Here is a 144,179-nt window from a genome sequence, read left to right on the forward strand (position 1 = left end):
CAGTTCAGTGTCCGATACAGATTTCGGAATGAAACGGTCGAAGAGTATGGCGTCACTGGAAGATGATGGAGAGCCACCAAAGAAGGTACTCAAAACGGACCCTGAGTACCCCATAGTTGAGTAAGTATGCTTAAATTCTCTCATTCAAAGTAATGGATATTTCTGGAGCAACACACAACAGAATGTAAAAGAGATTGTGAACCAATCAGGGATGCTGAATATAGGATAAGTTTCCTCGTTAAATTAATAAAAAAATTATATATATATATATATATATATATATATATTTGGACCATCTACTATCATCTGTTTGAGCCAATTGCAATATCTGATACGATTTACCTTGTCAGGTGGCTATAATTCATGCACTACAGTCACATGATACGGCCACATGTGCAACTGGTGGTGCACACGTCGACACGTTCTGTCGGAGGCACCAGCTTGTTGGGTCAATCGTCGTGTCGACTTTCGTGGACTTCTAGTTATCATTTCCTGTATTCTGCCTGTCAACTCGGGTGTCCGCACAGGGGCAGGTCTGTTTTTGGGCACATTCGCAACCGAGCTTGTTGCTCTCCATTTCTTCAGCAGATTTTGAATTGTCAACTTGGTGGGAATCTGACGATTGGGATACCTGTCAGCGAACGTTTCCTTTCTCTCCTTTATTGAACGCGTCTGCACATAAATTCCACTACGGCAATCCTTTCTTCAATTGAACGGCATGTTGAACAGTACTGCACGCAAACACCGAACAATTACGTCCAACACAAGGCACTCACTGTAAACACTGAAATGCGCGTGACAAGACGGATCATTGTTGTCGGCATGGCTCGTTGTTGTGACTCCATCCACGATCACCGTATTTTTCAGTCCACATCACGTATGCAGTTTGTCTGATGCAGTACAATAATATTCAACTTACATGAAATAAACATTTTGTATACTAATCGGGACGGGGCTAGTTTTTCGTGCAGCACACTGTATAAGAGATACATGCAATTTTATTGATCAAAAGTGTAAATTGGGGCGTCCCCTAAATATTGTTTGTTTTAAGTAAAATTTGGATTTTTTTTTTATTTACATGTCAAGGATTAAAAATATCCGTGTGGAGAATGGAAACTCGAATACCTGGATTTGTGGACCACCCTAATATATCTCAAATTTGTTTTTTCTTGAGATACGACACTTTGTGACGGGGTCGACGATATGTTCATATGAACTTTTTTGTTTCTTGTCCTGTCAGGAATCATCACCTTAAGTTTGCCACCATTGTTCAGAATCACCCTGTATAAGTATAGATATTTTGGAAGTGAACTTTCTATGCCTTCAAATAAAAAACGTTCCTTTAGCAATTGAATGTTTACTATATTGCTCTTTTTTTTGTTTCTTTTTCCACACCAAAATCTAGTGTTGTTCCTAACACCAAGCTAAAACCAACGGACAGAGAGTACAACATGAACAGCAAAAAGAAATCCAAGGCTCTAATATTCTACCACACGACATTCGACGAATCTCTGCGCCTGGAAGATACAAAGGTGGCTGAAAATGACAAGGAGAAACTTAAAATGACGCTACAAAATTTGAATTTCGAAGTTGAAACCTATAAAGACTTTAAGTGCAAGGAAATCAAGGATAAACTTATTGCTGGTAAGTACTCGTAAAATGTCCTTCTTCCTACTCTTTTAAATTCTAAAATGCTATCAACCTTCTTTCATCTGTTGCAACTCTTTGCCTATTATCAACTGTCTTTATCTCACGAACTACTAGAGACCGAAGGAAAACTTGTTTATAATAAGACATTATTAATATCTCTGTGTAATATATGTTGACTGATCCACCTTTTATATTCGCATATCACCCATCTACCTCTCAACCCTCTGAAGGAAAGATTGGTGATGAAGTGTCTTGAAGTGTGAATAAGGTTGCTTTGAAATTGTGAAAAAACAGTTGCCTCAGTATAAGAAATGAAATAGTTGAAATTCCAATTCCTCTACCACTATTATTAAAATCATAATAAGATCAATGCCCACTTTTACTAACATTAATTCATGTTATTGCCAAAACGTGTTATCTCTGCAATTTTAATGTTTTGTATTTCATGAATAAGTCAATAATCCTCCATCTCCAAAAGTAGTAGTATGGCCTCTGATTTGGTATAATTTTTTCCAGTGGCTGAAAAAGAAGACCATTCTGAACGTGGATGTATCGTTGTGTGTCTGGAAACTCATGGCTCTGAGGGTGGCATTGTATACGCACGTGACGGACCGTACAAAGTTGACACCCTGTGGTATGCGTTCACAGGCGACAAGTGCCCGACACTGGTTGGGAAACCGAAGCTGTTTTTCATCGAGGTAACCTCTTCCATTGCTCTGGATACATGAGGGTGATTCTACTGCGTCGTGTGCAAGTAGTTGCCATGTTTTAACCTAGCAAAACGTTGTCATAATTGCAGAAGTATTAATGAGCAATAGCGGGAATCGCCACATGGGAGGGGGGGGGGTTATGGCACAGACCACACCATCAAATTTTGGGGAGGATTTTAAATAAAATTCAACATTTATATTCATTCATTGTTTTCTGCCTAATTGGCAGGTTTTTCACTGCAATCTCCAGCTTTCCCTATTCTCTGCCTTACGCTTCGTAATAGCATACGACCCAGTTAATTTAATATCATCCATAAGCTGATATCTCTTTCTTCCACGGACTTTTCCTCCTTCAACCATTCCCTCCAAGGCGTCCCTTAGCAGGCAGTTACTTCTTAGACAGTGTTCTAACCAGTTTCTTTTCCTCTTCTTGATGGTCTCCAGTATAGATCTTTTTTCGCCAACTCTCTTCAGTACGGCTTCGTTTCTTACCTTGTCCGTTCATTTTACACGCTCCATTTTTCGCCATGTCCACATTTCAAAAGCTTCGAGTCGTTTTTCTTCATTTCTTCTCAACGTCCAGGTTTCTGCACCATGTAGTGCTACACTCCACACAAAACATTTCACTAATCTCTTCCTTAAACCTATGTCCAAGGGTCCACAAAAAATATTTCTTCTTCTAATGAAAGCTTCTTTTGCTATTGCGATTCTCATTTTCACTTCTTGGTTGCAGCTCATGTCACTGCTTATAGTGCATCCGAGGTATTTGAAGCTATCCACTTGCTGGATTCTTTCACTGTTTGCTCTCACATTAATATTCCTTGGTTTCCGTCCTATAACCATTGCCTTTGTCTTGTTTACATTAATCTTCATCCCATCTTCTAACATACTATTTATGGTTCTTTCATCCTCAGCGAATAATGCCATGTCATCAGCAAATCTTATGAAGTTTATTCTTCTTCCTCCCAATTTGACACCTCCTGTGCCCTGGAAACAATTTTTCACTATATCTTCTAAATAGATATTAAACAAAGTAGGTGATAGGCAGCATCCTTGTCGTACTCCTCTTCCAATTTCACAGTCTTCTGTCATTTCGTCTCGTATTCTCACTTTAACTCTTTGATTCATTTATAAGTTGCTTAGAAGTCTTCTCTCTTTCCAATCTACACCAATTTTCTTCAGAATTTCTGAAAGTTTAACCCAATTCACTCTATCAAAGGCTTTCTCCAGGTCTACAAATACTACAAACACCTCCTTTCCTTTCTCTAACTATATTTTCCTAAAATATATTTAAACATATTTTCACCTTAGGCCATCGTTTCTCAACCTATGGGGCGCAACCCACTGGTGGGTCCCGAGGGGCGTTTGCTGGGTCGCGAAGTCGGGTTTAAAAATGTATTTACTTTGTCTTAAAAATGTATTACATTTATTTAAATTACTAAGGTATATTGTTTTTAACCATTTAAATTCAGCCCTTGTTGTGCGTAGTCTAAACTCTACATTTCTGTTATTCGGGCTCTACTATTCCTTTTTACCGGCATATCTCTGATGTTTAACTCAAGGGAATCTGATATCTGTCGTTTTCGTTTCGGTCGCAGCAATGAGTTCTTAATTATCTGTGTGTCACATGCATGTCGACTTAAAGTGTTGTTTGATATTTCCGACCGCCATTAAGATGAAAAAGGATTTTCATCTCTAATTCAAGTGAAAAGCAAGTACAGAAATAGTCTTGACGCGCACTCAGATTTGCGACTTAAGTTAACCATCACTGTACCCAACATACCCCACCTTATGAGGAAAAGGCATTAGTTCAGTGAGTAAAAATAATGTTTTCAATTTCAGCATGTGTGTTTAGTTAGATGTTAGACTAGAGTAAATTAGTCCTTTAAATTGCATATTTACTTCTCTAGAATGAAGTATGTGTAATTTATTTAAGCAAGCGTAAAAGAGGGATTCTTAAAGTGCACGATGTTACCCAAAATATGATTATAAATTGGGTGCACACTCTTACAAGTAATTCTGCCGGCGTCCATGCTTATGGGTTCTATCAAGTGTAATATCCTTCAAGTAGTGTTGTCCACGGGACGAGACGGGACAGGCTTTTAAAAATTCGAGACGAGACGAGATTGACCATGTGCCCCGAGACAATATAATATTTTCGAGACGAGACAGCATTTCCACGAGACTTCCACGAGACGAGACAAGCCAAAGTCTCGTCTCGTGGGTAACACTACCTTCAAGGTGGGTCCCGGACTGAAAAAGGTTGAGAAGCACATGCCTTAGGCGTACCATATTTAATCCATTAGATGAAGAAACGGAAGTATTTAGGGTTAGTGGACGTACGCCCAACTATTGGAGGGGGAAGGGAATTTCTCGTCATGACATGAACAGTACAGCATTGGAAACAGGTTGAATTACGTTATCAATTATTCATTACTGTTATATAAATAGCAATGTGTAAACTTTCAAGGAAATTGTAACGGGTAATATGTATTATCGGTCGGGTGGGGGGAAAACCAACTCTTGAATATCAGACGGGAATTTTGTTACGGGGGACTGAGCATTAAAAGGGGGAGGGGGGGCATATGCAACTCTAGTGTACTGCTATTACATCTTAGTCCATCGTATATAAATTATGGTTAAGCTCCTCACCGATCAAGTCCGATTGTTAGCGATTTGGTAAGAGCGTAAATTTCGACTGGCCGCTTAATTTCGTGCCGGCTAATGTAGGCAGGTTGGATATTTAAGGATGGAGGTTCAAACCCGGTTCCTTTCTTTTCCTTTCTTTCAGGCTTGCAGAGGAGGTTGGCATGATATTGCCGTGACATCTACAGTTCAAGTCGATTCCGGGCGAATGAGTTACCTTATACCTACTCATCAAGATTTCCTGATTTTCTTCTCAACTGTTGAGAGTAAGCATTAGGGGAGAGTGGGGCAAGTGAGACCCCATAAGAGAAGAAAGGTCTTAGTGTGCACATTATTTTTTAAGAAGAAACAAACTTTTACCAGGTTACACGTAGAACAGATATCAACATTTTTATCTAGTTCAAATACAAAAAAATAATCAACTTCTCGGTTAAAAAATTGAAATAAGTCAAGTCTCCATGTGGACGCACTTGTTCCACCGGGTGGGGCAAATGAGACCAGCCAGATACAGAAATTGAACACTGGAACTTGGCAAATAACTTTCACAGACAAACGTTCTAAATCACTTAAATCGTGTGTCCAGATTAATGGAATGTGCTGCGAGTCCTTCCGACAGCAACATTAACTGGCAAAAGGAATGAGTGGGCATTCCCCAGAACAAAAAATTAGAACGCATACTACTCAACACACATGGGAGAATTGTCGTTAATATTAAACTAACGTACCAGTGAATAAATCAACCTTGGAACAAGTACGACCGTTTAAGATTCTAGGTGCACGCTCTTACCCCACCCCACATGTTTTATTTACTCTATCCCTATATGCGAGTCTAATAATGCTACAGTCACCGTATGTCAGTCTGAGATTCATAAAGAGATATATTATGCAATAAATATATTATAAGTGGTAAAATGTATTGACGAAATGGAATGCAGGCTTCTGTATACACCATAATCCATATAAAGATAACACCGAAAATAAATATATACATATAAAATCGTCAATTTTCCAGTGAGCGTAAAACTTGTTCACACACAGCCTCTCCAGCTTCCATGACACCAACTAGCTTCTTGCGGAGTCATTTCCTGTCGTGGTCTACAATTTAGCTACGATGGACGCACTTTCCCAACCTGCCTCACTTGCCCCACCCTCCCCTACTATTTATTACTAATCCTATTATTCAATTGTATGTATCTCGATATTGGCCTTTAGGCCCGATAGGTCATTGACTTGCATTGATGGTAATAAATGCATATTAAAATGAGAATGGTATTTATTATAATTATCAGTGCTTTTTCCTGGAAAAAAAGGATTTTGGTACTCGTTATTTGTTATTGTATTCACAATATGAACTACTCTAAATATTGCAGTATGTTCGTGAATGATCGTGCACCCACACACACACATTTATTTCGTTAAAATATAATGCTTAAAATAAAATGTTTTAGTTTTATTCTCAGCTATAAAAAGATGCCAGTGCGGCGTACCGACAGACGAAAAAGCCCTGATTATTGTTGTTATTGCATCCAAAGTAAATATATATAAACACAAGATCTATAACGTCTCTCATGACATTAGGTTCTCATTTACATATGAAACAAATAGAACTGACCGAAATATTATATTTTCTAAATTTTTGGACCGCCCACCAAAGGAGACAAATTCAGTACAAGAACTTTCTCTTCTCTTCGACAAAGGAGGGACTTTTGTATAGTGTATTAAATAAATAAAATGGATGTCCAATGTAATGTCGCAGCAGGAACTGAGTTCCGGTACCAACCTGATTTGCCGGAACGGATTTCCGATGCGTACCGGATTACTTTAAGCCCTGCCTATAGGAGTTATCCACTATTGGACATTTCGTAAAATTGTACTTTTCTGTATTTTTAGTTATTTCCTGTCGTTTCACTACATCCTTAGGCTAATCGTGACGCTGAGAATGAAATATAATACAAAACAATGGAACATTCATAGTCTGAACGCAACTCAGACCCGAAATCTTCGAATGTGATCGTGATACAAACATTGAATGCACTTTGCTATCGAGATGAAAAAGGGAAAAAAAAGGACGGATGCATGAAAATGTGGTAAAATATTTCACTGATTACTAAAAAGAGTCATAATTCCTTTCTTGTTTTCAATTCTCCCTTACGAAGAGCACGCCAACGACATTTAACAAGATCTAAGATTCTGCTTTCGAATTGGTAATGTTAACTTACTTTAGTTAACGCAAAATATGGCATTTATGTTAACGGGCCAGGAAAGAGAGTCCTGTTACATTTTGACCAGACTTTGTATAGAACAATGTGACGTTGTAACTTTGAACACAAAGGCTGGCTGCTTTAATTTACACGTTAATGAAGTTATAGTTACTCAGTGGTGCGCTCGGAATTTTCTTCCTTCTGTGTGTTTTTGTTAGTTAGTTATAGTTAGCGGCTTTTCTGCAACATTTGGCTAATCAGGGACCAGGATTTTTGCGAGTGTGAATACAACGCCGTATACCCTGAACTACAGCCCTGTAAGCGATACTAGTGCCACTGCACCGAGGCCAGGGGTACAAATATGTTGGCTGATCAGTAGAGCAGTATACGCTTGTCTTTCTTAACGAGTTCTTTTATCATTTGTTGCAGGGTTTATAGCGATGGACGCGAGAAAGCAGTCGTTTTTTGTGGATGCCCTGTGCCAAGAGCTGCGAGCAATGATGGAAGAGGAAGAAGAGAGAGACATCTTTCATTGGATGACTCGCGTGTGCCACAACGTGGCCAGTCGTGAGTGTGACGCAGTTCCGGATAGAAGGCAGGTCCCTTGTTTAAACAGCACGCTGACCCGCTCGCTCTATCTACGTAAAGGTGTACGGGCTCTAATGGGCAGGGCACGAAGTTACGAATAAAGAAGATCGGTTTTCGCGTATTCGATAGGCTGAGTTGATTTCGCCTGGTTACGATTAGGGGGCAAGATTAAGTACATTTTGTGGATTTACGTTTGTATTTGGAGACAATGAGCTATTCTTGTCGAGTAAAGGTAACGTAACGAGTCGTATCTGTAATTCTGTTACTTTTACACTTTTTTGTTCGTTTCAATTGATTGATTGATTTGATTGAGTTCATGTTTGAAGTCCACTTTATGCACAGTGAAGCTAATCGGGACTGGACATACAGATTGAAGAGGGATCCGAACCACTATGTGCCTCCACCGGATATTGAACCCAGGATCATTTGATTACAATGCGACGACGCTACCACTGCGCCATCGGAAGGCTCTTTTTGTTCGTTTCAATAGTAAAAAATTGTAATAAAATACAAACACATGTAGGGCTATTTGCTATGAGCAAAGGTGTATCGTGGTGTAATCTTTTCAAGGATTAGGGCTAAAATTAACATACATTTTCTTCAAATTATAATCAACACCACATGTTTTTATGTGTGTGTGTAATACATACATAATATATAAATTGTGCGTTTGTGTGTATTAAAACACATGTAGGGTTTATTTTAATAAAAATTCATGTTAATTTTAAATAATTAGTATAAAGAAATAGAACGGCCCGCTTGAAGTTGCAAAGTAAATTAGGCCAGTGTTGGAATCTAACAAAATGCAAATGATATGAGGGCCTAACATTTTTCTTCTTCTTCCTCATTTTGATTTACTTAGAAGTGCTATCACTAAGGTTCCGATTATCCTGACTGAATTATTTAAAACTGTTTCTGAAGTATGCATTCACTTATCCTCTAAACATTACCAAAATATGAACAAAAATGCAAAAGTACTCTTTTTACTAAGCATTTAACATAATCATTTTCTGTTGTCCGTCCAAATTGATAAAATATAATTATAAACTGAACTGGTATGTTTGGGATGAATAGGAGAAAATAGGAATACCTTAAACAGTTTGTTTCCAGTTTCCTCCCTACAGAAATAAGGAAAATAGGCAAATAACTTTCCTTTGCCTTATCGGCACAAGCAAGAATTTATGCAAAGTATTTGGTGAAATGTTTAAAACATCTCAATATGAACCATGGGAGTCGCCAGAGATTTTTGCAGGCGGGTCGGGCAAATGATAAAAGTTGAATAGCAGAATAAATAACAATGAGTATTATTACCACGGCTATAAATGTCTTTATACAGTAATAAATACTATAAGCTATTAAAAACAAATTTTATTCAAAATAAAAATAATAATGATAATAATAATTATTATTATATAAATGTAGAGACTCGATCCACGAAACGAGTGAATACCAGCACAACTATTTTCTATGATTTCCTTTGCATTTTATGCAGTTAGTATCTGAAATGAATTTTGATATTAACTTTTGCAGGTCCCATTCAAGAAAAGGCTTCAAATGTTAGGGGAAAGGTTTGATCATAAAGTTTGTTGTGTGACCTTTCACCCACAACACTGTAATTATTAGAATTTTGAAAACTGTGGAACCATTTGTTCTTTGGATGAAATGGTAGAATATAACCTTGTTCCTGTATTTTTCACTAAATGTTTTTCGATCCAATGCACTTTTACTTTTATTATTCTGTTCGAATACTAACTAAATGAACTTTTTATCTGTTCTTAACAAAAATAGTAACAGACTTTCGGCTTTCTTGTATCTTTAAATAAACTATGTCAATTTCTAGGGGGGGGTCAACCGACCCGTTCAACCCCCCTTCCCGACGCCCATGATATGTACAAACATGTGCTTTTTAACCATATTTAGGCCTAAATATGATGTAAAAATTTGGGAAAATGGTTATTAAATTAGTAAACCCAGTGCTGCCGCGTTCACAAAATCTAGGTTAAATTAACCTAGGCATGAAAACAGAAGCAAAGATAAAATAAAACGACATAAAACCCGAATCCTATCTGTTACCTGTCTAACAGCAATGTATTCAAATTGTGTCATTGGAATAACATTAACAATCGTAACAACAGTGTACTATTTAAGGTGTTTTTGTAATTCATTCTTCAACTTACAAGACCTGGATTTACATTCTTGTAGCAAAGATTTTTTTTGTAATACGAATAAACGTTTCGTCATACACAGCAAAAACTGTCAATTGTATAGGCTAAGCTTCTTATCAATCATGTTACTAATACATTTCGTATTGTTATCAATTTTTTAAAGTATGTACATGTCATTCAAGAGCTTCCGGAGCCAATTTATCTACTTTTGGAATCATACTTGTAGAATTTTTCATTTCATGTCTAGAATATTTTTCATCAGTGTTTGTTGACTGAACTAAGTTTTCTTCAACCGATGTAAATTAAATATATGCACATATAAATGTATTTTAGTTATTTTAATTTCTATTGTAAGCAGTAAACATGATTTAACAAAAATGTTTTTTTGTAACATTCTTTATAATTATCCTTCCAATGTTGTCAGTTTATTTATTTCATAGCTGTTTAACGCTTACGTCGTAGATGTATTACCTATAAAACCGAAGGTTCTGGGTTCGAGATCTTGTCTTGCTAATTCATCCTCATAGCGGCGAGAGGTACATAGCGTAAACAAGCGTCTGGTCTGGAATTCAATTTGAAAGAACCTGGCTCAGCAATGAAACAGAAAAAGCATCAGATCTGGTATGAACAGGAATTGCTAAAACCTCAAAGAGGAGTTTGGATCACAAATAATGATTACATTTTCGTAATGAATTCTAGGTGGAATTGATGTTGCAAATGGATGCGTTGTTTCGTATGTAAAGCACACAAAATGTTATCACAAAAGTTATTGTGTTTTCCTTCCTTACAATGTCAAGAAGCGATTAACTTATCTGTATTTGCCATAACCACGCTATCAGTGATATGAATAACACTTTCTGATGAAACGAACTGCAACCGAAAGATAACCAACACTCCCAGTACCTGCTGCTACCAAGAGTGTTCCTGGTAAAGATGGATGATTCTTTGTCACAGGTATGTAACTTGCTTGAACTGTGTGGCTTGTAATTATAAAGTTATAGTGCAGTGAAGAAACATGGGCGCATCACTGTGTGCGGCACAGGTGCAGAGTTTCTGTGGGAGGGTTACATTCATTAAAACGTACCACAACACCCCTTCTGGTGGTAATCTTTGGTATCTTGTTATACCACTGACTTTCAAACAGCACCAAGTATAGAGGCTTTTAACATCAGAATTAGATGTTGTGGAAGATATTCGGTTTCAAGAGGGATTAAACAAATTGGGGGTGTCTTGAAAATTAAACGGAATATACCTCTTGGACACTAATCACAAGTGGGCATTCATTTTTTATGGGTTCTTGAGGGTCTGATCAATGAGGATAATTTATACCCTAATAATCTATCTTTCTATTCTTGGAAGTTTTCTACATCAATCAATAAAAATAACTAATGCCAAATAAAATTGATATCTTGTTGGTCTCTAAATCCACAAAATTTAATTTCGTTTTGTAACTACAGGTAGGCAGACTTCAGGACCATGTCCTACTGCTGCAAACAAAGGAAGAGCTTATTTCACTGCTTGCATATGCAAGTCCCAGTTTCCAATTCTATCAGATTCAATGAGCTTGCAAGCACTGCTGACCACGTTCATGTATTCCAACGAAAGTTTACTGGTTTGTGACTTATTCTGCAAGTTCTTTTCAATTGTATTCAGCATGTCTCTTATCTTACAACATCGTTTCAGGTGACTGGAATAGTGATATCAATAATAGTGATACCGATTCAACATTAACAATTATCAATATCAACAATCAATCAGTTGTAGCTAGTCTGTATTATTACAGTATACTAATATTAAGTGACTATTATTTACATAAATGCTTGAGTAAGAAGAGCTGGTGTGTGGTGTCAATATAATCGACTGCATCTTTGTAGCGATTCCCTCTATAAAAATAATTATGTCGAATATGTGTAAAATTGGATTATCTTTCATTTTCACCTCATGAAAAATTCCCATATATGCTACATCCATTTATGAGATAAATAAAGGAAACCTATTTTCGAGGCCTTTTTACAAGATGGTTTCAACCTTGATAAAGGAGGGGTTCATGCAAGGGAGTGCCGTGTCGTTATAGGTACAAGATAGGGGCAAGAAACCGTTTCATCATGTAGATAATTTTTTCTTTGATTTTTTCGATATCTTGAGCTTATAAGGAAATGTTAAAAATACCTGTTATTTTCCCATGTGGTTACAAAAGCTTAATTCGGATCGTACGGACTTTTAGTGTATTGTGAACAGTGGCGACCCAAAGGGGTTGGTGGGAGTCAGGGGCGCCGACTTGTCAAAATTATTGTGGTGGCTCTGATAACTGAAATAAATGAATGAATGACTCACTCTCTCTCTTTTTTAAAAATAAAAATTACGTCTTCGTATAGAAGTTTTTAAGCAGCTATTATATTCCTCATGCAAATTAAATGTAACATGAAAAACGTTTAGAAAATGTTTCAAAGTCTCTTTATGTCTTTTGTGTCTGCTCATTTGTTTTTTAGATAATTAACATTTTTATTGAAAAGTATGTATTTACATTACGAGGCCAACCTAACAGTTTTATGCCGGCCTCGGTAGCCGAGAGTGTTGGGTGGTCGACTCAACTCGCCTTCATCTCGAGGTCTCGGGTTCGAGTTCCGGCGAGGGCATGGGTGTGTTTTAATGTCCGCAACAGACATGTGACGGGTTGAAAATAACCTTTATGTTGACGTGCCCATAAAATAACAAATCTTTACAATATTTAACAGTTATATTTAATTATTTACATAAATGCTAACACAAATCGCAGGAAATAGATTTACTTTTTTGTTCTTGCTACAATATTTTACTTTTTAAATTTAATTTTGCAATAATAATAAAAAAGTAGAATGTACACTAAGATATAAAGTGACATACACAACAAAAACATATGAACATGATTTAAAAATAAAGCAAAAGTTGCTTTACGCACTGGGTTATTTTTTTATGAACTCATTAACGAGCGGTCTCAGGTCCAAATTATCAAGCACAGTTTGATGTATGTGGAGTACCGCTAAGCTGCTTAGTCTCTTCTGCCCCATTGTAGATCTGAAATATGTCTTTAGTCGGCGAATAGCACTGAATGACCTTTCGGCTGTGGCTGTCGTCACTGGCACAGTGCGGAGGACCATCATGAATTTGGCAACTTCAGGCAGAAGCTCCTGGAGGGTGCTGTCTTCCAAAAGAAACTTCCTTATGTCACGCATGGTAGTTAAAACCACTTTCTTCTGTTTGGCGATATCACCAAGCATGGACATGTGTAAGGAGAGCCTATCGGCATCCAAATCTTGGCGAAAGAATTCTCGCGTTTGCTGAAAGTTTGTTGTGCAACTGTTCACAGCTCGGATGCATTCTTTCTCTACGGCTGTTAATTATTGTAGTCCTGCAGATTCATGTCCTTGTTTAACACATGATTTTGCTGTGTCACAGACGTCAGTGTATATTGATTTATAATGCTATTTTGGAGTGTAGAACTTGTGAGTTTTGGCAGCATCAGGATTTTCAAGTCTCTTAGGGACGTGACGTTGCCGGAGCAATTCTGGCTCATCAACGAGGCTGCGTTTGCCCTCTGTGCATTTCTGCCAGAACTGCTCAAAACCCATTCGCTTTTCTTGAAAGATGTCAGTCAAGTATTTTAGTTTTGATTCCACTTCTGTAGCACCAATGCGTGGAAACTGAATATTACAGTTTACCTCTTCTATTGGACCCATCACATAGCAGTAGAGGGAGAGAAATATTTTTTTTTGAAGTGAAGCATTCTCTCCAGGTATCCAGCACATTTTGATGCTGCGTCAGTAGAATCTTCTTCAGAAAGTTTCTCAAAAAAATTGAGAAGGTTTTCATAGTTCCTTAAGATCTATTGCATACTGGAAGCTCTCAACGTCCACCGACGAGGGCAAAGTGGTCGCAGTCCAGTATGGTCAGCCTTCTCATTCACATCAAAATATTCCTAAATATTTGCATTCTTTTAGGGGATTCCCAAACAGTCTTTAACAAGTGGTTGGCTAAATTAATTATGTCTCTGATTAATATATGTATAATAGTAAATAATAATTATATACTTAGTATATAGTAATAAGTCATGTGTTTTGCTGTCTCCGGTCATAGTCGCCCCCCCCCCCCCAAAGTTGATGGTTTAGCGGTCTCAGTCCTCCAAAGTTGATGGTCTAGAACTTTTCAAATGTGTATTTAAAGTTAAGTTCATGTGGCACAATTCAGAGTAAACTTTACAAGATAAGCAAAATAATACATTAGATCCTCTTAAGCAAAATTATTTGGTTGGACTCTGCCCCCACATCGTTAACATTGGGGGACTCGAGCCCCCGCAAGCCCCATGGAGTCGGCGCCTATGGTGGGAGTCATAATCACACACTTTGGACCAGTATTCCTACAAAAAAGATCGTCGAAGGCAGGAAAAGATGACAAAATGAGCGCTGACTACTAAAAGAAAAAAGTATGCTTAAACCCCTCCTTTTGAAAATCCTTGGCACACCACTGCATGGTTGTGTGCTGAGTAAAATTCTAAACTTTTTTCCAAAAAAAAAAGTCAACCTTATTTGTCCTCTACTGTATCTAATTTTACTTGGCTGTAGCAGAAACTGTTGCTTTCAAAATATAGCGTGTTCCGCTAAGAGGGATCAAGAAATATTTGATAATTTGTAGTTATTTATTAACACACCTTGATGTAGAAATACTCAGCGTTTAGGAAAATGGTCAATGCAACTCCATGCGTTGAGTTGCCCTGCAGACATCTGAATGGTATTCAATTAAGTACTTGGCTGAGGTAAATACTGTTGCTCTACTGAAGAGTGCCAGGCTTGTTCCCGCATTACACATTGAAGCGCATTCGTTTATTTGCTATTGGTGTATAAAATCGGACAGTTTCTTGTAAAATGTTCTCTTTTTTAAAAAAGTTAAGCATTTATTTGTCGATCCCTCTAAGTGGAACACGCTGTATATAACCAATACAAGAAAATTTCATGGTTTAACCCTTTCCGTGTCAGGTTGGCAAGAAAGATCTGCAAGAAGTGGAAGAAAAGGCATCCTATTCGGAAGTCCACTACGTCTCATCAGAGGAGCGCAAAGGCTCATGGACAGGGGTGACATCTGTCGTGAGAAGCACGGAATCAAAGGTCACGAAGACGAAAGTCAACATACTGACGGACCATGTGACGATTCCTCTAGGTGGACCACCGTTGCAGCGGGAAATCCAAGCTGGCCTTCAAGGGCCGGAAGACCCATTCGTCGACGAACGAACGGAGTCGAGGCAGGTCTTACATGTCCGACAGATGCTTGCGAGTCAGAAAGTCGACGAACCAGCGGAGGACCAAATGACCACCGAGAGAGATTCATCCATCTTTGTGACAACGTCAGACACCGATGAAATGTTGAACAACAAGGTTAAGGAATCTTCAGTTGGGTATCTGAAGGATAATTTCGAGTAAGTATTTTTGCTGATTTTGTGGTTATTATTGTTCCTTTGAATCACTACACTTCCTCTTTAACCTGAATTATGGCCAGCTGAAATAGATATGGAGATAATCACAAAGGATAAACCCCGGCAGGACTAGAACCCAGAACTTTCGATTGTCGAGTTCGTGACCCTTTGTGTAATATTCTCTGAAACTGTAAAGTTGCAAGATACAGTTAAATGCAGAGGAATTCGGGAGTGGCAGACCATTTCAGACTCATATTGGCTAATCAAGACAGTTTAAAGTGGAACCAAATCCGCCCTGTGCCTGTACTGGGGATCGAAACTGGCTCCAATGCGACTAAACTAAAGGCTCTTTGAAATATGTATGTTATCTGCAAATATATATACAGGGTGTTGCAAAATACCTGTTACAACGCTTGGGAGGTGATTCTACAAGCAAAAACAAGGAAAAAATGTCATGTGAAAAAATGTCGAAATCGGCACCGTTTTCGAGTGACAGGCGTGCGAAAATCGCCTTACACCATGTGTAAAGTACAATAACTCAAGAAGGAAGAAATATAGCAATGTCGGAATAAAATAATACAAACAAAATCGTACCTGGTGAATACAATGGTGCATCAATTGAGGCCCAGTGTAAATTGCGCAAGGGGACTCTCAAAGAAAGTGGGGAATCCCCTGATGGAAAATACAAGAAATTTACTACTATCTTCTACATAATGTTGAGATCGGAATGTAGCCAGTAAAAAATGGCGACGTATGTCCACATGTCCCACTACTGCTGGGACACCGTCCCACACCCGGGAAATAGGAAAATAACTGCAAATCTCCTGTTGTACACGGTTCACATTGCGGTTCGAAGAAAAGAAACCAATTTGTCGCATGTCTCACTACTGCTGGGACACCATCCCAAATGGAAAAAAATACTGGAAAATCATAAAAAAAAGTTTTCAATCCCTTAATGTTGACACACTACTTTGCAGTACGAAAAACAAAAGTTAAACAATGGCCACATGTCGTTAGGCTGTACATATACTACAAGAGAGCTCCCCAAAGAAAGTGGGTAATCCTCGAAGGAATGAAGACGGAGAATGGCGAGAAAACGCACACAATGGCATGTAACATTTCCAGGCACAGCACATCTGGAAGGGATTCCACTGAGAAGCGCACAACCTCCGCACATGCAGATCGACGGTATGAAGTACAGCGATATCCAGCATCTTCACTCGTACCTTTCACTAAAGGACACTATGTGGTGCTGATAGGGGCTCACACAAACACCGGTATACTCAGAGACGTTGTTGAAAATGTCCGCCATTGACTTCAAGACAAAGATGGCATCGGCGAAGCACTGATTGTCTGGTACGTGCAAATACCTCTGGCATGTCACCAATTGTCCCAGCAGCGGCACTAACACGAGCAACGAGATCCTCAGCACTTTCCACAGGGGTTTCATACACGAGCCTTTTCATTTCTCCCCACACAAAGAAATCCAGTGGTGTGAGGTCGGGGGAACGAGGTGGCCACGGTAAAGGTCCACCCCTGCCAATCCAACGATCGCCGAAAATATCGTTGAGTAAGGCTCTGGCTCCCCGGTCGAAATGTGCGGGGGCGCCGTCGTGTTGAAACCAGATACGTTGTCTACCTGCCAGTGGCACGTTTTCCAAAAGTTCAGGTAATACGTCATGTAGAAACACCCGATAATTCCCACCACACAAAGTAGATGGCAAAATGTACGGGCCTATCAAGTGGTCACCTACTACGCCACACCACACATTCACTGCGAACCTATGTTGATGATGGCGCACAATGATTGCATGCGGATTGTCCATATCCCAGACGTGGCTGTTGTGGCTATTGAACATGCCGTCCCTGGTGAACATTGCCTCATCGGTCCACAAAACTATTGTTGGGAACTCTGGAATGGAAAGAGTTTGTTGCACGTACCATTGGCAGAAATCCATGCGTAGGGGAAAGTCCGTGGGCAGTATGTGGTGCACCTTATGCAATTTGTATGGGTGCAATCCCTCCTCTCGAAGAACGCGGAACACATTGCTATGGTGGGTTTGTTGAGTACGAGCAATGACACGTGTGCTGGTGTCAGGACGGTCTCGTATCGCGTCCAACACGTCCTCTTCAAATTGCACAGTGCGCACAGTGCGGGGTCTTCCACAATCCCACCTACGGGGTAGTAGAGATCCAGTTTCACGCAGTCGAGCATCAAGTCTTTGAAAGAGTGCATGTGCTGGTAATCGCCTATTGGGAAAACGTTCGTGATACAAACGACGTGCTTCACGGCTGTTTCGGTTTGCCTCTCCATAAACGAGATGCATATCAGCAAGCTCGTGGGTAGAGTACTCCACCATTGTCTTGTTCGAGAACTGCCCAGAAACAGGGGCACTTTCCCTCCGAGTGACGGATCACAACTACCGTGATTAGCACCCACGTAATGTCACACAGGTGTCCACGCAGTTGTTGCAAACCGAGAAAGAACACGGGAATACGTACTCTACGTACAGTATTCCTTAGCGCAATTCAACCATACACACACGCCAGACTAAACTCCACGCTGCGAGACGCAGAACAAGACAGGAAAAACAACGGTCGACTACAGTCTCTACGTAGTATCCACCAACACTAATACGTAACAGGTGACCTACACTCACAGCGCCTCTAGTGGAGCTTTCTGTACCAATTAGCTGAAATCAATCTGAGCGTAATTTGACGGCATAGCGTCATTTTCGAGTGAATTTCCTATTTCCCGAGTGTGGGACGGTGTCCCAGCAGTAGTGGGACATGTGGACATACGTCGTCATTTTTTACTGCCTACATTCCGATCTCAACATTATGTAGAAAATAGTAGTAAATTTCCTATATTTTCCATCGGGATTCCCCACTTTCTTTGAGAGTCACCTTGCGCAATTTACACTGGGCCTCAATTGCTGCACCATTGTATTCGTCAGGCACGATTTTGTTTGTATTCTTTTATTCCGACATTGATATCTTTCTTCCTTCTTGAGTTATTGTACTTTACGCATGGTGTGAGGCGATTTTCGCACGCCTGTCACTCGCAAACGGTGCCGATTTCGACATTTTTTCACATGACATTTTTTCCTCGTTTTTACTTGTCGAACCACCTCCCAAGCGTTGTAACAGGTATTTTGCAACACCCTGTATATATATGTGTGTGTGTGTGATTCTTACGTGAATCCCACAGGATCTTGCTCTAGCAACCCCAGTTTTTTGACCGCTTGCGTCATCTATGTTGTATCTAACAAAAGCAATTATTTTTTGAAAAAAGTATCTCGTATACAAACTCTAGAGTGCGCAGGATTTCTTTTCAAAGGGAGATGGAATTGTAAAAATGAATATCACGTAGCTGCGTTCTAGGTAGAGGCGAGATATACTAAAATATTTCCTTAGAATATTTTACCTTCGTTTTAAAATTGTTAATGGACAAAAATGATAATCGGGGGTCATTTTAATTGAGTTTCCACTTGCCACTGTGACTTTTCCCGAGTTCTTTAATGCTTTCATTTGAAAATTTTATTTTTTCTGAAAATTACGTGTAGGGGCTGTATCCCCATCGGCCCCCCCCACCCCGCGTACGCAAGATAATAAGATAATTCCGTTCCAGGCCGCCTGGAGCTTCATATCGATACAAGCCCAAGAGGATAGAGATATCAACGCCCAAGAATGCCCAGTACTACTGCATGACCCACAGCAGGAGGGGGAAAGCTTTGATATTCAACCACGACAAATTTGATAACAATTTAAGCAAACGACAAGGCTCTGACGTCGACAGGGACGCTATTCGGAAACAGCTGAAGAAACTGGGCTTCAACGTCTTCCTCCACGAGAATCTGAAGCTTGGAGAACTAAGGAAGGTGATTAAGGAAGGTAGGTGGAAATTCATTACTATAATGATTGATTTGCTTTATTTTACTTCCCTTCTTGTCCCACTTTTGGCTAATTTGAGAAGATGAGGATGAGTGATGATATGATGAAATTGATGAATAGACGCTCGCAAACATCCATGGCGTCGTAACGCGATGTGATAACCACTCCGCCACAGGGGCCGGCAATGAAGACGCGACCCGGTAAGTTTCTTTAAAAAAAAGTCGATGTCCTGATTCCCACAATTTTACTCGCAAATACTTCTATTATTTTTTTTAAATTCATACACTAATTAAATACACCACTGAAATTAAATAATAATTAATTATGGCATAATCAGAAAAGGTAATACTTATATTCTGTCTAGGCTTGTTGGAAAATATAAAAGTAGGTTTGAATAAGTTGTCAACTGAATGTAATGAAATATTGCAGTTTTCTCAGGCCAACATCACTAAATTAATTTCAACGCCAAACAATTTCCAATTCTTCATAATATTTCCACTATAAAATAGTTAATGAAAAATACTGCGGAAACCACGAGTATAATACGTTTCAGGAGAACCTCTCGCCCGGCGGTTGAAAAACACTGCATAGTCTGCTGAAATTAGAAGCTTTAGTAAACTAAGGGCGAACATGTAGAGCTTTGTAAACAATCTACAAACCAGAAAAAAAAACATCATTCCCCACATGGCAGGCCCGTACCCAAGGGAGAAACAAGGGACCCATGGGCCCACTCGAACTAAGTGAACCCATAAAAACCTATTTTTCAGATTTTGCAAGAATTTCGCTTTTGTCTTTGCGTAAATGAATGGGTTTTGTTTGTGAAGATAGACAGGCTCTAGAAGTCTGCAGTCTACACTATTGAGAAATTTTAGTTCTACAACCATTGATGCTAGGCTAGCAGATGTTCCGATTTAGTCGGGACAGTTCATTCATTTTAAACCCTGTCTCAATCTTTCTCGAACCGCAGTCATGATGTAAAAATATCCTCTTTTTTTTGTTTCCTCACATTCAGAAGTGTTCTTCATTACAAGAAGCATTGCTAATACGTATTTACAAATGTAATTTACAAACATAAAAAAATCTGTGGTGTAACAGCCCTTGAGGGCCACCGACCGCCTGCCTCACTCCCTCATGCCTCAGAAGAGGTGGGCTATCATCCAACCCAGAGTCGTTGTTGGTTTTTTTCATGATCGTGTTACGCTACTCATTCGTAGCTCACAAATTTCCTCACGATGGGTGGCTACTACTGTTGGGCGATATATCGTCTAGACGATATATCGCGATAATGAAAAAATATCGTCCAGGCGATATCAAATAGACGATATATCGTCACGATATTTTGGCGATATATATTGTGTCGCCGATATGTATCGTCTCGACGATATTTTATGATTGTGTGATTGATTTCGTGTTTTAAGTACACTTTATGCACAGTAAGGCTAACCGGGACTGGACATACAGTTTAAAGTGGGATCCGAACTACTATGTGCCTCCACTGGGTATCGAACCTGGGACCACGATATTTTATGAATTGAATGCTTGTTGTAATTTTACTGGGACGTGTTCGATGGCAAAGTATGAAGATGGTATGCCTACTTCTTTGTTGCTCCAGTCCTTATTCCGTTTCTTCTTCCTTACACACTGCATTTTTGAGGAAGTTTGTGCTGAAAGGAAGGTGTGTAAATAAATTATTTCTATTGAATACATATCTCTCTCTCTCTTTCTCTATCTCTCTCGCTCTCTATCTCACTCACTCACTCTTAGTTTTAGGTAAAATTTGCACTATTGAACTATTTGCACCAAAGAACATCGGTAGATTCTGGACATGTTACCACGTGAGATATGTGCCTTGTCAACGATATAGCATCCATAATATTTATCATGTCAGCGAAATATATCATGTCCAAAATTAATACACGACTTAGCCTCTACTCCCACGCAAGCACAGTTTGACTTAAATAGTAAAAAAAAAAACAAAAAAACATTACAGTAAGCTGCACATGATATAAAAATTCGTCGTTCTGGGCAACTATTACCTATAATCAACAACATGGGCCGTAAACAGTGTTAGGCTTAAATAGAAGCACTAAAAAGTCTAAAATAAAACTTCGTTAACAATGCTAGACGAATGCGGAAATAGGGAAGCACTTTTTACAGCTTAATTAGTCTGTCAGCACTTATGGTGCATGGAAAACATAATTTGTGAAGAATGAATTGTTCAGATCACTATATTGATCATTTGATATTCTAAAAAATCATCCTGATGCAGCTTATTGTGCGTATCTAGCATTGTACTGCCCAGGAGGGTAAATTTGAAGTTTGTGTCCAGCTACCTCTGCAATAAGTCTCTATTGATGACTCTGCCTAACATTTTATTCCTATTTTCAACAATATACATAACTCATTAGTTTTTATTTAGTTTCCTGATTTGTGCGAATATCCTAGCTTTCATGTATAGGAAAGTTTAGTTATTGCACTGCATTATATTCAAGCACCTCTCATATCAAGTCTTATATTTTTCGTACTGCTGATATTTCATTTCACGATAGTTGTATTAATTTTTGTCATCTGAATAACTGAAGTTAAACTATTAATACGTAGTTCTAGTGCATGATAAGCCTGATCTTTCCGATGAAAGTGCAGAATAATAACATTTTCGGGCGGATACAATAGTTACATGGGGGAATAGATTCGTAATAGAAAAGATGAAGTGAGAACTGCAAATGCAAATGCAAAATGATCCCTATTGTCAATGGAATTGTCCTGCTAATATTGCGTACAATCCAGAAAACTACATCACAGTTTTTTTCCCTTCTAGGTTCAAGAGCATTTTTTTACCTTCCGACGGGTTGAATTTTAGTTCATCCTACATTTTCCTAGAAAATTTATCTCTAAAAACTTTGTGCCTTCACCGGGTATCGAACCCGAGACCCCTTGATTACCTGGCAACAACGCTACCACTGCGCCATTGGGGAGGTCCTATGCTAAAATTAGAAAAAGTAGCTGGACGCGATCATTTCTATTACATTGTATATATTTGCGTTTGTCTTCCTCCTGCCCTCGTCCTAAGCGGTTTACTCAATTTAGTGTTGTGTATTGAACCTGATATTACGACGGCCACCCATTCAGAAAGATTTCGATTTGTTGTGCATTGAACGAGTGCTCCCTGGGCGATGGCAACAATGAGGGATTCAAAGGGAACAATTAAAAGCTAAAACTATCGAGGCCTCGGTGGCGTAGGTGGCTTTGGTCGATCCCGTGCATGCTCTTGGGTGCAGCTTGCTTGTCCCGCGTGATAGCTACGTGCTTGACGGCGACTTGCCTACGCCCGGACACACGGAGGATCCCTCTGACTTGGAATTCGTCACCCGATGGTGGGCCTCACAAAGTTTTTATTCATTATGTGAGGATGGATTGATTTAGGATCTAGAGATAGACGGTGCACAACCATTACCTTCCGCCAGGAGTCCCGGGTTCGAATCTCGGCCTGGGCATGATTTTTTTTAAATATTTTTTTTACAGATTCTCATTTTTCGTGTTTATAAGGGTGTTCGTTATGTTTATTATCACAATAAGATGCACCGTTAATACAGAATATTTGTAAAGTACTCCTTCTTTAATACAGGGTGTCTATAAATTAAGTAGATATATATTTTGTTGAAATATTAATTTTATTCGCGATGTTTTTCATGGTGTATGTTCGTTATATATTACTTTCAACATGTGCACCATTAAGCATTACGACACACTGCCCATTTGTCGGCAATGGCGCGTAAGACGTTCTGGAGCATTGCCGGTGTTATGGCGGCAGCAGCTTGTTTAATGCGATTTAGGAGTTCCTCGAATATGGTAATTAATGGGTCGGGTGAACACATGTCAGCAAGAAGGGGCACCATGTCATTATGCCTTAGATGTCCGCACGTTCCTGAATACTCACTTTTCTGGGAAATGTATTGGCCACGGAAATCACTGATGTGGCCCCTGACCTCACGCCCACGGACTTCTTTGTATGGATATTTATCAGAGAACGTGTGTTCATCCGACCCATTACCACATTGGAGGACCTCCGAAACAGCATAACACAAGGTGCTGCCGCCAAAACACCCGCAATGCTCCAGAACGTCTTTCGCACCACCGCCGACAGATGGGAAGTGTGTCGTAATGCTTGATGGTGCACATGTTGAAAGTAATGTGTAGTAATCACTAGTTCAACAAAATAGATACAAATTTATGGACACACTGAGCAAGAGAGATACCGGATGTTTTCGGAAAACGAAAGATGGCTATTCAATGAATCCGATACACATGGGAGAACGGGACAATGCTGGTCTCACAGTAGAAATGGTTCATATACTGTTGGTTATAAAATGTTGAGGCAAGAACCGGCTGAACTTTTAGACATTACTGAAACGTTGAGACAGAGAGAACCAGTTCTTTTTCTTACAGGATATCTATATTTAACAATAAAAGTGGAAAATTCTAAGATTTTAATTGGAAATTTTGAAAACCAGTAAGACTAAATAGATTGTAAACAAAAGTAAGCTTGAAGTTAGTCGGTCAGAATCTAACACAACAGGTTTCCGTGCGTTGGAAAAAATAAGAAATGAAATATCATCAAGCATTTTATTGCATCTGTAATCATCTCGATTTTCATACATAGGCTACATATATTTATCTATCTATCTATGTAATAGAATATAATAATATATAATAATATCAAAATCTAGGTGATTACAAGTTAGAAAATGCATCAAAATGCTTAACACTGTTAAGCCTTGTTTCCATGTTAATAAAAAATTAAAAGGCTGACCAAGGCAAAATTTATTGTTTACAAAAATACACTAAAAACGTAACTTTTCCACTTTCTAGCAGGTTCTTCTTCAGACAAAGATTCACAGTAAATTCAATATTGTTAGAGGGTGGAAATGTTACGTTTTTAGTGTATATTTTTATACAATAAATTTTGTCTTGGTCAGCATTTGAATGATTTTTCAAAATGCTTGTTGATTTTTCCTTTATCTTATATATGTATGTGTTTGTGTGGAAAATTGTAACAAAATGAAGTAGTAGGTGAACATAAAGATTTGTTTATGAGTTTTCCAATTAATAACAGGATTTTTAACACACATCTTGAAATATACTGTGATTCAAGTGATAAATACCTCAAAAAAATATTGTACAAGGTGCAGACTAATTTCCTAGTTCAGGCGACAGAGCAGCACAATTTGAAAATGGAGCAGACGTATCCTGCGCGTTGCATTGGTAGAGATGATGCAATAGCTGAGGTCCTCAGAACTCACAGTCACTGACATTTCTTGGTTGTAAGGATTCTATTGACAAGAATTCTATCGAGATGTTTTTATAGTAGAGAAACGTTACTTTTGCAGCAATCGTTGGAAGCAAACATGCTAATGGTAAAAAGAAAAATTACGGAATAGCATAGGAACAGCCGAAATCTTTAATTAGACAATCAGGAACCTTTAAAAATTAAAAACATCTTCATTGCTGGTAAGAAGCACAAAAATGGTGTTGAATTGGAACTGGCATTTTGAAAGTTGCGAACTCAATCTTTTGAAAGAGATTTTAACCTGCAAGGTATGGTATTATAATAATATTTTTATTATAATAATTGGAAAACGTGTGGATCTTGCGGCAGTCCAAGATATTGATTGTTCAAATTAATTAAATAAGCTATTACAATGTACAAATTAAAGACTCGCAAGAGAATTATTTCTTCAAAATTAATGTTTTCATTCCTTATCTTCAAGACTAAACAATCGTCAGAAATAGATATTCCGAACTTTGTAATAGATTTCTCGAAAAGAAGTTTTCTGTGTATTTGAATTACACTAGAGAAACACTCACTTCGTACATAAAATTAATTCTAGACTAAAACTGAAAAAAACTAGCATGATTTTTTGATAAATATAGTAGGCAATTCGAAGCTCCTTAGGAGATAAATTTTCCCCATTTCGCTTATCTATCAGTAAGCAATGCAGAGCCATCTAGTAGTATAAAAGTATATAGGATGAGGACCACTTACAAGTGTAGAAAAGGAGAGGCTATTTGATTGAACAATCCGATTTGCTTACACTTAAAACAATGCCAAGAGGGGCCTATACCCCAATTCTTCCAGTGTGATATGCTCTTAATTTTAAGAATTTTGAATTCTAGTGTAGAAAGGGTGAAGCCCCTCAGACAGATTTGCTTATACTTAAAACTATGCCAAGTTCCCATATGATCTTATTGCTTATAGTGTGTTTTTCTGTCAAAATCCCAGGAATTGAATTCTAGTGTAGAAATGGTGATCCCCCCCCCTCAGATTGATTCTGCCATGTATATTAATATAAAGCTTATAGCTACTGGGTTCTGAGGCCCAGTGGAGTGTGGTGCATGGTTTTTATTGCCTTGTAATCGGGAGGCTCGGGTTTGAATCCTGATAAAATGTGAAGCCTCCCCTGATGGCAAAATGTTAATATTGTTGCCTTGTAATCGGGAGGCTCGGGTTTGAATCCTGATAAAATGTGAAGCCTCCCCTGATGGCAAAATGTTAATATTGTTGCCTTGTAATCGGGAGGCTCGGGTTTGAATCCTGATAAAATTTATAAGATTGAAATACATGTTGCAAAATAATATCTCCATATGTGAGATTTTGAGAATAATTATTGCTAGTTGATAGCCCCCAGATCTTAAAACTGGTAAAAGTGTTATACAACAGCATAAAAAAGCAAAATTATTTTATATTTCGGGATCACTCGAGCCTAGGTTTTGCTGTTGTTTGGGTATAAAAGCACCAGCTCAGCCATTAACTGCTGTTATAATTGTTTTGACATATTGTCCATAGTTCTGTTTTTTCGGACCAGGAAATTTTATATAAATAAACAACAAAAATGCCAAATCAAAAATATTGCAATCAGTGTAATAAAAATATATCTAGTTCTCATTGGGCTAGGCACCGGCATATTTGCAACCGTAAGAAAAGCAGAAAAACCACAAAAATGTGCCCAAGATGCCATAAAATATTAAGCAAGGCATATTACAAATGGCATAGGTGTAATTCTTATGTACAGTCATCAGCATTGCCCCCGCAACCATCTACATCTGGTCTGAAAAGAAAGCACGAAGCACCTGTTAATGCTGGACCTGCAAAGCAGCCACGCTATGCACCACCTATCCATAGCAGTTTTAATGGCCAATTAAGAGATTACCGGTTTGTATCAGAGCCAAGATGTGGCATTAAGAATTTTTTGAACAATATAAATCCTGATCTGCAGGCAATTCTAAATGCACAAAATAGCTCTTATAAGCTGTCCCTCAAATTGTTTACACAATATAAGAAACCAAATGGCACAAAATTTACACAGCCCCACATAACAGAAACTGTACCGGTATATTCAAATGCAAATTCAGACAAAATAATAAGCAGGTTGATAGATCAATTGAATATTAAACACTCTGAATTTGCGGCAAAAGAGTCTGGATGGAGCCTATGCGGCTCATCACACAAGTTATATGTTAATATTTCTGAATTCAGCCCATTGCAAGGATCTACATATTTGCCATTACCTGCCAATATTAAAAACAAACAAGCCGTGGTTAATATAAAAAATAATGATGAGAAATGCTTTTTGTGGTGTATTTTAGCTGCTTTGTATCCAGTTTCAAGGCATCCTGAGAGAATAAATTATTACAAACAACATGAACATGATTTTGATGAGGCAATGGAGGGTTTAGAATATCCAATGTCTGTTCAGAATATTGATAAATTTGAAAAAAGAGCCAAGCATATCAATGGCAAACAATTATCTATTAATGTATTTATTTGTTCCACTGGCCGTGGCAATTGCTTGATAGAACCTCTCAGAATTAGTATAATTGATGATGATTCTGCTGTTCCGATTGATCTGCTCTTAATTGAAGGGGATGGCACATATCATTACACTCTGATACACAGTCTTGAAGCTTTGGTGAGAACACAACTAGACAAATCCAATACAATATTCAAGTTGTGCAGAAGATGTTTATGTGTATTTGATGGTAAAAAAATAATAAAAGGGGTTTGTAAAGTGAATGCAGAAATTGCCAAAAACAAGTTAATTGAGCATCTGAAATACTGTGGCAACCATAAACCTGTTCATATGGTGATGCCCAATCCAAGTGAAAATTGCAAATTCAAAAAGTTTGAAGCCTTGTCGGAACACCCAGCATATATTGTCTGTGATTTTGAATCAAACCTCAAACCTCTTGCATTCTGCAATCCAGATCCTGAAGAATCTTCAATTACACCATACCAGCTACATGAACCTTCCAGCTTTTGTTATATAGTTATACGGGATGGTGTAGCTAGTGAGCCACACTTATACATGGGACCAAATGCCATCAAAGAATTTGCAGATAGAATAGAAAATGAGTGCCGTGACATAGCATCTAATATTTTATTAAAATCAAAGCCTATGTTGCCTTTAACAGAGAAACAGATTGAAGATTTCAACAATGCAGAAAAATGCCCGGTATGTGATTCTGAATTTTCAGATGCAAATATCAAGGTGAAACACCATTCTCATACAGATGGTAAATTCTTAATGGCCCTGTGTAATAGCTGTAATATTAAGATCAAGAGACCAAGATTTGTCCCCATATTTTGCCATGGAGCATCCAATTATGATTTCCATCATCTGATCAGATATGAGGGGTTTGACAAGCAGAATTTAAATATTTTAGCTGAAAATGATGAGAAATATATATCTATTAGCAAGATAATTAAAGTTAATGGTGTTCCTATTCATATAAGATTTCTTGATTCTTACAGAATTTTATCTGCTAGCCTGGCTACACTGGCCACTCAATTATCTGATGATCAATTCAAAATCACATGTGCCTTGTTTCCAAATCAGGACTTGAAATTAATTAGGCGGAAGGGTGTATATCCATATGACTATGTTACAGATTTTTCTAAATTTGATGAGTGTTCTCTGCCACCACAAGAAGAGTTTTACAGCAAAATCAGAGGATCTGGAATCACTGATGAAGATTATCACCATGCCCAATTGATGTGGAACAATTTAAATTGCCAGACATTTGGTGATTATCACATGGCATATTTGAAACTTGATGTGACCCTCTTAGCTGATATATTGCAGGCATTCAGAAAATCTTCCATGCAAAATTATAGACTGGATCCAATATATTTTTTCAGTGCCCCAGGTCTAGCATGGCCCGCAATGTTTTTGAAAACCAAAATGCAATTGGATCTGATCCAAGATCAAGATACGTATCTGTTTATGGAGAAATGTATAAGAGGAGGGATGGTGCAATGTTCCCAGAGATATGCCAGAGCAAATAACAAGCATATTCCCAATTATTATCCAGCACTGCCATCAAATTATATAGTGTATGTAGATGCAAACAGCCTCTATGGTCATGCCATGATGCAAAAACTGCCATATGCAGGGCTTGAATGGGTTGAAGATTTCAATATTGAGGATCTTAAGGATTTTGATGACAGTGACTATGGCCTCTTCTTAGAGGTTGATCTGACAATTCCTGATGATTTCCACAATAAATTTTCTGATCTGCCCCCAATTCCCGAGGTTCAGTGCTCACCTGGCTCTAAACAGAAGAAGCTCATGATGACTCTGGAGCCGAAACAAGGCTATGTCATATATTACAAAAACCTCCAGTTCCTGATGAAACATGGTGTTCAAGTGACCAAAATTGGAAAAGTTTTGAGGTTCAGGCACTCAGAATGGTTGAAACCATACATTGATACAAATACAGAGCTTCGAACATCTGCAAAGAGCCAATTTGATAAGGGCTTGTTTAAATTGATGGTTAATTCTGTGTATGGCAAAACTATTGAAAATGTCAGAAAACATACCGATGTTAAAATAATTACTGACCCCAGCCTGAGCAAAAAATTGGTTGCAAAGCCTAATTTCAATTACAGAAGAATTTATGATGAAAATATGGCTCTTTTCAACATGAAAAAAACAAAGATTAAGTTTGATAAACCTATTTATGTAGGGGCTGTGATATTGGAATTGGCCAAATTACATATGTTAATATTGTATTATGATGTGTTGAAACCTTTTTATGGTGATAATATAAAATTGATGTACATGGACACGGATAGTTTTATTCTTGATATTCAAACAGAAGATGTTTATCAAGATATGTCACAGCCTGAATTGTTTAAATATTTTGATACCAGTGAACATACAAAGATTCAACCCCACAACAAAAAGGTGCCTGGCAAGTTAAAAGATGAGACACTTGGTGATGTTATTGTGGAATTTGCTGGGTTAAGTGCCAAGATGTATAGTTTTAAAACATGTAGTGGTGTTGCTGCCAAAAAGGCCAAGGGTATTGGCAAAGTAACTGTTGAAAAAGAGCTCCAATTTGAAGATTATAAAAATTGCCTCAAAAACCAGAATTTAATCAAAACATCAGAATCCAGAATTCAGTGTGGATCACTTATTGACTAGCAATATTGTAAGAAAAGTGGCTCTGGACCCACATGATGATAAGAGATGCATTTTATCATGTGGCATACATACTTTACCTTGGGGGCATTGTGATTTGAAAAATGGAAATCAATGCCCAATTACAGAGCATGATTTGAAATAAATAAACATGCCTATGAACTTATTTGGGTTCAAAAAACAGGCTATTATGGAGCTGCCAACACCACAACCCTCTTCTGATATGCTGTCTAAACTGAGTGGCTTGTTAATTATTCATCTGAACAGCATACTTACAGATGTTGATGATGAAACAGGTAAAATATTGTACATATTTAACAATAATTTAAATCATTACCAATTACCTGTAGGTGGTCAATTACAATTTATTACAACCCCCGAGGGTAATGTCAAGATTTCAATAGAGAGAAATATTTATAGAATTAAGCACTCAAACATGATTTCTGGCACTGTATATACTGTTTCTGCTGGTGACTGCTTATATATTGAGGTCCCGGGACCTTATGACAAGCTTATACCCTTTTTTATAGAATTAAGAATCAGATACTCTATAATAAATAACCACTAAAACAAAAATGCCTAATGATATATTTGGCCATACAAGACATGAAGATCACAGTGATGAGATTCTTATGCTTGATGTCAGAGTCAAGAAATTAAGAAGTGATTTACAAGCTTTACAAACCACACTCAATGCCAGTCTTCAACTAGAAATTACAAATTTACAATCACAATGCATGGACCCTCTTCTTAAAATTGATTCTGAACTCAAATTGTTGCTTCAAAAATATACTGATCTGGCAACATTAGATAATTTTCAAAGTTTAGAAGAAGCTGTAGCAGCTCTTCAAGCAAAATTTAAGACCCAGGCCACCAATTCTGAGCAATTGAAACAGCAATTGGAAGAGCAGATAAATAATGTCCAGGCACAGCTCCAAACAATTGTCAAAAGCATAAAATCACAAGAAGATTTTGATCTAGTGATTTCCACTCTAAAAGAACAGATTCAATCACTCCAAATACCTAATCTGGATCCTCTGCACAATGCCATAGCCGAGGTTAAAGAAAAAATTGAGACACTTGAAAATTTTATGAACAACTTGCCATCTTCTGATGCTTTGAGTGCAATAACTCGGAGTGTTGCCAATATTAAGCTGCAACTTGAAACATATGAAGATTTTGGAAAAATTCAAAGTACCATAACCCATCTTGAGGGTACAATAGCAGCAGTGCAAAGTGATTTGGCAAATGTACAAGAATCTCGCCTGCCCGGTATTGTAGATACTCTTGTTAGTGTCCAGCACCAAATCACAAAGCTTGAAAACCTCAACACTGAATCTGAACTATCTCATTTTCATCATTTGATTGATGATATTCAAACAAAACTTGAAATTTTACAACAATCCACACCCACTCAGGCAGATATAGCCCTGCTCCAAAATGCTATGCAAAATGTGGCTGATGCTTCTGAATTAAACAATGTGAAATTGGCACTTGAATCTTTGCAAAATACAGTATCAAATCTTCCTACATCACAGGAACTTAAAAATATTAAGAGAGCAGTGAATCGCATATTGAAATCAGAAGATATCAAGAATATCCAGACAGAGATCAAACAACTCACTCAGACAGTGGCCACTCTACCAACCAATCAACATATTAATGAACTGCATGCCCTGTTTGAGGATATCAGAAGACAGGTCCATGATCTTACTGCTCAAAATTCAAAATTGGCAGTTATTGAAAATTTGCAACAAATTGTAGCTAATATCAAGCAACAGCTAGGGACCATGGAATCCAATCAAGCAAATGCTCTGTCTGTTTTTGCCACCCAGCTACAAGAAATTGTGCAACAATACAAGAAACTTATTGTGGACATAAAAATCAAGCCAGGCCATGATGATGTTGTTAGGACCATCAATGAGCACCTTGAATCTGTAACAAGCAGATTGCTTACAGCAGAAAAAGAAATAACAGGCATAATCGAGAATCCAAAACATACAGTAATTCTTGAATTGTACAGCATCCCCAACAAAGAATATGATTCACCATTTACACCAGGTGGCAAAATATATATGCTGTCCCCTGCACAATTTTATTACCAGTTTTTTGTTGGGGGCACACTGAGACCAATCAAAATCAAATATTGGCTTCAACCACAGGCACACCACTACCCCACCTTATCAATAACAAATGCTAATAACAAAATAAAAATCACCAGTGTAGAGTTAGAGGATTTTACAGACCCCAATACATTACAAACATCTTATGTTGAAGATGATGGATCTCTGGAATTTCATATACAAATAGGAGACAAATTATATTTAGAAAATCCTGCAGTATCAGCTGCTGAACACCCTATAGTTGCAATATTCTTGTTTACATATTATGTCTAGAAAAATTATTGTTGATGAATTACACAGACAGGCCAGACATAGTTTTAAGAGACTGCCAGTAGTCACAAAGAGCATAGATGATTTATGGCAAAGCGACTTGATTGAGTTGTCAAGTGGACAGTTGAAAAACTTAGACAAAATCAACAAGGGCTACAAGTATCTACTCACTGTGATAGACACATTTTCAAAATTTGCCTGGGCTCTGCCACTCAAATCCAAGACTGGAAAATGTGTTACAGAAGCCATCTTGACAATCATCAATCAGAGTGGAAGATCACCGCGCTATTTGCAAACAGATAATGGCAAAGAATGTTATAATTCAGTGTTTCAACAATTTATTAAAAGCCAGGCAATAAAACATTATTCGAGTTACAGTGATCTCAAGGCCTCAATTGTAGAGAGATTCAACAGAACCCTAAAAAATCTTATGTATAAACAATTTACCCTCCAAGGTAATTATAAATGGATTAATATTCTTCCAGAACTTCTACATAAATATAACAACTCGGTCCATTCCACAATCAACATGAAACCCTCTGAAGTAACTTCATCTGATGAGCAAAAATTGATCAGGACTGTTTATTATCCTAGATACCAGCCAACTATAAGAAGGGCCAAATACAGGGTGGGTGATCAAGTAAGAATCAGCAAATATAAGCACTTATTCAAAAGAGGCTTTACAAGAAACTGGAGCACTGAATTATTTACAGTGGTTCAAATTAAACCCGGGACCCTTAACACATATATAATAAAGGATCATCGAGGAGAAATTGTCAAAGGCAGATTCTATGAAGAAGAACTCAGCAAAACTAAACAGCCTGACACATATCTCATAGAAAAAATCATCCGCAGAAAAGGCAACAAGTTATTTGTCAAATGGCTAGGACTTCCAGAACACAGCTGGATCGATGCAAACAAAATAATAATATGAGCACCTGGGATGTTATAAAAAGGCTGCCAGAACCTGAACAACAGAATAAGAGAAATGGCAAATTGCTGCCTGAAAATATTAGATGTCTTATTGTTGGGCCATCAGCTTGTGGTAAAACTACACTAATGGTTGATAATTTTTTATTGGCACCCAACTGGTTAGACTGGAAAAACAGGCACTTGTATATCTTCTCTAAGAGCTTGGAACAATTAAAATATCAGCAGCTGATGAAGCTATATGATGGATTGAATATTGCTACTTTTGAACCAGATGTTAAGCCACTTCATGACTGTCTCGATAATTCTGTTGTTGTGTTTGATGACATTATACTGGATAATCAAAACAAGGTTAGAAATTTCTTTACACAGGGCCGACACAAAAACATTGATTGCTTCTACCTGGCACAGACTTTTTCTAAAATACCGAAGCAGCTGATCCGAGACAACAGCAATTTTAAATGTGTGTTTCATCAAGATCATACCAACCTCAAACACATACATGATGAATATGTAGGTGGGGACTTGAGCTACAATGATTTTTCTAAATTTTGCAGCAGGTGCTGGAACCAGGACAGTTATGGGTTTGTCACAATTGATATGACAAGAACACCCAATAGTGGCAAATATAGAAATAAAATCAACAATTTTCTAGACATTGAAATATAAATAAATAAACATGAAAAGGCCAATCATTGATGATCTTAAATTAAAAGATTATCTTGTAAAAAGATTTAAGGGATGGAAATCAGAGAACCGGGGAATTTATGAAAAACACAAACAAACAGAACAGCCTATAATTGATGCTATTGGTGAATTAGGTAAGAATATCAAAACTGTTACAGAGCAAAATCAAAATTTGATCACAGAGCTTGTACCTGTAGCTGCAAGAAACATATTAGATTATCCATTCACCCCACTTTCCAGTATTCATACACCTAGTCCTATTGCTCCTAGAAGAATTGAAGCTACTCAGGATCCTATTGAATTGGGTCTTCTTGCTCAAAAATATTTAACCACACCTAAAGACAACAAAGATGAGGTGTTTGGCTTATATGCTGACACAGAGCTTGATGGTAGCATCATACATAGAATTGGCAATTTCAGAGTAACATTTATGGGGGATGATCTGATTGTTTATTCAGAATCTCGTCTCGGAGAAAAAGGTGCTTTTGTTAAGTACCCCGGAACACCTGGGTTGTGGGAACTGATGACTAGGAAAAGGCCTGGCAGCTATACAGATCAAGATTATGAATATTACAAAGAAATATTAATAAAATCAGATGCTCTATACCAGAACAATGATCCCACACAAAAAAGGGTGAAGTCGAGCAGTGGGGCAAATACAACAATTTAATCAAGCCCATATGGTCACAGATCAAGACTGGCAGTGGAATCAAACAATACAACACCCTGCCTAAAGAATTTGTGTGGGTTGATGATGTCAGGAAACTTGTAGATAGGTTATTGGTGATAGCTGGGGAGGAAAATGCTGGGAACCACAATTTTTACAATGAAAAGGTTGGAATTATGGACATGATAAGCACAAAATTGTCTAATTTTATAGTGAATGACACTAAGGGGATTGGATATCTTATAAAAATTATTAATACTCTACCACCTAAATTTTGGAATATTTCTGAGGGTCGGGGCCTAGTTAATGACATTATAAACAAGCTGCCATTTGAACTACATATTCCAGGCTATCAGTATTGTGGTCCAGGCACAAAATTGGATCATAGATTAAGCAGAGGTGATCCTGGTGTTAATCTCCTAGATGCTGCTTGTAGAGACCATGACATAGCATACAACACACATTCTGATCTTGACAAGAGACATGTTGCAGACAAGAAATTAGAAGAGGCTGCATTTGGTAGATTTGTAAGCAAAGATGCTTCTTTAAGTGAAAAAATAGCAGCATTGGGGACCACCATAGCTATGAACACCAAACAAAAACTGGGGTGGGGGCTGTGAATATGTATATAATAAACCTAGAATGAAGGCCAAGGGTGTTATGTATCAAATACCTTATGCAGGTCTTAAATCTCTTAAAACTATTGATAGCCTTTTAACCAAAAAGCAGCGCAAGAAAAAAAATTCTTGTATTGCAAAGGGCCATGGTATGAAATTGTTGCTTAGTACCCCCCAATTAAAAAAATTACAGCAATCAAGAAAAAAATTGCATACAGGGGGTTTCATATTTACTATCCCTGCCATCTTAGCAGCTCTCGGGGCTGTTGGGAGCTTGGCTGGGGGATCAGCTGCTATAGCAAAAACAGTAATAGATGCCAAGAAAAATAGGGCAGAATTAGATGAGCAGAGGCGCCATAACCTGGCCATGGAGAAACAGGGCAAAGGTGTTAAGAGAGCCATGAATAAGTTTAAAAAAACAAGAGCCGCTTACAAACCAAGATATTGAAGCTTTAATCAAGCCACTGGGCATCAAAAATTTTAGAGGAGTGTACATGTCTGATTCTTTGCCAGAACAACCACTCAACAAAGAGTGTGGCATTGTTAATTTGGATAAGTACAAAAATCAGGGCACTCACTGGATTTGCTATCTTAAATATTTAAAAAATGAGGCATTTGTGTTTGATTCATTTGGAGGTGTTCCACCTGAAAATTTAGTAAAATATCTAAATTCAGCTAATCTTTATTACAATAATGCCCGTGTTCAAAACTTCAAAGATGTTAATTGCGGACATTTGTGTTTATCTGTTCTTAGATATATGTCTCAAATAAATAAACCATCAATTGAAAATTTTCAAAAGGCCCTGTGGTATCTGAAACATCATGGGGGTATTCCATCTCACCAGCCAAAATTCAATATTGAAACTCAAATTACATGATGATATAGTGTATCCCAAAACAATAGCTCTCAGAGCATTTTATGGCATGTACTTGATCCCTAATATTACACACCACAACAACACAATTGCAGTAGGGGATCAAAAAATTGTCATCACTCCAGGGCAATATAATCTGTCCACTCTAAATGCTCAATTACCCAGAGGTATAGTTTTAACTCAAAATTCTGTCACTCACAGAGTAGAGATTGTATCTGCTACAGAAACAGTGGATCTGGGTACTATAGGAGAGCTGTTAGGCTTTGAGAACAACACAAAACTTGAACCAGCCATCAAACACACTGCTATGAATATACCTAAATTCTTAGCCATAGAGACTCTGAATATTCACTGTAATGTGGCTGAGGGTATGATCACCAAATCAAATGGCATAGGCACTCACAAACAAACTGGCATCATTGCAACATTCAAACCTAATTCTGAATTTATGGAGCCCATCATCTACACTCCATCCCCAACATTATATTTTCCTGTGTGCCATAATAGAATAGATTATATTGAATTGATGGTCACTAATGAAAAAGAAGAATTAGTTGATTTTGCTGGAGCCACAACAACTGCTATCATAGAGATTAATATTTAAATAAAAATACATACAATGGAAAATATTGAGAGTTATGAGCTACAATCATTCCCTCCAAACAGGAGGACATTTGCAAATTTAAATCAACCCAACACAGAGATTGAGGTTGATCTTGATGTAGGGGATGGATTTATACACCCCCACAGAGCAGATCTATACATCAAATTTGATGTTGTAAAGCTCGATGGAACAGATTATCCGGCAAATTCAAATATAAGATTGGTGGACAATTTTGTGCCGCATCTGTTCTCTGAAATTGAGATCAGAAAGCATGGTGTTGTTATAAACAGAGTGGATTATCCCGGTATTACCTCCACAGCTTTGGCCACATTAAAATTATCCAAAACCGAGGCTTCTTACTACAAAATAGGTGGATTTGAGGCTGGTGAGAAAATATTATCTAAAAATCACACAGTGCTGTTCCCCATGCGCCTGTTGCCAGGATTCTTCTCAGATTACAAAGATATTATGTGGAAGGGTGGTTTAAGAATTACATTTAGAAGAGCTGCCAATGATAATAATGCTTTGATGAGGTACAGCACATTAAACCCTACAGGAGAAGCTCTGCCTAATACCTTACCAGATGCAGGCAAATGCATTATTCAGACTATGGAGCTAAGAATCCCTGTTGTTGAATATGAGGCCAGTTATGCTCTTAAATACAAAGCTGATATAATAAAAAATCCACAGATTCCTCTGCAATTTTATACATATCAATGTGTACAGAAGCCCGCAACTGGTTCTTATTATGAGTTTGATGCTACAAATTCATTCTCCAGTATTCAATATGACATGCCTGATTTTGTGGTGGTACTGTTTCAGACTGGGAGACACAATAATCAGGAAAAAAATTCAAGTAGATTTGATAACTGCAACATCAAGAACATATATCTTAAAAATGGCAGAAATGAGGTATTCCCTAGAGAAAATTACAATTTAGACATGTCCAAGGATGATTTCCTCAAACTATATGAGGCATTTTCTTCCTTCAAGAGGGTCACTACTGGCAATACTGACATGTATTACACACCAGATGAATTCAAAACACATAGACCCATGTTTGTAATCAACACTTCAAAAAGAAAACAAGTTGTGGTGAATGACAGGACAAACATTAAAATTATCTGTGAATTCCATGAGGCATTACCTGATGACACCATATGTAGTGTTATTCTCATAGGTGAAAAATCATATGTTTATGATGTAAGAAATGAGAGGGTCACAGAGCAATTCTAGAAGATATTTGCTTCTATTATGCTGTTATACAACACACAAATTTCAATTGTATTATCAGCTAGCAGTGAATATCTTATGTGTGGGCAGTTGTATATATTTCAATCTTATATCAGGACTCGAACCCAAAGCCCCTGATTACAATGCAGCAATATTAACACTTCTCCATATGGAATATATCCACATTTTACTGGGTTCTGAGACCCTAATACAGACAAAATTGGATTTTGAACTGTCATAATATTCTCTAAGTCTTGCCTATGCTCATATTATCAGAATAAGAATTGGTTTCACCATGCAAGGCAGTTCATTGCTACTATATCAGAAAATGTGTATCTTTATCTCAATGATCTTTGTTACACTTTTACATGTTGCACAGAAAATGTGTATCTTTATCTCAATGATCTTTGTTACACTTTTACATGTTGCACAGAAAATGTGTATCTTTATCTCAATGATCTTTGTTACACTTTTACATGTCGCACAGAAAGATTAATGGCCCCTTCAGTGAATCAACAGAAATATTATTAATGGCCCCTTCTAGCTGTGTAGATTATCTCTCTTGCGTGCCGGCAAGACATGCAAGCAATTAATTATGCTTACCCGCTCTTCTCCTATTGTATTGAGCGAATGGTTATAAAACATGAGAAAATAAGGAAACTGAGAAATTCAGTTTTTGTACAATATATTGTTGTATAACATTTTTACCAGGTTTAAGATCTGGGGGCTATCAACTAGCAATAATTATTCTCAAAATCTCACATATGGAGATATTATTTTGCAACATGTATTTCAATCTTATAAATTTTATCAGGATTCAAACCCGAGCCTCCCGATTACAAGGCAACAATATTAACATTTTGCCATCAGGGGAGGCTTCACATTTTATCAGGATTCAAACCCGAGCCTCCCGATTACAAGGCAACAATATTAACATTTTGCCATCAGGGGAGGCTTCACATTTTATCAGGATTCAAACCCGAGCCTCCCGATTACAAGGCAATAAAAACCATGCACCACACTCCACTGGGCCTCAGAACCCAGTAGCTATAAGCTTTATATTAATATACATGGCAGAATCAATCTGAGGGGGGGGATCACCATTTCTACACTAGAATTCAATTCCTGGGATTTTGACAGAAAAACACACTATAAGCAATAAGATCATATGGGAACTTGGCATAGTTTTAAGTATAAGCAAATCTGTCTGAGGGGCTTCACCCTTTCTACACTAGAATTCAAAATTCTTAAAATTAAGAGCATATCACACTGGAAGAATTGGGGTATAGGCCCCTCTTGGCATTGTTTTAAGTGTAAGCAAATCGGATTGTTCAATCAAATAGCCTCTCCTTTTCTACACTTGTAAGTGGTCCTCATCCTATATACTTTTATACTACTCCATCTATCCGAGAATGTTTGAATCATTGTTGCGTTATATTCTGAACTTCATAAGGTACCTTATGCTCCCGAATAGGAACCACACAAAAGTATTATGCAGTGGCGCAGGAACGTTTTGGTTTTTGGGATCTACAAAATTGAATTTATGAGTGGGGTGTGTTTCTATGGATTTCAATTTAAACTGTAGGCTTGCATAAAGTAGACAAGTGATCTTGAAATAAATGAAACCTGGCCATTCCATTTTAGAATAACGAATATTTTCAAAAAATTGTATTGCCAATAAAAAAATTACCGTATTACACAGTAATTTTGAATATTTTAAAATGTTTTGTGGTAATTTTCATTGTACAAGGGAGAGTCAAATGAATATCTTAACTTATTTTTGATTGATTTGCTGTTTTAACTCCACTTTATGCACAGTAAGGCTAATCGGGACTGGACCTACAGTTTAAAGTGGGATCCGATCTAGTATGTACCTCCACCGGGTATCGAACCCGGGTCCCCTTATTTACAAGGCGACGAAGCTACCATTGCACCATGGGGTTAATTTGTTTTTGTTTCTTATAGTAGATTTCTGCATGTAGGATTGCACAAGTTTGCTGCATTTTAACATAGACCAATTGCTCATTACATTACTATATTTTCAACTTTGAGTTAGTGCCTGCATACCTCAAGAAGAATAAGTCTTTGGGGTCCACGTGCAATCACTTATGAGCCACAGCGAAGGCCTTGATACCCATCTGCTTGTGTACCGAGTCCATTGTCGAACTTTCTCCTCCATTAGAAAACTTGCTGGTGTGGTAAGCATGCACAGAGATATTGAATTTTCATTTGCCGAAAAATTTCTCAAAGTTTTAGGCTGATAGAACGCAAGAACCACTCCTCTTCACTGGCGCAAGTGTGTATAGGAAGCGCCATCTTCAATATATCCAAAATGGTATCTTGAAGCTCACTTAATTAGTGTTGCAGCTTTGATCATAGGCGTGCGCAGACTCTCTGATTAGGGGGAAAGAGCCTTGAAGAAAATCCAGTGGGAGATAGAAAAAACTCATTCCATCTCAAAGGTCCGTACCCAGGATTTTTTTTAGAGCAGGGGGCAGGAGTGGTCCGAGAATGCGGAACAAAGAGAAGCATCGAAAATGCTGTTGTATTAGTCGAGTTAGATTATTGTACGTCAATTTTCTGCCACTTTTGGCTAATTGTGTAATCGTGACGATGAGGATGAGTGATAAAAGTACGCAGCATCCGGTTGTCGTAGGGCAAGCAAATGAATAATAATAATAATAATCCGTTGCGCAACAGCCCATGAAGGGCCTAGGCATGCATACCTTCGTCACCTCTAAGCGTGGAGATCTTCAATCAGTAGTGGAATAGACGGGGGGTCAGCCCGACGTATCCCCAAGCGTTATAGTAGGTCTCCGTGACCGGATTACGCTCACTCACTCGGAGCTCCCAATTTCCTCACGATGATGGGTTGCCACCGGCCCTATACGTAGGCCGAATAAATTCCAACGAGAGCCGGATTCGAACCTACGCCGTCCCGCAGCGAACGATCTCAAGACGAGTGAACGCTTTAACCCGCTCGGCTACGGAGGAGGACGCAAGCAAATGAAAGCAATGGCAATTGTACTACGTCGGTGAGATATTTCTCTTGAAAAGTACATGACTTCCCGGTCAAATATATTCCACGACGAAAGAGAATGCCTCGACGAACGTTGTAAACCTTGGAGAAACTCATGGTCTCACTCCAGAACATGGGTTGCTTTTTTCCTCTAAATAGACGAACAAACTTTATATCCCCTGAAAGTACGTACCTTCTACTTCCATTTTCCGGTGTTACTTTTCCGATTACTATTATATTATTGCGCGTAAAAAATGTTTTTTCTGCTGCTAAAAGCAATGCATTTCTCCATTCGTTCGCGTCCATATTGTTTACGCGCAGTTGCTGACATCTGTTTCGGGGTCTTCCTCTCCGCTCAAGAGTTTTGCTTGTGTTCCGACGTCAGACGAGGAATGCTTACAAAGTTAGGTTAGGCCTGTTAGGTTGGGTTTGAATAGCATAAATACAATGAAAAATGTTTTTCCTGCCACTAAAAGTAATGCATTTCTCTATTCCTTCGCGTCCATATTGTTTACTTTTTTAAGGAAAAAAAATTACGCACCTTCAAACTTACTTTTCCCGATTACTAACTACAAAACAGTACCAAAAAACTTGAAACTTACTTTTCCCGATTACTAACTACAAAACATTACCAAAAAATTATGAACCGCGTTCCTCCTAAGCAGCCCATATTCTACAGTCTTACCAAACTTATTTCCGTAAGTAGTTTCTTGTGTAAAATTGAAGAAATGTGTCTCCGATGTATCAAACTGTTACCCAACTTGTTACAATCAAAGAATAAATAAAAGTTAAATCAAGTATACAATATTTACCCTGAGACGTCCAATGGTGCAAAAAGCCTTGCAGACCACTTCAACAACGAACAACAAGCACGGAAAATTCTCGATGAACAAACCAAGAATGACCTCACTCTATTACTTGTGGTTTACGACGTTCGGGACTAGATCGGGGCGACCTCTGGTGACAAATTCATGAAACTAATCGAGCAAAGCATAGCGTACCGCTGTCTGTAAACAAAGTCACTGTGAAGACAGACTTGGTATCGTGAGAAGTTGCAGCTGTATCTGGAGTCGAGAGGGAACCAAGGAAAACTCACCTCTGTTTTCTCTCAACAAATACTAACAGGCCATTTTAGCTAATAAGCTTAGGCGACAGCCAAAGATATTTTACAGTTTGAAATCACGTCATTCCGAAACAGTGAACTTAATGAGGAAAAGGTAGCTGGCAACTACAAACTACGAGAAGCTACACTGTCCGTGGCAAGCACATGGCGCTCTCCTAAAGTGCTAAAAGCGAACGCGTAATATTGATTGATTAAATTAGATTATTTTACGTCGCATTTATGCCTCTTTTGGCTAATCGCTACGATGAGGATGAGTGATGATTTGACTATTTGAGGAAATCGATGAAGGGGCAATCACAAAGAACACCCATGCTCCAGACGGAATTCGAACCCGGAACTCCTGGCGTCGTAGCGCGCTGTGGGATCGCGTAATCTTTTATGTAGTTATTTACATAATACTTTGAACCTTTTTGTTTTACGAAGTTGTATGATATACATTTTACAGTGTGCAGTTAACGCCAGCATAATATGAACTTAACTAGAATCCTTGATCTAAGAAAATACAGTCCTTGGCATTTACTATCATCCATGATTTCATGGCCTTCCGGATAGTGTTTTGATAACATCATTGCCTTGTAATCAAGAGTTCCGGGTTCGATCTTCGATGGAGGCGCATAGAGGCTCATATCCTATTTTAAAATGTAGATCCAGTCCCGATTAGCCTATCTGAGAAAAAAATGGACTTATACTATGATTTTTTTTATTGTCCTAAGCGGAACAGTATGGAACTTAAATAAAAAGTAGGTAAAATTTATTGGCAAGAACTCGCGAACTGTGTTTACAAAACATTATTTTTTAAAAAATAATAATAATAATTTTGTCTGCTAGAACTAGAGTGGTATAGGTGGATCATTTCTTTTTAACTTTAATAGCGATTCGCACCTATTTACTGAACACTGTTTGTTTGGTGTGTTGTTTCATGAGCATAAGGTCGTCCGAAAACGGACCCAATGAGATCACTACATAAGGATTGTGTTATGTAGCTGTGCAAAAGTAATTTAGTAGGCGAATTGTCCAGCATTATTTTCATTCAGTATGTTTTCTACGAGGTGACAATTATGAAACAAAAACTGCATTAAGCAGAGGACAACACCTTTTTGCGCCGTCCTCCGCTGAGGAGTGCTACGACGCCAGAGTTCCTGGGTTTGAATCCTGGCCTGGGTATGGGTGTTCTTTATAAGTGTCCTTTCATCAATTTCATCATATTATCCCTTATCCTCGTCTCCGCGGTTAACCAAAAGTTGCATAATAGCGAAGTAAAATAAATCAAAACAATCAATTAATTAATTAACACCTATCAGGATCAGCACAATCCCATTTCTTAAAATAACACAGGTTGTATAATAAAAATAAATTAATATAGCTATGGACAACTTGCCGGCTACCATTCTTGCCGTTCGTTATAACCACAAAAGGGGTACCCTTTTTGCTACTTAACTTCTATTAGCAGTGGCGGCGATTAGGGGGGCGAGGGGGGGCTCTACCGCTGCACTACGCTAAACTTTATCTACCAAGGTAAAGTAAACTTGCCTTGCCCCCACCGCCTAGCTTTGGAACTCAATCGCCGCTACTGTCTATTAGTGATCTCTGTACGGATTCAATAGATATGGAATCGTGGAGATATAACACCTTATACTTCTCCAGAGTCCACCACACCTCTATTTCCTTTATTGTATTCCTGGATGGAAAACTGACCATTCACATGCTTTTCAGTTTCGTCGGAGGACCACTCAGATGCCGACTGTCTTGTTGTGGTGGTTATGTCCCACGGTGATCCCGGAATCATTCACGCTTATGACAGCCCTTACTTCATAGAGGAACTCTGGTACCCCTTCACAGGGAATAATTGCCTCACGTTGGCTGGGAAGCCGAAATTGTTCTTCATACAGGTAAGTTGGATTGTCATAATATAAGCCTTCTCTCTCGCCATAAGTTTTTGTTCCCATTCTTGTCATTGAGATGATGTGAACATTAGAACTGAGGAATATTATGCTAGGTGTGCGGCCCCAATGATTTCAAAAGAAAAAGTGCTAGATTTTTTTTAAAAGAAATATTTCTCTAGCTCTCTCTCTCTTCCTGCCCCCCCCCCCCCCACACACACACACATTTCACCTCCGTAGTTTATTTTCTATTTATTATATTTTCTTTGTCTTCATTTCTATTCTCTGTTTGTTCTTCATTTCAACTAGTGGCGGCGATTAGTGGGGCGTGGGGGAGCAGTTGCCTCCCCACTTTTTGATACTTTTGCCCCCGCACTCTGCTAAACCTTATGTATAAATGTGAGGCAACCACCAGTTTAGTATTTCTTTTTCAATTGTATTTTAATTATATATATATATATATATATATATATATATACAGGGTGACTGGTAATTAGATGTATTCCCTGAAAGGGGTTAAAGTAGAGACAATTTGCAATAAATTTGACCATATGATACCCCGTCCGAAAATTAATAGTTTTCGAGATAATCGAGTTTCATTTGTTTTTGAAAAAAATGACAATTTTCCACATAAAAAGTTGAATTGAGAAAAAACTGCTCATTGTATGGAACTTATTTCAGCGTTTGCTGATAGCTAACAAATAAGTGGTTAGTTGAAAAAAAAGTTTTTCCCAAATAACAATCACATGTAAGTAACGGGTGGGTCTAAACTTACAAGTGATGATAAAAAATTGCACTCTTAGTTTACTTGGCAACGTATTAATAAAAAAAATGGTATGACACGAAGCGTACAAATTACGTAAATTACTTCCTTGATTCATCAGCTTTCCAACAAGGTAGAAATGTTGCTGACATTCACATTTGTGTACAAGAAATAACACTTGATTCATCTTCATGTGAATGGAATCAATGAACAATACAATTAAAGAACATTACACGTCTTGCTCAAAGTGGGCACCTCCGTTACGAATGCAGGCACGCAGGTTTTTACGGGTCATTTGGTCTCGTAACTCGTGATGTGATGGTGGCCTTGACGTGTTGACCAGCTGTTAAGATCCTCTCCCTGAGCTCTTCTTGCGAGTTTACCGGTGCCTTGTCATGTGGCTCCAAATGAAAAAGTCGCAAGGCGTCAAATTGATCGGGGGATCGAGCTGGGCAGGGAATCGGTCCGCCTCGGCCAATCCATTTCTTTGCGTAATTTTCATCCAGCCACTGTCGCACGCCCAGGCAGAAGTATGGATGGGCGTAATCAACAATCATTTCATCGAGCCATTTTTCCTGCCCCAAATCTTAAATGGCATCACTTATGAACATTTTTTGTGGAACGGGATGGCAATGTTGTTGGAGGATGTGCGTCTAACTACAAGACGTGCCATGATTTACCAGCATGATGACTGCCCAGCTCGATCCCCCGATCAATTTGACGCCTTGCGACTTTTACATTTGGAGCCAAATGACAAGGCACCGGTAAACTCGCAAGAAGAGCTCAGGGAGAGGATCTTAACAGCTGGTCAACACGTCAAGGCCACCATCACATCACGAGTTACGAGACCAAATGACCCGTAAAAACCTGCGTGCCTGCATTCGTAACGGAGGTGCCCACTTTGAGCAAGACGTGTAATGTTCTTTAATTGTATTGTTCATTGATTCCATTCACATGAAGATGAATCAAGTGTTATTTCTTGTACACAAATGTGAATGTCAGCAACATTTCTACCTTGTTGGAAAGCTGATGAATCAAGGAAGTAATTTACGTAATTTGTACGCTTCGTGTCATACCATTTTTTTTATTAATACGTTGCCAAGTAAACTAAGAGTGCAATTTTTTATCATAACTTGTAAGTTTAGATCCACCCGTTACTTACATGTGATTGTTATTTGGGAAAAACTTTTTTTTTAACTAACCACTTATTTGTTAGCTATCAGCAAACGCTGAAATAAGTTCCATACAATGAGCAGTTTTTTCTCAATTCATCTTTTTATGTGGAAAATTGTCATTTTTTTAAAAAAAACAATTGAAATTCGATTATCTCGAAAACCACTAATTTTCGGACGGGGTATCATATGGTCAAATATATTGAAAATTGTCTCTACTTTAACCCCTTTCAGGGAATACATCTAATTACTAGTCACCCTGTATATATGTATATGCATATATATATATATATATATATATATATATATATATATATATATATATATATATATATATTCTTGGGTTTATATTAAATATTAATCTATTCCTATTCTCCTAGGGTATTTGGGTTATAGTTAGGGATTAATTGAGATCCAGTACTACCAGTGTACCCTCATACACGGTCCATGACAGATTACGGGCAGCTAGATGTGGAATTTCAACATGTAGTGTAACAAAATACGCAAGAGGGCAGCACCTCGTGTGCCTGACCAAAAGGGGCTCTTGTGTACATCCCCTCTGCCGGTCAGTTCAAGAACCACCCCAGGAGGGAGAAGGGGGAAGTTTTTTATGTTATTTTTCTCTCTTCGAGGGGAAAGGCTACAAAAGGACACAACAAGGAATTAATATGGCGGAGTAGAAGGACATAGTAAAACAGCCTGTGTGCGAGTGTTCATTGTGCAAATAGTGCGGATAAGAATTTTTCTTCATGTGTGAAATTGAACTAAAGACCAGAAAGAGAATGGAATATATATATAAGTGCGGAAGAAAGAAGCCGCCGAAGCAGTGGCGTGACGTGACTTTTTAAAAAGTGTTACCGGCTATCAGTACGACAATTATGCCTGCTAGACGTTATTACACCCTGAATGGTGATAGACCCTTGTCAATTCTTCATCTGTGTCCGTGCGAAGGGGAAGAAGAAGAACCACACTTTTCCCGGGCCAGTTTGACGTTTGTGTGGTGAGCACTGAGCAGACGACAGAACTCCGCTCCTTCGTGGAAGGGAAACCCAGCTGTACGTACTACTGTTGCCAACTTAGTATTTTGGAGCAAGGTTTGTCAAAATCACGAATCACACCAAGGAACTATATTTTCGTCTGTTACCTAACTGGTCTCAGTTGTAGTTCAATCCAGCCTTTGCTTTGCAGTCTACTCTGGTTGCTTCACAGAAATTGTATTCCTATTTTAGGCGGGATTTAGCTCTTTTCTGTCAATCCGATGTGACAGCATTGGCTGCTCCGGTGGGTCTGAACGGCAACAGGGCCCCTTAACAGGCATATGAATAATACACCAAAGTCCTTCCCCGCTCTTTCCTTGCATTGGCGCCCTCTTCTCCCTTGTTGCCTCCCTCTTCGCTTCTGTCGGCTGCAGGAAAAATGTCCTAGGCAATATCAACTAGACGGCAACGGTGTTCATTAACGTATTTAACAATGTTGTCATTTTATTGAAACAACTTTTTAATTCTTTACATTTTGCTGTTACATGCGGTAACACCGGCTACATGCACGCCACGCCTCTGCGCCGAAGGAAAGTGTGTCAAAGAAGAGGGCTGGACTAGGTTAGAAGGAATATGCAGGTGAGAGTGCAGTGAATAAGGGCCCCAACGGATTTTGATTTGATTTGAACTTAAAATTTTGGGTGCGTCAGCACTAAGGCTATTTTGCACCCGTCACATTATACGGGGTCCAGCCACTTATCATTACACATAACAACTCTAACGTTGCATAACTAAAATCATAAAATATAAAATATTAAAATCTTCTGACTTTCGTTAAAAGCTGAGGCTGTAAAGGAGCACTCAGCACAAATAAGGACAAAACACAGGACAACACAAACAAAATTATACTGGCTATGGGGCCAGTCGCCAGTTCAGGGTGTACTACGTGGAAGTGAGGTTGACTTTTGGGCGCCTACGTGGAAGGTACCCCTTACACCCCAGGGCCCCAACGGAAGGCGCCGGGACTTAGAGACCTCTAATAACTAAGACGGAACTGTAAATACAACAAGAAGCAAAAGTATATAACCTATAATGTTCACAATCATTAAATCATCATCTTTTTAACAACGCAGAAATAATAAATTCAACATTTGTATAAATATTATTGTACTGGTTGTTTTTTATGAACAAATTATTGTGCTCAGGGCGGCGAGGTGGGGAAAGGGTTAACACCTACGTAAACTTCCATGAGAGTCTCATGCCATCCCTTTCGTCTCTCCCCGTTGTGCGTCACAATAAAGGAAAAGTAAACTGTCCCCCCCCCCCTAGTTTTGGTACATTGCCCCCGCAGTTTTGGAACTCAATAGCCGACACAGTTCAACACTATATTTTTCTCTCCATCTCTCTCTTCCCCTATTCAAATCTTCTCCTTTTAAACTGCAGGTCTAGTGCCAATTTGTCTGTGTGTGCATAAAGTGGTCTTAGCACAGAAAATGATTAAAAAAAAACATTCGACCCTTCTTCTTCTTGCCTTTTCTCACTTATTGTATGTAGACCTTTCCGATGACGTAGTGGTAATTAAGGGGTCCCGGTGGAAGCACATAGGTTTGGATCCAAGTGCCGATTAGCCTTTCTGTGTATAACGTGGACTTAAAACTAACCCCAAACTCACTTCTTGTACAGAGGTCATCTCTTTTCTCTACCAATTGAGCATTATTGTAGCAGAATTGCCTTGAAATTTTCAGGAAAACACCTCTCCTAATTTTCCGGGTTATGTCGAATAAGATGTGTTTCTGTTGCAGGCTTGCAGAGGGAACCAAGCGGACGCAGGTATCCAGCTCCAACAAAGAACGAGACACGACGCGGCCCCACAGAGCTACAAGATCCCATCGCACGCAGACTTCTTCCTTGCATGCTCCACAGTGGATGGTGAGTTAGCAGCCTTTCATAACCAATGCATTGAGGTGAACGCGAGGTGTCCAAACTCTTGGTATACCTTTGACAATCTTGCCTTCGAATTCAGAGACTTCCTCGCGTGCAATCTAATGAAATTCTCTGGGAAATTAACATTTTAAGGGGTAATAAAGGGGTCCCGGGCTCGATACCCGGTGGAGGCACATAGTGGTTCGGATACCACTTTAAACTGTAGGTTCAGTCCCGATTAGCCTGTCTGTGCATAAAGTGGACTTAAAACAACAAATCAACAGCAAATCAACATTTCATCAATTCCATCTGATCATCATATAAAACAGAAATAAATAAAGAAGTAAGAGATGTGTGAAAGTAAGGCGAAGTTTGCAAGGGCACTTTGACAAGGAACAGCGATATAAAATATACACTCGCCTTTTGATAAAACAAATAATTCAAAAATTGCAAATACTACATTCAAAGTAATGATATAAGTAATCATCTAAATTTTGATTGGAAGAATTAAGGGTCTCCTAATTATTAATGAGAACGTCTTCGACAATTTATTCTTTTTTTCAGGATATTATTCGTGGAGAAATCCCAAGGCTGGATCCTGGTTTATCCAAGCCCTCTGTTCAGAACTAAAACACAACGGAACAAAAGATGAGTTGATGACGATCATGACATCTGTGAATCGTAAGGTAGCTCTTGACTACAAGTCATCAGTCCCAGGCAATCCCATGATGCACGAGATGACGCAAGTACCAACATTCTATTCAACTCTAACCAGGCATGTACTTTTCACGGACAAGAAGCATGTTGAGAGAGAAACAGTGCTGTAGCTTTATGTAACTGATATGCAATTAATATATACGTATTTCATCTTAATACTTGTTGACTGTTATTAGCGGGATATACGAGGGAGAGACAAAGAAAATCCATAATTTCTTTTCGTTTTTTATCTAGTATCCTGCATTTTAGCATAGACCCACTGCTGATCTACATATATTTACAAGTCTGAGTTAGTGCCTGTATACCTACAGAAGAATCTTTGGGATGCACGTTCAGTCACTCATGAGCCACTGCGAAAGTCTTTCCATCCATCTGTATGTGACCTGAGGATATTGTCGAACTTTCTCCTTCATTCTTACACTTGATGATGTGGTGAGCATGCATAGAGGTATTGAATTTTCGTTTGCCGGGGAATTTTTTTAAGTTCCAGAGGGTAAGGAGTAACTGTTCTTCGCTGGTGCAAGTGTGTGTATGTTAGGGTCCCTTTAATCTTTAAAATTACAAAAATGGCGTTTTGAAGCTCATTTGATCAGTGTTGCATGAATAACAGTTTGAACTGTATTCACTCTATCCTATAATTTTTGTCGGACTTTTAATGTTTTCATTTGACCCTACCTCGTACAAATATTATCAGGAAAATGATATATCGCTATTTTCGTTCTAGCCGACGATTCTAAACATGAAAGATAGACGAAACTTCGCCGTATATCTGAAAGGTATCTCTTTTGTGTGCGTTCACTTGTTTATTGTCGCTCGCGCTTTGCTATGGCGATGCGATTACGTTTGAAATTCAACGTTCTCTCAGAAACAAGCCATTATTATTCAAGGAACCTGCTTCCCCATCTGCTTTCCACTTTCAGTCGTCACCCCTATTTTGCCGCTAGACTCGTTCAGTCGGCGCATGCGCACTTTGCATGGTCGCGGCCATGAAGGATTTGTGGAACATACAGTGAAAGCAAACACTAGATACAAAATATAATTTTATTTTGAAAATGACTTGTAATCATGAGACTAGCAACAAATGCTGGAGGAACAATACACCCAAACTATCTTATATGCTGGAAACAAAAGCAATAAGCATGACGAGCATACACTAAACATAATACAGCGCACTTCCCCTTGCATATATGTAAGTTATATTAGCTGAAAATACAAGCACATTATTGCTGGGAAGCGTGTTAAAGGGACGAGTTTCGATCTCGCCACCCAAGTACTCGGGTTTGAGTCCCGGTCTGTGTGTTCTCTACTTGTACCCCTCTGTCTAGCCATTACTCACATTCATTGTCGCGATTAGCCACTACTAACAAACAATGCAATACAGAAAATATGGTCGGTGGAGCCGATGTTTTCCTAATTTTAGGTATTTCTTACCGTAATAACAATTTGTTATCAATTTTCAGCAAGTACCAAGGTTGAGGCATACAATTAGGTCCATGAGGTTGCCTAAGATACATATATATCTTAGCTTAATTTTTAATTGTTAATTAATATATTATATGTAATTAATTATAATCGGCTTCTCGTTCATAAAACAATTTTAACACTGACGTGCAATACTTGCTCAGTTATGCGATCAAATATCTCCGTACATTGGGAATATAGACCCCCAGAATATTCGTTTCTTGAAACTTTATGGCACTGTCGAATGCACAAGTACTTTCGATACGTAAAACAAAGAGAATAAACATGGTGATGGACAATTTGCTTGTTAACACTTATGCATCCAACTCTACAATCAATCTACGACACAAATGAATACACCGAACACATTAACTGACTGATGGACCTATCTTTATGTACTCAACCTTGGTCAAGTACAAATCTATGGCAAGTAACCAGGCAGTGACGAAGTGTCCTGAACCGTAGATATTCTCGACTGCATCTCCAACGGGCGGTCAACAGGGTCGGGAAGGCCTATTCTGCAGAATCTGCGGGTACAGAAGGTGATCATTCCTTCAGGTAGCATCCTAGATGTACCCGAGCGTTGCATGTACCTCTTGCAGAGTGGTCGGAATGTGGAGAAGTAGATAAGCTCAACGGCGCTCACTAGACTGAAGCCCAGGAAGAGACTTGCTATGCCGCCAAACGACACTGGAAAAATGGAAGAGACGCATCTAAATCGAACAACAAACCTATGCACTATAAAGCTTAACCAAGTTAAAAGTGCCGGGGCAAATCAGCAAACTAAAGTGCACGGTCATCTGTTTTCTCCTCTCGATTCTCCCATTCTCGTGGCTTTTGGCAGTGCTGCACAATTTGTCAACGCAGGAACATGAGAACAATGCAATCAGCTGATTGCATCGCCAACGCTCCCTGCGCTCGCTTACTGCTGAAAATACTACAACGCCAAAGAGCAATCTTATATTGGTTAAGCTGTACACTACAAATAACTAATATTCTTGATTTTGATACATAAAACAAGCTGTAGATGGCAGTTAAATCTGTTTGAGCATTCTGTGAACGATATTGACTTTTTTTGCCAATACAAGTAATATTTTTTTCTGATATTAATTAATGAGTTTAATAGTACATGCCGTAACAAACTAGCAGTTGAAACACAACGTACATATTTTCAATGGAGCATTTCAAGAAATTCGCTTGATCTCAAGAGTATGATCTAAGATCTCCTTCACAAGCCTTAAAAGATTGAAATGAATGAATTTCTCTTGCAATTTAATACCATGTTTTTTAAATTTTTCATATTTATAATTTATTGCATTATCGAAACATTTAACTATAGGGGTGTAAGGGGTGACCTTCCACGTAGTACACCCAAATGTCAACCTCACTTCCACGTTAGTACACCCTGGACTGAAGACTAACGAGGCTCTGGCGACTGGCCCTATGGCCAGTATAATTTTGTTTGTATTGTCCTGTTCTTTTGTCCTTATGTGTGCTGAGTGTTCTTTGCAGCCTCACCTTTTAACGAAAGTCAGAACATTTTAATATTTTATGATTTTAATTAAGCAACGATAGAGTTGTTATGTGTAAAGATAAGGGGCTGGACCCCGTATGGTGTGACGGGTGCAAAATAGCCTTAGTGCTGACGCACCCAAAATTTTAAAATCAAAATCAAAAAAAATTTAACTATAAGTTTGAATAAGAAATTACGCAACTTCAATACCGTACAAAATTATGGCTATATAAAATACAGAAATTCTATGTGTAGGTTGACTTGCCTGAAGTAATCTATCGTTGATGCTGTTTTGGAATATAATTCCTTAGCTGAATATTTACCAATTTTTCGATCTCTCTTATATATTTTAATACTCGGATTAGTCAGATATTTTATTTCTAGAGCAAAATCTTTTGGGGCTCAAATGGATGGCATAATAAATGCTGACAGTCATGAACTTTAAGAGATATTCTTTATTCTTTACTGCGAGATACTATTAAATGTTTATTAGTTACTTACTTACGTACTTACACATTTCTTACCTAATAGATCTAGCCAGTCAAACACAGCGGTCGTTCTGTACCTTACAATATCGAGGTCTTTGAAGAAAACTTTTAAGTTGACTTTGTCGGGCATTTCAGGTCTAAAATTCAAGACAGACCATATGAGAATTTGCATAGATTCAGTTACTTGATAAATAGCATGCAACGTTAATTGCAGATTGTCCATTGTCTATAACATGTACTTTTTATGTCCAATTAACGTTGCATGTTAGTGTAGAACCATTGTCACTAACATTCAGTCGAGTGATTATTTTTCATTGTCATATAAGAAGAGTTGTAGATGACAGTTCAATCTGTTTGGGCAGTATTGATTTTCTTGCCATTATACAAGTATAATTTCTCTGAAATTACGTAATGAGCTTTATTAGTATATGGCATGGCAAACTAAGAGGTGAAACATAACGTGTTTACAAAGAAGCACTTCCAGCAATTCGTTTGATATCAAGAGGATTATGTAAGTAAATATAAGTATGAAAGAAAATTGCAGATCTGGAAGTGCCTTAACGACATTAAGGACCAAATGTAGAATTGTGAAACATCACTCAATTCTTGGCATAGATAATCTCTACAGTTATACATGGTTATTCAGAAAGAAGGAGTAGATTACAAATCTTTACTGTGGGCACGCGGTAAAAGATACAAACATGTGCTATGCGCCACGAGAGTAAGTAAGAATCAACATTTCATGCACTCAATATGAGTACCGTGTGTGATGCGAGAAACATGGAAACAAGAATCCATTTCGTTCCAAACGCGCTTCAACTGGTCTACAGTTGTCGACTCCACACCCGCAACAATTCGACGCTTTGCCTCACTAAGCATTGTCTTATGTACTCACAGAGATAAAAATCGCAGGGATGATATCGGGAGATCTGGGCAGCTACCAACGATGCACAAGATAATAGTGTCCACCTCATTCAATTCAGCATCCCGGAACGCAGGAGTCGCCATGTTCCTGTCACCACCCCAAGTGCCGCCATCCAACGGAAGTTTACATGCCTCTCCCGTGGCGCAAAGCACATGTTTGTATTTTTTAGCATGTGCCCACAGTACAGATTTGTATTCAACTCCTTCTTTTTGAATAACCCTGTATATTCATCCATACACTCCAATTGTCATTTTCTGACTAAACTGAATGTTCTCATTTCTCATACGTGTAATTTGATGTAGTAAGAAGCTTTTACAAATATTAACTGTCAAAGTATAACATGGTGGCCTCAGAAGTTATGTTTATAGTTTTATCTGTGTGAAACCTATCACCAACAAAGAGAAGCTTGATTGTAGATAATACTTAATTTATAGGATATATAATATGGTTTACTTGTTAATTTTAAATTAAACTACAAAAATATATCCTTTGAAAAGAAAATATACAATGGTGTTCCTCAGTGTCTCTAACAGTGAAGGAAATACACTTACGCTGGCAAAATGGTGCTCTCAACATTGTAAGAGGTGGTGGTGCACACTGGCGGGCAGCTGCAGTTTAGGCCCTCGAAATTGTCATCAACGCCATCTAGCTTCACTGAATGCGTTATTCCTGTAACAAAGGAAACTGATACCAGCTAAGCTCATTTGCTAATTGAGTAAATTATTTAACACTCCAACGAATACAAAGCAAACACATGTATCCTCAGAAACTATACTTATATTTGCATTTTTGTTTTATGGCGTCGCTTTCGCTAATAGGTCAGTCCATCCCAAATGGTGCAGCACTGGTTGTTTGACCATTTTTTTTTAAAAAAAATCATTAATTATTTTTATATCGCTTCGTTTAAAAGTAGCGGTCATTTTTGCTTCATGACTTCCGATACTTTTGGCCTTTGCAGATAGTAATAACAAATTTGAATACTCAGCTAACAAAAATGATAGAAAGCTGGTGTAAAAAACATTGTTTCCAGTACATTTTAAACTACACTTTATGTTCTGTACGTTTTTTACCACCTCCAACGAAAATGGCTAATATTTAAGGCCAAAACTGTTATTCGCCTTTCAACAAAAATCAAAGTTTAGGATTGTTTTTATATCAGGGAAGGACCGTAATATTATATATATATATATATATATATATGTGTGTGTGTGTGTGTGTGTGTGTGTGTGTGTGTGTGTGTGTGTGTGTGTGTGTGTGTGTGTGTGTGTGTGCGTTGGTATACCCGTCATTAGGAGGAACAAGATCAGAAAAATTACCAGCATTAAGAGGGACTTTTTCATTGCGAGGTAATTTTGGTGGTTCCTCGGAACGAGAGAGCACATTATTTAATATTATGGCCGAACGGGCAAAGGAAAATTTAATGTCGTGGAATTAATCGACGAAGGGGACAAAGATCTATATTTTGATAAAAGATAGAACAATGTCCGACAATTGTACTCGGAGTTATGCTACAAAACAGTGCATTTTTCTGGTTCCTCTTTTCGGGGCATTGTGCCTGTACGTGTGTATCAGGTGTTTATCGGCTCCTCTCAACGGGGCTCTGTGCTTATCACCTACACACAACGTGTGTGTCGTTTGTGCGACGCCAGAGACATCTGCAGTGTGTGAAAAATTGCGGAACTACATCAGCGGTGACGTCAAGGCGGAGCGAGGAAGATCGTAGGGGGTGGGGCCTGCGGTTGCAGAGAACAGCGTTGTCGGATCTCCCCCTCAACTTACATGACTCAGCATTTTTCACTGACGGCTGTGAACGTTGCATTGTTCGCAGTGCTGCATAAGTTGCAACGCTGGAGAATGCAGCGTTGCTACATCATTGCCTACATGGGAAATGTTAACGGCGCTTCACGATTGCGTTCTGAGAGGGTTCGTTGTGTCATAGTAGCCGTATTTAATATATCGGTTTGAGCTTGGGCAATTATGTCTCGTATTTCTCGGAAAATATATATATCATCGAAGAATTGTAGCAATCTGCCGGAGGGCGCGTGTGAGCGAGCAAAGAATATTGTAGGAAATGCTTGTGTATTTCCTCATCAAGAAAGCAAACTAGTAGGATTTCTTCTTGTATTAATTAACAAAATATTCAACCAGAGTTCCTATGCTAGAATACTGGAAATGATTAAGCTGACTAAAACACAAAAGCCAGATACAGGACAATATACTACAAAAACAACATACATTTTTACGTTCTTAATTATGGTTTAACTATTCGTTTTCTCCGTCTACTCCACTCGTTAAAAAATTGCTCCTCCTCTGTGGTGACAGTGACGTATTTAAGAGTACGACTTTAATCTCCTTCCCGAAATACCTTCCACCCTTAAAATGTTTCTTTCGTCACTAGAATGCAGATGCATATGTTCAAAAATGGCAAAATACGTAGTTAAACATTAATAAGAATAGGTTCTTCACTAACATTTCAATATTTTTCGTAATACATGTCTCTAAACTAAGGTAGAATTCACACCGAACTTACAGGCGACACGTGTTGCTTGAGGATTTCGCCAATCCAACGCAAGTTTCTGAGCCCTATTATGCCTGCCGCTACGTTATGAAACGTTGCTGTGGATTGACGCGTTTCCAATCGACATATGTCATTTGCACTTGCTGTTTGGAGTGAAATTCACGTGTTGCTTGACGTTTCGGTCTGAAAGTTACAGGCGACAAGCAACACGGAGATGCCAAGCAGCTTTCAGACCAAAGCGACACACAACACATGTCGCTTCGGAACTAGTCAATCAATATCAACGTTTCACACCTTAGCGGTAGCCCCAGAAGACTGAGTTCGACTGGTGAGATTCTCAAGCACCACATGTCTCTTCAATGTGAAATCTCTCAATGAGAGAAGAGCCCAGTTCGAGCGACATGCAAAAGCTCACTAAAGCAACACATACACCGCGCACAAGTGAACAGACCAAGTCAATTTGATGCACGGCCCGAGCGACATGGTGATTTCACACCCAAGCGACAAGCGACAAGCGACACGAGACCCTTCAATCTAATGCAAAAGATTCATTGCGTATGCGGGAACAACAGAAACAGGTGACACGATGCACCGTATTGAGAACATAGTCCAGTCCAAGCTACAAATGCATCTTGTGTCGCTTCAGTTCAAAATTTTTGTTTTCAAGAAGCACGTTAGATGGGGATTTCACACTGAAACGACACTACACGCATGATTTTGTGCGAGCAATAAAGGTTTCGATTTCCTGTGGGGCATAGCACCTTGCACTGGCGTACGCAGGGGGGAGCTGATGGGGCTACTGCCCTCCAGAAATTTTAAGAAAATCCAAATTTTTAGATGAAAATTTGTTAAGAACTCAAAGAAAGGAAAGATGTAAACGCAAACCTCCCTTAAAGTTAAAATGACACCCGATAACCATTTCTGTCTTCGAGTACAATTTTAAGAGTGAAAAGTTCAAAATGTACGATAGCCTATATATTTTATTCGGTATCCCACAATTCTAGAACAGAGCTATATACTATACACCTTTATAATTTCAGCCCCTCCAGAACAAAAATCCTGCTTACGCCAGTGGCACCGTGAGAAAAATTGGAGCAGACTATGATATCGAAAACCAGAAAACTACGGCGACTCAATTGTATTTAACTTAGTATATGGCACATGTTTTCCCTCTTCTCGAGTGGCAGCAACGAATCGTCCCCTAGGTATGGCCAGTGCATCGCCCAGTGACATATACATGAGGGAGGGATGAGAGACAGGCCTGTGGCAAGGAGTAGCAAGTCTCCATTTTGACTTCACAGCCTAACAAAGAAAACTAAAGGTGGCCAGGAGGGGAAATTTCCTTTGGGCTCAGGATCGTGGTGTGTGTTGCAAGGCGTGCTGTCGACAGTGGCGGCGATTGGGTTCCAAAACTGGGTTGGGCAAAGGAACTTTACTTTTCCTTTATAGATAAGCTTTAGCATAGTATCGGATCAAAAGTGGCTAAAAGTGGGGGGGGGGCAACTGCCGCCCTACGCTCCCTCAGTCAGTAATGATTATTCGACTGTGAAATCAGTTGAAATATTGGAATCAGATTATTTTCTCATTCATTCCTACACATTCTATTTCATTTCGCTTTGTAATAAAAATAAGCACTTGATAAATTTTAAAAAATATATATTTTTAAAATTGTTTTTAAAATCAACGAAATTAGACAGAAATATGACTGACACATTTTAAGAAAGAAGTTACAGTCCGTGAATTACTTTTTCACAGTGTTCAATAATTTTATTAGGAAGCGCTTTTCTGCCATTTTATTTAACCGCAACGGTGCGGATGTGTGGTGTTTAGAATAAATTTAGGAAGGGACACGTCATGCCCAGGCCGGGATTCAAACCCGGAAACCCTGGCGTCGTATTACACTGAACTAACCTCTCCCCCAGATTTTGGAGGACAGAAAGTAAGTTATTAATATAATATACAAGATGTAATATATTATATATTACATATTATATAATATAAATATTCGAACCAGTGTATAGGGCCTCCCCGATGGCGCAGTCGTTGCCTTGTAATCAAGGGGTCCCGGGTTCGATACCCGGTGGAGGCACATAGTGGTTCGGATCTCACTTTAAACTGTAGGTCCAGTCCCGATTAGCCTTACTGTGCATAAAGTGGACTTAAAACACCAAATCAAACCAAACCAGTGTATAGTGCACCTCCACTGCATATCGCCAGTTTACAAGGCGATTCTCATATTCACTATACCCTGTACTATTCACAGTTACAATACAAGTGTTAACCCATTGAGAAACCTAGGTTTGCCATTTTGGAATCTCTCTCTCCAGGAAGTAGTGTAATCAAGGGGTCCAGAGTTCGTTACCCGGTTGAGGCAATTGCATGGACGTCCGCAGGATTTTTTCCAGAGAGGGGCAAGGAAGGTATTTTTTTCCAGGGGGGGCAAACGAAGGCAAATTTTCCCCCAAAATTGTGTTGTTCCCTAAAAAACATTGCTTTAATTTGAATTTATGGTGTTCATACAATAATTAACACATATTATTGCGGCTAAAATGAAATTATATGTGTGAAATACATATTTTTAGTTGACTTTCATTTTCCAGGGGGGGGGGCACGGCTCCCCCTTGCCCCCTTCCGGACGCCCATGGGCAATTGTGGTTCCGATCCCACTTTAAACTGTAGGTTCAATCCCGATTACCCTTTCTAGGCATAAAGTGTACTTAAAAACAATCTTACATTGAACTTGATTGAAATTACATTTTTGCTTGCAAGTTTGAATATGTATATTAATATTAATAATATTAACAATAATTACTTTAATTAATAGAGTACGTAATGAAGTACGAAAACATTGAGATCTGATCAAATTGTCCTTTGCTTATAGAGATGTTACTGACGCAAGTATTGATGGAATGAACTGCAATGAGTTATTTGCTACCCTTGAAAAAAAAAAACGAACCAAACGAAAACGCCGCCCGCCTCCCCCTCCCTGTCCTTTTTAAGGGGAGAGAGTGGTCAGACGTTCAGACCAGACGCTTGGCAACTCTGAACTACCCTTTCTTTGTCAGTGCCGGGGGGGGGGGTGCGAAGAAGTGTTTGCGCACCTTTTAATTTTCTTCCGCACACATTTTTCAACCAATAACACCAACTCTTAAGAGTGCCATCTCCGGTGGAGGCACACTTTAAACTGTAGGTCCAGTCCCGATTAGCGTTACTGTGCATAAAGTGGACTTAAAATACCAACTCAACAACAACAACTCTTAGAGTGCCATGCTATCTCATGTCATATTCACCGCCGAATGTTACGTTCTAAAGTGAGACCGCTGTTATTGTTTACAACAGGTAAACACCGATCGCCGATTTCTTTCCTGTACTGTCGGCAGTTTATAAAGGCAAGCCGCCATTTTCTTTCTTTTGTCAGCATTGTTGTTAAGAATTGTTTCTTCTTATGTTTCATGTAGTCTGTGTTTGTCGATAAGTGCCTATAGCTCAGTGTCAGGTGCTTTGTGTTATCCTTTGCGTTGTTGATACACCGTTTTTGTTGTCTGCCTACTGTCGGATCAAAAATTATGTATACTCGAGTTTTGGACTCCAATTAAAAATTAATCAGTAGACCTACATAAAAACGAGTTACATCAAAATTTGACTGTTTCAATTCTGTATTAAGCTATAGTAACAAATTCTTTTTCGAGTATGATTCGATTTTTAGTCGTCTTGAGAATAAAAAAAAGTGCCGTTTTTTGCGTTTTCCAAACAAGAAATCCAAAAAATTTAAAAAATCGTCCGATCGTGATCGAATTTAAATATGCAGGTAGAAAGGTTGTAAATAGAATTCTTAATTTTCAATTTTTTTTTATTGGGTAAAAAGTCAAATGTGTCTTATCAATTTTCTGAAACATATTCCCTCCCATCCCGTGGGAAAATACCTTGCTTGCATTTCCTTGGAAAAAATCTTCCAATTTTTCATGTATGTCATTGGCCTCCCTTCAACAAGCTGTTCTTTTCAAATTTTTGGCCTCTCCGATGGCGCAGTGGTAGCATCGTCGCCTTGTAATGAAGGGGTTCCGGGTTCGATTCCCGGTGGAGGCATATAGTGGTTTGAATCCCACTTTAAACTGTAGATTCAGTCCCGATTAGCCTCACTGTGCACAAAGTGTACTTAAACACCAACTCAATCAATCAATCAATCAAATTTCTAAACATGTCTTGTACTAAAACCGAGCAAGAGTGAAGCAGTTGGAGTTTTAAAATCCACTTTATGCACAGTAAGTCTGGACCTATAGTTTAAAGTGGGATCCGAACCACTGTGTGCCTCCATTGGGTATCGAACCCGGGACACCTTTCGCTAGTTTTATCCACTTTCATTGGCATATTATTGGAATTTCAATTAGTGGCTAAAACATGCATGCATGTTTCATGTTTTCTTTATTTTCAACACCGCGCCCCTTAAATTTCATTCCACACCCTCTCAGCACTTCTACAGAGCATTCATTCCCCGACATTCGCTACGAGACTCGGCGGCTAGCGGCCCGGCGTCAGCGCTTGTCTTTCCCAGTGAACGGGTCCGCGACAGTCGCACGCTAGTCTGTTTTTTTCGCTCTCCCTGCCTTCGCTCTCTTTCCCTTTCTGTTGACGTTGCAGACTAACGCCAAGATAATCCTCCCTCGGAAGTTGTGTTGTGTCGTGTCCGTGTCTTGAAGATTGTGGCTTAATATGGCACAACAAAAGTTTACATTGCAACAAAGAATTTACGTTGTCGAGTATTACTTCGGAAAGAGGAATTGTGGAGAAGTGCGACGACGTTTTGGAACGAAATTTCCTGGTGTTCCCGTTCCACATAGAACCACTATATTAAACCTCGTAAAAAAGTTTAGAGTAACAGGGTCAGTTCTGAATAAAAGTGGAAAGAAAAATGGGGAAATCTAAAAAATAAAGTATACAAAGACAATCCGCACACCATCCGTGAGTTAAAAGAGAGTATTGTACGAGAAATCGGGACAATTACAGTAGACGAACTTGCACGTATAAATGCCAATTTCATTCGGAGATGCCAGGAATGTGTTGCAGCAGAGGGACATCATTTTCAACACCTTCTGTAGTCAAGGTTAGTACACAATATGAAGACTGTAATTTTAATAGCCGACTCTAGCGACTGTCGCGGACCCCGTTCACAGGGAAAGACGAGCGCTGCTACCGGGCCGCTTGCCGCCGAGTCTCGTAGCGAATGTAAGGGAATGCTCTGTATATAATTAATTCTGGCAACGCACCAAGATTTACGGTTGTGGTTTTCTCTCCGTTGGGGACAACGAGGACGTTTATGTAAGCAAATAAATAAAATAATAATAATAAACAGTTGTGTTTATATACGTACGTATACGTATATAATTTGTATCCCCTCCTCCACATTCACCTGAAAGTGTCAACAGTTGTGATTCGTGGGACCGTCTGCTCAGTTGATATCTATGTTTTGGCTTTTTGAGTGTGTGCAGTATTCCCCAAGGCCCTCTTCTCTTGTTGTTGCTGTGCAGAAACACAATAATCCTGAAATCGCTTGTATAGCTAAGAATTAAGTACAATGTAAGTGACAGCGTTGAAGAGATTAGAGGGAAGAAATGGTATAGCAATGAGCGAAGTTGCCAAACGAAGAATGTGTGTATGAGAAATTACTATTGTTTTTGCATGCTTAGTTCGTCATTAACTTCTTTCCTTTTGTTGCAACATATGATTTTTACTTCGAGACTTATAATAGGTCTGTGTGGGCCTCCCTGATGGCTCAGTGGCAGCGTCGTCACCTTGTAATCGGGGGTCCATGGTTCGATACCCTGTGGAAACACATAGTTGTTCGGATTCCACTTTAAAATGTAGTTCCAGTCCCGATTAGTCTTTCTGTGCATAAAGTCGACTTAAAACAACAATTCAATTCAATTATAATGAATGCTTTCATTATACTTTAATACTCCTAATTATTATGCATTGAAATATATATTGATACAATCAACTCCATAAAATGCTGAAAATTGATATTGGAAATATTAATAGATTGAAGAAACAGGTGTATATAACTTTACTCTTCTTGTTTAAAGTAATCGAATTTTGAAGGAAAATGTAACTCACTTCCCCTTTTGTTATTTAGTGTCTAGTGGAGTGACCTACTAATTCTGACAGCAAATTCAATGAGTCATGATATTCATCCTGGTCAGGCAGGGTGTGGCTGCCTTTAGATTGTGTTTCATTTATCACATATTTAATAGTTCATCCTCGTGCCGCAATTAACCTGGATACATATAATTTTGACCATAAATAGCAAAATGCAAGTAAAAACTTCTTGAAATTTACGATTTTCTTCGCATCAAAATTGTGGACATACGCCTAGTAGGCTCCTGTTGTCTGCAAGAAAAAATCTGGAATTTTATGAAATTTCTTGCCGCGTCTCATCGGGCTTGAAATGTACTACTTCACAAGAAAATTTTGAACAACTGTACTATCTTGCATTACGAGTTATAAAAGTAAGTAAATTCATCAAAAACTTTCACAAATCGTGTTTTAATACTGTCATAAACAGAATAGTGAATTGAAAGTGTCTGGGTATGGTTTGTGGAGGTGGTTTGTGTCTTTTTAAAGGTATCATTATCGTAAAATCTGACAATAGTCATTTAAATGTTTTTAGTGTAAGAATAGCCTCACGTTTCCATACGTCTGAATTACTGGCTCTACAATGGCTTTTGTGATAGTTCAACGGTTTGAGAGCTTTGATAAGTATTGATTGTGCCAAGCTCGCACTGCCGTACCCATGTAGTTGATGGGAGTTACGGTCCCGTATTTGACCCAGGTTAAAACAAAATAGAAGTCGAATAAATGAGAAGATGGCAAAATTTTAGACTGTGTGCTAAGAAGAATAAGCCATAACCAGTGGCGTAAATAACACCCCCGCAACCCCATCGTGCGGGGGAAGGGGGCCGAGCTTCGGGGTGCATTAATTTTTGTTGATTTGGAGGTTTTTTAAGTCCACTTTATGCACAGTAAGGCTAATCGGGACTGGACCTACAGTTTAAAGTGGAATCCGAACCACTATGTGCCTCCACCGGGTATCGAACCCCGAACCCCTTGATTACAAGGCGACGACGCTACCACTGCGCCATCGGGGAGGCCCTGGGGGCGCATTACGAATGACTGATAGTTCACAAGTTTTCTTTTTGGCGTTAAAATATATTTTCAACCAAACATATATTTTTATGCACCTGCAATTGCAAACATAAAATGTTAATCACTAGAAAAGTAGAAAGCGAATTACCAGATTAGAAGAAAACCCTTCATTAGCTGTATATTTCAACCTCCGATTATTATACCCTAGTACTTAAACCGGACAGAAACGTCGTCGCCTTGTAATCAAGGGGTTCCGGGTTCGATACCCGGTGGAGGCACATAGTGGTTCGGATCCCACTTTAAACTGTAGGTCCAGTCCCGATTAGCCTTACTGTGCATAAAGTGGACTTAACACACCAAATCAATGAATTAAACCGGACAGAAAAGAGAGATTTTGGTTATGCTACTCATCTATTTTAGACGCTTGTGTTGGTTGGTTTCTTGTGTTTATTAGTTGTTTGCCAATAGGTTCGATAAACACTTTAATGGTGCATGGTGTAAAGGTAAAATTAATGATTGCATAGGTTTAAGTAAAAAAAGAAATCAAAGAACACCAAACCGATATCACATGATATATTTGATGTTGCGATATTTTTGCAACTATTAGTTACAAGTACGAAATTTGGTGATTTGAATTAACTGTGAATTATCAAGTTGATACAATATGATATGCCTATTCTAGATCAGCCTGTCTGTTTGCCTGTTTTATTCGGCCCAACAATCGAACCCAATCTGAACGTACCTGTCACGATCTACGTAACTCAGTTCTGCGTAATTCGGTTTTATACGTAAATTACTGTAGGTCTCGGGAAAATATAATTTTAAAACGTGTTAATTAACCTTTACTTGTACGTAATGCATTTATAGGTAATTCTGTGTTATACCTATAAACTGTACCATTATACCACTTTAAACTGTAGGTCCAGTCCCGATTAGCCTTACTGTGCATAAAGTGGACTTTAAACAACAAATCAATCAATCAATCAACCTATAACATAAAATACAGTTGATTTGTACGTAACCAAGCTACAACAATGTCACACAAAAACACAAATACGCAACAGGATAGGTGGATATGGCGGCGGTCGGTCTGGAATTGCGAGAAAGGGTAGTGCGGCGCGGCGGTGTCACAGAGAAGACAACAAACAGAGGCGGCACGCAGCATGAAATCAGAGGAGATTTGTCGCAGTTGTTGAGAACAAGATACGAATTTTTGTACGTACACTAGGTTGGCCACGTTTTCTTAACAGAAAATTAGGACATTCATGGATGCTAACGGGGGGGGGGTTGTAGCTATAACTAAAAGAGCACAGGGTCCAGTACACCCCGCCCCCCTCTTTGGCAAAGAAAAAGTCATGCTGCTTATATGTTTCCTGAAACATTACATAATTCTCTTTAATCTATTTTCCTCTTGATTTTATTTGATTTTTGTTATTTAACACCGTCTTATTGTCACTTTTGGCTAATTGCAACAATGAATATGAGTTTAAATTCATGAGAGAGGAAAAGTTACCTGCTTGGTCAGAAAGTAAATTGTATACGGGAAGTCAACGCTAATCCACATAAAACTATTCAAGTGACAAATGTAATGCACTTAAGAATTAAACTTTTAACTTGTAAATTCGTTAATTTAGCACTTTATTACAGAAATGACCTGTATTATACTGTATGTTGTAACTCAAAATAGATGCAGTTATTTTAATAATGGCGTGTTATGTAAATCTGATTTCTAAGTAATTCTCAGTTATACGTATTATTTTCTCTTCACCTTGACATACGTATAACTCAGGTTCAACTGCATAGCCATTGTGTTTTTCAACTCCCGTCAATAGTAGCATCATGTATCTGTTGGGATCAGATTCAATGGTAAACCATATTGCTCGAGGAGTGATGCCCAAAATAATCAATACCACCCTCTGTGAGGCAAAGGGTCATAAGATGGAGGGGGGCGCTAGTTGTCGTGGTGGATTCATTCTTGTGTAATATTCGCTTATTTCCAATTTCCAAAAAGTAACCTCAAGAAAGGTACCAAACTGGAATGTGTGATCTCACGTTTTGAAAGATGGCATTTCTTGCTTACAATTTAACTGTTCATTTTATTATAATTTTTACACTATAAGGCAGAAGTGTTTGAAATTTGCAACGGGAAGGTGAAGATTAGACTATGTACTTAAGTAAATAGTGGAGATGGGTCAGTGCTTCGAATGAAATTCGTTACTTATGATGCTGCCGTTTGCAACTAATACTTAAATTCATCGAGTACCTAACTGTAACGCAGTTACCTTCGAAAGGGAATAACTGCAACTCTGTTACTTTTAGGTAAATGTAACAGTTTTTTTAGTTACTTCTAAAGTTACTTTTCCCGATAATTATATGCTAACTTTGCGAACAATAGGACGAAAGAGAAAACATGACAACTCTCTTTATGATTGCTTGTGTCTCCGGGAATCTGGAGTAACCAGATATCGACGAAAATACGATACAGTCAGTACCTTTTCATTTCTATGCTCAATTTAGAAGCATGACGTACGAGTATCGTAAGTAGTAATGTAGTATAAAGATAATACAACAAAAATTGTGACATGCTTAATTATCTACATCTGAATCTAGAACTGTAGATTCGGATCTTGTATGAAAATAAAAATCGGGTATCCGGAACCGAAAATCAGAACCGGATATCAGGATCCAGTATCACCCGAGTTCCAGATCTAGCCATCCCAAACGCTAGTTCCTTTCCTTGCGATAGATCCGGCCTCAGGGTTGGCTGCGCCCTGTTCGAGGAAACAAGCTGGCGCCCACCTCTTCATTTTCAAGGATTATCTTGTGAATTACATGGGAGTACATTTTCGCTAAATTCATTCCTCTGATTCAATGTCACGAAATCTGTTTTTGTGTCTTGAGAATATAAAGAAAAATGCATGTCTCATTTCAAAAACATGTAAGTTCATTTTGTAGGAATATTCATTCCTTTCTGAGGAAACCTAAACTTGAAGGAAAGTCTTAGCTAAATATCTCTACATCCCGGCAGGGATGCCCATTCCCCAAGGCCTTTGACGCACTCCTTCCCCCATAAAGATATAATATTTCCCCCACTCCCACCTTTATGCCTAATTATTTACTGAAATTATTTTGGTCACAAAAAATTTGCGGAACAATACAATATAAACAAATGTAAGCACTACATGTTTACTTTAGGTATTGTTTTCAATATATACATTTATATGTTTATTATATGTTACTTTGACATTGATTGGGGGTCCCGGGTTCGAATCCTGGCCTGGGAATGGATGTTTGTTAGTGTTCATTCATCAATTTCATCATGATCCCATCTTCACAAATTAGCCAAAAGTGGCACAAAATGCGAAGTAAGATAAAGCAAATCAATCAATCTATTTGACGTTGAGTGAAATAATAATTAGATAAATTATAATAACTTCTGACGTTACAAAGTTGTTGCAGCAAAACTATCGATAATTTCCTCATTTTGTACCACTTTGAAATATCGGACACACAGGATGGAATTATGGTAGACTTTAACCACTCATCAGCAATTCACGAACGTAGTCTGCTTTTAATGATTCTTATGACACTCCTTGTGCATTTTGCAGAGCAACTTGTCACTCGTATGGTGATCAGAATTTTATACAATACCTGCACATTTGGAAAGGTCGAAAACTGGACAACAACAACGTATGGTCTAAAAAAAGCGATTCTTAAGGGTTAATGCATTTCTGCTGATCGTACATAATCTTCAGAACCCTTCATGTCGCCTGTGCCTGAACTGAACTTTCACTCTCTTTTAAGGAGTTGTGCATAGAGACAATGTTTGCCACTGGTCGAGATGCCAGCAATCGAAAGGCGCATGGCATTCGAAACCTTTCATTGCAGTTGAAATTAAAAGACACAAGATAGAAAAGGCACGGCTCACTTTCATCTTTGCTAACATAAAACGTACAAAACTGCTGAGTCTCACTGCCATTGTTAGTGTACTGAACCTTATTATTATCAGTTTGTTTGCTTGACTAACCTTGTATTAATGAGAACAGCATGTCCCCCACCCATCCAAACCGATTCTAAAGGCATGAGAGGGGGTGTTTCATTTCTATCCCATCGCCGTGATCAACCACAGGTAGGTAGATAAACTGTACATAATAACAATCATAACTAAAAATCAATAACAAGTGAATCAAACGAAACGATCCCCACATTTTTGTGTGAAGATATGTATAATTGGTTGCTAAACTATAAACTGTTGTTCCCCCCTAAATATTCCCATGACTCAGGCACGCCATGAATCCCCCTTGTGAGCACTCCTGGGCCCCGATCAAGAAAAGAATTCGGCGCCACACATCAATTTTAGGAAGAAAAATCTTTTAGTTCTGTCGGAATTAGTTTTAAGAGAAGAAACATTTGATTGATTTATTGAGTTGGTGTTTTAAGTCCACTTTATGCCAATATGGCTAATCGGGACTGGACCTACAGCTTAAAGTGGAATTCGGGCCATTTTGCGCCTCCACCGCGTATCAAACACGAGACCCAAGGCAGAAACATTTGATGATGCCTAAAATGTTTTAGAGTGCGAGCAAGATTTTTTTGGCAAATATGTTTATTTGCAAACCAAAAACAACATTAGTTTGATAATGCACCAATATTTTTAAAGTAATAGGCCTAAGTATAAACTTGGTATGACCCTTTTCAAAACATTTGTATTGCGAGTGTAGTGAGCAAAAAAAAAAAAAAAAAATGATCTCTCAAACATTTCCCACATTTTTATTTTTCGTTCATGGATTTGGGGATGCTGTAATCCCATCAGCCCCTTGCATCTGTCTCTTACAAATATGACATGCGAAATTAGGAAGTATTCCGTCATATCGCGAAATATATCAGAAAGGGTGGTTTTAGTGCAGAGGCAACACAACAATCAAATTAATCTTAACTGACGCGCCACCACAGCTACAGCGCCTTGATGCGGTGGCACCGTTTGCATCGCCCTAAAGCCGGCCCTGCCTTGCGATCTAGCTCAAATCGTATATCATAAGGAGAAAAAGTGTGCGAAGTTCAGCAGTCTGCCAGTGATGTAACCGATAATATGGCCCATTGATTTAGTTCGTTAGTTAGCAGGATCTTAGAAACTGCCTGGATAAATTTAACCCAACGCGTGCTCACACGTTTCAGTTTGGTGTTTCAACATATTATTTTTTTCTCGTTTTTATCAATTGTGTGATTCCATTCAAATGTTCAAAATTAATAAAATTAAATTAATCAATAAAGGTATTACTAAGTACAAGCTTTAAAACAATTAAAATTACACAGCGTGCGTCCTGCCGGGTTAACAATTGCAAGAAAACAACTTGCAAGTAGAACAAATACGTCTCGATTCTCCATAGAGGCACACAGTGATTGGGATAGCACTTTAAACTGTAACCCCATCTCGAATAACCTATTTGAGGATATAGCGGACTCAAATATTGACTTGGAGATCGCCCACCTTGCAAATCAAATCCCTGTTCGCAGCGTGGCAGCGTAACACACTCCCGATAGATCCACCACGGGTACATAAGATTAAGCTATGATTTAAATACGCAATCATTATTTTTCCATAATTCACTCGTTTCATAACATGCAAATCGCATATAAATGGTACTGCGAATTTATTTTTATGAAGACACGTCAACTTTTCCAATAGTAGATTTACCGCTTCTGGTGGAGAAGTATTTTCAGTAATCAACTCACGACCTATTACACAGGAGTCTAGTACTAATTCCGGCATGCCTCATCATAAATTCCATCCAATCATCGCTATTAAACTAAAAAAGGGAAAACAGCCACTCAGAAGAATACAAATTACAACAATCAAGCATAAACCACCCAGCAATATACGTGTTTCTGTCTGAATATAAATAACTTCACTTTGGAATCGGATGTACATGTATCTCGATAACCCCCCCCCCAATTTTTTTTAAAGCAATTCACGGGTTTGCTTGTCCAAATTTTTCTGTACCCCATACAGTGGTATGTCAAGGATTTTCATAAGGGAGGCTGATGCCTTCACTTTAAAGGAATGCTGTGGCAGAGGGATGAGGGGTATGGCCCAACCAACACCTGCTTTGGCACTCTACTGACACTAGAAGATTAAAAGCATTCTTTCTTGTAGATGGGATTGGAAATAATATGTAAATGAGAAGATGAATGCATTGATCCGTGCAGTGCTTTTGTAAGGGGTCTGTGAGAGAAGCTACCTCTGGATAGGTGACCCCAGTGTCTTTGAAGTAACTACCCGATAAATATGATATGAAATGATAGATGAAAAAAAAGTTTTTATATTTTCCAGGACTTTTTACTACATTACCATGAATTTTGAGTAGCTGATTTTATTTCCTTTGAACGTACGTGTATGAAAATTCGTTTTGTACTGGAGTGTTCCACGTACATAAGAACATGAAATAGGTGAAAAATCTTCAACGGAATTGCCCAGGTACGATTTATCTCAGTGGCGCCAACTGTGGAGCTCAAGACCATTCAGCAATTTGTCTCTTATTGTTATTATATTTTAGAAATAAAGTCCCAGCATTTAACAAAACAAAAATTTTCATAATTACAGCATACCCTTAAAGAATTCTCACAACTTAATTACTGCTCATAATCATCCGTTAGATTTTCAGTTTGATACTTGTCAGTGTTCTATATTATTAACACTGTTCGTGGTCATATCGTCATCATGCAAATAAGGGAGAACAAGAGCTTAGGGCATGTATTATGTGTAGGGCCCAGGACTTTATGTCCTATAAAACTGTAAAATATGTGTGTTATTATGTCATAAAAGTTGAAAAATATGTCACACGAAATTAGAAATATGTCATAAAAAATGTAAAATGTCAGAAAATGCAGAAATATTCCCTGTAAAACTAAATATATGCACAACAGTACTTTCAAATTTCTCATTATTCGGGGAAGATGGATTAAGGTGGGGTACTAAATAAACACAGAATTCCTTTAACCGAAGAATGTGGTGGGAAAATATAGGAAATGTCGTGAGGTTCACTGCAATTATTCTAAGGAGGGAGAGAGTATACACACTGGCTCCAACGACAAGATATCTTGAAACTCCTGTACTCGATTGCCGATAGAGTAGGGGCTGTAATGTACAGAATGCTATTTTTGCTTTTGACTGATTATTGTGAGAAGCGAAAAAGGTAAACAAACGAGAACAGTTGACACTTGTTTACTGTGAGTCTTGTGCATGCACAACAATGACAGAGTACATTCTTTCCTCAATAATGTTCGCACGGCTGTCAACTGTCGCGGGATAAAAAAAAATCGGGGGGGGGGGATATTATTGTTCTGCATTAGTTGGTAAGAAAAGACGGCATCTTCTTCTAATTTCTTTGTCCTTAATTTAATTATACTGCCATCGATAATATAAACTATCCGTTGCGTTAAAGGTACGAAGAATAAATTATAAAATAGTGATGGGTCGTTCGTGAACGAACCGTTCCTTGTTCCAGGAGTCGTGAGCTTTGCGTGTATGTTCTCTGGTTTTCTTGTGGGAAGTCGAGTAGTAGTAAGCGCAGTTCCCTCTCCCCTAATCCTTTTCACTCAAGCTAACTCCAGAAAGTCCTCCCCCACCCCCTTCACTTCAGCTGCACGAAACCAACATCGGGAGGAGTTGGTCGTTCGTTCCTTTGAATGGCTGCTTGAGTGAGCGAGCTCCGGTGAAGTGCTTCCCGAAAAGGAACTGCCATGACCCGTGGTAGTTCCTCAGAAGTCGTGAGCTTTGCTTGTATGTTGCCAACGCTCCTATTGGATGACTCACTCCTACGAACCTGAGAGAGAGAGAGAGAGAGAGAGCGAGGTCCATTCTTTTGTTGCTGATTGTTGATAGTGGCGGTTTTCCGCGTAGCTATGCGTTCAACTCTGTTTACAGTAATGCTGCAGAAGCTCAACAATGAGGGAGGGATGGGCAACTAATTCACCTTTAATCCTTTTTGTGGCATGTTTTCGCAAGTCGCATTGCAAGGAACTTGATAGATATAAGATCATCATATCAAATGTTCCGTTTCCGTGCTCTTCCATTTTCTCAAAGTAAAAGTGGGGCCGGGAGGCGGAGAGAGCTTGAAAAATACGAATGCATTCTTCGTAGTCAAAGATTTAGCGTCCTCTCTTCCATTCTCTTACGGGTGTTTGTTTGACCGTGTATTCATTTAATTGCATGAAAGTCTGAAAAGGTGGGGAGGGGCGACGGCCACCCTAGAAAATAAATTTCAACCTACAATTTGTACATTTTACACATACGTATAATTTCATTTCAATCTCAATTTGTTAATTATTAGAAGGGCGTTACAGGTGCATGCTAATTTCAAACTGAACTCTTTTTTTAGGAGATTATACTATTTTGGAAGAAAATATGCCTCGTTTGACACCTTGGAAAAATACATTGTTTGCCCTTCCCTGGAGAAAATACAGCGGACGTCCATGTTTAAAATATTTACAATTATTTTTCCTAATCTATCACCAGGCGCTGTAATGCACTGCGACAACAAGGGGTAGGAATTCATTTTTGGAAAGGAAGATAACTTTTCCTTTCCGATGAGGACTTTTTGTCTACTAAAGTTCAATTATCCATTAAAATGTATTTTCATTCACCCCCACCCTGAAAGCAGCTCCCGAACCTCGGTCGGTCAGTCGATACATTGTTTCCTATAGCTGTTTAATATGTGCACGAAGACGGATTCCTCCCCTCTAATTCTTTTCACCCACTCCAGAAGCAGTCTCCCACATCCCCTCCTCCGCCAACGAAATCAACTTCGAGCTGTGTTGGTATGGCTGTGAACGACTCCTTCAACGAGCAAGTTCCAGTGAACTGCCTATCTAAAAGGAACTGCCTCGTCCGAGAGCATGCTCCGTGGCTTCGTAGTTCCTTTGAATGACTTCCGGTGAACGCTTCCTTTCGGTGAGCGAGCTCCAGTGAACTGCTTCCCGAAATGGAACTGCCATGACCCATCACTATTATAAAATAACCGATTGTGTGCAAGACAATTACGAAATTATACAGAAATATGTCTTATTATGAGAACATTGAAGAAATACGTTGTATAGACGCGAAATTGGTAAAATATGTTAAAATATGCCTATTTCGGCTGATTTTCATCAGATAAGTGTAGATAAGTATTCGATTCGATGCCAAATGAAAAATATGTTATAACAATAAAGACCCTGGCCGTAGTTACGTGTTGTATAAATTTGTAAAACAAATCTCAAGAGTACAGCCCACCATAGGCGTGGGCAAGGGGGGCAGTTGCCCCTTAATACTGCCGATTAGAAATTTAGTGTAGAGGAATATTATCGACAATATTATACTACTAAAGAAAAATGAAATATCTTCATGTCAATGAGAGTTCCAAGCAATTACGTAGGGGATACATTATTTACTATGTAATTGGACTTTCCCACTTTATACTCTAACAAATTTATTGTCATTAACATTTCAGAAAATTTCTTGTTTTTAGCACTCCCTCATACTTAGGTGGTTGAATGACTCTGATACTACGTCAAATGCGACATGTACATTTTTTCTAAAATTCTGTCCACCTTAAATTATATGCATTTCACACAATTTCATTCAGACACACTAATTTTTGTTAATTATTATTAGGGCATTGAAGGAACATGATAATTTCAGACCAGGGGCGCCGACTTGTCAAAATTATTGGAGGGGGCTCTGATCACTGAAATAAATTAATGAATGACTCGCTCTCCCTTTTTTAAGTTTTGGCTTCATTGTTCGGAATCTCATAAAAGCCCATGAATTCCTAATAAATGTCAAAATTTTTATTCACAGTTCGAATGCAGAATATTAATTGTCCACGGATGTATATGGCACAAGTTTCGTCAACCATAATAGCAAAATATTCCCGACTTTTAATATCTGCTACCACGGAGCGCAAAACAGATCTCTCTAATATATCAATATCTCGTTCTGAATGTCATGTGAGAGCCATTTGTAGCCCGAACTACCCTAGTTCATGCATATCGTCTTTTGAAACTCTTTTTAGTAAAAAAAAATTAACAATACTCATAATTACATACTTAGTATATAGTAATAAGTCATGTGTTTTGCTGTCTCTGGTCATAGCCCCCTCAAAGTTGATGATTTTGCGGTCTCAGCCCCTCCCCTCCCCAAGTTGATGGTCTATAACATTTCAAATGTGTATTTAAAGTTCAGTTCATGTGGCACAATTCAGAGTAAACTTTACAAGAGAAGCAAAATAATACATTAGATCCTCTTAAGCAAAATTATTTGGAGGGCTCTGCCCCACATCTTTAACATTGGGGGACTCGAGCCCCCCCAAGCCTATGTTTCAGACTGAAGCAGTGTTTTTGAGGGGTATCACTATTTTGGGGAAATATATGCCTCCTTTGCCCCCCCCGCTGGAAAAATTACCTTGCTCCTCCCTGCGGACGTCCATGACCGCCACTGCTGAAGATACTTTGTTTTTCTTGTGACAAAGTTGTTCGTGTGAATGGGTGTTCTCTAAGATGGTGCAATATCATATACCCGTTTAAACAGCTTAAATTATCTGTTGTTGCCTTATGTTGAGCAACATTTTGTCGCACAGGATTGTGTCAGTGACATAGTGGAGGCGTTTGAAACTTCTACCAACTGTAAGAAGACTAACGTTGTAGTATAAGATATTCTCCTAAGACGGCAAAAGTTCATTCTAATCTTGGACGATCAGTGTTTACGTTATCCAATATTTGTAAATATATATGTAAAAATATGAGCCTTTAATTTGCAAACGTGTGCGTAGTGAAAGGTTTAGTTAAAGAAGGGTCGGGAATTTTGTTCAGATTCGGCCAGTCGTCTCCATCAGTGTCCCGACTTTAATTTTAACTGCAATGGTGCTGCGAAAATGCAAAAATGTTCTATTGGTTAACTCAGAAATAGAAATTTTTTTACTAGAAGAATCATTGCTAATGCGCATCATTTAATTTATAAATATATTATTATCTAAACCTAGAATTATCATGGTTGTTCAATGGTGCTGGTGTAAGAAAATTAATGGAAAATTGAAAACACAATTTGCGGAGGAAAGTACTATTAGAATACTTCTGAGAATTGAGTGCAAAAATAATCACTCAGTTGTACGCTGTGTGACAGACTTTGTATGTGAGCGACTGTGCTGTTTATTGCCAGGTTTATTGTTTATTTTTCTCGTTACTTTGGACCATAATTTCAACTCTACAATTATATATCTCCTTGCAATACCACCATAGCATTGATGGTGACATCTAATACTCCAACAGCATTTCGCCTACAACCGTGGCAGAGTGGCTAGCATATCACGCTCTGACGCCAGGTTGGAATCTCGGTCTGGACATGGGTGTTCTTTGTAAGTGTTTTTCATCAATTTCATCATATCATCACTCATCCGCATCGTCACGATTAGCCAAAAGTGGCAGAAAAGTGACGTAAAGTAATTTAACTCAACTAATCCAACTGCATTTTCGGCCCTTCTCTTTGTTCCACATTTTAGGATATCCCCCGCCCTAAAAAAATCTGGGTATGGGCCTTTGATATGGAATGAGGTTTTTAATTTCCCGACTGGATTTCCATCAAGGCTTTTGCCCCCTCCCCCTAATCAGAGTGTCTGCGCACTCCTATGCAGCCCACAGACGAAGTACTCGTAACGAAAAACAAACACCGCTTCAAATGCCCTGGCTGTAGCTTGAGCAGATAAAAGAAGGGAGGGAGACTTTCAGGCGGCAAGGCTTTGATGAAAGGTGAGAAGCCGCGATGGAAACAACCAGCCAAACTCTCCAATAACACTAAAGGTGGGAGGTTATGTTACGATTGTTGTGTGGCAGCTAATGTCTCCGAGAAATTTAGTTACAAAGGAAGCCTGCCGATATACTTTGTCAGTAATCCATAAATCATTGTCACTGTAGTGCGGTGCATATGTTTGCGTCTTACATTTAATTCAATATCTCAAAATCCAGAGTATTTGAGTAGTGCAAAATGTGTGACGAAGTTTAGCATTAATATGGCGGTTAATTAATTAACGAGAGGACGTGTCACGTAAAAAGGCCTTGCGACGCCAAGGAGTTCACATTTAAGCTGATTTTATTCATCTGTTGGGAAGGGGGGGGGGGGCTACTGCTGCATTCATAACTCTTACGAGTTTCACTCCATGAGTACATATAATTTGTTCACTTAATTTTCCTTCGATATTGTTTCTTTGTTTAAGTTTGATTTTAAGCCCACTTTATACACCGAAGCCCAGTAAAGACTATTGAATGATCAAGAAATTGATGTATCTTCACCAAAAGTGATTCTGATATTCACAAATTACTTATGTGCATTATTGTATATTTATTTTATTTTAAAAGAACACTGATTTTTGTCAATCACACAATTTAAATCAAACTGATTTAAACAACCTCGAAATTTTGTAAGCATATCATGCAATTTGTCATGTAAAGGCTTGCTCAAAATTGTAAATGACTATTTACGTTAATGGTTTTTATAGTTTTCTTCACGAGTAGCTTGGAGAGAGAAAAGGAAACATTGGGAACTTCTCTGTACTTGCATTTAATTTGCGCACATAGGCATGAACATGAAAACTTGAAAGAGAGAATGTTTCCTTTACCAAGGAATCTTTCGATTTTTAAACCAAAACATCTCCCCGATGGCGCAGTGGTAATGTCGTCGCCTTGTAATCAAGGGGTTCTGAGTTCGATACATGGTGTTTCGGATACCACTTTAAACTGTAAGACTAGACCTGATTAGACTTTCTGTGCATAAAGTGGACTCAAAACAAAATCTCAAACTCATTTTCAGCTGATAACCGCGATGATGGGAACACGAGCACTCAGATTTCATTGTTCCATTATTAATCACGGAACTCCGTAAATTGTTACTTAGAAAACAAACAACTGTTGCAAAAAGTGGAAAGTATAATTTTCCTTTGCATTATGAAAAATTTCCATTAATCCAAGGAAAAACTAAAACACGATCACAAAACTTTATGAAGAAAATACGGTTTTACCAAGTATGAAGTTTGAAATATGTAATTATGAAAAACGGATAATTCATGCCTCCATCCAGCTTGATTTTAATATGCAACGACTGTATCTTCAAATATCTCTGCAGTTTCGATCTCTTTTCACCAACAGCGGCGCCAGAATTATTCATCTACGGGTGCTGAGGAGTTGCGGAAAGAAAGTTAGGGGGTGCGATATGTATTACAAGAAAGTGGTCATTCCATGCAGTGTAAACATTCAGATACACGTTGCAGTCTTATTGAACTATGTAGTGAAATACAAAATAAAACCGTCCTGCCCTTAAAAAGACAATTTTTGAACCTTCTCAATGTAACCAATGAAGGCACCGTCTGCCACAAGACAAAACGCGAAGAGTACAGGAACTGTGTCATCTTTAAAATCCCTTCTGCCGCACTATCCCCAACAACGAACTGTAAAATTTCTTCGTGAACATTGGGCATCTTCCTAACAGTCTTGGAAAAAGTTTGAAATGGTACGTTTACTGGACATTAAACGTGGAACAAATATATAGAACGTATTAAGAAGAACAGTACCCTTCATGTTACAACTCGCATTAAATAATTTCCAGAGCACAACCTGATGAGGTGATACCTTAAAAGTACCTGAATTCTTTGCTCCAGTGTAAGGAAGAACAAGTGGACGGAAAACAAACCGTTTATGAACAATGCAAGAAAGAAAAAAACATAACTCACATTAATCTATAGCCAATTATCAAAAACCACGAACAGACCACTTGAAGAAACAAAAGAAGAAAAAATTGATAACGACAATGCTGACGAAAGAAGAAAAACGGCCGCTGATCTTTACAGAGGCTGGCGCAAGTACAGAAAAGTATTGGTACCTCTTTCAGTGCTTGCCTGTTGCATACAATAATAACCTATCATTCGGCCCTCAATATGACATGACATAATATTACATATTAATGTTTTCAGTTGAACGTAGGGTGTGCTGAAGGGATGCGGAAGAAAATTGAGGGGCGCGCAAGCACTCACTCACGCACCCCTGGCGCCGCCACTGCTTTTCGCCTAAAATTTTGTCTCAATTCTCCTGCCCCGAGGGAAGTTTACCTTCGCATAGCAACACTAAACTGCAACCATGATTTATATCAGTAGGATGGGTGAAAAAAAACGAACATTGCTTGCCTGCTCATCTCTTTCCTGGCGACAGGAACGTACGTTTAAAAGTGAAAGCTTAAACCCCCTCGCCGCACTGTAATGGACGAATCCTGAAAGGCTGGCCTTCGTGGTGGATGGTTAGCACAGCACGCTATGTCGCCAGAGATCTCGGCGTTCGAATCCCGCGGCCTCGTCATGGTTGTGTGAGGAGTGTTCCTTCATCAATTTCATTGTATCGCCACTCATCCTCATCTTCGCGATTAGCCAAAAGTGGTACAAGAGCGAAGGGAAATAAACAATATCACGAATCCTGAAAGTTCGAATTGCTTTGTAATTTTTGTGTGCATACTTCTTTCCAACGGTAAGGGACTCAGGGTATAAAATATATAGGATCACAGTTAATCCAGTGGCTAGTGAGAAAACTCTAGGAAGGAATTTCTTCACGACGACAACAGCAGTTCCAGCATATCATGACAGGTCGGACAACCCTAAGCCTGCGTTCGATTGGTTTTATATTTACAAAACAAGTGTTTTCAATGTGCAATGCATATTTTACAAGTATGTAAAAAAACAATTTAATCAGCGATCAGCAAAAACAAAGTAATGCACACAATTAACAGTATTGGTCTTTTTAGGTTGCACCGCGTCCTCAACGATTGTATAGGTCGAAACTTCTCGACACTCACTCTCTTTTTCTTCAGTTATTTTCGTTGTTTTTTATCTCTTGCGGTGACGATGAGAATGCATTTCCGAGTGTACAATGGGAAAAACACAACTATACACTCTCATGTCTCGCACAAAATAAAAAAAATAAAATTAAAAGGGATTCTTCTTTCGCGCCTTGATAGCTTTGTAACGACTGGGGCAGCCAAAGAGACTAACTTTCCATTTAAACTTACAGACCGTCAATTTAGGTTTTAATCTTGCAAAAATTGTGTGAATCTGAAAATTTGCACATCTGTTCTATTTGATGTCAAAACAACATATCAACAGCCCTTTCCGCATCCTGAAATTCCAGGCGGTGGTAAACTTTGAATGCTGAATGCTGGAGAAGTGCAAGTTATCACTGGAATGAATGTTACGTGCAAGCAGCTAAACCCACGGATTTGAAATAGGGCTCCACCGAAAGAGGAATAAGCGGGCTTTAACTATGACTACACATATTGTCTTCCAGGACCGCACAAAAGGAACAAAAACTACCAAAGTCGATTTTTTTTTTTCAATTTATCATTCTTGACGCTTTCTTTAAACTTTCCGTTGACATCTTTGTAGACCATGTGCAGAACTGTTACGCCACGGAATTTATTAAGCTCGTGTATTATTCTGGGAAAAAAAAAAAAAATCATGAGGCTTCTTCTCTGATATAGCCTAAGCAGCAACAAAGCTAGTGAAATAAAAATCAAGTGCAGAGAAACAAGAAGGAATATTCTTTTCTGGATATTACGTCGCATTAAAACAGTGAAATTCATTTAATTAACATTTTTGTCGTGCCGATTTATGGCGAAGAGTTTTTGACAGCAGGGGATCTAAATTGTGAACACTTTTCATGCAAAATACAAATGGATTGTCAATAATTCAGACATTTATATGCATCGATAATACAGCCTGTAAGTGTAATTCTTGTTTACAAAGAAAGTTACTTCATCATTCTTTGAACAATTAATTTTTAAGGTATTCATGAATTCTAAATTAATGATATTACACTTTACTAAAGCTGACGCCAAGCAGTGTTTTCAACTCTAGCGAGAAGTCGCTAAATCTGGCGGATCTGGCTAGCTGGCGACAAAAGACGTGAAAAAGTGACGAGCGACTTTTCTGGCTACTTCGTGTGCTCTTTAGCGACTAATTTGGAGAATTCACAAAATATCTGCGTAGGTACGTCTAAATGCTTAAAAATGTCCGTTTTATAGTTATTAAATAAGGAAATACCCTCGTAGTTCACTTCTGATGCACAAAGAGAAACTGAAGCAAAGCGTACCCCCTTTTCCAGTATGGTTTGTGATGTTTGTAAACATCACTGTTCACAGCTCATTGTTATCAGACACTCCTCCTGGCGCCATTGCGGCTGCCTTATTATAAAACAGAACGTTTGACTTCGCGGTCGCGTCGTGCGTGGGTTCAGATTGGAGTTTTTTGGGTAGTGTGTGGTGACAAAGGAAGTGCTAGTGTAAATTATAAAGTTCGTGTGTGTTTGTGCGCAGGTCAGCCCAGGGCAGGGCAGTGTCCAGTGTGGGGAAAACCGCAATACAAGAAACATTATCGGAAGGAGTGGGAAAACTACAAATGGTTAACCCCTGTCGATAGTGACACGGCGAAAGCGTATTGTAAGTACTGCAAAGTAGAACTATCTGTATGCCCAAACTACTGATCTGAAAAAAAACTTTCGAAACACAGAAACATAAAGTCAGATCTGGTTACTTCTGTTCTGCAAAACAGAAGAAAAACAGTTCAAACCGGAAAATTTAAATACTTCTACTGCTGAAGCTATTTTAGCTTTATTCATTGCCGAACACTGTTCTTTGCTAACCGTGAATCACTTGTCCGAATTATGTATGAAAAGGTTTGGTGACTGACAGCTGCAGTGCACCATGCATTCGCCTGCATAAAACCAAGTGCACAGAAATAATAAACAACGTTCTTGCAGTGCATTTTCTCGATGATTTAGTATCTGACATCGGTAATCAGTGTGAAGTGCAGTGTTCAGAGGAAGAGGAAAGTAACGAGGAAATGTTGCTTTTATAGGCAAGTACTCGATTTTCTCCACCTTTTTGCTATTTTTTAGAAGTACATTTCATTTTGCGACTTTTTCTAGAGCCTTTACATTTCATTTAGCGACATTCTAACGGATTTTCTAAGGACTTTTCTCGACTTTTACGTTCAAGTTATTGGCAATACTGACGCCAAGTATACTCCAGTCAAGGTCACTCGCTTTCGGAGTTTCCCCTTGCCTCCTCCACACCCCTGGCCCTCTAGGGTTGCCTCGCTTGTTCTAAGCTGTTAAGTTGACACTTTGCACGTTGTACAGTCAGGGACACTTCTGGATTATAACAATACCATTGACTTTCAATTAAATCATTACAACCGACAAGTGTCCGCGACCGTACGTTTGCAGTTGATTTCGTTTTCGATGTTGTTTTGTGAAAGGGCTATTTGGTTACGATTAGGAAGGAGGCGGGGGGGGGGCATTTGCCTTCCACTTCTCGCCACTTTTGCCCTCACACTATGCTAAATCTTATCTACAAAGGGAAATATACTGTCTTTGCCCCCCCCCCCACCCAGTTTTGGTACCTTGACCCCTAGTTTTGGAACCCAATCGCCACCACTGAGTATTGAGGATTGAGGAGCAGCGTCCTACGTGTGGAACATTTGCCGGTGAAAGTGAAGCGAGTGCCTCCCAAAAGGACACTAGAAAGCAAAATTTATTTTACTTCGCTTCTTGTGCCACTTTTGGCTAATTTGCGAAGATGGGGATGAGTGATGATATGATGAAATTGATGAATAGACATCACAAACGTTCATGCCCAAGCCAGGATTCGAACCCGGGACCCCTGGCGTTGCAGCGCGATGTGCTAACCACTCCGCAACGGGGGCCGACCATCTTCTAGGTCAACGTGACGGTACACATATTTTATGTTAAATAAATAAATATAAGTAAATATCAACATGACTTAACGGCGTTCTAATGGAAGTTAAGAAAAAACAGTTTTATCTAGACATCCCAACTGACAATACTAACAGCGATCAGCCTCCAACGCATCACAATATCCATCGAAATAATATTATCTGATGCCATGCAATGGTGGTGGTAGATGCACATTGCACGGTGGTTCGGTTTCCACTTTAAACTGTAGGTCCAGTCCCGATTAGCTTTTCTGTGCATAAAGCGGTGTTAAGAACTAACCCAAACAAGTAACAATTCCATGTGATGAAAATTCAAATATATTCTTTTTATAAGAATAATTTTTCATTCTACCACAATTTAGTCTATCTCCCTAAGATACAACTCCCCATTTATGTCCTTTCACCTTACGTCGACTAATTTCGCGAGGTAGAAAATGGCCACCGTACGTACGTTCCTCGCCTGTCGTACCGCTTGCACCGTTACTAAGCCATCCGAAACCAGCTTGTTCCACCCCTTTTGGCGCGGAGACGCTCTCGCACATTGTTGCAACATTTATTCCCATATGATTTGGTATGGAGGGCGGTGCTTGGGTTGCCGCGTGATCGACGGCAGATTGCCGACAGGTAGCGCAGCCAATGGGGGCCGAGTTAGGAACGTCAAACACCAGCGCGCGCTTCGAATCACCCGTCACTCATCATAACGTGACACGTAGTTCCTCTCTATTCACGTTTTACGGACACTATTGTGTTTAGTTGGTTCCTCGCTTCGGGGTTTGGTGCTTGTGGCTTCCTCTTACATAACGTTTCGTCAACGCAGTGTGTGACCTAAGAAATAACAAATGAATAACGATTCCTCGCAATACTCTTAAGTTTGCACCTTCCTCTCTTGGGGGTGCTGTGCTTGTCCGCCCATTCATTGTCAATATCTCAACTTCCATGGAGTGTATAGCAGCCACACCCAGATTCCCGCTATCCTCGGGAGTAGCTCTATTACGTATACAAATCTCAGTCCAATCAGAGCACTTTTAAAACTTCCTCGCTTTGGCGTGAAAAGTCCAGCTTCCTCTTAATGGAGGGTGGGAAAACAGGGGTGTGTGTGGATATACAGAATATATATTCTGTATATGTATATATTGAATAGAAGATATGCATCCAAAGTTTTAGCACTTAACGTGCCATAACTTATTATCAGGAAGTGCTAAACTTATTAACTTATATCGCTTAACATACACGATCACTTTCAGTATCAGAGTGCGTTTAGTGGTTGACTTTTGATCTCGGAATTCCTGGATTGGACCTTGATGTTCTATTTTAGTGTCCATTCATCAAATGCATACAGCCATTACTCTCCTTATCTTCGTTATTAGCCAAAAGTGTAAGAAATGCAAAGTAAAATAAGCAACCAGTAGCCACGTATGCTGCAGCCTTGCAGCAAAATATACGATGCTTCAGAAACTATGCAACAAACAGAGAAATAACTTTCAGCAAATATGAACATAAGTTATGATTAGCAGCGTGGCTACATTCCACTTTCTGCACAGATAGGCTAATCGGGACTGGATCAACAGTTTAAAGTTAGATCGGAACCGGTATGTGTCTCCGCCGGGTATCGATCCCGGGACCCCTTGATTACAAGGCGACTACGTTACCACTACGCAATGGGGGTGATCCCTCATTGTTCATGAAATCTTTGAATAAATAACGATTAACAACCTACCACAACTGGCTAAATGAACAAGTACCAAATCATTAGAAATCAATGACTTTGACAATTGTAAGAGAGTGAAATTTTATTAGAGTAAAATTGAACAGTGAAAATATGTGATATTATAGAGAACTGAGATGCTTAAATAAAAATACTAATAGCAATTCCATTTAAGTATTCTCTATCTTTAAATATTAAGTGTTCTCTATTACTTGTAATTATAATAATTACTAAGAATAAGGAACTGAGGAATTTAAATGCAATTACTGTACTAGTAAAATATAAGATGGCAACATCTATCGGTGAATGGCAAGGAGGGAGAGATGAAGGTAACGCTTATTTTACTTGTTCTACCATTAGATAGATATGCTTACTTAAATGTTCTAAGGGGATCTACGTCATGGTGGCTACTCGCTGTCGATCATGTTCCTTCCAAACATGATCTACAGCAATGACAAATGACAGAAGTTAAAATACGAGATGCAACAGTATTTTAGCTTCAAAAATTGAAGCCCGACCCTGCGGCCGAGTGGTTAGCACATCGCGCTGCGACGCCAAGGGTCCCGGGTTCGAATCCCGGTCGGGCTTGGTTGTTTGTGAATGTCCATTCATCAATTTCATCATTTCATCACTCATCCCCATCTTCGCAAATTAGCCAAGAGGCACAAAACGCGAAGTAAAATAAACTAAATCAAATCAAAATCAATTCAAAAAATTGAAGATGAACATTGAGGTAGTCAGAAAGCTACAAGAGGTGGAAATTCTTACCAGAATGTTATGGGATATGTATGTATAAACATCAAAATTAACAAGGTACTACTGTAGTAGGATACAGACTATAGGAATGAGAATCAAATGAATAACCAGATAAGAATTGGAGACATGGGGATAGAAATTAAACAGGAAAGCGCTCTGGATATGCATGAGAATGAGATGAACAACAAAGCACAAGAAGAATACAGATATTAAAAGGGAAGACCAAAGAATTGTGATGAAGGAAAAGTCTATGAAAAGAGCATTAGAACAGAGAAGTAGAATGAGGAACAACGATAAAGGAAGAAATGGTGAAGAAATATGGTGCCAAAGATGAATAATTCCAGCAAACATCTACCCAGACCGTCCAATATTCGTTTTATCAGATTCAGCATATTTTAACAACTACATACTAAATATTTAAAATGACTTCCATTTGATCAGTTTCTATGTATTTACCTTCTTGCTCCGCCAGACAAATCATCCCAGTAACGTTGCATTCTTTCTTGCTATCTGAAATAAAATAAATTGACTTTACTACGACGTTTAAAACAATTATTTTTATTAAGTAGGAGTTTCAGTGCTGAAGATGCTTCCTGAGATGTAGACCAATTTATTTATTGAGAAAATTTTTAGATACAGCCCAAGTGGCCATTTTACCCTGAAATTGTCAATAATTGAAAAAAGCAAAATAACACAAAATATTAACAAAAATAAGTCAAGATGGCATTATTATACATTCAACTATTTACAACATTTATTTTAATTTATTTTAATACTCTGCATTAAATATATCAACACTTGATGGGAGGTCAATATACTGGGTGGGAAGTCTGTAGAAGAGAGATTTTTGAATTTCCAGTCTAGGTTCTTCTATGTAAAATAGGTTTGTGTTACGTGTTGTGCGCATAGGCACTCAAAAGTGGAATTCTTGAAGGAGTGTGTTGCAGCGGATTTTGCCATTGACAATTTTGTATAGATAGTTGAAGTTATCCTGCAAACGGTGCTGGTGGGGAGTCTGTAAGTGTAGATAGGACAGGAGATACGGAGTTGAAACATTGCGTAACGAGGGAACTCTGTAACGGACTGTAGCTAGGAATAAGTGAAAGACTGAATAGATTTGAATTCTGGTCGAGATGGCGATGAAATTGAATGTGTCTCTGAATAACTCGATATAATATCATCATTCATCTGCAGCGAAATTTCAAGGTGTATTTTAAGATGTCAACGAACGATAATGATAGTTTGGAACGGCAAAAAGACATTGAAAATCTTGTAGAATGGTGCGCTAAAAACAAACTAAAACTCAATTTTAACAAATGCAAAATTATGACTTTCACTCGAAAGAAACAACCCTACACGCACACTTACACAATCAGTGGCCACACGTTAGACAGAGTTTCAAGTTATAAAGATCTTGGTGTTCAGTTTGAAGAAAATAACAGTTTCCGAAAACACATCGACCGCATTGTAGCAGAAGGGTACCGAAACCTAGGGTTTATAATGAGAATGGGAAACGACTTTAAGAAGTTAGAAACATTCCAAAAGCTATACAATACCTACGTAAGGTCGAAATTGGAATACGCGTCTATCGTCTGGTCCCCACAAAACCTAAATGAAACCAGCAGAATAGAGAATGTACAAAACAAGTTCCTTCGATTCCTAGGACTGAAAAGAGACGGCGTTTACCCCAAATATACTCCTTATCATACCCTAAAAAATACTTCAATGTACAATCCCTAGGCGATAGAAGAAACATACATCAGTTACTATTCTTACATAAATTTTTAAACAACTCATTAGACTCCTCTCAGCTGCTCTCAGAAATCCCTTTTTATGTACCATATAATAAGGTAAGACCACGGAAAGAGCTGTTTCAAGTACCGAGAGCTCAAACAAAGTCAGCCAATGCGGCACCCATTCGGAGAATGTGTAGGTTATATAACGAAATTGCAAAGACATATGATAAGATAGACATCTTCCAAAGTTTTCGAAGGTTCAAAAAGGAAACTGAAACTTACTTCCAACATCAGACTTAACATTGCTTAGTAGTTCAGCCTCTTTATGTACAGGCGAAGGAGTCTATCCATTTTTTTTCTTTTTTCTTTTTGTGTTATTTACAAATTACTAATTACTATCATTACATCTATATATCATCGTTTATAAATGTAAGGTGAAGCTCATATGTTTTTCCTTGGTTATTTTCTTGGTTATCATGTGTAAGTTCTAACCCCAACTGTCGGGTTAATCTTTATACTTCTTTTTCATATCTAATCTTATATTACTGTAACATATATTATCATAGTATTGTATCTTATGAATTATTCTGATTGCATATTTTGTGTACCAAAAAGTGTTATAATACAAGACACTGTAAGTGGGCATTTGCCTGTAGTGTCATGTCTTTAAATAAATAAATAAATAAATGAATTATTTTTGGTTTCAAACAAAACAACAAAACAGACAAGAGCAGGTTTTTAATATGAATCAATCATCCTTTTCTTAAAGGGAGGTAATCCGAAATACACAACGAATTCTCACGTTGTTTAACATGCTAAGATTCTTTTCAACGACTTGGACAAAATTGTCGTGTTTCCTTCAATCGTATATTTTGGTATTTCTTATTTAATAAAGGAAACAAGTCAATTTGAAATGTAGTGAACGTTCGGCTATAGTGAATCTAAATTGCTAGTACCATCCCAAATACATCACAAATGTTGCTAACAGTGAACTCTCAACTTCTGTTTTAGTGAACGTAAGAAGTGAAATGTCTATGAAAAATTAACATTATTAGCATCATAAGAACCATAGACTATTAACTAGAGATTCGTCTAGAAAAAATGTTCATTAAGACAGGATGCCTTAAGCATCCACGGATAACAGACTTGTACAGTAAAAACAAGGTACAGTAAATAATGAGTGTACTAAGAACTAGTTTATGTTTGATGCTGTACTTTTTTGATATTTTGTTCCATTATTAGAATTGAATTAAATTGTTGTTTTAAGTCCATTTTATGAATTGATTGATTAAATTGTTGGTTTAAATCCACTTTATGCACAGAAAGGCTAATCGGGACCGGACCTACAGTTTAAAGTGGGATCCGAACCACTATGTGCCTCCAACGGGGTATCGAACCCCTTGATTACAAGGCGACAACGCTACCACCGCGCCATCGGGAGGCCCAAGTCCATTTTATGCACAGGTAGACTAATCGGGACTGGACCTATAGTTGAAAGTAGATTCCTAACCACTGTGCAATCTGTCTCCACCGGGTACCGACCCCTTTACATATTAGATTATGTCACTACTATCCTCCATTCGTGTTAAGAAAATGCATTTCGGTTTTAGTGAATTTTGAATATAGTGAATCCCATACGGTTTAATAAGTGAAGTAGGCCGTAATTCTAGAGTAAGAAAGGTGAATAACGTGTTTTGAGATCTCAGGCTTTTCCAGTCGCAAAAATCTTGCATAGTTGCACAATTTGAATTGCCTGAATTCATGTAAAACGTATACAAACATTAACACGAAACCTATATCTCACCTACAACAGGATAGAAATACGAAGCACAGGAGCAAGACCTCTCGCCCGCCCTCATCCGACACTCCATCAGGCAGTTCTCTCTGCTGTATTCTGCTCCCAGATAATGCCCCTGCTCATCCGGGAACAGGCACTTCCTCTGCGACATGCTCAGTCGCTTCACGGCCTTCCCGCTGTAAGTATCCGTGGCGTCCACCTTCATGTACACCTTGAAACCTGCGCGGAAGTAGTACCCGGACATTATGTTTGGATACTCATGCGGGTGGTGGATGGTCACCTGGAATAGGAAGGACTTCTGACATCAAATTCTGTAATCAAAAATATAATGAAAATGATACACAGTGCCTTCATTTGGTTTTTTTGCCGCTAGTACGTGGACACTTAGCGACTGGAAGCACGCTACTTGCCGGCAAAATTGGATGTGCGTAACCCCTCAACTCAAGCGCATATATTTATTTTAATTAAAATATTTCGCAATTACAAGCATGGGCGTATATATAGTTCACGCAAGGGGGTAGTTCAACTTTTGATATGGTTGCTATATTTCATAAGTAAAAATCCAGAACACTGCTGACCGGAAGCTTGTTGGGGAGCGGAGGGAGGATGTGCTGGACCCTTCAAAGTTGTGTGTATGTACATATCCATTATCACATTCCTTACACTTCTTTAAAAAATCCACTCCTTTTCGGTGTCATAATGAACTAAGCTGCTCTCTCACAATGTTGAAACTTTATTTGCAAACTTTTGAGCAGATAGGCACCCAAGCACTGACTGTTTACAATAAGCAGCTTACTATGCAAAGGAAGAGATTTGCAACTGAAATTCAGTGCTGCTAGCAGAAGGCGGCGCTATCGTGAAGTCAAATATCTTTTCAGCATCTTCTTGTAACTCGATAACTCTGGTATTATCGAGAGGGAGCTGTTCAATGTACAGTTAGATTGTTTAGTAAAATGAGCATTTTAATATTACGCATTTAAATATAAATAAAGCTTAGAAAAGTATAGTCTTCATCATTTCTTCTTACACATCCGATTCCAGAACATTTGTGCATCCCGAGGAAACAACAAATGATATCATTTCGGGATTGTCCCGGAAAATCAGGCTATATGATCAGGCTATCAAAATCCAATCTATCAACCAGGCCATCCAACATTTAGACACACTGTTACAATGAATGAGGATAGCCATTTCACATTTTTGGAATAAGTTGTTACAATTTTGCAATGTGTTGACTGTGTTCAGACAAACGTGAGATCAATTCTACTACAAAATGGTTAAAAAATGGACGATTATGGTTTAGTTTATAATATTCTTTTGTGCTCTCAGCTGGTGTATTGTTCCCTCAAATTTGACGCCTGGGTGTTCTAGGTCTCTTCATTTCTTCATCATAGTCTCTAAGTAGTGTCTCTGCTTTGGAATAAATTTCATTAAAGTTATCAAAACTCTCTCTTAGATTTTTTTTTAAATGTCTTGACATGTTCACAATATTGAACAGTCCACTTTTGAAGTGCCCAAAATAATGTTGCACTGTATAAAGCAATTTGGTTAGATCAAGTGGAGATATTTCAAACTCCCCACAGGCTACACGTCAAAGAAACTGAAGAGCTTGCTGAAATGTTTCTCTTGTACTGGTACGTTGTAAAGCCTCTAAAGTTTCTACATTTCCACAAGTCACAGTATTTAGTATTGATACTTTTCAGTCCATCTTGTGCCAAACAACTTGAGAACGGTACGGTGTTTCCCTGGTTTTCTTGCACTGCGTTCTTGAAAACCAAATTCCTTTAAAAAGTATCAAGGGGAAAAAATATAACTGATTTAACAGTCCCAACGCAGTTTCTTATCGCAGAAATGTTGTCCTTGTACTGCCACACATTTTTCATGGTTTACTTAGAAATCGCCTTCTCATGCTTTTGCACGAGCTTGTTTTTCACATAAGAATTCTTTGTTCAAAAGTGTACTTATGTTGCTGTCTGTCTCAAAGCTACCTAAGATACAGTACTCTTAAAGAATGTTGTGTCCGCTTCAATACAGCAATGTGAAAGGAAATGGTGGATCTACTTCTGGCCACTAATAATAGTTCTACTAATTTCACTGCCAAAACATAATGATCACTTTATCGACCATCTTACCCTGATGTCTTTCTTATGAACAAGCGACGTAGGGCGAACCTCCACGATCAACGCTGACCAGACACCAGCAGCGCTGATCCTCAATGGTTGGAAGTCACCGGGGGCGTTGGTTGGGCTGCTATGCCTGAAATATAAGGCCAGAGCTAGTACGTGCGTCATGACTGAATACCGTAACCATTATACAAGGTTATTCAAAGTTATGTCGATAACTCTAAATGGTAATTGTAATACAATAACAATAATCAAATTAAGTCCATACTTTTTGCAGCATCTCCTGATCGGCTTCTGTTAAGAGTTCACCTAAGTGATCTAATGTAGCAGATGGAGGGCTTGGAATAACACTGAGTCTTTCAAAACACACCAAAGGAAGAAATACTTGGCATAAGGTCGGGAGACCTTTCAGAATGGCCATAGTTAAAAGCAGCTTTAATTAATTAGGTTTCCGCTATATTGCAGAGTTGTTTTTCAATAACCTTGTACTTTTCTAAATTTTAGTGACAATGGTTCTTCATTAGCATATGGTTTTAATTGAAGTTTATCAATTGTCTACAGCCTGTACTTTCAATATTCTAACACTACGTTTCGAGTATTCTAACATTATGTTTACATAATTCTTTTCCACAAAATCCTAAATATATTATTATATATTAGGTTCTGGCATGAACCCATAAAAATAATTTTATTAGAATTAGCATCCAAATTTGGGTAGACGATTCCCATGGTCAAATACAAGATGGTGCCAATTTCTGTACCAATTTCTTCACGTAAATGGTGCCTGTCCCTCATCTTCACAGCGCGCACTTTGGATTTCAGGTAGCCCCCATACAGCAAAGCCAGTGGATTTAACTCAGGTGATCGCAGAAATCAAAGCAAATCACAGATCCCCCCCGCCACCTTGATGTGGTACTTTTGGATATATCCCTGTAGTTTCTATCGCTTTAATCCGATATCGTCTTAGTTTGCACCTTTGCGACCATCGTGTAACTGGTAATAAGAAATGTCAGATTGAAGGCCACCAAACCAGATTACATTCAAGTTTCACCACCAGGAAGAAAATGTCATCTACGACACAGATGGTTGGTTTAATGGAAGTATTTCAAAGGCAGCCGCTTGTGCATCGTTTACCCATTGCATCGCTTATCTTTCACTATGCTATAACATTCATCAATCTTTCCACAATGTTGACCTGCAGCAAGATAGGGATAAGCTGTAATCTGTGACCGAGACGGAGTTTGCATATATGCACTAATTGTATTAATACTGAAGTGTCTATTGTAGGATTTGCTTACAGTATACTTTCACTAAGGTACTAATATTTTTTACTCTTTCAGCTAGAATTTTTGAATTTTCATAATCGAATCTCGTATAGTGTTAATACTACACTGTAAATATTTCCCCCATGTAACTGATTGATATAATTGAAGCTACACTATATCTCTGGAATCTGTGAAACAAGGCCGCGCATAAAGGTAGAAAAGGGAATAAAGCGAATGGGCGGAGCAAAGCACTGCGCGTTGCTGCAAACGGCTGGTAGCTGAAGCCGCGTTTTCGCCGCTTTCCCTCTCACGCTTTCATTGGTCTAGCCCTCTCGAGTTCTACTTGTGCGAAGGACTTGTTTTCTTTTCCTAGCTGCAGAGATCCATGGAACAGAGTTATCTCATCAGAATTGATGATTGATTGATGTAATTTAATTAACGTGACATTTATGCCTCTTTTGGCAAATGGCGATGAGTTAGATGAAGGCACAATCACAAACATATCGACAACACAACAAGAGTACAACGGAAGATGGTTTATACTGACATCAGACGCCAGAACCTCGTTAGTCTGCAAAATACAGTCCAGGGTGTGCTACGTAGAGAGGATGGCATTTGGGTGTCTTCAGAAGGGGTCACCCCTTTACACCCCAGCCTGACCAGAAGAATAAAGAAAGGCATGTGGAAAATACTATTGATGACTACTAAATAAGAATGGGGAATGGAGCTTTTTAATGGACGGAGAGTGACGATCATTTGTGAAGTATTCAAATCATGAGTATTCCAGCATTCTCGTTACTGTTTTTTTCTCTTGCGTTGTCATCAACAGCATCTTTCCATCAATCTTTTATGCATTATTTTGATTTAGAGTCGCTGAGTAGTGGAATTTATAATAAAACAAGATAAAGTGGATGTTTACCTGTGCACCATCTCCTGGGCTATTCTCGAATTGAAAGCATAACAGAAGCCTTGCTCCGTTCGCTGGAGGTAGAAAAAGTCGCAGCAGTTGAACGGCTTACCCATCCACTCGCACATGCTGAAGAACTCGAGGCACTGCGGCATCAGCTGCAAAAGTAGGGACGTTGGTTTAGGCAACATTAAACTCAATTGTAGGACAAACGGTATAGCTCTACCGGCTTCCCGCCAAAAGTGCAGACGACAAAAGTTGGTTGTGTAAGCGAAAACCAACCACATTCATTGGCGAACCGGCCGGCCACCGACGTTGCCAAGGTTCCACACAAGGTTCAAAAGGGTCACTGGAGTGTGCATAGTATGACCACAGATAAACCCTTGTACTGTGTGCATCAAAGCTTTGTTTGTAGTTGTGTTTATTGTGGTTTTAGTGTTTGTAGTGCTTCTGTAAGGATGCGAGGGAGATGGTGGTGTGCAAAATCAAATAGAAAAAAGCACAGTGTGAAGAATTCTTGCAATGTTGAAAGCGCTTCTGCGAAAAAGCAGACGGTACGAGTGTATCCGCAAGTGTGTCCACGTGACTCAGCACGGAGTGGCGAGAAGCCGGTACAGTTATACATTTTGCCCTGTTGCTTCTTCACTTTGTATAGCTGCAGTGGCGGCGATTGGGTTCCAAATTGGTGGGGTTTTGGGAAAAGGCAGTTCACTTTCCCTTGGTAGATAAGGTTTAGCATAGAGAGGGAGCCAAAGTAGCAAAATGTGGAGGGCAACTGCCCCACCCCCTCGCCTCCATTGTGTGTGTATGTTTCTTTTGGGTTTGAAGTAAGCAACATCATAAATCATAAAATAAACATTTAACTTAGACTGAACTAATTTCCGCCTCTTATCCTTATTCTTTCTTTCTCTTTGTCTTGCATGCCCTTCACGCCTCTCTCTCTCTCTCTCTCTCTCTCTCTCTCTCTCTCTCTCTCTCTCTCTCGAAAATTAATCAACAATAGTAAACAATCCCTATTCTCTATCCACTATATTAGTCAATGTAAACAAATTCACGAGATTATCGAGGAACCCTATTGGTTAATTCCCATGACAGCTGTTGCGCATAGGAATGATGTGCGTATGATAAACTCGACTACTAAAGTAAAGTTGTGTGCCCTAATTTTATGAATTATACACATACGGTCAAAAAACATATGGAAGAGCTAAGAAGAAACTAATTGGCAAGAAAGTACTTCTCACAAATCACGTGGTTTTGTTTACATTGATTTCCTAGCGATTTCAGTGGACGATGCTACTTTTAGCTGAAGCTAAGCTGTCTTTCATATTTACACAGCTGCGGAGACGGTCGAGAAAGAGACATATTGATCAAGAGAATTGGATGATGTCTGCGCTATTCATGTTCTAGCACTGAATATTTCTAACATACTTGCAAGTACAACCCCAACAAGGACTTTATTCACCTTTCATACCTACATAATACCCTTAAAGAAACGACAAAGTAGGAAACTATATGGAGAGATATTGGATTCTCCGTATGAAATTAAAGTCACGGTAGCAGGGGCGGACACAAGACCCAGTTTCGGGAATTCGGCGGAAAGTGTGGGGGATCGAGATCGGAGAGATCTTTTAATTCTTATCACCCGTTTCATTTTCACGGTTAATAACAAAATTCAATTAACATAAAGAATTGACATGTAATATCTTACAAGACCTTGACAAAACATAGCCTATCTTCACCTTGTCCAACCACGTGAATACGATGGCCTCTTCTAACAGCGTCCTGAATTCTGACTCTATCGACTACACTCTGTCGTGGGGAATCTCTGGAGCAAGTGAACGGTAACAAGTCCTCTGCTAGGGTGGCTACTCTAGGACCATGATAAAATTCAAGAATAATTCCCAGTTTTCAAGGCGAGCTTTCCAAAAATTCAAGCAGATGTTTTCTCTATTTCAACCTTACGTATTACCGTCTCTCAACATCCACACACAAATATCTTAATAATATAAAGGGTCTATGTGATTCCAACATCCAAAAATTAAACGATATACGTAATATAATTAAAATATTTAATTTAAGGTGCCGAGTTTCCACGAATTTTTGTCTGGGGGTGGGGGGCAAGTACCAAGATAAACATACAATTGTCAATTATTATTGATTTGCTTTATTTTACTTCGGTTCTTGTGACACTTTTGGCTAATTTTCGATTGATTGGATTGGTGTTTTATAGTGTTGCTCACGGGACGGGACATGTCCCGTCTCGTCTCGTGTCTCGTCTCGTTTTCGAGACGAGACACAAGACGGGACAAGCCTTTTGAAATTCGAGACGGGACGAGACGGAATGCCTTTCTCGTCTCGTTTTCGAGACGAGACACGAGACGGGACGGGACGGCTCTTGAAAAGTCTCGTATCGTCTCGAATGTCTCGAAAAAATAAAAGCAAAATATTTAATCAGTTGCAAATACTTGTTTGCTTGGAATAAAGTATTTCAATTAGAAACGTTGATAAGCGTGTATTAAGTCAAAAGAAGACTATTCTAGAGGGAGTAATGAATGAATACCTAAACTTATTTTCAATACTCTTTCAAAACACAGCATTACTCCCCATTTTTGTTTTTCAATTTATTCCAGATTAATAACTTTATGTTACAATAGTACTCCAGATACTAATACAATTCTGAATAACGTCAAGTAAAAGGGCAGGTAGAGAAGGTGGAAGGAGGGGCCAAAAGATCGTGGAGTGGCTGCGTCCGAGGTTTATCTTGTAAAAATAGTCTCAGCTCTATAGGTTGGAAAGATAAACGGACCGACGGATAGGGTTTATTATTATGATTTAATTTTTACATCAAAGGATGTACAGAAGTGAATGTTATTAGGAAATAGGAAAAACATTGTGGGAAACATGGCAGTACAAATTGATAAGCAGTTGTTGGGAAAGTTATTAAGGAATCCAAGATATTAGCAAGACTGAGAAGGAGATAATTAGGGACAAATAATCTTGCATTATCCCACTCCGAGCAGATGAGAGCTAAGAAGGAGAAAATACGGGAAATATGGAAAGAAATAATTTGGTGATTTTAGTGTTTACAGGGAACCTTGACAAGATTTTACCACATGATTATTTGCACGGGTTGCGAAATTTTTAGAATGTTATGGAAATTTCGGAAATGTCTTTGTTGAGAAATGCATCCGTTTTGTACACATCTCGTAGGCAAAAACTGAGTACTTCAGTTCAGCGACTGGCAACATTGATAGCTATGTGAAACATTACAATTATACAGGGTGATTCAAAAGTCTCTGGACATTTTCATAAAAAGAAAAGATTTTTTTACGTCCGTTTGAAGATTATTTCCAATGCTTTTTTTTATTTATTTATTTCTTATTTAACGAGAATACTATTCCTTGGATTGTAATACCGAAATACTGAGCCTGATATAGAATAGATTTCAAATGAAGGAAGTGCACTAAGTTTTGTATAATCGTCGTAGAAGGTAACTTTGTTCTATGGGGACTCCCCGATGGTACAGTGGTAGCGTCGTCACCTTGTAATGAAGCGGTGCCGGGTTCGATACCCGGTGAAGGAACATAGTGATTTGAATCCTACTTTAAAGTGTGGGTCCAGTCCCGATTAGCCTTTCTGTGAATTAGATGAAGGAATGTTGTAGCTGTTCTTTTTATTCTGTGAATTTAGCCTTCAAGTTTATGAGCAAAATACATGTAGTATCTACTGTCTACATTTTCAATCGTTACTAAACAAATTTCACAAAGTAGTTTTATCAAACTTCAGAGAGAAGCTGACACCAATGTCAGGGTGGCGGGAGCCTGTTTACGGCCAGGGTGTATTCCGAGATGACGATTTTCACCTTTTCAAAGTGGTGTATTCTGCATGATATCACTTTCCTGCTTATAATACCAACTTGATTAACAAATATTAATTTGTGTAGTATATATATAGCTACGTGTATGTGACTTTCGTTCAAGATTCGAGCGCCGACCTGGGCATAGGTGATTTCTCATTCATTTCTGTCCTGTAATAGCCGAGATTAACCTAAGTTTTACCCAGTCTTAAGATCTGGGAAAAAGTGTTGAATATGGATGGTTTTAAAACATCACGAATATTTTCAGGACCACAAGACATCATCTGTAGTACGCGCAAATTATTCTAATCGTGGTCGTTAGTGACAACGCTAATTATTAAAAGACATTCAAAGTTGATTCAAGATTTGGTTGGTTGGTTGATTTGGTGTTTTAAGTCCACTTTATGCACAGAAAAGCCAATCGGGACTGGACTTATAGTTTAAAGTGCCTCCACTGGGTATCGAACCCAGGACCAAAGGTGATCGAAGAAAACCCGACACTACATGTCAGTTGTTGTGGATTCATCGCGGTTTCTTACTATTCAGGGACTTGAATTTCGAGATGATGAGTCTCAGGAAACCTTAACAAAGGGAATTTCTTCGATACTCTTGAAGTTAATGAGGGAATGATATTATTTGGAAATGTATTGAACGTGAACCTTAAAATGCAAATTACACTTAAAATTCGATTCAAAGCATATCGCGGGCAGATAAAAGAATGCTTATTAGGATTTGCCACTCTTCAATCATTGGATGCAGGTTCGCTCTTTCTCGTACATATCAAAATCGAAGAACTTCTTCCCACGAACACCATAGGTGGCTGTAATTGTGTAGCACAGACATACGTTGGAGTGGTAGAGTAAGAGTAAGTAATGCCAGGGTCAGAATATTTCTTGAATTATCAGATAACTGTAACCTTTGTCTGTAACATTTCCCTGAAAGGTGAAACACAAATTTTACCCAAAACTCTTCAGCGTTACGAAGATGGTTGTCCTTAAAATCTTTGAAAAGGCTTGCTCGAAACAGGATGCTGGATGCAAACTGCCTCATTTGGCTGTTCTTGCCATTGAGAAGAAATGTCAAGTCCTGGACGTACCAAAGGTGGGCAATGTGTTCTCCAAAGCACATAGAGCAGAATTCTCCTACAGGAGAAGTGCCTTACATTGTTTCTAATACTTAAGAAGATTCATTTCTTCCAACGTCACGTTTATTTTCCAAGAAAATTAAACTCTTCGAAGCATTTTTTCGTCATTTATATTATTATCTTATAACTAAAATATTTATATCAGTAGTTTCATCTCAAGAAAGACGATGAATTATAAAATTATGAATGTCTTCCAATACTGAAATAGGCCACTAGAGACAACGCAACTTATCAATAAATAAGAATTAATGTATTTATTAAAACGAATCATGTGGAGATAAACTCGTAATCAAGAAGTAAATTTAGGTAGTAAACGTCCACTCTAAATAAAAGACAAACACAAAACACCATACGTGAATATAATAATAATAATTATTATAATAATAATTATTACTATTATAAGTATTATTATATATGTATATATATGTGTAGTGTTTTCGGGCGTTTTAATGTGACTGCCCCATTACAATATTTTGTTGCCAGCCTTCCGCCTCCCCGCCCCCCCCCCCCAGTCACATTTCCCTGGCGCCGTCACTGGTTGGAAGTAAATTTATTAGGACGAGGAAAGTAACATTAGCTGTTGACAGTGTTGCACCAAAGGACGTGATGTGTGCTACTGTTTGTATAAATTATAGGAAATTTAAGCAAAAAATTATAATTGTTGAGACTTGAGAGTCGTTTCCGCCATTTCATCGTAGGAAGAGCTTTTCTGAGACAGAGTGGGATTATTTTACACATACATGAGAAAGGGTGATTGTTTAAAGATAGAGAAGTATTTTGCAAGTTTTTTAAAAGTTCAGATAAAACGAGAATTTAGCCTTACTGTCATGAAAAGAAATAACGTAGTACAGGGAAAGAATAACTCCTCACATTTCTCGCATCTGGTGGGATGCAACACACATGCACAAGATACTTTAAATTTGAATTTGATTTTAAAATTGTGGGAGCGTCAGCACTTAGGCTATTTTGCTCCCGTCACACTATACAGCCCCTTATCATTACAAAGAACAACTCTAACGTTGCATAATTAAAAATCTTAAAATGTTCTGACTTCAGTTAAAAGCTGAGGCTGTAAAGGGGCACTCAGCACACAAGGACAAAAGAACAGGGCAATACACACACAATTATACTGGCCATGGGGCCAGTCGCCAGAGCCTCGTTAGTCTCCAGTCCAGGGTGCACTAACGTGGAAGTGAGGTTGACATTTGGGTGTTCTACGTGGAAGGTCACCCCTTACATCCCACATGCACAAGAGTATTGCAGGAAGTCTATGAACGAGGATGAAAAGGGATATGTGAAATTTGACTTAGCTGCGGGTGAATTAGTGGATTCTAATATTCTTAAGGTTGATATTGTTTTCTTTTAAAGTCCACTTGATTCACAAATAGGCTAAATCGCGAACCGACCTACAGTTTAAAGTGCGATCCGATCCACTTCGTGCCTCCATTGGGTATCGAACGCGGGGACCCTTCATTACAAGACCTCGACGTTATTACTACGTGATCGGGGAGGCACCCAATTTACACAAATATGTTGATTCCAATAACACGTTATATGTATAATCTGATAATGATACACTTTTGGTGCATCTAAACATATTCTTTTCAATTATATAGCATGTCTAAAAGAATCATTGAAGTTGGGATTTTTATAACTTCAGGAGGCACGGCTTTGTAAATGTGCGACATAAAATATATGCAGGTTTGCCTTCCATACGTGGTGGTTTTGTCACGTTTCTTCGCTTCGTACAACATACACTTTAGCAGGAACGGCTTCTTGCATCCTAGCTAAACAAAAAATATATTTGTTTAGCATAATCGAAGATTACTTTTTCCTGCCGAACAAGGATTTTATTGCGATCACACGGCTTTGAATGACAGTATCAATGAAGATTTATGTACACTACTACTTATAATAATGAGCATAAAATATTAATCAGGAACTTTATTTTTCGTCAACTGGATGTAACATCCTTTTTTGTTATTCAGCAAATATTCAATTCATCACCTTTTTGACATTAAACTTCTTGCCAGGACAGCTGTTCTTATGCAAATTTTGGCGATCTTAACTACACGTAAGCTAGATATTAGCTAATATTCGTGCTGTTATATTACTATTCTTCTACAATCTTTGTAACATTTCATGCAATAACAATAATAGAATTGATTAATTTACATATTCAAGTGAATAGACCTATGAATTATATTAATGTATTAATTTAAATATTTGCTTAAATGTTGTCGTTAATGTTATTATTATCATTTTTTCTGAAACACTTGGCTCGGACACCCTCCGCCGACATATATTTCTAGATGCGTGTCTGCCGAAGGATAAATTAGATCAAGCGGTGGTGGTACCGAACTTAGAGGCTAAAGGGAAAACAAAGAAGTATGTGCGTCATAAGCTGAGCATAAGAAACAGCAAAATATAACAAAGAAACACTTTTTGAAATGTATGTCATAGAAGATGTTTAACAATATTAAGAACAATAAATGCTTTCTATTTGTAATATACTAAGTATTGACATTTTAAATAGTATTTTGTGTTCGTACTACACATTTAAAAACTTTTTTGTTGCTCCCGAGCGCCAAGCTTAGAATTTAAAGAAGAAATGTACATTTTCATAGTGCACGGAAGTTCGACATTCAGAAAGAAAGAAGGTCTAGTGGAAAACATTTCAAAACTTCCAAAAGGTATAGCAGTAATGAAAAGAACACTCTTGTATGAAAGCCAGAAAAACCACAAGGATTTCATAAGATACCTAGCAATCAGTAACCAACAAACTGCATTTTTAATATTAATGTCCTCATTATTAACGAACCTTATTTATTCTCACCACGCAATGGGTAAAATATTTGGAGCTTTATCCCACTTTCCGGAAAAATATTTCGTGTTTCTGCTACTTTTGACTTTTGTTGGCATGATATCCCGGATCATTTTTACGAGACGAGACGAGACAAAACGAGACGGGACGAGACGAGACGAGACAGAACCCTTCGAGACGGGACACGAGACGGGACAAACGAATATTTTCGAGACGAGACACGAGACGAGACAGCATTTTCACGAGACGGGACGGGACAGACCAAAGTCTCGTCTCGTCTCGTCTCGTGGGCAACACTAGTGTTTTAAGTCCACTTTTTGCACAGTAAAGCTAATCGGGACTGGACCTGCAGTTTAAAGTGGGATCCGAACCACTTACAAGGCGAGGACGCTACCACTGCGCCATCGGGGAGGCCTTGGTTAATTTACCGAAGATAGGGGTGAGGATGAGTGATATGATGAAATTGATGAATGGGCACTCACAAACAACCATGCCCAAGCCGGGATTCGAACCCGGGACCAACATTGTTGTTGTTGTTGTTATTATTATTATTATTAGTTGTAGTAGTAGTAGTCCTCGTAAATTATGCAAAAAAGGGGGAGAAGTTGGTACTAAAGCATTTGTGTTCGAACAAACGATTTGAATTATTTTTTCAACACGTTCAATTTCACATTATATATTATATATATTATTTAAATACATTACACAACCAATTCATCCAACTCACAATAAACCAAAAGCAAAAATTACATAAATTGTCTCTCAAATGTGCACGCTCCCTTTCCTCAAAACAATTGTTCATGCATTTAAAACAAAATCAATTAAGACAAGTCTCATTTCTCTGTCTGGTAATTTACAATACAATGCATTACAGAAAACAACCGGATACATTGCGAGCGAAGCGAGCAAGAACATTTTTGGATACAATTTTCTGAAGGCTGAAATCAATATTGATTTAATAGGGCGCAAATAATTTCACGGGACGCCAATGCATTCTCTCTTTTACAACTTTTGTGTCTCCCCGATGGTGTAGTGCTAACATCGTCGCCTTGTGATCAAGGGGTCCCGGGTTCGATACCCGGTGGAGGCACAGTGGTTCGGATCCCACTTTAACTTTAGGCCTAGTCCCGATTAGCCTTTCTGCACATAAAGTGGACTTAAAACCACAACTCAGTGAATCAATTTTACAACTTTTTTTCATTTAGAGCGTTTGGTACCCAGGGTCAACTCCCTTGATAAGACTAAGAAAAGCAGGAATTGCGAGCGAAGGGAACAAGAAAATTTTACGAAAGTATTTTTATTTGCATAAAATGTGAAGTTGTGGGCGGTAATTGTCCCCTGCAGGTCCACTTGGCCGTCAGTGTTTGCCCACTAGCCCCTTAGAACTCATTTCCGTTCAAGGTTGGAGGGGCAATGCCCCCTGTTCCCCTGTGGTTGCGCCATTGTTTACAATTTTACATAATCAGACTCGAAAGACATCTACAAACACAAGTCACAGATGTCACGAGATATACTAATCTACAAAAAATTGTTAATTGTCAAACTCAAATTTACCAAATCAACCTCAAAATATCTTGCATGAGAGAATTGTTTTATTTTTCACACAGCTTTCGTTGCCTTCCTGGATAATATGAAAGCTCAGCTTTGAAAAACTTGCCTCAGGGCATTTATAAATACATGAATAATTTGAATAGTATTTGGATTAATAAATGTTGTAATTTTTCACGTCTACGGAGAAAAATTCAAGTAGAATTCACTTATATTTCCCGGAATTCAAGGAATTCCCGGTGAGTAGCCACCCTCGAGAGGGTTCGACCAATAACCGCGTGAAAGGGGAAGTGAGTGCATGGAGGGGGAACGCGGCTGCAGTCACCAGCTGTTTGCAGCAGCGCTCTCTGCTTCACTCCGCACACTCACTTTATCCCCTTCTCTATCGTTATGCGCGGCCTCGATCCATAGATTCCCGAGACAGAGTGTTGACGCTTGCACCAATCGGCACCGACCTTGTCGAGCAATGAATGAAAATTGGTGATTTTGCGAAGTCTTTTCTTAGATTAATGACGACCTCGCAGGGGAGGGTCCTACACAGCAGCGGTATAATTAAGCCAGTCTTCAAGACAATTCCCCAGAAATCAAAACTGATCTGTACCATAAAGAACACTAACAATGGCATCAATAGAGTAATACAGTCAATGAAATACAGCTCAAGCAGCAAATAATCGATTTCTTTGTTTGGGGCTTAATTGGAAACATGCAGAAATCTACGAGGCAAGTATTTTGTTTGTTGACCCGATGTTCATAATTAATTGATCAATCAATGAACGAGCTGTGTCAGAAATCCTGTACCAATATTGTTGTATTTGTCTTAAATCAACATAATAATTGACTTAGACTCGAATACAAGGAATTAGGTGGCTGGCAAGACTCGTGGTATTGCCACGTCTTTGTCAGGTCCTGCTCACAACTTCCTATGTTAGAAGATCGGCTAAAATCAAAATTTAGTACATACGTCCTCGTTTCGTAGTGGATACGTCATATGTATCTTTATTTGAAAGCAGTGTCTTTTCCCTTGGACGCATTGACTAAAGCTAAAGTCATGAAACTAGTACAGTCAAGGTCACGTCACTCATCTGCAGTATTGCAAATAAGCAAGAATTTCAACTTTCAATAATAATTCCGAAAAAAAAATGTTAGAAAATAGTAGCCTACTTAACGTAAAGAACATTACGAGGTGTTTTGTAAACTGAAATACTTTCTTGGCCATTCAGAAAAAAATAAAAAAACATGTTTCCACGAAATTCACAAGGATTTTTTTACTTCAAACTGTAAAAAATAATGGAAACAGCGACACAAAAGTGTTGGAAAAAATAGTGAAACATTCTTAAGGTTTATAGATACCTACAGTATATATTTCATGCACAAAATGTGTAAGGATTTGAAGTAAGGAAGTAAAATGTTCCAAGATTCGCAAATATTTTCTGGTTATGTAATGTAAAATATCATCACTGGCTAACTCACGTTCTATTTGATCACGTAAAAACTTTCAGCGAGAAAGTTTGTAATAAAACATTGACATTAATTTCAAAAACACATACAGCGTCTTTAGAGTGACATGTCAGCTATATTTTATGTTTCATTTGAACGAATTTTGCTGCGCATCGATCTTGCACTCGCGCTGGCTGTGATGTGTGCCCGACTACATTTACTTACTGGGGGAACAAAATATTTCCCGGAAGTCCACATTTTTTTACTTCGTCCACAGGAAGAATCATCACTATATCTTTCTATAACAGTGGCGGCACCAGGATTAATCATCTAGGGGTGCTGGGTTTGATTTGATTTGATTTATTTTACTTCGCTTCTTGTGCCACTTTTGGATAATTTGCGAAGATGGGGATGAGTGATGATATGATGAAACTGATGAATAGACATCACAAACGTCCATGCCCAAGCCAGGATTCTAACCCGGGACCCCTGGAGGGGTGCTGGGGGAATGTGGAATCAAATTAAGGGGGTACGATGTTGAACATGAAGAAATCATGAAACAAACATATACCAAGTTAATACCAATCAATTTTTAGTTGGTTTCTATGTAAATATGCCAATGAAAGTGAAAACTACTATAGCAATTGGCTTAATCTTTTTGTATTTGTGTTATTTAGCACCGCTTTTCTGCCGCTTTTGACGATGAGGGTGAATGATTGGATGATATTGATGAATCGACACTCCCAAAGAACACGGTGTTTCATTTTTGCAAGATTTTATCACAGCCAACAATTGAAACGAGCAAGGCTTGTTCAAGGAAGGCCAATGGCATACTATATTATGTATTACATTCCAAGAAAGTGATTATGAAATGTAAACCGAGAACGACAAACAAGAGATGCAACAATTTTTAACAACAATGCTGACAAAAGAGCCGCTGATCTTTGTAGAAACCGCCACCATTACATCAAAGTCTCTGCCGAAAACTTGTAAACGTTATCAATAATTATCTATTTTTTAAAGGCCGTTCGACAGGCACGTACACCACCATTACTTCCACCTGCTAATGTACCACACGTAGGACGCTGTTTATCAATGTCATTCATAATGAATACAAAACCAAATAACCCTTTACACAATACAGCAGTAAAGACGAAATCAACCGCAAAACGTACAAAGCTCGAAGTGTCGACTGAACAGCTTAGAAGAAGTGTAGCAACCCTGGAGGGCCAAGGGTGTGGAGGAGGCAAGGGAAAGCTCCGACCTTGTCTGGACTATTTTCGTGGAGAGAGCAATAGGCAACGCTGCATGGTGAACGTTGCAACTTCGTCCACGTTAACGAACAATTCTTGATAGTCGATCGCTGTGCTTTGTCCATATGTGGCACCATCGCATTTCTACTCAACCTCTGAACTCCATGGCCGTTGCGGTAGAGTGGGAGAGAGTATATAAAAATCAAAATATTCCTACGTGGGGCAACATTTTAGGGACATCTTGTTGAAACTTTTGAGGTGTTAGGTAGTTTCGGAAGAGTGTGGAAAATCACTACCAACAGTAACATCAAGAACGATAGTTTTTAGTTATTTTAGCGGTTTTCAAAACGGATGATTCGTATTAAATATGTATTACGAGAAATTCGTATTATGATATTAAGTTGTTGATAATGTTTGACTACACTTAATATATTTTAAAGTTATGTATCTTCAAAACTTAATGGACAATGCCATGGACCCTACGAAAAAATATCCAAGGGGAAGGGGGTCAAAATCGTAAAGTTATGTCTTTCAATTTGACATCATCTTTACGTGTCACTAGAAGAAAGAACCGGCCTCCGTTGCAGATTGTATGGGGAGTGCGCTACGACGACAGGGGTTCCGGATTTGAACCCCGGTCTGGACATTGATGTTCTTTGTGAGTGTCCTTCATACATTTTCATCATATCATCACTCATCTTCATCGATGCGATTAGCCAAAAGTGGCAGAAAAGAGACGCTAAAAGTAGAGAGAGAGGAAGAGGAAGATAGAGAGAGAAAGAAAGAAACGTGAGACAGAGAGAATACAGGAGAAAACTGAACAGAAAGCAAGAGGAGAAACATAGAATAAAATATCGAGAGATGAAGTAAGCATGAACAAAGGGATACGAAAAAATTGATTACATTGAATTGATTTATTTTACTTCACTTTCTACCATTTTTGGTTACCGGTAATCGCGAAGATGAGGATGAATGGTGATATGATGAGAAGGATGAAGGGACAATGACAAACACATATGGACGAAACGCAAGTCCTTCATGGAATTATGCTGCTGCTCCAGGCCAGACGCAAGAGCCTCGTCTGCAAAATGCAGACCAGGGTATAACTACGTGAAAGAGAGTTTTCGGAAGACACCTAAATGCCAACCTAAGAAAAGAAAATCGAAAACTAGAAAGAAGATAAATACAAGACAATATAAAGATATAAATGAAAGGGAGAATGGAATGAAGAGACAGGTAAATTCTCCTTATTCCAGTGAGGGAGGAGTGGCCCAAATTCCCCGCAGATTCCCACGGTCATTACTCTTGGGAACGTTAAGAGAAATATACAGAAATAGAGTCCAGAGCTGATGAACGAGACAAAGTAAAAATATAAATTGCCTCCTACCTGTATCATGAGCTGGGTGACATTCAAGTGGCCAAACCTCCGGATCATCTTCTGCTTAACGTTATCTTCGTCGACTGTCAAGTTGTCGAACTTTCTTCGAGCTTTCCGCATGACAACTTCGTCGGAAACTTTGGTGTAGTACTTGTGGGAGGGCTCCCCCAAGCTTTGCCCCAGGATGTACAAAAGTTGAGCCCCTTCCACGTCGTTCCTTTCCAATAGCCTGAGATGGAGAAGAATAAGACAGGTTTAACATTTCAGACAATAAATGTTGTCGGAAACAACAAGGTTAACAACTACTGTTGATATTTGATCGTGTGGCCGTATGAGGGACAAGTGATCGCCTGTTGTTCACTTGTTTCCAGAAGCACATGGCAAGGTCCTGAAAGAAACTAGAATTATAAGAATGGTATTAAGCTGACTTCGGACAATATGTATTTACTTACACCTTCTTGACCTCCCCTACGATGTAATGGTAACGTAGCCGTCTTACAATCAAGGGGTCCCTCGATTCCGGTGAAGGGATTTAAACTTTAGGTCCAGTTCCGGTTAGCTAATGTAATTTTCTGCTAATGCAGAAAATGTATTTACTGTTAAGAGTATAAGGCTAAATGGATTAGGCCGGATTTGACCTAACAGTTTACATTCTGTGACTTTGTGGTTATGGATTGTGAAGTAATGGTGTACATGTTGTAGAGTTGAAAGAAATTATTATTTTTATAAATTAAGTGTTTATTCAAGAACATGTTGTGTAATTTTACGTTTACAACAAACGTTAACTTAAAGCTTTGCCTCTCCCAGAGGATTATGTGAGATAAAGTAGTCATTTCGATTTATCAGTTGCATCAACTTCTTTAAAATGATCTTCAGAAATCAAGTTCATCATAAATGAATAGTTCAACAGAACCAAAGCCCTTCCATTAATATAGTAAACATTTTGCATTAATTGTATAATCAAATAATAATAAGCAGGGGCCCAGTGTTTGGCATAAATGGGATTTCAAAATTTTATTCGTGGGGTTTAATGGATATAGTTTCTTCAATGCCATTATAATGTGTTATTTTACATATAAACTACTATTAACAACAAATCGGAACATTATGAACTAAACATCAGCACAGCATGTGATCATTTAAAAAAACTGAAGTCTACTAGGAACACAAATAAATTTGGTTGTAAAAAGATCAATGCTATGAATAAGAGAATTAGAGTACATCAAGTTAATATTTACATTGTGGATATAATTGATTAATTAAGGCTTACATGTAACGTGGGAAAAAATTATATATATATATATATGTGTGTGGGGGGGGGCGGGGTGTGTGTGTGTGTGTATTTTTCCTTGGCACTAAAAGCTGAATTCCTTCCATTGTTTACCAGTGTACACTTATATCATGTACAGGAAGACTATAATAGGGGGACTGAACCTACAGTTTAAAGTGAATGTCGAACCGGGGCTCCTTGTTTACAAGATAAGGACGTTACTACTATTCCATTGGGGAGGTCTGCTAAATATAAACATATATAGAGAGAGAGAGGTGAGAGAGAGAGGGGGGGAAGAAAATCAGTGTCTATAAATTGATTGGTTTTATTTTACTTCGCATTTCTTCCACTTTTGGCTAATCGCGAAGATGAGGATGAGTGATGATACGATGACCGATGAAGGAGTCACTCACAAACACCTATGCTCAGGCCGGGATTCGAATCAGTGCCTATAAACTAGCATTATTTATGAAACTAAGCTTTCAATTGATTATAGGATAGAAATAATGTTTTGGACTTACTTGTCTACGAGTTTAAGCAGATTTGCCTCGACAACCCTGTAGTAATTGCAAATGGTTACCGCCGGAAAAGGAACGAGGTACACGGGGTACGCCGTCGTCTCCACCACGGTGCTGGTAGGGCTCGTGATGTACCGGTGCCAGAGAATGAGGATTATGCAGAGGGCGAGTATGACTGCTATGATGCACCAGGCAATCCAAAACAACCTAAAAATTAACGATATGTTATGAAATTATATTTCACCATGTCAAACCTGATTTCTTACGTGTTTCCAAATAATGACGTGAGTACCAGTAACAATCCACACTTCGGTAGCCTAATCATTGAACTATTGTACAAACAAACCTATCTTCGTTGTCATTTGTCTTTACAGAATCACTTATACCCGGTGGAGGGACAAAGTGGTTCGAATTCCACTTTAAACTGTAGGTCCAGTCCCGATTAGCCTTACTGTGGATAAAGTGGGCTTATAACACCACCAACTCAATCATATACGTATGTGACTTCTCACATGAAAATCTTATTTTTGGAATTTTGAAAACTATGGAGCAATTTATTACGTATTTGGATTAAATGATTAAATATTAGAAAATATAACCTAGTTCTTGAATATTGAATATTTTGAATCTAAATCATTTTTTTACTTTGGTTATTCAGTTCAAATGCCAACTAACTGAACTTTGTGTTATCGACTTCAAAAATAACGATATTTCAGCTTTTTTGTAAATAGTCACGACTATGCCAATTTTCAGGGGGTTCGAAGGACAGGTTCAACACCCCTCCCGACGCCCATGCTCTTGTTCCTAAGCAGCCCCAGTTCTTTCCCCGTCTAATCTCTTTCGTGAGTTGGTCCGTCGCTCTTACCTTTCAGTCCAATGCCTCTCCTCCTCGCAGATATACTTCAAGCCATGCAGGGACGAATGGCAGCAGTAGTCCTTGATTTCAATGACGCAGGAGCTGTCCGTGGCTGCCGTTGACCTGTTGGGCGTCTCGTGGAACACCCTCCTCTCGACCTCCACCAGGGGCTGCTCCATGACCTCCTGGTCCCTTGGAGACCCCTCGAGCATTGGCGTCGGTGGTTGACTGAGATGGGTTCGGCAATGACGCACTTCCGGTCAGTCAGAGAGAACGTGTTCAATTGCATTCCCGTTGACATTGAAATTGATTATTCCAGGTGAAGGTCAGGTACCTATTTATATTTGCACCACTTCGTTATAACGACCTGCTGAGTACACAAAAAGTTCACTCGATACCTGTCGCGAGGTGACGGAGAAGGTGGTGTCCATCTTGTCCCTGCTAGCAGAATAGACTCATTCCTAGACTTGTGACCTATTATACGCGGCTCGGGCGTTCTCTTCTCCTCCTACACACGGTGAAAGTAGAATAATGTCAATGAATTCCTACCCCAGACCGATAATATCTCTTTTTCTCGATCTCAGCTGGCGACGATTCGATGCACGTGTCAGATAAGAACAATAAAAATTCCGTTTTCATGGAGCGCTTTTGTTGACTAATTGCAAGTGCTCAGAGACTGATCATTACACTGTCTCTTCAAAACGACAATTAATTGGTTCCGTCCATGTTGACAGTATAGCATGGCTAAATGGGGATCGCAGAAAATTTTCTCAGGTGGGTCCATGAGTGAACCATGAGTCATAACAAAACACTATGTTTGAGAGAGAGAAATGAAGAAAAAAGAGAAGGAAGTGAGAGAAAGAGTATGGGAATAAAACAAATAAAACCGTGAGACGGATAGGGGGAAGAGAGAGAGAGAGGAAAAAACGAAACAGAGAAAAAGGCATAATGATAGGTAAAGGAACAACCAACGCGAGAGAAAGAGAAGGGAAGAATAATAAATTCTAACACTAAGGTGAAAAGTGAGAAAACAAAAATAAAAATATAATTATTTTTTTTCCTAATTCGGGTCGACACCCATGCATGGTTATCAACATCTCTACACTGAATGATTTAAGTAATGTTGCTAGTTTGTGTCATTAATCGCAACGACAGGGTTAAAAGACAATGTAAATGCGAATAACAAGCAACATCCCAGCATCAGTGTGGAATAGCACAATGGGATACAACTACACACTTAAAATGAAACTTTAGGTAAAATAAATAATTAAATAAAATTAATGCAGTTCAAGTTTTCTAATCTTCTATATATACAGGGTGTCATTTTAATGGCGCCCACGGACCACGGAAACGTATAGAAGACATCAAAACAAACAACATTTCTCAGTAACATTTTTCTCGTTGGTGCATCATTTCGGCGCCACAGTCGTTCAAAAAAGCCCGTTTGCCGCCTGAATGCTGGCAACCACACACAATATTTGATTGCATTTGTGACGTCATATCCAGTCCTGAAGCGATGCGTTCCAGGGTTGCCAGGAACACTCATATTCTGTGAAAAATGCCATAGCTACAATCAGCCACATTATGTACCGTAAAAGAAAACGAGAAAACACGTTCTTTAACCTAACAGGAAGTAAACAAATGACACGAAAACTGATAGAAAGAAAACAGAATTCAAGTGGAAGTGGTCATTACGATTTTTTCTCAGCTTACATGTCAAATATTTGCAAATCTAGTTACCAAGTTGGCATCTACAATTTAGTCTATCTACTTCGTCCGTCTGTGACACACTGAACAGATGACAAAATAGAAATAAAAGAACTCAAAATATATATATATATATATATAATGTATATTCAGGGCATTATGAGGCAAGTGACAAAAGTGGTTGAAAAAAACAGGGATATAAGTAGTAGTAATACAAGCTGTCCGACGACTGTGTTTATCTATGCACCGGATACACATGTAATGTAATAGTTTGCAACTGTGAACAGGGCAGTATATTCGCTACTGATTCATAATTAGATTGTTACTGTGGTTGTACGTGTTTTAGCCGTAATGTAACAACGTGAACCTCGGATACTTCCGTTATCAGCACAAAAGTACCACAAGGCATCTGGACACACACCTGTAGATATCAACTTTGCAACGAGATTTGCAAATATTTGACATGTAACTGGGCGTAAACAGCCACATGTAAACTGTAAGTCCAATAAAATGTATTGTTTTTTGATATTTGACATGTAGGCTGAGACAAAATCCCATATTGACACTTCATTTTGAATACGTTTTTACCATTTCTCATATCGTTGGTTCACTTCCCCCTTCCCCTGAGATGACCGCTGACCTTCTTGCTGGTAGGCTATGATGTTCGGTCTACTGGACGCGTTTCTCGCTTCGTTTTACACTTAATCATGTGGTTGGTAGTTTGTCAATTTTCACAAAATTTGTGTGTTCCTTGCAACCCTGTCGTGCGCTGTTTCGGCGCAGGAAATGACATCACAGATACGATCAAATGTTGGGTTGGGTTGCCAGCATCCAGGCGGCAAAACGGTTTTTTTTTTAAACAGCTGTAGCGGCGAAATGATGCACCAACGAGAAAAATGTTACTGAGAAAAGTTGTTTGTTTTGATGTCCTCTATACGAATCTGTGGTCCGTGGGCGCCATTAAAATGACACCTTGTATATACATACAAATATGCATACAATAACAACTGGAATGGCCAGCATTAGCATGCCGGTACTATTAAAAAAATCTTTTTGGAATTGTTTGGAGGGAAGTGTCGACCTGATTTCCTTCCTTGCTTCTGACGTCAGTGCTAGATGAGAGTTAACTGCTCAAAAACGCGACTTCGTGTGTAAGTGACAAATTTCGGCTGAACTCAGTTGGTATCTAATCATCCGACATAAACAAAACACATACTTAAAAATCATTGAGGTTTATTTACAAGAGTCGCTGCAACTGCTTTATATTTATATATAAAGAATGTAACGACCGCCATGTTAGGCATATTTCAGTCGTATATTGGCATTTATCTTATTCTATACTTTCAAGTTAATAACTTTGATTAAATTATTTATACTTAATTGTTTTCATAATTCATGTATATATTTACGTTTTATCTTATGTTATAATATTATTCGCGTATTTTTGCAACATTTATTGAGAATTTATAGGCTAATAATTATCCCAAATAATATATACATTTCTTCTTAATATCGATTTTTGTTCAACAATGTACAAGATTGAAGTAATTTGTCTTCGTTATAAACTAAATCTTTATTTAATCATTTTTATGTGCAAGGGCAAATATGAATTATTTGATAAAATCAGTTTAGTTATTTCTATATAGTTTAATATTGTAACATTATAGCAAAGTATTTCTCCCTCGTTTTCAATAAAATATCGTTTTCCTATTGGCTGTTTATGTTAGGAGTGGGGGAACCACGCTACGTGGTTTTGGCGATGTAAAAACTTCCACGTTGGCATTTTTAATTGTTGCCAATCTGAACTTTAGCTTACTATCGCTAATTAACATTGATGTGTTATATAAATTATCAGTTTTTCGTGTGTTATTTTATGTTATGAGTTTGTATTATTGTAAGATAGAACAATCTGTTATGCTGCGCCTCGCGCTTGAGGTACGTAGGCAATTGAGGTCTTGCTATTAACTGTGAAGGCGGTACGCGGACTCTCGTGTAAAATAAGTTGCTTAACACTGCCTACGAGCGTGCATGACCCAACAAATTATAATTTTAACTTGTGCGAATCAGTATGTACGCGCGCGATTCGTGATTAAAGATTTTGGACATTTTAATTATAAAGTATTTGAATTTTATTTACTGTCACGTGTCGCAATTAGGTGGTTTCCTTCCTGGAGAAAGGGTGGATCGTCTTAATCCCGATCCCTGGGTGAGAACTGATGCTCCCAACTGACCAGCCGGAGCAAGGAGCGGTGTGTTGCCAATTCGGATCTCCATACCCTGGAGTTACGAGTGGTGGCACGTTGCAAGAACGAAAGAAAATGGAAAGAAAAATAATTAAAATTCAAACTCGAAACTAATTGTCACCAAATGTCTACACAAAGAACTATGAAGTTTGTTGTTATTCATGCACTAAAGTTTAACGAATCCCTACAAATATGTTAACTTTTTCAACAAATACAGTTCCGATTAGCTTTCTATGTAAAATGACACCTAATTCAAACATTGTTTCATAAGTCTTCTTCTTCCTCTGATGCATTAAATGTCATCATATCTACCACGAAACGAAGCCGACCATAAAATGTAAGGAAATAATTTAGCTTTTCTTCGGTATCTAGGAAAAAGCCATTGTAAATGGATATTATCTGTTGTTTCGGTACATCTTGAACCTTACATAGCCTTTCGAAAAAGTCACCCTGCCTTTGTGTTAAACCTGCGATTTCTATCATGTTTATATTTGGTGCGTTGTACATGATCTAAACAAAGTTTCAGTTGGCACATTACCATCCAGAATAATGTGCTTGAGGTGCTTCAGTGTAAAAGTCGATCGAAAATCTCCCCATTTAAAATATGTATTCCTGTAATCTGTTTGATTGATTTAGTTTATTTTACTTCGCGTTTCGTGCCTCTTGGCTAATTTGCGAGGATGGGGATGAGTGATGAAATGATGAAATTGATGAATGGTTATTCACAAACAACCAAGCCCGAGCGGGATTCGAACCCGGGACCCATGGCGTCGCAGCGCGATGTGCCAACAACTTTTTTTAAAAAATATTTATTTACAATTTTTCTTTCATACAGTAATTTTTACATTTTTTTGGATAACAATAGTTCTTTGTACTTTAACATTCCATCAGCACCTTTAAAAAATGTGCGAATAATATTTTTCTTTTATCTTGAGGCACTTTATTATATTTCTGTTTAACATATATTAAAAATTGATCATTAAAATCTATACCTTTATATATGCAGACAAACAATACATAATGTCCAACCAACCATTGTACACTACGCAATTTAGTACATGGAAAATACGAAAACGTAGGTAACATTATGTTATGCACAGTAAACGCATTGGGATGGGTGCGACAAATTTTGCCTAATAACACACATAGATATTTCCATGTTTCACGTGTCCGTATGCATTCACTTAGCCAGTGTGAAATCGAACCATTTTGTTTACACCTACCACATAGTGGGTCTTGTAACAGTTTTAATTTATGTAATTTCTCTTCCGTCACCACTATATCCTGTACCACACAGTACCACGCAGATTTTACCAAGGACGATAAATGTGGTGCTTGAACAATGTTCAATATCTTGTGCCAGGGATGGGTTGGTTGTTTAATCATTATCTTGCAGCTAGGCAGTGTTGCCAAACAACGTGACTTGTATAATTGAGATACTTTTGGTATTTCAAGAGTTTTCGCTGAAAGTAGGATATAACAAATTTCTAGCACTGATTCTTGTAAATATTTATAATGCGGTGGCACCGTTGCTATAGCGATCGGAGACTGCAATGGTATGGTGTCCAAAATCTGCTTAAGTATTACACCCGTTAAACTGTCTGGGAAGTTTACTAACATTGACATATCTGCTTGCACACAGGAATTCGAAAGAAACGCCCTCCCTTACGGTTATGCAACCCGGAATTTTATATCATCTAGTTTCGCCTGGTAGAGTAGTTCCCGAGAGGAGCAGTGTTTCCAAACCTATAACTGTAATGTTTCCAACCCCGTATTGGTTGGTTGGTTGTTGACTTGGTGTTTTAAGTCCACAATGCACAGTATGACTAATCGGGACTGGACCTACAGTTTAAAATGGGATCCGAACCCCTTTGTGCCTCCACCGTGACCCCTTGATTACAAGGCGACGACGCTACCACTGCGCCATCCAAGCCTGTATTGCTTCGTAGAAGACGAAACCTTCACTTAAACTTCTTCATTCGTGACTTACATTTGGTTTACAGACTCACATTCCAGGACACTCTTTTCCTGTATTGCATGTTTTCTGGAGCATTTATTTTTCCTTCTGCGGAGAAAATTCTGTTATTATTTTACATCTTATGTTTCGCAGCTTCTCTACCATTTATTGGCTAATCGCAACAATGAGGATGAATGATGACTCGATGAAATTGATAAAAGGACAGTCATAAAGGAACCATGGGGGCTAGATTCATATTATTATTATTATTACTATTATATTTATTTTTTTACTTTACTTTTGGCTAATCGCAACGATGAGGATTAGTGTATGATAAAATTCATGAAGGAACACTCATAAACAATCATACCCAGGCCGGGACTCGAACCCGGGAATTTCGGCAGCGAGATCAAAAGCCGACGGCTTACCACGCTCGGGCACAGCGGCGGCCAATTATTATTAGTGATATTGTCTCAAGTAGTGTATTTTCTATTTTCCCACCATATTCTTTCATACAATCATGAAACGGATGAAAATTAAAATGTTAAAATACCTGCCTACGTTTTTGTTTTTTTAGCTTGCAATATGAACACCTACTGCACGAAGCCAAATTGTGGGAATACGAAACAGAACCAAGTTAACATATCTTGACCGTGGAAAGTGTTAATACAAAATCTAGAAAAGAGCCATTTAACAGTTGCGTGATTGCTTTTCCATTTGTTGTATGGGAAGAATTGTCGGAAATGTGTGTGTAGTGGCAGGCAAAAGGGAATACAAGGATCGAATAGAGAGACAACACTGTCACTGTTCTGCACTGCACAGACAACGCGTCTCGTCGAGTGGGCGGGGCACTGTGGGTGCGAGCGAGCTGCTGTTGCTTCTGCAAAAAGAACACTCGCAGACAACTGAATGACGCTCCGCTTAAAATCTAGTAAATCGAGAAAGGATTTGTTGAGGAAGTGAATTGAAATATAAACGCCAGAATTTGGTCTAAGCCTATGATGGTTACTCGCAATAAGAACTGATCAATTTTTACATGTGGAATTCCGTAATGAAAGAGGCAACAGGCCGCACTCCACACCTTTAGCCTGGTAACACTAATAAATCATCTCATTTTATGCGTTCGGTTATGCTGATAGTCATGTTTAATATATTAACTTCAAACATAAACAATATCATGGACTCACTCAGAGGCAGAATTCAGTTTTACGCTTTACTTTCCTGAAGATATTATAGCAATATAATCATTCCGCTCCATTTTCGTATTCTCAATTGAACTCGCACTATTTTTTACAGAAGTTGAGTCCCAGCTCCCTTCTCCCACCTTAAAAATTCTTGGGCGAGAGGCTACAAACTATACTAAAACTGAATTACAGACAATACTTTACGACTCAAAGTGACGTGACCTAGAATGTAGTGAAAAATCACTGGTGCAAAATTCTACGTTATGATGATAAAATGATGGTAGGAAAATGGATGTGCTAGAAAGTTTTACATACATACACACACATAGTTAGTTCCGTGTAGAAGACATTTCTTCACATTTTTCTCATCTTGGCTTCCTTGAATTCACGAAACTGTAAAGCCATGAACGCGTTAACCCCCTATAATCACGGAGTCCCAAGTTCGATTCCTGGTGGAGACACAACTGCCTATTGGTTCTGAGCCCAATTTCAACTGTAGGTCCCACTTCGGGTAGCCTTTCTGAGCATGAAATGGAATTAAAACAAAATTGGAACACGGTAACCCATCACAACACACGCGCAGAGGGCGTTGAACTTAATGACTGACAATTATTATATACATCGAAGTTTCAGCGAAGTTGGAATAAGGTCTATTTGCCATGCCAAATAGTGTGAATTTTCAGTCTCGTGGTGCCTTCTATACGAAGTGCACGCAAGTTATATAAAAAAAATCAAATGTGAGGTTGACTCGAGTTTTTTGGTGCTGATTAAACCAGGTGGTGGTCGTTTTCGATGTATAGACGCTGTTGTTGTCTTGATCGAAAGTCACGTGAGGAATCTCATCTTCAGGGGGTGTCTCTCGCACGCTGGGAAGCATGTGGTTTTCCAGCACTGCGACGTATTCCTGCGAATTCATTCTCGAGGACACTTACACCCAGTGGCGTGGCGTGACTTTTTAAAATGTGTTACCGGCTATCAGTACGACAATTATGCCTGCTAGACGTTATTCAACCGCCCCCCCTTCGGTAAAGAAAACATGTCTTCGAGCTAGATATTTGTTCATTTCGTTCTTGTTTTGCAATCAGCACAGTGATTTAGCTACAAACATTTCTAGAAAGAACTACCACTCATGAGACAGTTACCACGAAAATCCAATGAATGGTGATAGACCCTTGTCACTTCTTCATCTGTGTCCGTTTCTTTGCAATGAGCTGCGATGGGGAAGAAGAAGAACCACACTTTTCCCGGGCCAGTTTGACGTTTGTGTGGTGAGCACTGAGCAGACGACAGAACTCCGCTCCTTCGTGGAAGGGAAACCCAGCTGTACGTACTACTGTTGCCAACTTAGTATTTTGGAGCAAGGTTTGTCCAAATCACAAATCACACCAAGGAACTATATTTTCGTCTATTACCTAACAGGTCTCAGTTGTAGTTCAATCCAGCCTTGGCTTTGCAGTCTACTCTGGTTGCTTCACAGAAATTGTATTCCTATTTTAGGCGGGATTTAGCTCTTTTCTGTCAATCCGATGTGACAACACTGGCTGCTCCGGTGGGTCTGAACGGCAACAGGGCCCCTTAACAGGCATATGAATAATACACCAAAGTCCTTCCCCGCTCTTTCCTTGCATTGGCGCCCTCTTCTCCCTTGTTGCCTCTGCAGGGTAGCGGAACGGCCTCCCTCTTCGTTTCTGTCGGCTGCAGGAAAAATGTCCTAGGCAATATCTACTCGACGGCAACGGTGTTCATTAACGTATTTAACAATGTTGTCATTTTATTTAAACAACTTCTTAATTCTTTACATTTTGCTGTTACCTGCGGTAACACCGGCTACATGCACGCCACTCCTCTGCTTACACCAATCCATCTACTCCAGGCGAACTGATCCATCCCCACACCGCCACGGATATCCTGCCACTCCTAGCATGGGTAGAAATGTTCTCGGGGCCGTAGGGAGTGTTGTTGCGCCTCCAAACATAAACCTGACCATTTTCGTCAGACGAAAATACTTTCTCGTCGCTCAAAATTACGTTCTACCAAAATTCTTGAGGAGCTGGTAAATATTGTAAAGCAAAACTGAACCGTGCTTCCTGATGGAAATGCATCATTGCTTCTTTCTTTGCCGCTCGACGGCACTCCAGTTTCAACTCTTGGCGAATCTTCGTTGCAGCCATGAAGGGGTTACCCTCGCTCATCTCAATGATGAGCCTCATCCCTGGTTGTCTTCCTCGGCCGGCCTTTGTTGGGTCTTGACTTCATTCCTTGGTCCCCTTCTTCCTCGTAACACCGAATCCAACGCCTGACGCATGAATCGTCCACACCAAGGGTCGTAGCAATCTGTAGTGCAGCAGATCCGCCGCACAAGAACATGCGGGACTATTTTCTCTCTTGTAAAGTGTAAGGCATGATGAAATTATATCGTAAAGGAACATTCGGACCGAAGGGACGTGCTGCACGTGGCACATGCCTCTTGAAAATACCTTATCATTGGTGCATGTAGAGTTTCACGCCCATTCCGGTGCAGAAACTTTCATTTTATTGGTTCCGTTGCAAGTGACATGCTCAAGGCATAGATACGAGTAAAACTGCTGCAGGATCTCGAACGAAGCACCCACCGGGGCTCGAATTAAAGCCAAAGCGTGGTGACAAAGGCAACCGTGAAGTTACTGCATCTGAGATTTGCGTCAAGCAGGGCCTGCGTGGTGTGTGCAAAGAAAGTCACGCTTGCTTTAGGAAATAAGGATACTATTGAATCAATGCAATATAAAAGAGTATATACCGTAAAATATACATTATTATTGACTCATGCATTCCCTGAAAAAAATGCATTGTTTTCTCTCACATTTCTGCCCGCAATGAATATAAATGTATAATCTATTAAATTAAGCAGGTGCATGCAAATTTAAAAATATTGATAAGATGATTCAATTGAATTGAATGGAATTGTTGTTTTTTAAGTCCACTTTGTGCACAGAAAGGCTAATTGGGACTAGACCTACGGTTTATAGTGGGTTCCGAACCATGTGCCAATACAAAAAAATCCACTTTGCCCGCGAGAATTGTCATGCCTGAGTGACAGAGTTGCTTCAATTCCATTGCCTGCCAAGAATAATGATAGCGCTGAAAGCATAAAATACGGAAATGTGCATGTTTGGCGAGCTATGAGAAAAGTAGATCCTTGTGTTTTCTTTTCGAATTTTACTCATTTTATGTCAACCTTTACATATAGCCAATGGCGACAGAGGATGAATGATGCTTAAGGGAAATTGATGAAGATTGAAGAAACAATGAAAAAGAAAAACTCACAATTATCAGAGGCTAGGACCCAAGAACCCTGGCTACGCAGCATGTTATGATATTTAAGTATATCCCGGATTGCTGCTAAATCCTTTCCTAGATATTTGTAATGAATGAACCCCCGCCCCCGCTACGAGAAAAAGAAATACTATAGGATGTGAAACATTCACAATGTAATTGTATTGCTTTACATTGCTCTTGGCTGTATTACAAATGTAGTAAGAGATCAGTGATAAGTTGGATTTTTTTATTGCAAGGTATAAGTGTATTTGAGCGCAAGGGCTATCTATTTCATCACTCTTCTGCCTCTTGAGTTAATCGCGATAATACGGATGAATTATGAATTTATAAAATTGTGACGGGACAAACTCAGTGATACATTCCTCCCCTGACCAGAGTTCGAATGTGGAACATATGACCTCGCTTCGCTAAAAAGGCTGGCAGAAATGTATCGGAAAAGTATAGGAGCACCAAGAACCGGTTTCACCCAGCACAGACGATGAAATCATTTACAGCGACTCGCTGTGGTAGTGTTGCTCGCCACCCCCCTCCCCCTCGCTCGCAGGTAGCCTTCTCAGCTATCACCTGCTGATGGAAGAGTACGGTCAAATGTTGCACGTACTTTTTGTTTCAAGCATATTCCGTCTGGAAGGTTTCTGGTACCCCTCCGCCACCCCCCCTTTCCCACCATGGTTAATAAATGAGACCCTTACACCAAAGATTTACACGGGAAACATTTCCTAACATATATTCTTGATTCGGACTAAGGGCAAATTAAAAATAGTCAAAGGAATTATACACAAGAGAATTAAATTACTGAAAATATGGAAAAGCGCGATACCGAAATCTGTAATGAGTGCGAAGGGAAAATCGAGAAAAGGAAAAAAAAAAGTATAAAAGTATTCGAATAACCAGATTAAGAGAGAAAGTTATCACGGCTCGAACAATGCAAATGAAAAAACAACGGGAAAAGAACTAATACGAATTGAAATATACGACAATGGGAAGTAGGCTGAAAGAAGCAAATTTTAATAAACGTGGAAAGAAAACAAAGGAGCGCTGGTTCGATTCGCGACGGAAGCCCATATTTGTTTTTCGAATCCCACTCTACACTGTATGTCCAGATGCATTTACACTTAAAACAAACTTAGTGGAACTTTTTCCAAAACAGATGTCGCCAAAAATTTAAAAACAAAAAGAATAACTCTGAAGAAATAATGCCGAAAGCGTTATTGCAAAATGAAAAAAAAATGTGTAATGGGTGCAAATAGGATATAGTGGGAAAAGACAAGCGTGACAGGCATAAGCACACTGAACGGGGAGGGGGTGGTTATGGGGATCAGAATCCTCTCTTTGGACTTACCTATGGTGGCAGGACCAACGAGAAAAAAAATCTCGAAAAGAAAACTGCAGAAATGGAGTTCGGGGGTCCACATTAGCGCGAGTGATGTAAAAACTAATCACAACTTCCACGTCATTTGTTCCGAGCACACGTAAATTTTTAAGTATTTTTTTTATTTCAATTTATGCAGAGATACAGTAATGGAAACTGAACTTATGATCCAGAGTGGTGGGCCACCAGTGCGAATTGTATCTAGGACCGCTTGATTACAAGGCGACTTTAAGCTATCGGAAGGGGCTTTTTTTCCTGAAATAGATAACAGAATTAGTCATAATGCTATGTTTTCGTCTGCAGGACTCTCTTAAGGGAGGTGTCAAGTATCCGAGCGATGACGAAATCCGTGATACCTCCTATCTTCACATATTCGTTCGAAAGTGGTAAAATAATAATAAAATACTCAAGCATAAATGTCAATAACACTTGTTATTATTACCAAAGACATTCTCAAAATAAACTTGTTGGCCTTTGAAATCAAATCAAGAGGAAAGCAAGATCTCCAACCGGTCGCGTGATTCTGTGGCTAGATTCAAGAGTTGGAAACACTACGCTTCTCGCGAGCTGCTCTTCCTGGAAAAACTAGATGATATAAAATTCTGGGTTGCATAACCTTAAGGGGGGCGTTTCCTTAGATTTCCAGTGTACGCGGAGAGCTTGGCTCTTTAACTCGACGTGCGTCAGGCCAAGTCCACCGCACAGTACTGGTAGACATACATTCTCGTAACTCACCCGCAGCATTTGGTGTGCCCAAACAAACCAGTTTATCGCACTCCTTATCTGTACAAAATCCAATTTCCTCATCGGAAGCACTCGTGCCACAAACCAGAGCTTTGAACTCGCATAAATATTTACAAAGGCTACCCTGGCAACCAAGCTAAGGGCACGAAGTTTGTTTTGTTTAAGCACACTTTTCAGTCCAGCAATACATGTTGAATAATTTTGCGCAATCATTTCTTGTAAAGAGTGGGTAAAACTAATTCCAAGTATTTTCAGTACATTTACTTTTTGAATTTTATCGTTTTGATACGAGTGGTTTGTAGCATCTAAGTGCATCCAATGAGTTTTATTATAGTTAAGCTTTAGGCCCGCCACCGAGCTGTATTTTTCTATCACATTTTCAAGTATTTCCATATCTGTCGGCAATTTCACAAACACAGTGACATCATCAGCATAACCTAATAATTTTATCGTTGTTGAGTGAATATTTAACCCCTGCAATTGCATTTCAAGTACCTTTAAAATGGCATTAACGCTACACAAAAACTTATCATACAAATGGGATCACCATGTCTGACACCCCTTTGTATAGGAAATGTCTTAGTTAAAAAAACATTGATTTTTACACACGATTTGGCATCAGTATATAAACTCTTAATCGCATTTACAAATTTTGGACTACAACCCATCCTTAAAAATACAGCATATACAAATTCGTGCTGTACAGTATCAAAGGCATTTTGAAAATCCAATGCCACTATACCATGGTGACCTTGTATGTTCGTATGTCTATAACTAGTTATGACATCACGAATTGTCTGTAAAACAGTAAAGATCGATCTATTATTACCATAACAGTATTGATGGACACCGATCATTCTTTCCATATAGGGAATAAGACGACGAAGTAAACATCGTTCAAAAATTTTATAATCCGTACACAACAAAGATATAGGTCTATAGTCTTTTACTATAGTAGGGTTAGGAAATTTGGGAACCAGGACGATTACACCTGTATTGCTCGTCCTTCCCAAGCAGTGTTGATTATATACTGCATTTATCCAGTCTGTCACAATATTACCTACAAGTGACCAAAATCTTTTATAAAAGTCTATGGGAATACCATCTATTCCTGGCGATGAGTTATTCTTCATTCCTAGAATCGCTTCGTACACCTCAGCAGCTGTAAAGGTCTTTTCAATCCGCAAGTTGTCATTAACAGAAAAAAATTCCGGAACTTGTTGTAAAAATATTTGTTCCTGAGCTGGATCATAACTTGTTCCTTGAAATCTAGAGTGATAAGCGCGGTAAAAGATTTCCTTTATGTCAGTCACATTACTACGTTCAGAATTATCTTCGTCTATTATCTTATTAATCGTTTGGCGTTTTCCACGATTACGTTCATGTAGAACATGACTAATATTGGCCATTTCAAGAGGGTCAAAAGGTAAAAGTTTACTACGTATTTTGCACCCACTTCTTTTTTGCGCGTGTAATTGCAACAATATTGCCTGTACTTGTTTAATGTTCTGTTGCACTTTTTCCTCTCTTACCCCTTCATCCGTTAACTCTCTCAACACTTTATAATAAAAATTGTATTTATTATTCCAATCCTGGTTCCTTTCCCTACTATATTGTCTACAAAATCGTGTGATAGCTGGCATTAGATATTCATCCCACCACTTAATTATATTTATTTGTTTCGCCCTTAATCGTTCCCAATACTTCCATTTCCCTTAGAATTTGTCAGCAAAAAGTGGATCATCAAATAAAGATATATTCATTTACCAATATCCATACCCATATTGTATATTTGGCAGTTGCATATTTACCGCCATTATAATTGCACTATGATCTGAGAAGCAGGTTGGCACCATATTAACATTAGTGATATTAGGGATATTTGATGGTGAAACATAAAATCTATCTAACCGTGAAGCACTCCCATCCTTTACATATGTGAAGCCTGCACTTGTTGGGTGCAAAGTGTCCCATGCATCTTTCCATTGAAACCCAGTTACCAACTGTTGCAGAGCATTGGATGTATTAAATCCAGGGCGCTGGTCTTTTGGCAACAAAACACAATTAAAATCGCCTCCACAAATAATATGTTGCTTATTACCTTGAAGTTCCGTCGCTACTTCAGTTGCGAAAAATTCATTGCGTTGCTGCCTTACATATCCACAGGTTTTCCACTTGTACAGTTGTAATTCTACCACTCGGATGGTATTCTACATTTGATACAGGTATATTGTCTCGAACTAATACAGCTGTTCCTTGCGCTGAATACGTGGAATTATTATAGACAATATAACTAGCGGATAACTCATAATTAGTTATTGCTACTTCTTGAATGAGAGCAATATCTACAGCGGACTGAATTAGAAAGTCCCCCAATGCACTTTGTTTTGTTTTGTTTTGTAGTTTGTTTATGTTTATACTAGCAAGTCTAATGGTGGTAAGCATCACTATGGATATGTAAACACTTGCTTTTACAATCCTGTTAAATATATACATTGTTTTACTGTTGTTAGGTCTACCATACACACAAAGATCCTTAACAGGAAAAAAAATAGCTATACTTTATACTCTAGCTATAAAAGGTAAAGTATTCCCCTGTGCATAGCACCACGCCAAGAAGGCGTATAGGGGGTGTGGGGGTAACGCCCCACACTTTCTTGATCCGGTCGTGAGTGGGGGTGATGTGATCAGCATCACGCCCCTGACCGCCTTTACCCCCCAGGGTTTCCCCCAGGTACCCATGTTATTCGACGCTGGGTAGGCGCCGGGGCCGCTTCCACCGTTAGAAAAGTTCCCGGATTTGAACCGGCCGGGGATCGAACCCGGGATCTTGAGCATGGTAGTCAGACGCGTTACCGACTGATCCACCGCGGCCACTTTATACTCTAGCTATGTATGGAATATTTCACACCAATCACCTGATCAAACATCATATACTGAAATGTATTTATATTAATCGTGGCTAAATAAAATATTGTATCTTGCGCCATATCGTTTATGGTATTCAAATCTAGTTTATTCGTGACAAGTAATATAAATACACACCAAAAAGTACCCGTACTCAAACCGTAAACAAAACCTTCTCTTACACTCAATACCAACAAAAGGGGGTGAGAGAAGGGAACATGAACACTTCTAGTTAATAACACATCTTTTATGTCAAATGTTGGATAACAAAAGTACTTACAGACTTTCTGTACAGCCATTCTTCATATGTTTATCATCAAGAGCAAGGGTTGTTTCCAGATTGTTGGGTACACTTTGGGACAGGTTATCCCTCACTTGCGAAGGGGAACGTTGTTCACTTGGTTTCTTTGCTGGAGGGCCATTGATCGATTCGACGCGACGATTCCTCCTCCGTCTCAGCCTCCCCACTGTAGGTGATGATGCGATCTGCACTGATGAACGTGCTGGAGACTGGTCCCTGGTAGTCATCTGCAACGTATTTTCATCTGTTGTCGGTGCATCTTCAAGTGTTTCCCTTGGTTTTCTTTCCTTAAAAGTGTTTGTGATCGGCAAACTGGGATCCTCGTCTTTGATTGACACTGAACTCTCCATAAATTCTTCAATACTTTCATCATTTGACGCGATTTGTTCTTTTCTGGTCGACATTTGTGGAACACCCTGTATTGTCTCATCACTGACACCTGCAGGTGGTTCGTTTTGTTTCTTGGTCGTTACACCTGAGAGTATTGTAGGCTCACTGGTGATCACTAGTGATCACTTCTGTGCTGTTCAGGTTATACGGGATGGGTCGGACTTTTCCTGCATACGAATTGTCACCCACTCTTGCTGATGATCGCTGTCGATTGGGGCATTGATTGAAGAAGTGTTCCTGGGAATCGCATGCTGCACAAGTCTTAGCTTGACCATTATGTGTGACCCAATACCTAAGAAGGTATTGAACGGGTCAAGGTCATCTTGACAATTTTTCTGCCCGTGCATACTGGATATATATGATCATCATCATACTTCTCATCTACTAATGTATGTATGGTTCCATATCGGTTCAAAACTACTCGTATCGGGTCATCGTCTAATTCACTTGGGGTCACATGAAGTCGAACTATTACTGTTTCACTGTCCGCCCATGTCATTAAAATCTCATGGGCACCTTCCGAATCATTATACACATAACATCCATTCGATTGATTCAACAACCGTTCACACACAAGCTTCGAAACTAACTTCAGATACAAACATTTTCTAAAGTGATCTAACTCGATACTCACGACCTGATCCGGTGTTAGTTTCAATGTGTCGTTTATCCATTGGTGTAATCCCGTCGACGTGGGTTTGTCTCTGATGTTGCTGAAATTAATTTTCAGAGTGTTGACCCTTTTAATCGCCATTTGACCTCTATGTATTAAACTTCCACAAGACACTTACGTAAAGCACTGGCTACGCGTACGCGTGATCGGGAGTTGTACGAGCGAGCGTTCGCACAACTTCCTTGTATCGCAGCTCTCGCCAGACTCAAAAATCTACCCACTTAAATTATGTATTCCTGTAATCTGTTTGATTGATTTAGTTTATTTTACTTCGCGTTTCGTGCCTCTTGACTAATTTGCGAAGATGGGGATGAGTGATGAAATGATTAAATTGATGAATGGACATTCACAAACAACCAAGCCCGAGCGGGATTCGAACCCGGGACCCATGGCGTCGCAGCGCGATGTGCTAACCACTCGGCCACAGGGTCCGGCTCCTGTAATCTGTGTCGATTGGGCTATCCAGTTCAAGTTCTTGCAGCTGAGGGGAGTGGGAAAAGAAAATGGATAACATGTAGGATTTGGTGGCAAATCCCAATTGGAGTACCTTCAACCTTTGCCTTATTTCGGGGGAGAGTTCGCAGAAGTTCTCGTCTTTGTACAAATTGCATATGCCGAGAATGGTTATGTTCTCAAGGAAATTGAAAGAGTTGAAAGCCTTTAGTGGCAATGGACTACTGCTCCTAGGACTGTAACGGAACTCGACAATGCCAGGACAAGTTGACTTCACCAAATCGAATACCTCTTCCATGGTGGTGTCGATGGGCAATTTTGTCAGTTTCAGCACGGGGATATCTTCACGGTTAGTCATAGTCTTCATCCATTCCGCTTGAAGCCTTTCAAAGGCAACGCTCATGTACATGTCTCCGAAGGTTCTCAAATTAGGAACCAGTATCATCCAAAACACTCCGAACACCCTATCCTGAATCCAATTGTAATGCACCAAGGTCTGCAAGGTCTCGCAGAGAGGGATCCTTCTCCTCTCGTAGCATTTCTCTGACTCCCCTGGCGGTATGAGTTTCTGCAATGGCAAACAAACGTCCGGAATTCCCCACGACGAATCGTCCCATTTTGCAACATCAGCGTCGGTTCCATCTTGAACTTGGACTATGTTCTGGGTGAGCCAGTTGAGTCACCTTTTCCGACACAGCAGAATTAGAGATATCAAGATTTCGCAGGCTGTGGCAGTTCTCTCCAACCAACTTCATCAAGCAGTCGGTGCCGAGCAAGGGCAGAGCCAAGGCAGTGAGCTTCTTACTCGTAGCGAGAACGTTAGCGAAACAATCATAGTAGATCGGATCGAACTTGTATTCCCTCCTGAAAGTCACCCCCTTGAATGCCAAGGAACAGAGGCCACTTCCCTCGGACATTGAGTGCAATAAGGGATTAAAGTCATCTTCGTCAACATTTATAATGCGTGGGATGCGAATACGTAAAACTTGTGCCGAAAATAGGAGCTTCGAGACATGAAAAACATATGCGCAATCCCATCTGACATCATGAAGGATTTTCCCCACAATCGTAGCCCGAACTGTCGCTGGAAGTTGGGAGTAGTATCTTTTACAAGGTTGAAAGATTTTATCAAGTTGGTGTTTGTTGGTGAGGTAAGTCCTCTCAATATCGCTACTCAGTCGTATATAACAAATATTCTGCAGTTCGTCGGCGAACAGCGTAGGAGGAACGAATCTTCCATCCCTGCCGTGTTTTCATAGGTTCCATCACAGAGTGTCCTGAAACCAGATTAAATCATTTTAACTTTAGCTCACTTAGTATCAGTGCTTGAATAAAATTTAAAAAATTCCTCTGCAGAACCTTGAAGACGAAGCTAAAGAAAAATGTGTTTCTTTTTGGTTTGAAGCAGAAATCACTTTCTTTTATCTCGCATTTTTGTGCATTTTGACCTGTCATGGTTCATGGTTAATTTTCCGGTATATGTGCAATGTTATTGCCTATCATTTTTAGAAGCTTCTTAACGGCTTTTGCTCCTTCACAGTCGTTCCTTCAATTGTACTTTCATTTATTTCTTCCGAAATTCTTTTCTAATTCTACAATAGAAAATCCATCTCAAGTGTAAACACAGAGATCTTGCGTAATGTGGATAACTGCTATCTACAACTTACTGCGTATTGTAACCTTCAAGTTCATGCTGGGGACAAATCATTCAAGCACCTTCATAATAATCTATGTTCTTATCGCATTTCTGTCAATTTTAAACTTAAATTTAAATATCTAAAGCAACTTTACATGTATTTCTAAAGTTATATGAGAAACTACGATCTCCGATTTTTACAGAATTCTCGAATTCATCTGAACAATTTCAGTTAACATACGTTTGGCACATATTATATGTCCTAAGTTCATTACCTCCTATTGTTTGGCTAGTTTTGTCGAAATAGGTTGTATCGTTACCATAGACCTCTGTCCTTCTTGGGCTTTCTTATCCACCATGTTATCTCTAGTATATCCCAATTAGATTCGTGATGCTGAATAAACACAGAAATCTTTGGAATTGTCACCCGAAGAATCTAACCCAAGAATCTTGAGAGAGAAGTTGCATCGCAAGAGATCACGTGAAAGCTGACAGGACACACTATACAAGCCCCCGAATATACGTGTTTACTTACAATTATTATGAAAATTGGGAACCTATCCTCGCCCTCATACTGTAGCACACTTGTACTTTTGAGGAAGCTGATACAAACTTCAAAATCCTTGGCAAATGTTTAGAACAATATCTTCTGATTTGGTTCTTTAAATTTGAAAATTGTGCACTTAAGAATGTTTTAAGGGTTGATTGTTGTCATGTTACAAACGAATTATCATGTCAAATCAACCAGGTCTGAACCTTCACATCTCCGATATTGATAATTTTTTGGTGCAGTGGTAGTACAAGTAAAGTTGACGAAACTTGCCAAATTTCAGATTTTTTGGCTCTTATTTTTTGAGTTGCTGACTTTCAAAAAAGCAAAAATCTCAAAATTTGACGACATTTTGAAATCTTTAAACAGCTGTAGATCAAAAACTATATTGACCTAGAGAGCTCAAAGTGGTGTCATTCTCTCCTGCTTTTAATGATCTTTAATTTGAAATGCAACATGACTGTGGTATTTGAATTTGGTAATTTTTAGAAAACTTGAGAAAAAGTTTTTTTGAAAATCTCAAAAACACCATTCTTAATTTTTTTGAAAAAATATATTTTTTGAAGACATCTAACTGACTATCTGTGTGCAAAATTTCATAATGGGACGCCAATGGGTTCCTATGAATTTTTATTTTTTTGTATTGTAATGTGTGCAAAATTTGCTAAAACCATAACTATAAGCTGAGTGGTTGATGATGAAGTCCTCTTATTAGTCCATTTTATAATTTTGAACTACAAATGTGACAATTGGTATTATTTATCACTTTTAATAACAATGTATTGGTACATATTTTATAAAAAATTCTAATTGTATATAACAACCTTAATATATAAATGTATGATATTAAAATTTGAGGAGATTTCACACCGAAGTGACATGCAACAAGCGACACATTTTGCTTGTCCTTTGCATGTTGCTCGGACTGTTTTTTTTTTTTTTTTTTTTTTTTTTTTTTTTAATAAATTGCATCATGTCGCTTCGGTCTGTTGTCAGCGAATGCTTGCTTATAGACTGAATGGACCGGTGTTGCTTGTTGTTTGTCACTTCGGTGTAAATCCTTGCTCTCGCTTGTCACCTGTCACTTGCTGTTTTGCTCTGAGGTATCGCTTGCAGGTATTTGAAGAGTATAAAGTCTTTAAATCATGCTTCTTAACACAACATAATGATTGATGAGAGATAAGATATGCGAAGTATTCCAGTCAGTTTTATGAGTCATAACAGAAAAGGAACAAGTCTCAAGAGGAATAACAAGCTGTATTTCTTGATAGTTTACAGTTATATGTTGTGACCTTGTGAACTTGGGTAGCAAGAGTGGGTAATTTTTAATGCATTGTCCATTTCCCCGCCCCCTTTTCTGCATACGCGCAAACACACACACACACAAATGAATAGATTGTATTGTTTCAATAAAATTTGTGAACGTGAATGTTGAAATTTGTTGCAACCATTCAACGTTTGTAGCGGCAGGTGGGTTGAAGATGGGGAGGTAGAAATAGAAATCTTTTGTTTTGCCTTGGTAGCAGTCTCTACTTGAATCCCTTCAGGTTGTCGAAAAGGCTGCAGAGTAGCTCCTTCAGTCTGCCAGCTTATCGTACAGGAGGGTGAGAAACACGTGAAAACGATTGTCGCTTATGAAATGTATCTTCGACAAGACAGTAAATATTGCGATTGGAAATGTGATAGAAACTGATCTATCACTGCTAGACTCTTACCTAAGTGAACATCTACAATTGTTTACTGCAATCTTCAGTCAGTTGCAGGGACGGCGACAGGGGTGGGCACGGGTGGGCAAGCGCCCACCCAAAAAATCCTGTGCCCACCCGATTGCCCACCCAATCAAATTCACTAAGTACATACACTTGGGGATATGTTAGTGTTTCAATAAATAAGTGTATTCTGGTGTTCATTACATGTATATTTTATTCATTAATATTATCTATACTAGAAATGTACACATATCATCATTTTATAAAAAGCTGTCTTAACTTTGTAATTAGAAAGCAAAAAGAATTACTAGAGAACTTGAAACAAGATAAACTGTCATCAATTGAATACTTCTATGATTAGAAGCAGCTAGTAGGCTTAGGAGGTGCAAAATTATGCAGGGTATGGTCAGGATTTAAGGTGACCTTGAGGACTGCAGCTCAGGGCCTTCTCTGGGGAAAACTGCTTTGAAAAGTACTGCATAAAGAAAAAAGGAGGTGCTTCGGATGTGATGAAAAAATGTAGAAATACGTATAACTAACCACCTCTTGTAGCTTAGCGAAAAAGTTATAACTGAAACTATGGAGGGGATTGCGGTAGGGTCTTGGTGTTGTAAGCTCCGGGCCTTCACATATATAAATCCCGGCCTGCGCATGATTAAAATAATCTCTAAATGAACCAATAAAAAAACCATCTTAGCGTTGCTTCCTCCAGCAACACAATAAATTATTTCGACTTTGTAATTACGTCTACATTGAAATTCCAGAAGTGTCTCTTTCCTTATTTCATTACAATTTTTACATACATGTCATCTTCAAATACCTACGTTGTATACAAACAACAACTTTGTATTCGTTCTACTAATAAATCCTAAAAAGAAGTAATCACAAAAATCACTACGATACCGAGGTGTATAAATTTTGATGTAACAGTTATGTGGGTTTGGATAAAGCTACAGAATTATTGAACTGATAATAGCCTATCAGTTACGTAATGATGCGATTTTTCTTGTGATTAACTTACGTAGAATTTAAAGAAGAATGGGGTTGGTAGGAAAGCTTTGTTTTGAGGGTGTCAGAGAACTAATCAATCACGATGAGAGTGGTATAAACTTTAGAAGCATCAGAGGTTCAGCCGAAAAGGTGTCACGAAGTATCCATTAGAAAATTTTGTTTGTTTGTTTTTAAATCCACTTTCATGCTCAGATAGGCTAATCGGGACTAAACCTACAGTTTAAAGTGGAGTGCGAACCTGTGTGCATTGTGCTTCCGCCAGGGGAGGGGGTATTAGAAGCCAGAACCTCTTCATTATAAGGCGACAACGTTATACCATTCGAGAAAAAATATACAGAAAGAACTCACAGAAAACGTTTCTTTTTATCTCCACGGAAGATGCGTTCATTTAAGAGGGTGTATTGCCAGAGACAAATATTTGAGATTTTCGGAAAACAACTTTATTGTTCACGGAGTTAGCTGCCTTGATCCAAGAATGAAACAATGTGAAATTGAAACTACCACCTCAGCTTTAGAAGGGTATGAACTAACGAAACTCCACTTTTGAAAGAGTAAGTTGTTGCTGATTCGACTGATTTGTTCTATGTGAAGTCACTTTTCTGCTAACTAGGCTAATGGCGACGATGAGGTTCAATTGTGATTAGATGAAAGTGACGAAGGACAAAATAAATACACGCAGACACTGAAAATACAACCCACCACAAATTATTATTTTGACTGTGGTTCCAGGCGCCAGAGATTAGTTCACTTGCAGAATTAAAGTTTCCAGGGTATGCTGGGCAGGATAGAGGTTGACATTTGAGCGCTTTCGAAAAGGTCGCGCCATACAACCCAAGTCATCTGTGAAAAAGAGATGAATTACCTTGAATTCGATGAATTCCTTGTGTCCAAAATCACATTCTACAAAATGTAAACTATTTGTTACCTCAGTGTATGTGTTCATCTAACCCTACGTGTGTTACTTCTCCCGCATGAGTAACGAAGACTAACTTCAGAAAACGAATAGCAACTTAACAAATAATCTCTTCAATTCTTAACAGATTTTTCAATGTTACTTGATTATTACTTTTGGGCGATGTCTTGTCAAAATAGCCTTTCATAAGCCTTTGGATACTTTATGCAGATTGAAGAAATATTTTTTTTCGTGTGTGTGTGTACATTCCCAATAAGACATTAATTTTAATCCAAATATCCAGTGGCGGCGATTAGGAGGAACAAGGGGGAAAGGTTCCCTCCCCTCCGGCCACATTTTGCCACTTGTTGCATCCGCACTATGGCATCTTCATGCTAAGACTTTTCTACCAAAAAAGTAAACTGCCCTTGCCCCCAAGTTTTGGCACCCGATCGCCGTTACTGCAAACATACATTCAGATACATTTGTCAGTTGCAATAACCTTGTAAGCCAAGAAAAGTTATCATTAACCCCTAAGTTTCAGTCAAAAACTTATATGATGAAAATAAAATGATCAGGAACATGCATTTAAATTACGATAAAGTAATTTAATTCTTCAGCATTGTCTACTATCACACTTCCTATCACTGTCGCCGGATAGCTATATAAAATTGAGTATGTGCCTTGCATTTTTTGAAGGACAAAATGTGATGCAACCGATTCACATTTAATTTCACTACATTGACATGAATGAAAGAATTTGATTAGAATATATGGCTGCGCACACACAAACACTTCCTTGAAATAATTGTGTCCATCAGAGACAAAGAAGTGGAACAAGACGCGAGAATAGATTAGAAAAGAAAGAGGAAAGACACCAAACACACACACGTGTGTGCCAGTTAAGAGATACATACATACGTATGGCCATACATTTATACCTGCCCACCCTAATCTATCAATATACAGCTTCTGCCCACCCGGTGAAAAATTTCTGGCGCCGCCCCTGGTCAGTTGTCTTTTGTGAAATGCTCAGTGAAGTAGCTGTGTTTTATACTCTCCAAGTGATGCTTTTAATGTTAATTAATTTTGAATTATTTGTTATTAAACTAGTGAGTAGCACAATAAGCGAAAGAAAATAAAGAAAATCAATCAATCAATAAACTAATGTGTGGTCTGTGGTTGATAAAAATGGTTGTTTAGTTTATTATGAATATTACGTATGCATTTTCTTTCGATATTAAGACCTTGTATTTGTATCCTATTCTAGAATGTAAACACAAATATATATATATACTTTTCAATTCGATTACCAGATATTAAATGTGATAAATAATACAAATTTCAATATTATTTGTAGTACAAAAATTATAAAATAGACTAATATGAAGAATTCAACATCAATCCCTCAACTTAAGTTATGGTTTTAACATGGAATTCAACAAATTTAGCAAATTTCGCACACATTACAATACAAAAATAATATTTTCCATATGAAGCCATTGCCGTCCCATTATGAAATTTTGCACACAAGTAGTCAATTGATGTCTTCAAAACATTTTTTAAAAAAAATTAAAAATGATGTTTTTCAGATTTTCAAAAAAACTTTTTTCAATTACCAAATTCAAATACCACAGTCATGTTGCATTTCAAATTAAAGCTCATTAAAATCATAAGAGAATGACAACAATTTGAGCTCTCTAGGTCAAATAGTTTTTGATCTACAGCTGTTTAAAAATTTCAAAATGTCGTCAAATTTTGAGATTTTTGCTTTTTTGAAAGTCAATAACTCAAAAACTAAGAGCCGAAAAAATCTGAAATTTGGCAGTTTTTGATCTCTTGATAGGTATAATGTATAAACAAAAAATCTGAATCCTAAAGGTTCAAAAATATTTTTTTATTGGTTGATGTGACATGGAATGACCCAATTGCATTTTAATTAATTAAATGGCTTTATTGTTGTTTGAAATGGATTCTGCAATTAACTCATAGAAATTGTAGACTGACAGGAAGTGGGAGTGTCCCTTTCGGAAGTTATGGTAATTAAAAGACATAACGTACTAAAAACCGATGTATTTCTAGTATGAGACAACTCGGAACTAATATGTTATAGTTTCAAAAAATTACAAGTAACCGTGTTATTGTGAATGCCATTTACGAATGACTAGTAGTTGTCCGTCCTTGTTCATATGGAGGAGAATATAGCCAAACCAAGCCACATGGGTACACCATTGAACCATACTGGGTGCGAAATAGGCCTGTGGCGGTAATTGTTTTTAGAATTTAATTATTACTTGCTGATACAAACCAAATCGAAGCATCATTAGTGCACTGTGCCACTAATTATGTTACACAACCCCTCCCTCAAAATTCAAAGCTTGCTGAGCATATAATCCTGGCTTACGTAACTATTGAATTCCATAAGTAGACGATTAATTTTATTCTGTTTAATTTTACTTCTCATGTACAGTTTTGTGAAAATGTGTTTTTTTTTATTAAATACGTTGTCACTTCCTGCAACAATACTTATGTTAATTTTTATGATTAACAGTGCAGTTCATTTACATACAATTGTAATTCACAAGTAATGAAACTCTACTATCATCTTACAAACGGTAATCTCCCGACTACCTTTATATTTTGGAAGCAACGAAGGAAATACTGAAGATCCTCATCGCTGTGCACGAAATAGCCTTGCGTTACTTTGAAGGTGGTTAGTTTTGGAGTTTCCCTTATCGAGCATAATTCTTCAACGAATTTACCTGACCTTTCTGTTATTTCGCCCACATACATTGCCTCCAGGTTCACAGCACTCTCCAAAATCCTGAGCACGGCATCAGCAGTCACTCTACCATCCAGCGCGATGCTGAACAGATGTTTCAGTGTGAAGTTCCTGGTGAAGTTCTGCTCGACGTCCCAAGAGAAATCAGGGTAATATAGAGTCAGGGAGCGTAGCGAAGAAAACTGGCAAAGCACAGGAGATAATGTAAAAGCATTGGTTGCAATTTTGTTGCCCAATTCCAAGGTTCTCAATCCACTTTTTATCTGCGGAGATAACTTGAGAAGGTCCTTCGCAGTGTATGACGTATAGGTGTTGTTAATAGTTATCCTTTCAAGCGACCTGAAGCTGTTGAATCTCTCCAGAGGTACCGATGACCGATATGAGAATGCACACTGCCCGTAGTGCAAATCACGGAGTTTGGGAGTTAAAATTCGGACTAAATCAAAAGTCTCGGCACTCATCATGGAAATGATTGCGTTTTTCGTTAACCAGACGCAGTTTATAAAATATAAATATCATGTCTATATCTTTTAGTATCTCCAGATTTGGAATTAACTCTAGGATGACCAGAAAGGACTGGAAACTTATTTGGTAAACCATTCTTGGATCTAGTGTTATCAACCTGAGACTATCACACAAAGGGCTCCTTTTCCTCGTGTACAAGTTCACGTCTTCTCCATGAGGAATCAATCTCTCGAGAGGTGAGAAAATGTTTGGAAGATCCCAAACCGTGCTAGTCCAATCAGGATTCGCGACACATGCTCCTGGGCTGGCTCGTACTATGTTCTGAGTTAGGAAATTGATTCCTATGTCCGTCACTCTTGATCTTGAGATGTCAATACTCTTCAACTGTGTGCAATTCTCTCCTATGAGCTTCAAAAGGTGATCGTCACAGAACCCAGACACAGATAATGTGGTAAGCCTATTCGCAGAGGAAAAAAGGTTTGTAAAATCTCTATAGTTATATCGTGTGCAAACGTGATCACACGAATCTGAACTCTTGATTTGGAGTGTGGCGAGTCCTTTCCCCTTTTGCCCGAGAAGTTCAATCAGCGAATCAAAATGCTTCTTTTGGAAGACAGCAGACATATTGATGCAAAGTTTCCAAGCGTCCTGTGAGAACAGCAGCTCTGTGACGTAGAGGCGGTAAGGATAGCTGTTTCTGATGTTGCCATCTTCTGGAAGAGGGATTAGGAGTCGCTCCAAGATTACAGAACGTACAGTGAAGAGACGACTTAAATATTTTCTTACGATCTTCTTCTGTGCATCAAAATCCCGACGTCTGCCTTTTATACGTTGGAAAGACGAAATAATCATTGTTCTGATCTTTTCATAACCTATTTCTTGCATGCTACGAGGCTGGTAGAGCATTTGGAACTTTGTGCGATCGCAAATATACCACATGTCGAATTTGTTGACAGCCTAATGACCTGTAAGAAGAATTTTATTTTTTTAATATTTTTTTATATTTTTGTAACATGTTTTTTATATAAACTCAGCCTAGCACTTCTACCTCTCATAAAAAGTAGCTAAACTTCATGAATATCCTGAGAAAAGAAATGACTGATGTCATCAAGCTAAGCTTATGGAAGAATTTTCCATGTCTTATTGTCCTGCAGAACTAAGGCTGCCTGATTGGTAAAAAAAAAAATATTTATATTTTTTATTCCATTAATATATTCTCTGCAATTTATTGTGGCTTTTACATTTGGTTTCGCCGTTAGTTTTGATATTAGTGTAGAGTACTACTTGCCTCTCTTACATGGCTGACGACGAGTGGCTATCCCTTCGCAAGAAATCTAACACTGACAATAATTGTCCATTAGCAAAAGTAACAACCAGGTCTCCCCTCGTAGTTCGGAATGAGGCAATCCACCCCACGAAATGTCTAAACTATCAACAGATTGCCAATTAACAAGATTAAATAGCAATCACTCCATTTTACATTTAAATTAAACTATCCCCATCGAGGCCGAAGTCTAAACTTTCAATGACTATCTGACGACAACTTTAAAAATAATCCTCTCCTGTCATCGAGAAACGATCGTTAATCCGCCTTTGTTATATTTCGATATTGGCAATTCTTTTACTAGTTGCCTGGAATTCTACTCGATATATTCTCTCTCTCTCTCTCTCTCTCTCTCTCTCTCTCTCTCTCTCTCTCTCTCTCTCTCTCTCTGTGTGTGTGTGTGTGTGTGTGTGTGTGTGTGTTCATACATAAAAAAATTATCCTCCCTATGAATAGATAATAATATCAGATTAGTTTGCTGTTACCATATCCCTCCCTTTGTATTCATTCCCACAAAATTTTGTTAAAGACTAAACCAAAATTGATATTAAGAAAAACACTTAGAAGTCCATTTTGAGCTTAATTGATTGACACGGATTATCAAAAACATACATTTTGGCTGTAAGGATGAAGTAAACCTTGTCAAAATTAACTAAAACTTAAGATATTATATATATATATATATATATATATATATATATATATATATATATATATATACAGTACGTATAAGGAGTTTGGCTCTTACCAATATAGTCTTTTTGAACGTGACGTATGGGAAAGCACCCTTAAATTAGTATTCTTAACTGAGATACTTAATATAGTTAGATTCAAAAAATCACAAAGAATCAGATGGATGGGGCACGTCTAAAGAATGGGAGAGAAAAGATTGCCAGAGAAGATAATGAAAAAAAGAATGTATGCAAAGAGGAGAAGACCAAAATCAAGATGGAGGGATGAAGTCATCCAGGACCTGAAGAAGATGGAAATAAGAGAATGGGGAAGAAGAATACAAAATAGAGAAGACTGGAGGCACGTCGTGGAACAGGCCAAGGGACTGTAGAGCCGAATGGTAAGGTAACGAGATACTTAATAATTCTACATAGTATTGTTCTCTTTAATGGGATAACTGGCACCGTAGTCGACCTCTGTGAAGTAGTAGCTATCGCAATTCGCTGCGAGGACTAGAGTCTTCGGTTCGAATCCCGAATGAGTGATTGATTGAATTGTTGTTTTAAGTCAACTTAATGCACAAATAGGCTAATCGGGACTGGGTCTACAGTGTAGTTGCGATTACCTTACATCGTACGAAGGCAACGCAGAATAACTAAATATACATATTTTGAAACATTTTGCTTAAAAATTAGCAAACCCGAATTAGCCTATAAACTTTGAACATGCACATTCAAACGGGTTAATTGGAAATAAGAAACGTTCTATAGTTTTACTTGACTCCATCCAAACATATTTGATAATAGTGAAATTATGAGATGGGGGGGGGAGAATAAAAACCGTGAGATTAAAATTGCAAAAATCTGAATTTTATGTTGATTAGATTTCAAATTGTAATGTAGTTCAAGGTTCAATATCATCATTGTACAAACAAATTTTCTTAGCTCATGCTGAACAAAGTTCTGGTCATTTACTGCAGGTCGATTTTATCAGGCCACTACTATATGCACGTAAATTAAGTAGGTTAGACAGGTTGGGTTTGATGCTCTTAACATTATAATTATACTCCTCCTTGCTTGCAATGTTAGAGGCCTACTATTTATACACTACTATTTTGAGTAGATTAGGTTTGTTCGGTTTGATTGTCTTAGTATTTCCAAGGTCCCCTTCCTAGCCAATTCAACAACATTTCGGATAGATGTGATTTACAAATGGGGTCAAATACGAAACTTCTTTTTTCACAATATAATTTCTCACAAGCTCATACTTTCTGCCAATTGCTTAACTTACTTAACTCTCTAGCCTTCTTAAACCCGAAGGTTCATGGCTGCAGCAACACAGGCCTTCCATCTGTCCCTATCTTGAGCAAGATCTATATACTCTTTTCCATCCCTACCGATTTCCCTTAGGTCCATCTCGACGTTGTCCCTCCATCTTCGTCTTGGCCTTCCTACTGGTCTCTTACCATCAGGTTTCCCAACAAGAATCCTGAAAACTCCTCTTTCCTCTCCCATTCGTGCCACATGGCCTGCCCACCTAAGTCTTCTTGATTTAATTATTCTAATAATGTCTGGACATGAATACAAATTATGTAGTTCTAAATTATGTAACCTTCTCCACTCACCTGTCTCCTCATCCCTTTTAGGTCCAAATATTTTCCTAAGGATCCTATTTTCAAATACTCTCAATTTATGTTCCTCTTTCAATGTAAGGGACCAAGTTTCACACCCATATAATACTACAGGCAAAATTACGGTTTTGTATATTTTAACTTTTAGATTCTTAGATATTAAACGAGAAGACAAAAGTTTATGAAGAGAGAAGTAACATGCATTTCCTGAATTAAGCCTACTTTTTATTTCCTCTTTAATATAATTTTCATTTGTTAATATTACTCCTAAGTATTTGAATTTGGAAACTGTTTCAAACGAGTTGTTATCAATAATTAGATTTTGATTATTACCTAACACTTGGTTTCGGCCTGTAAGCATATATTTAGTTTTCTCTTTGTTAACTTCCAAACCTATCTCTTTAGCAGTTTTGAAAAATATTTTAGCATTATTCTTAATTGTATTCACATCATCCCCCAGTAAGTCTACATCATCTGCATATGCTAACAACTGAGTCACACCATTTAATTTTAGTCCTTCTTTAGTTTCGTTTACCTTCCTAACAGCATATTCTAAGGCAAAATTAAAGAGCAATGGAGATAATGCATCTCCTTGTTTTAACCCATCATGAATTGTAAATTTGTCAGACATAGGGTAACTTCGGTGATTAACGCCACCAATTGGTCATTTCGTTCTAGAACTCATACATTTTTATTGTTAGGAACATGAAACTTACATGTATAGGAGAATGAACTTTCCTCTATTGTGTAATAATAAAATATTGATTGCACTGTTATAATGAAAGCAATAAAATACTAAATTCTGTGTTAATGCGAAATGGCGTTATTTCCAGACCTGTCGGGGAATAACGCCATGTTCATAATTACAAGTAAAACATTCACATTATCCTAATTACAAGTAAAACATTCACATTTTCTTTACTAAACTGTACTTGGAAAAATAATTACTGTAGTAAGTTATTAGAAAAAACATGTCTTTTTTTGTCTTTTCGCGATACCCAGTCCCTCAAAGTTTTGCGAGGAACGTGCAGCACATGCCATCTTCTATCCCTTGTTTGATGGCCGCCATAGCTTGCCTCAAGTCATCCACTGACCATTTGGCCCGTATATTTCTACATTTCCTCGCCATATGAAAGAGGAAATTAACCGAGAATAAATATCTGTACGCCTCAAAAGTAACTGAGCAAGGATAAACCTATTTTCGAAATCAACATTTCCTTAAATTTGAGTTTAAATTGAGTGGCGTTATACCCCGACACGATGATGGCGTTATTTCCCGAAACAACAGACTGTAGTTTAACCAACTGTTCTAAACTTACGACACCGACCATGAAAACCGTACACACATCATTCACTTACGTAATAAACGTATTGTGTACGTACAGCATTGTTAACATTTAAAATCTAATCCTACAATAGAAAAACACTCACCTTTGTCGGCGCGATGAAAATGTGGACCCTTTTTCCTCGAAACTCAACTCAAACGTCTACACTGTTCAAAGTGTTTATCTTAAATGAAGGCTCGACAATGGCAACCGTTCTTATCAGCAATGCTACCAGGCACCATTGTTTATCGCACAACGGTGAGTCACACCTTAACTTTGCATGCGTCCATGTTTTCAGAGTTGAAACTTTGAAATGGCGTTATTTCCCGCCTGGCGTTATTCACCGAAGTTACCCTATTAATACCCACACGAATTTTACTTTCTGTTTCACTGGTGCATATTTTTATCATACTAACAAGCTTCTTAGGTATTCCAAACTCTACTAATATATCATATAATTTATCTCTTTTGACTGAATCATATGCTTTTTTGAAATCAATGAATAGCTGATGGACATTTTGATTATATTCCCACTTTTTTTCAAGTGTCTGTCTGATGTGAAAAATTTGATCTGTAGTTGATCTGTTGCGTTTAAATCCACATTGATAATCACCTATAATTTCATTAGCATATGGGGTTAGTCTTGTTAAAAGAATGTTAGATAATATTTTATATGATGTTGAGAGTAGAGAAATTCCACGGTAATTATTGCAGTTCATTTTATCACCTTTTTTAAACACAGGAACAATTATGGATTCTTTCCACTGTTGAGGGATTTCTTCTTTATTCCATATTAAACAAATTAATTTATGAATTTGACAAATTAATGAATTTCCACCATATTTAATTAACTCAGCTGGTATTAAATCAATGCCAGGTGCTTTGTTATTCTTTAGCCTTTTAATAGCATCTTTAACTTCAGTCAAGTTAGGTTCTGGAACTAAAGGTTCTGCTGTGTGTACTTCATTCACTTCTGATTTATCTCCTACATGGACATTTAAAAGGTCATTAAAGTAGTTCTTCCATCTATTTAGAATATCACTTGGGTCAGCTAGAAAATCACCGTCTTTATCTTTTATCAAGTTTACTTTAGGTTGCCACCCCTTTCTAAACTCATTTACACCTTTATATAAATCTCTGATATTTTTATTTTTGCTGTTTGTTTCAATTTCGTTAATTTTGCTTTTCAAGTAATCTCTTTTTTTACTTCTAAACGTGCGGTTAACTTCTCGCTTTATTCTATTATAATTGTTTAGATTTGTATCATCAGAGTTATTTAACCACCTAAGTCTAGCCTGATTTCTTATTTCTATTAGATTATGACATTCATTATCAAACCATGGTTTACTTTTTCTCGGTTTATGGTATCCTATACTTTCTTTAGCTGCTGATTCTATTGCATTACATATGTGCTCCCAATTCTTATTTACGTCTGTTTCATTTATATTTTCATCATCATTTAAATCCTGCAAAACATCAAATCTATTTGACAGTTTAATTTGGTAATCTTTCTTAATTCTTTCATCAGTAAACTTTCCTGTATCAAATTTTAAAACTTTTAGATTTTGTTGCTTATGATTTAACACTGCGAGTCTTTCTCTTAATTTAGCAATTACTAAATAATGGTCACTGGCACAGTCCGCACCTCTATGTGTACGAACGTCAATTATACTAGTATGCCTTCTCTTATCAATGAGAATATGATCTATCTGATTATGAGTTTTACCATCTGGAGAAGACCAGGTATATTTATGGATATCTTTATGTTTAAAAGTGGTACTTTTCACAATTAAATTCTTTGAGGTTGCAAAAGTAATCAATCTTATACCATTATCATTACTTAATTCATGAAGACTTTCTTTACCAATCGTGGGTTTAAATGTCTCTTCTTTCCCAATCTGTGCATTACAGTCACCTAACAGAATTTTCATATCATACTGAGAAAATTTATCAAAGACCTGTTCTAACTCTGTATAAAAATCATCTTTAGTATTATCATCTTTATCTTCCGTTGGTGCATGTATGTTTATTAAAATAATTTTACACCACCTACCCTGTAAAACTGCATATGATATCCTATCATTAATAAATTCTACTGTTTTAAGAGCCGAGATAATTCTATTATTTATGAAAAAGCCTGTTCCAAAATTATGATTTTCAGTACCACCATAGAAAAAAGTATAATTTTTAGTTTTACAATTCCCTTCTCCTGGCCACCTAACTTCCTGGACAGCTACTACATCTAATTTATACTTGACTATCTCATTAACTGTACACTGAAATGCCCCAGGCCGGTAAAGGCTCAGAACATTCCAGGTGCCTAATTTAATATTTTTCTTATTCCTAACGTAGATCTTATCCTTAGTCCAGGGACCTCCCAAAGTAGTCCCCACCCGGAGATCCGAACGGGGGACTATTTTACCTCCGGAATATTTTACCTTGGGAACATCCATGGCCTTATATTGCTGATTCTTGACATGGCTTTTTACAGTGCAGAGTTGTCAGCTCTACGCCTAACCCCCAATATGAATGGAGGAACTGCTACACAAGACAAACACAAACACATTAGACAGCACAACTACTACACAAGACACACACAAACACTTCAAACTTCTGCCAATTTCAAACACGCAAATTAATTTCTCTTGGTTTCAAATTGACTTCTGTACTCATTTTCAGTACCGTTATAAACGCATCTTGGAACTTGGACTGTACTTTGACACAGGGCCTCCCGATGGCGCAGTGGTAGTGTCGTCGCCTTGTAATCAAGGGGTCACGGGTTCGATATCCGGTGGAGGCACAAGTGGTTCGGATCCCACTTTAAACTGTAGGTCCAGTCCCGATTAGCCTTACTGTGCATAAAGTGGACTTAAAACACCAAATCAATCCAATCCAATGTACTTTAACACTTTAGGAATATTTTCACCTTATGGGTAGATACATTACTGTACAATAGCAACACAAGTTTTATTTGTTAACCTTGCATTTTATAAATCTACTACGATATCGTTTACTTACTCATTTAGCATGAAGTGGATGTTTAGTTTTTATTGCCTCCAGACGCGGACAGATATTTACTGAGATGTTAGAGTAGGTGTTAGTAAAGCTAGAAACATTTTAAAGGATTCTATTTAAAATATCGACGGATGTCTAATGCTAGGCACTGTGCTGCTCTACATCAACATATTATTTCACATCTAATTCTGATATGATTTACCTGGTTAATACAAATCATTAAATTTGAAACCTTACAAATACTTCAAATTATGATAGGCATTTGTTGATAATATGCTACCTAGAAATAAATTAATACAATAGGACGTACCAACACTTATTAATTTAAATTATAATCATTATTTACTGAACTTAAACTTTTACATTTGGTTATTTCTTGCACCTTCTACCAACGATTAGCAAAGATGGAATAGATCCCATATTCCCTATATAATCTGTGCGTATACGATGACATCTGTGATGACATCATGAAAATCTAATGTGGAGCCACCTAGTACTGGGATTCAAAAATTACAACGATGACGTCTTACTCTTGTGACAGTTGAATGAATCCCAGCACAATGACCGGTTTCCTTTCTACTTTGTATTTTACATTAAATTCGAACATATATTGTAGCTTAAACTGCAGACAAGCTTAAACGTAATAAATCTTAAATATGAGCTTACATTACTTTGTGAACTGCAGAAAATTATGCTTCAATATACGGGATATCCCAAAAAATATATACACACGTTAACAGGAATATCAAAATCAAGTGTCCACTGCATTTTGAAGCATAGTCCATGCACTCAATGCAGATGATCCGGACTGGAGTAAGCAGTTTTTGCGCGTGGTACATTAGCTGAAGAAGTTCAGAAGAATGCCTTCCACGTTCACCAGATCTCACGTCACTCGACTTTTTGTTCAGGGTTACATAAAGAAAAATATGCTTGTCTCTTACTTTGTCCTTTATATACACATTCTTCCCCTCCCTCGGCAGTTCTTCTTCCAGTCTTTCTTCCTTCCTCCTCACCCCACTGCTCTTTTCCTGCACTCTCATCAAAAAACGCATACATTTTGCTTTACACACACTTACACTATAAAGATGGCTCGTCTGGAGCATAATCACTCATTTCGCTGCGTTCTCTAATAGCTTTCCCCCGCCGTTCTCTTACTTCTCCCAGGTATTTCCCCACTTGCTGCCCCGCTTCCTTTATCATTATTCTGTCGTCTACCACTTCTATCGCCTCCCTCCCTGTTAAGTTTTTCATTCACTTGTCCCTTAGGTCACGTGTAGAAGGGCAGTTCAGTAGGATATGCTTGTCCGTCTCCTCCCCCTCGCACAAAGGACATATCGTTTCCCCGGCTTCGTTTCTCTTTCTTAGTTGTTTCCATCCCCCTAATCTGAACCATGCCAGGGCGCCTCTTTCATTTTTTTCCCACAACATGGATATATTTCGCTTTCCCCCATTCTCTTACTCTTAGCTGTTCCCTGATTGAGGTCTTTGTTTGACAGTCTGCTATTATTTCTTGTCTCTCTATGTCGAGTAACCTGTCTCTGATTTGATTTTCTGTTGAGATGCACCCCCCCCCTTCCTCCCTCTTCCCATACCCAACCCATTCCGCTATTATATAAGATATTTATCACTTCCAGACCCCAGCTGTAAACGTTTTCCTCCCTTGTCTGTATTTCCAAACATTGTCCCCTCAGCGTAGTTTGGCCCTCTTGTGATAATCCGTGCTTGTACCGCGTCTCTGTTCAGGCCCAATTCCTTGAGCATCCCACAGTTAGCCGTGCCTCTGCTTACGCCCATTACTCTCTTATAAAGCTCTGTTTGTATGCCAATTATTGTGTTGTCCCCCCTTAACCCCCACAGTTCTATTCCATAGTTTAATGTACTATGTACTATTGATGAATAGAGGTTTTGAATGACCGGGAAAGGCATTTGAGATGTTTATTTATTGTCCTCATGACTTGTTCTATTGCAAATTTTGTTTTAGTTTTTCTTGCCCTTATGTGGTGTGTCCAACTCCCTGTCATGGAGAGTGTTGCCCCCAGGTATGTGAAGTTTTTAACCCGCTCGATTAAATCCCCCCCGTATGTCCATGTCTCCTGTCTAAATATGTAGCCATTTTTCAAAGCAATGATTTTTTTTTTTTTTTAATGTTTACCTTCATTTTATATTTGATGCACCCCTCATATATGCTATCTATGCCCCTTTGAAGACCCTCTATTGTCTCGGACAAGATGACTATGTAGTCTGCATACATAAGGACTGGTATACCTTGCACTCCTATACATGGGATAGAAGGGGTATTTTTCTATTCCATCCACCAGATGAGTAAATATCCAGCAGAACTGAAATG

The 144,179-nt window shown here is 38.5% G+C and overlaps 3 protein-coding genes across 3 annotated transcripts; 2 read left to right on the forward strand and 1 right to left on the reverse strand.

Annotated features, from left to right (window-relative positions):
* Positions 1–6: 6 nt before the first annotated feature.
* Positions 7–10,326, forward strand: LOC145982730 (caspase-1-like). The gene is made up of 5 exons (XM_083116092.1): positions 7–120; positions 1,406–1,644; positions 2,167–2,348; positions 5,152–5,272; positions 7,637–10,326. Exons 1-5 carry the CDS (start codon positions 29–31, stop codon positions 7,894–7,896), a joined length of 894 nt encoding a protein of 297 aa, XP_082972218.1. The 5' UTR covers positions 7–28; the 3' UTR covers positions 7,897–10,326.
* Positions 10,327–10,831: 505 nt separating this feature from the next.
* On the forward strand, positions 10,832–49,494 carry LOC145982731 (caspase-1-like). The gene is made up of 6 exons (XM_083116093.1): positions 10,832–10,914; positions 14,970–15,406; positions 19,035–19,297; positions 43,640–43,815; positions 48,521–48,647; positions 49,206–49,494. The coding sequence occupies exons 1-6, from the start codon at positions 10,894–10,896 to the stop codon at positions 49,466–49,468; spliced, it is 1,287 nt and encodes a 428-aa protein (XP_082972219.1). The 5' UTR covers positions 10,832–10,893; the 3' UTR covers positions 49,469–49,494.
* Positions 49,495–51,084: 1,590 nt separating this feature from the next.
* Positions 51,085–107,787, reverse strand: LOC145982736 (pickpocket protein 19-like). The gene is made up of 9 exons (XM_083116099.1): positions 107,585–107,787; positions 106,723–106,926; positions 104,941–105,160; positions 91,504–91,649; positions 89,329–89,452; positions 87,203–87,476; positions 54,297–54,414; positions 52,857–52,957; positions 51,085–51,509 (listed from the first exon to the last, which is right to left on the reverse strand). Exons 1-9 carry the CDS (start codon positions 107,785–107,787, stop codon positions 51,241–51,243), a joined length of 1,659 nt encoding a protein of 552 aa, XP_082972225.1. The 3' UTR covers positions 51,085–51,240.
* Positions 107,788–144,179: the final 36,392 nt, after the last annotated feature.

Source organism: Lepisma saccharinum, unplaced genomic scaffold, assembly GCF_977018435.1.
Source record: "Lepisma saccharinum unplaced genomic scaffold, izLepSacc3.1 HAP1_SCAFFOLD_379, whole genome shotgun sequence".
Classification (NCBI taxonomy): domain Eukaryota; kingdom Metazoa; phylum Arthropoda; class Insecta; order Zygentoma; family Lepismatidae; genus Lepisma; species Lepisma saccharinum.

Bases quoted from the DNA above. Each gene is read 5' to 3' on its own strand.
- LOC145982731 (XM_083116093.1), top strand. From the start codon at position 10,894: ATGGATGATTCTTTGTCACAG. The intron at 10,915-14,969 runs GTATGTAACTTG...TTTCCGTGTCAG, and splicing joins TGGATGATTCTTTGTCACAG to GTTGGCAAGAAAGATCTGCA. The intron at 48,648-49,205 runs GTGAGTTAGCAG...TCTTTTTTTCAG, and splicing joins TGCATGCTCCACAGTGGATG to GATATTATTCGTGGAGAAAT.
- LOC145982736 (XM_083116099.1), bottom strand. From the start codon at position 107,787: ATGCTCGAGGGGTCTCCAAGGGACCAGGAGGTCATGGAGCAGCCCCTG. The intron at 54,415-87,202 runs GTGAGATATAGG...CCTTTGTTACAG, and splicing joins GTATTTCTATCCTGTTGTAG to GAATAACGCATTCAGTGAAG. The intron at 51,510-52,856 runs GTAAGAAATGTG...CCATTTTTCCAG, and splicing joins TGACTGGCTAGATCTATTAG to TGTCGTTTGGCGGCATAGCA.
- LOC145982730 (XM_083116092.1), top strand. From the start codon at position 29: ATGAAACGGTCGAAGAGTATGGCGTCACTGGAAGATGATGGAGAGCCA. The intron at 121-1,405 runs GTAAGTATGCTT...ACCAAAATCTAG, and splicing joins CCTGAGTACCCCATAGTTGA to TGTTGTTCCTAACACCAAGC. The intron at 5,273-7,636 runs GTAAGCATTAGG...CATTTGTTGCAG, and splicing joins TTTCTTCTCAACTGTTGAGA to GGTTTATAGCGATGGACGCG.